The sequence below is a fragment of the Arvicanthis niloticus genome, chromosome 19, assembly GCF_011762505.2.
Source record: "Arvicanthis niloticus isolate mArvNil1 chromosome 19, mArvNil1.pat.X, whole genome shotgun sequence".
NCBI lineage: Eukaryota > Metazoa > Chordata > Mammalia > Rodentia > Muridae > Arvicanthis > Arvicanthis niloticus.
The window spans coordinates 1,438,063-1,582,241 of NC_047676.1; the positions used below are offsets into that span (position 1 = coordinate 1,438,063).

General features: G+C 46.9%; 2 protein-coding genes and 1 long non-coding RNA gene across 4 annotated transcripts; 1 reads left to right on the forward strand and 2 right to left on the reverse strand.

The window, feature by feature from the left end:
- Positions 1-7,305: 7,305 nt before the first annotated feature.
- Positions 7,306-48,673, reverse strand: Slc6a3 (solute carrier family 6 member 3). 2 transcript variants are annotated; one of them, XM_076916332.1, is made up of 15 exons: positions 47,358-48,673; positions 45,420-45,749; positions 43,221-43,352; positions 39,253-39,484; positions 26,575-26,713; positions 25,480-25,614; positions 22,807-22,910; positions 21,379-21,503; positions 17,678-17,790; positions 16,480-16,608; positions 15,820-15,919; positions 15,091-15,191; positions 13,622-13,789; positions 12,695-12,766; positions 7,306-8,749 (listed from the first exon to the last, which is right to left on the reverse strand). In XM_076916332.1, exons 2-15 carry the CDS (start codon positions 45,703-45,705, stop codon positions 8,726-8,728), a joined length of 1,860 nt encoding a protein of 619 aa, XP_076772447.1. In that variant the 5' UTR covers positions 45,706-45,749; positions 47,358-48,673; the 3' UTR covers positions 7,306-8,725. The 2 variants fall into 2 exon arrangements, with proteins under 2 accessions (XP_076772447.1, XP_034379423.1); XM_034523532.3 differs by lacking the exon at positions 47,358-48,673 and having other exon boundaries at positions 45,420-47,332.
- Positions 48,674-63,502: 14,829 nt separating this feature from the next.
- LOC143435109 (uncharacterized) lies at positions 63,503-65,676 on the forward strand. The gene is made up of 2 exons (XR_013105111.1): positions 63,503-63,680; positions 65,528-65,676. It is a non-coding gene; the product is annotated as an uncharacterized LOC143435109 (long non-coding RNA).
- Positions 65,677-65,813: 137 nt separating this feature from the next.
- Positions 65,814-117,172, reverse strand: Lpcat1 (lysophosphatidylcholine acyltransferase 1). Its single transcript, XM_034523347.2, has 14 exons — positions 116,888-117,172; positions 99,390-99,532; positions 92,799-93,013; positions 87,041-87,153; positions 85,566-85,626; positions 82,547-82,605; positions 80,525-80,559; positions 79,234-79,288; positions 76,737-76,819; positions 72,300-72,425; positions 71,733-71,886; positions 71,334-71,432; positions 68,406-68,547; positions 65,814-67,897 (listed from the first exon to the last, which is right to left on the reverse strand). The coding sequence occupies exons 1-14, from the start codon at positions 117,020-117,022 to the stop codon at positions 67,713-67,715; spliced, it is 1,605 nt and encodes a 534-aa protein (XP_034379238.1). The 5' UTR covers positions 117,023-117,172; the 3' UTR covers positions 65,814-67,712.
- Positions 117,173-144,179: the final 27,007 nt, after the last annotated feature.

Below are 144,179 nucleotides of genomic sequence, written 5' to 3' on the forward strand. Positions count from 1 at the left end.
TTCTACCAATACATATCTATTTAACATGGAGATCTTGAAGACTTGAAAAATTTGGAAAAACTCCCAGAAGAATATCTAGGTTAGAAATATTAACAAAATTGGCCCTGTTTAAGAAACACAGGGACAAAGATTGAGCAGAGATGAAGGAATGGCTAACCAGTGACCAGCCTGTTTTGAGACCCATCCCACAAACAGGCACCAATCCCTCACCCTATTAATGATGTTATGTTGTGCTTGCAGACAGGAGCCTAGTATGGCTGTCCTCTGAAATGCTCTACCCAGCAGCTGACTGAGATAGATGCAGATACCCACAGACAAACATTGGGCAGAGATTGGGGAAGAGTTAGGGGGAAGGATTGAAGGTCTTCAAGAAGATTGGAACCCTACAGAAAGACTAATTGTCAACTAACCTGGACCCCTGGGAGCTCCCAGAGACTGAGCCGCCAATCAGCATACGTGAGCTTATCTGAGCCCTCCAGCACATATGTAGCAGAGGGCTGCCTTGTCTGGCTTCAGTAGGACAGGATGTGCCTAATCCTGCAGAGACTTGATGCACCCAGGTTGGGGAATACCCAGGAGGGCTTCCCTATCAGAGCAAAGGAGAGGGGGTATGGGGGAGGAACTCTGCAAGGGGGGGACCAGGAGGGGGCAGCATTTCAGAAATAAATAAATAAATAATAAAGTTAACAAAATTAAGAAAAAATTGAATTACATCATGAGTACATTAATTGAGTGTAAAATGATTTACTACTAAAAGATATATGGTATCATACTGATAGGCTGCTAACAAAAGCCCAGTGCCAGTTGTGGTCTTCTTCCCCTCAGCTTGTTGGAGTGTTCTGGAACTCCTCAAAACAGTACAGGCTATTGCCACTCTCTTGTCTAGCTATCAGAACTGGTAAGACCTTACTTCTAAAGACACTATACATACTGGTCACAAGTCATGGAAAAATCAAATTGATGCTGACCAGGGAACTTCTATTCTACTGATTAGGTTCACAGTAATGGAAGGTGCTGGGAAAGAAAAGTCAATAGTCTTACAGAGCTGTGAACCTCGTGAGCTACAATGTTGATCAGAGTGACAAGAGATGCCCATGAATGCAACAGTGTCACAGTGTTATGGTACAGAGTGACAAGGGATGCCCATGAATGCAACAGTGTCACAGTGTTATGGTACAGAGTGACAAGAGATGCCCATGAATGCAACAGTGTCACAGTGTTATGGTACAGAGTGACAAGAGATGCACGTATGCAGCAGCCACAGTGTTATGGTACTTACTAATCATTCTCTGACTGGATTTAAGGCCCACTCCACAGGATGAAGTGCATGCCTGATATTTTAAATCTGGCCAACAACCTATGTTTTCAGAGTTGCTAGGCCCCAGGGGTGAATCTAGTAAATACTATTTTGCTAAATGGATATAGTATTCAATTTCCTTCGAAATAATTCCTATTTCTGTACCTATGGAACAGTGAAGCCCTTAGACTTGTTTTTAGTTTCTTTCTCGTTTTTTTCTTTCTAAACACTTTAATTGAAATAGAATTGCATCATTTCCCCTGCTGTACTCTCCCCAGCCCCTCCCAGTAACCTTCTCTTGAATTCTTCCCATGACTTGCACTGTGAAGCTGATACTGTTTTTCACTGGTCAGATTTGTGTTATACACACACACACACACACACACACACACACACACCCTACTGAGCCTGATTTTGTTTCCTGTGCATATATGGTTTCAAAGCTGACCACTCTGCACTGGACAACCAAAAAGAGAGGTCCCTTCTCCAAGCAGCCAGGGGTTTCATAAAACATAGGTGTCAGGCCGTGGGAGGGGAATTGAAGAATACAAATGTTATGACACAGGAAATGGAATAATAGGGAAGAGTCTCAACTGGGAGGAGTAAAGGAATCATATCATTACATATTTACCTAAAAGTACACACACACAGAGAGAGAGAGAGAGAGAGAGAGAGAGAGAGAGAGAGAGAGAGAGAGAGGAAGTTAAGCCATGTGGATTGACAATGCTCCCCACAAGAACCACAAACTAACAAAACCCCCAGTGCCAGGCATGAGAAATCTCCAATTGAGGGGTTGGTTAGGATAATCCATGTGACTCCGCAAACAATGTAGAAGATTGATTTAGCCCTTGGTTGCCTCGTAGGGGTTGAGGGTAGGAGGCTTCTATTGCTGAAGACATTGCACACTTGGGAATCATGACTCAAAAAAACTCAAGTTGGATCTGACCGGAAAAAAAGTTCTTTCCTGCAGTTCTAGCTTTCATGATTCCAGAAAAGACTATATAAGCTGCCTAAGAGGGGAACAATTAAACAGCCCCATTCACCTGTAACAGCTATGAACCATGATATGGCAAGATATGCATAAAGGTGCAAGAAGCATCACTCTTGAGAGCAAAGAAGAATGCATAGGAAGACTGGAAGGGAGAAGGGAAATCATGTGATCATATTATAATATAAAAGAATAAATAAAACAATTACAAAGAAAGAGGTGGCACTCACATGTTGATGGCAGCCAACAGCTGTCTAATTGGATTTTAGGTCTATTCAGCAGGAAGGAAATCATGTCAGCACTGGAAACCTAGCCAGCTTCCCTGTGATAGTGAAGTCATGGACTTTAGAAAACAGTCCACTACTACTGCCATTTTGCTAGACCAGCACAATTACTTACTACATCCTAAATTTTATCCCTGTCACTACTGATAAGTGTAGCTACCACCCCTCATCAAAGAAGCTTTTCTTTACAGCAAGTGGAGGCCATGACAGAAAACCACAACTGTAAACAATGCAGAGATCAACAGGTGGTGGGGAGCCCCAATGGATACATCTACTTCACAGTTGGCAGTGGGTCAGGGAACAGGGAAGATGGGGCAGAAAGACTCCAAAAGTCAGAATTCAAAAAAAGGTCTTCTGAAAAAAAATTTCTCATAAAATGGCTGCATAAACAAGGCTGGAGCAGCAGCATTATCAATGGACACACTAACGTGCAAGGGGGTAATTTTGTGGGGTCTCACCTCTAAACAAAGAACTATAGCCTTTAAACATTAGAACAGTTTATTTGTGCAGTTTATAGCTGTTAATGTAGAAACTCAGAATTTTTCAAAACCCAGAGAATAGATATCTGCAGGACGTGTGTTCAGCCACGGATGTGACATCTACATTATGGCCCCTACTAAGGCCCAGGGACTATCATGGAAGAGCAGCCAGAGATTGGGAAGCATCAAAGCAAAACAGTACATTCTACACTTGCCAGGACCATTACATTCATAAATCCACAGCAGTGTAGTTGCCTGCACAAGATCAAGCCAGTATTCCAGCATGGGTGTGTGAAGGGATCATAAATCCCCACTCCTAAATGAGAAGCTACTGACAGTTGCTATCTCTTAAGGGAGAAAGAGTCGGTTTTCTTAAAGGCCCTTGGTAGGTCCACCACACTCCAGTGGATGGCCCCACAAACATGAGTTTATGGGCAGTACAAAATGGAATTTGTACTGTCAAACACACACACACACACACACACACACACACACACACACACGAAGTTGAGAGGGATGGAGGGCTGGGGTTTGATCTGGGAAGAGTGTGAGTTGAATACGGTCTGTATACATTATATGCGTATATGAGAATCTCAAAGAATATTAATAAAAATATAATAGTTAAAAGTCATGAAACCTGGGGCTGGAGACATGGCTCAGCAGTTAAGAGCACTGGCTGCTCTTCCAGAGGACCAGAGTTCAAGTCTTAGCATCCACATGGCAGCTCACGACTCTATGCAACTCCAGTTCCAGGGAATTTGACACCCTCACACAGACACATATAGGCAAAACACCAATGCACATAAAATACCAATGCACATCTCTGCCTCCATGTCTGGTCCCATGACATACTCTCCTTATATGTTTCTATCATGGAGTCTTTCTCCTTCCTCATAAGGACTCCAGTCACACTGGCTTTAGAACCATCCACAATGTCTGTGGTAACTCTATCTTCTGCTTAAATCACTTTGGGGTCAGCAAGATGGCTAAGCAGGTGGAGGCACCAATCCTGATGGTCTGAATTCTATCCTTCAGACTCTTATAGTAGAAGGAAAGAATAATTTCCTTACGGTTGTTCTCTGACATCAACACGCATGGTATTGCATGTCTATTTGATTGCATGGACATACATAGACAATAAATTTATAAAAAGTTTTTAAAATCATCTTCAAAGGTGGTAGGGAGTAGGATGTCTTCAGATATGTTGGAGCCATTCAACCTATAGTTCATTCTATAGCTCTACCCCGTAGGTCAGTGTCACTAAAGATTCTTCCTTATACCAAGCAGCAATATGGATTGTGCTATTCAATATCAGCTGTACCCAATTTGGACTTTTATGAATACTCTTCTCTCTTATTTCCCTCCCTCCCTCCCTCCCTCCCTCCCTCCCTCCCTTCCTCCCTCCCTCCCTCCCTCCTTTCCTCCCTCCCTCCCTCCCTCCCTCCCTCCCTCCCTCCCTTCTCTCTCTCTGTCTCTCTCTGTCTCTCTGTCTGTCTCTGTCTCTGTCTCTGTCTGTCTGTCTCTCTCTCTCTCTCTCTCTCTCTCTCTCTCTCTCTCTCTCTCTGTGTGTGTTAGTGTGGACTCTGGTACATTGTAGATTGTAGATGTGCTCAGGTTGGGCACATGATCTCTGTTGGGTACAAAATGAGAGACTTTAGGGCTTGGGTTTGATGTGACTCTTGGTGGACACACTGAGGTAGACTGCATGGACACATATGTGAGGTTGGAACTCCTGAGACTTCCTGGGCAGGATTCTTGTGCCCTCACTCCACAGTGGAGCTTTTGTGAGAACATTAGAATGGGTTAAGCAAACAGGATAAGGAAGGGAAGGAGTTGGGAGCAAGCACAGTTTCAGATGAAGTCCAAATCACCCTGATCACAAAGGGATGTCAGGTCATGTTGGCTTGGTGATGGGCTAGAGCAGGCCCTGGGGACGGTTCACAGTGTAGGCTAGTGTAGCATCACCACAGTAGGCGGGACTCCCAGAGCTGATGGTGAAGGAAGTCCTACACAAGGGGAAAGGCTCCAACAGCACCTACAACTAAAATGTCACACCCTCCCGGAGCCATCATACTGATGTCTGCTTCTACCCACAATACACCAGTGTTCTTGTTCTACCTAGACATGCTTTCAGACTTTTTTAGGGTTTCCTTATGGTTCTTTGATAATGAGTGAATCCAGGCCCCTTTCCCTAGACTATGACCAGTTAGCCACCCTCCTTTGGAGTAAATTTGCCAAAGTTCAGATCTAGAATATACCCAAATGTACCCCTCTGCTAAAGACTAGGTCTCTAGTTTGGCATTGTTAGGAGGTAGTTGATTTTTTTTTTTTTTTGAAGCAGAGCCTATTGGTGGGGGTCCAGTCAGTGGGGAAATGCTCTTGAAGGAGATTGTAGCACTATGACAGCTGGTAACACCTCTCTTTCATGTCCCATCCCATGAGGGATCTACCTTGCTACTCATTGTTGTCATGATGGTTGAAGCTGCTCTGCCACAAACCAGTAGGACCAACTGGTCATGGACTGGAATCTTCAAAGCCACAAGTAAAAATAACCCTTTCTCTTTATGGGTCTCTCAGGTATGTGTTACGGTAAGAAAGATGAATAACTTAGTACCCACCCATGATTTTTGTTAAAGAACCATCATTTTATTGACTTGTGAGAGCTCTTTACATGTTCAGGGACTGCACCTCCCATGCCCTTGCACCCTAGGGCATTTTCTGAATCACATGTAGTGAGCACCAGACAAGTCTCCAGCCACTGGTGTTCTGTATAGCTCCTCCTAGGTTTGGATGCCTGCAAAGTTTGTGAGAGCAGCTAATGGTTCTAGGGACAAGGTGTGGTGAGTCTCACCTGAGGCATCATCTATATTGGGTTCCCCGTGTTTTCTCATGTCCATAGCACTCAGTCTGAGAGCACTGACTCCCATTTATCCCTCATGTCTTCTCCTCCTATTGTGCTGTGTAAGGCATAGTGTGAACAGTCAAAAGCTAGACGGGTGGAATGGCAAGTAGCTCCAGCCCTGTGTATGTCCTGAGCCACAGGCATTGGCTAGTGCACCCCTCTCCCAAACCCCTGAGCAAGCACAGCTGTATGTATAGTGAAGAGTGGCTTTCCCTAGACAGTAGCTGCAATCAATTGGGACACTGAATGAGGGACATGGTGCACACTGTGCATAGGAACATCACTGCACGGTGCTTCTGTGGCCAGCATCCTGGAACTCACAGGCAGTGGGCTCTGGCAGTGAGGCTTTTGCTCACCGTGTGGATTTGGGGTCAAGGTGTGTTCTCCAATCATTTTTCAGAGGGCCAAGACCTGAGGAAAGTGAGGTCATTGAGACCTGGTAGTGGCCATCATGTGGATGGAGGTCCCCATTCTATCATGAGTTATAGGGAGATTGTTGTATTGTTGTGGTGTTGATGACTACATGACTCATCACACGTCACACTAAGGATATTGCACTAAACCAGTAGTTCTCAATCTGTGGGTCATAAACATGTTGGGGGTCAAGCAACCCTTCACAGGGGTCGCCAATCAGATATGCTGAATATCAGATATTTACGCCATGATTCATAACAATAATTAAACTATAGTTATGAAGTAGCAATGAATAATTTTATGGTTGGGGTGTCACCACAACATGAGGAACTGTATTAAAGGGTTGCAGCATTAGGAAGTTGAGAACCACTGCACTAAACCAAGCATAAGTAGACCCATAGAGATTTCCTTTAAGTGTGGTTTGGTCTCCCAAATGTCCACCAGTCACAGAGTAGAATAGAGAACCCAGAGTCCCACTCAGAAGTGGGGCATGTCTCTGGAAGAGGATCTTAGCCAGCTATGGAGGTGGTTGAGCTGAGAGCCTGAGTCTGGATGTGGAGGGAACAGATAGGATGCTGTTGGGAAGAGAACGGCCAAAGGAAGATGAGCACTGGGCCGTACTGAAATGAGAAAGTGCAATACAAAGTGAATACCATACACAGCGCAGGCGTATGGACCTGGAGCAGGGTCAGTACCTCATCTAGCACACTGGTGAGGGAGTTCCAAGGATGAGCCTGATCCAGGAGAAGCAGGTGTGGAGAGGTATGGGGGGATGTAGAGTGAGGTAAGGGACAGGCTGAAAGGTACTAAGATGAAAGAAGGAGTTCTGTCTAGGGGAGCTGGGCCCACCCCTTTCTCCATGTATGTATGAGCTGGTGAGTTGGATGTTGTACATGAAAACAGAGCCAAGAAACACAGAGTAGCATGGATGAGCCTGATTCCAACATATATTTCTTTTATTGTTTATAAGGACCCACACAAGGTACTGGCTATAGACACAAAAGACAGATGCTGACCACACCTGGATTTCTACATGGAGCCACTCCTCTGAGAGGAGATGGTAAACCTGATCCTTCTCAGCCACAGTACAGTCTCAAAACCAACAGGCTGTATTTCCACCCTGGTAGCTCGTTTAAGACCCTCATGCCAATGTCTACTTGCAGAGAATACCTAAGGTTGGCTCTCTCAGACAGACACATGGCGCCATTTCTATGGGACACAGGCTAGGCCAAAGTTCTCATTTATTAGCTCAAGGAAAATCATGACATCCCCTTTTTCTCTCCAGGGGCTAAAGCCAGCTTTCCAGGGGGAAGGTGATTCTTGGCATATCTTCTCCTTATGCTAGTTACTCTTCACCAAATGGATTTGAACAAACTAACCTTGCATTTTGAGAATAATTTTGATTCACACATAAATATAGTTTTAAAAAGCCATTTATAACATGGATAATGTCCATGGATAAGACAGGAGCCCGTGGGGAATTAAACCCAAGAGTGGGTGTCTTTCCCCAAAGACGAGGCAGGGTTCCAGGCCAAGAATATGATCTTCAGGTTGCCTTGTGCAGAGCAGGTGTCCAGGAGATGAGGACACACTGATTATGAGGAGTATACTTTGTCTGTGGCCTACAAGTCCATACTAAAGTGGCTGCAAGCTGACCAGGCCTTTCAGGGGCCAGGAGTAAGTAGGGCTTGTCTCCCAACCTTATTTCATGAATTTTATTTATCTCAGCTATAAAGGAAAAAAACATAATCTCTGGTCACCTGCAGCAAGTCCCTTGTCCTCCGTGGCTCAGAACAGACCCTGGGTATGGGTAATGTGTGAACAGGATACTAAGGTCATGGTGTCTGCTCAGAGCCAAGCACCAGGAAAGGACTTGGAATGAATTAACCATCTTTTCTAACCAACAGCAAAATACATTGTAAATTTAGGCAACAGAAATGATACAGGCAACTACCGTGAGCACAAGGATTCTGGCACAGTGTATATACAGGTACCAGGGTCCCTCTCCTATAATGCAGGAGACAGTATGACCTGTTCTCCTAGGGTGACCACAGATGGGGCAGTCAGCCTTGCAGGGACAGGATACCAGCTAGGGGTTTCCCACCCAGAAGGAACAGGGACATGGTTGACCTCACTGTGGAGGTGTGTGTTTTTACAGCCACACAGACAGAGGCTTCTTTGTGGCTTGGATTGGGTGTGAACAGTCAAAGACTGAAGCCCATGCTTCGATTATTTTTCCATACGGCAAAGGGGAAGCGTGGAAGTGGCTCTCCTTTCCTTCTTGACGTGTGGGTTTCCTTTTGTGATCTCCCTGTCCTCGCTGTTGTGAGACGGCCCAGCTGGCAGTTGTCTCCTTCCACTTTACACCAACAGCCAGTGGCGAAGCTGGAAAGAAATCATCGCTTATTTACAAGTCAGAAGCGGACCTTAGAGTCATGGCTTATGGGCCATTGATTCTATGATGAAATCAGGATTGATTCAGCAGGTGGTACCCCTCACCCATGAAGGAGCTTACCAATGATGGATACCACTCTTGAGGGGCACCAAGAGCTTATGACCCAATGGAAACTTTTAAGTACTTGAATTACTTGATGAAGAAGGGACCTGGAGAGTAGGTGGAGTGGCTAATGTCTGTAAACACAGTGCCCAGGAGGCTAGCAGGAGGATTGCTATGGGGTTGAGGCCAAGCCTTGTGGAGCCCAGTTGCTTAGAAGGCCAGAGTTCTTTCTTGCCAGCATATTTGTGATCAGTAGCTGAGGTGAGATATGCAGAACATCTTTAGATACAGGGTTGGCTCCATATTGTCCTCCTACTGATTTGTGAGTGGTCCAGAAGTGTCCTTCTCTTCTGCATGCTGAAACTCTCTTGGGTCCCTCCCCTGGAGTGCTGGACTCTGAAGCCTGTTTTGCCAGGCGTGAACCGGGTACAAGTGGGGAGCAGCACCTGGGTGGCTCAGGGATAGAAAGCAGGAGCCTGCTGTCCTGTTGCTTGCTTGCTTATTTCTGAGCATGAGGTCTTAGTTGACACTGACTGGTGAGATCTGTGCTGCTAAACGTTTTAAAAACAATACTTACAGTACCATTGTCTGGTTCAGAAGAGAGGTCATGGCCATTGTCTCTACCTGACTCTCTTTGGTTTCCTCTCAAGTGGCTCTTTGGGGCTTTATATGAAAAAGCTTTTTAAGACATGCCACAGCAGGGCCTAGGGTGGGCATAGCCTAAGGTAGTCTGTAGGTAAGGTCACCACAGGCACTGGCCAAGTGTGACATGGGGCCCAGGGAAGAAGCAGAATTCTGGTTGAAGGTACACAGAGGAGGGACAGAACCTAGAATACTACCCAATTGCAGCAGCTATGAGGACAACCCTACCTGCTCTGTCCTTGTCACCAATAGAAGTTGATGATTGGGTGATACTTTCAAGAGAAAGAAGGCTGCATGGTAACTTATATTTCAAAAACTGGGACCACGGAGCTTGGAGCAAGGATTGTCAAGAACTGGAACGTAGAACCCAGAGCCTAGAGTTCAGAATCCAGGACCAGAGACATCGCAATTGGCGGAATATTACACAGGTATGTGTGGGATGCTAGAAACAGTGACGGCGTGGGTCTAAAGATGTGTGCTGTAGTGGACATGATGAGACTTGGAATGTAGATACTAGACGAGAGGAGATGATTAAGGAGACAGGGATAAATTGTGGGCTGTTGACATAAGATAGCATTACTGAGCAGGCAAAATGGGTGGGCTAGAGCCACACTCATATTTCTGATCAAAGGAGAATAACAAGGCTGAATTCACTCTACCATCTGAAACAGCCCCAATTAAACACCATGTGTGTCCATGGCGTTTGCAAGACACTGGACATCAGGTGGTCATGGTTCAGCGATACCTCAAGGAGAATGAATGAGGCAGCCACACAGCCTGCTGCTTTGAGGGCCTCTGGATTTCAGAGTGGGGGGGAGAGTCCAGAGAACTCCCTGGGATTCAAGGACCCATGTGTCTCTAGCTTACAGGATGGAGCAGAAGAGAACATCTGCAGAGCTGGGCGGAGTCTTGAGCAGCATGTGTGACACCCAGAAGAGCTTTGTGACAGACAGGGTATGGGAAGTGGCACCGAGGGACCTGAGGGCTGGGACAGTGCCTGCCCCTGTTGGAAACCCTCCTTACTTAAACTGCAACAGAGAGGCAGATCTATGGCAATGCCTCTTGGGACCCACCCAACAGATCTAAAAAGATCCAAGGAGCTCCAAGAATATTTAAAGGTACTGAAAAAATCCAGCCAGGTGTGGTGACACATTCCTTAAATACCAACACTCTGAAGGCTGAAGCAGGTGTGTCTGTGAGTTAGAGGCTAGCCTGGTCTGCATGGTAAGTTCCAGACCAGCCAGAGTTACATAGTAAAACCCTGTCTAAAATAAATACAATTAAAAAAAAATTCAACAGAGAGGGCCTGGCTGGTAAAGTGGTTGCTTTGCTAACATGAGCACCAGGACATTTGTGTGGAAATCATGGTGGCTTGTGCATATAATCTTAGTGTGTGTGGGGGGGGGGAGAGAACCAGATGATCCCTGGGGTTTGCATTAGCAAGTCTAGCCTACTCGGTGAGCTTTGGGTTAATGAGAGACCCTGTCTCAAATGAAGTAAATGACATTCTACTTCTGTGAAAACTACTACTGAGGATGACACTCAAAATATCTTAGGGTGTTCTTCCAGCCTCCACAGGCGCGTGTGCGCACACACACACACACACACACACACACATACACACAGGCATGCACACACAACATGCACATGAAGATGTTAAAAAATATCCAGGATGCAATAAGGGGGAAAAAAAAAGCCATGTGCTTTGGCTATGATTAGGCTTTATCAGATACAAAAAGCAAGATTTAAAAACAAAACTCAAAATGGACCTCAGAAGAAGAAACTGTGACAGGCAAAAGCAGTAAATACTCTCTGTACAGGCTCACAGAAAAACATTGATTGACTTAAACACGAATGGATGGATCAATAAAGCAAAGGAAGTTCCCATCGATTCAGTAAGCACAGAAGCATGGGCTGGGAGATGCATCAGAAAGCATCCAAAAGATATATAGCAGGAACACAGGGAGGGAGCAGACAATGTACAGACAGGGACCAGAGCCACTGTGGAGTGGTGTCCCGAAGTCCAAATTTAAAAATCTTCTAAGTGTAGAAAAGAGTTCCAAAGGACCCAGATATGTACTCTAGAGCCCAGAGGCAATTCAGTAGAGCAAAGGACCAGTTTACTTGTTTTTGTTTGTTTTGAGAAAAGGTTTCTTTGTGTAGACTTGGCCATCCTACAAGAACTAGCTCTGTAGACAGGGCTGGCTTTGAACTCACAGAGATCTGCTTCTGCCTCCCGAGTGCTGGGATTAAAGGTGTGCGCCACCACTGCTCACTGCAGAGGAGAATTTTTAAATTCTGTGTTTTAATTTTTAAAAGCTGTGAAGGTCCCTTAGGACTAGAAGTCTGAGCTTTCAGAGACAGGCAACATGAAAGGGATTTTGTGTGTGTGTGTGTGTGTGTGTGTGTGTGTGTGTGTGTGTGTGTGTGTGTATTTAGGGCCACCAAGGAGGTGAAAGGGATCATTTCACACAAGCTACAGACACCAGATGTAGCTACATTCACCATCAAAGGGGATCCTCAGACTAGAAAGCATTGTTGGGGGAGGGGAGAAGGCTCTCAACAGGTGTCACACACTTGTCACCTGCCTGTGTGACACAGGAACTCACCTGGCTCTCAAAGGAGAGAGGAGAGGAGTGAGACCAGGGACCTGAGGGACCCTATTCTCATTAGAGCCTCCCCAGCCTGACTGCTTCCACCATAGACATCTGACCAGGCTAGACTACACTCAGCTGGGTCTCTCTGCCTCAGGTACCCTGATGGACATCTGACCAACTCCAAACTTTCATAAGCCTTTCCCTATGAACCACAGCCCACCTGGCTGTTTCTGAAGCTTCTCCAGTCCCTCTGCCTCATGAAACTTTTCTTGTCTCCAAGAATCAGAGCTTTGATCCTAGGGACTCTCACATTTGCCCCAACAGGGCTCTTCCCCTCATGCAGGCATTCCTGCCAGTGTCACCTTGGCTGTTCAACTCCATGAATCTTTCTTTTCTACTTGCTGGCTGACCTGCTCACAATCTAGGGCTTCTGGGTGGCTTTGGCCAGCACCAATGATCTGCTTGTGTAGCAAATGCTTTTATGCACACAGCTTCTTGCTCTTCTGGGGACTGTTAGAGCAACTGTAGGGTGAGGATACTATTCAATCCTTTCTGATTCCCCTCCTAAAGGGTTAAACAGGGTGTCAGACTCACCGTGAATTGGCGCACCTCCCCTCTGTCCACTAGCTGGCGGTCTTTCTCAGGTGTGATGGCATAGGCCAGTTTCTAAGAGAGAACAGGGTTGTTGGTATAGTATGGGGCTTGGGTTTTCACAAACCATCAACCACAACTATCTATCTATCTATCACCTATCTATCTATCTATCTATCTATCTATCTATCTATCTATCTAATCTATCTATCTATTTCTGAGCCCAGAAGGAGTCAGGCTCAGGAGCCATAGCCTCAGGTTCTTACCTGAGAACAAGCCATCGATGCTCTGATGTACAGTGTGTAGTGCTGGCTGAGGTCTCTGTCCCTCAGTGGATGTATGCAGCCCCCCCCCCCCCCAGGGCCTTTCATTTGCCCCCTGTAGGAAATGTTGCTTCCTCCTACTAATCTGTTCTTGGAGCCCAGATGTTACCCTGGCCTCCAGAATAGACTTCGGGTCCCAGGATTGTCTTTGATCCCCATTTGTACATGGTGGCAGCCCCATTCCTTCTAAGAGCTTGGCAGCAGAGGGGCTGTGCTCTGGCCACACACTCTGATGTCTGTTCTAGACCCAGTCTGGCCTGACCGACAGAGGAACTTCTGAGTGACAGCCTGGACACTGTGGCTCCAAGGTGGAGTCCTTGGGTCCCACAGGTACAACTGGATTTGCTGCAAAATCCAATGAAACTGCTTTATGGAGCCCCTGGGACTTGGGTATGGGATTGCATCTGGGAATTGTTCCACTCACAACCCCACACATAGAAGTTCCCATCTCTTTCAGGAACAGTAGCCAGGGGGTCAAACAGGACATGTGGGTATGGTGTGACATCACACAGACACATGGATGCAGAGAAGCAAATCATACAGATATGGTCCAGGGATGGGGACACCACCTGAACCATTAGAATGATGAGCCTCTTGAAATACCCACCTCTCGGAAGGACCCTGGCAGGCTGCAGAACTTATAGGTGGCATAAATGGGCACCATGGCCATGGAGGATGTGGCAATGATCCAGCCCAGGGCATTGGCCCAGTCTGGAAAGATGTAGGCTCCATAGTGTGGGGGTCTGAAGGTCACAATGCTGACCACGACCACATACTGAAATAAACAGGCACAGAGGTCAGGCAGCTTTTGTTGGTAGGTATGAAGACAGAGCAGAAAATCAGCAAGCTTTTTACAGAATGTCTCCTAACCACACAAGTGCCAACCCCAGCCAGACCACCTGGGCCCGGCCCAACCAATACAGTATCTTCCTGAGGCACTAATGACATATCTACACACATGCTGTGTAACTACACATGTGTTTCCTACCTACACATAAGTGTACTTACATGTACTGCACACCAATACATGCAGTATGTATTTACACTTTATGTTTGCATGTGTATACCTAAACATGTGCTTCATACTACATGTACTTTGCACATGATTGACATGAATTGAATATCTACACATGTTCTCTGATCTGAGCAGGACAGCCCTTCCTAAATGCAGGAAGTCTAGTGGATGTGGGGGAGGATGTATTTTTGGGCGCAAATCCTCACCTGTTTCATATATTTCTCAGGGTCAGGAAAGTTTACTGTCCAAACACATTATCTTGGAAAACACTCTTGGACACACATACTTGTCTCATACTTGTTTTTGGTTTCAATAGATGACACATTTCTTAGAAAGCACCGTGTCTACCAAAGCCACACTCTTACATGTAAATTGATTTCAATCTGGTCAATTTGTTTGGGAGTGTTATCTGCTGGAGAGGTCACATAATAACATGCCTGCAGTGTTCGCTTGTCTGCTGCAGCCAGATGGTAACACAGTGACCCAGAGAAACATGAAGTAACATCTTTTTTTTCCTGCTAAGGTTTTTAGCTACCTATGGGATGGGTTTAAAAATTAGGCTTAAAATTGCATAAATCATGCTTCCATGAAGTTGGGGGAATGAGCTGGGTAGCATAATTTCAGGGTTTTACCTAATACTTTGCAAATCAATGTATAATGAAGTTCAAAAGACTTTGTCATGTCTCCTAAGATCAAGGTCAGCTCTTTCATATTTCATATTTCTTGTCAACAGGGAGAAGTCAGAGATGGGATAGCTTAAAAAAATCAACTTTTATTTAGAGACAAGAGGCCAGTGCTATAGGGTTTCCCAGGCAGCTCCCCCCGCCCCCGACCACTGATATTGGCTGTATTCTACATATGATCACTGAGTGCAAGAACTTCCCTCAGGCTGCAGAGGGCTGTAAGCTGGCTTGTGAAGCTACACATAGCAGTTGGATCTAAGTCACTGCTGTCTACTGCATGGAGCCAGGTGAGCTCTCCGGCATCCTTCTCAGTGGTCTCAAGACATTGGGATGGATTCAAGGGCAGAGACAGAAAGTTTTAGGGTCCGCAATCCTTACCAGAAGGAAGCAGGGGCTGACCAGCTTCCAGCATAGCCGCCAGTAGAGGTTGGGTCGCTGCCCCGTCATCTGCTTGATATCATCACTGAATTGCTGGACGCCTGGGGGGAGGGGGGAGAGGTGGCTGTGGGACCAGTCATATAACTGGATATGTAAGCCCTTCTTGACCCATCCCTCGTCCCTGAGAGCCCATAACCCTGATTCTATTTAGCCATGCACTGATTGGTTCTAACTTATACACAAGCAATTTGGCTGGTCTTGTCCAGAAGGTACATGTGAGGCACACCTGTGGGAAGCAGTCATACTTTGACATCCCTCTCACAGACCAACTGAATTATCTGATCAAGGTCCCTATAAATGAGAGGTAGGCAATCTTCTGCCCAGACTGAGCTGAAGCTATTCTGTGCTTGTTAACAGGGTCCTGACTAGCTGGATGGGGTATTTACCTTTTGCCAGTGGCTGTAAAGGGTCTAGCACCTCAATTAGCCATATTCTTCCACCAACACAGCCTCCCTGACCACAACCTGGCTTCCCAGACAGCCACTTGACTGACCTCCACCCAGTAGACAGGTCCTGGTCACACACCCTGTGATTCCATGAAAGATATAACTGAAACCTCTGGACTCCAAATGCCTCTTGTCAAAGTGGTTTTGCCAGAAAGTAAGCCAGAAGACACTAGCCCAGCTGTCACACTGATGCCACAGTGCTGATCTGACCACAAAGACTTACCATAGAACCAGGCCACCCCAATGGCTTCAATGAGCACGCCAAAGAGGATAGATGTGCCAGCTGCAAAGTGGTCCAGCAGTGTGAAGACATAGATGCCGCCCTGGAAGAGAGGGGATCTGAACGAGCTACAGCAACTCTACCATCAAAATACCTTCCCTAAAAGGCAATCCATTCAGTGGGTTCACTGTGGAGATATATCTTATCTACCTCTATAAAGTTTGATTTGAGTCATGGATTCACACACAGCTTCTTAGAGACACATCCATTACAATAAAAATAGAAACCACGTCTCCTCTGCTTTCCTTTCCCAGGCTCCAGATAAGAAAGGTCAGAAACACTCAAATGCCAAGCTTGGTGGAGCTTTCTGTGAAAAAGTGGCCAAGACTCCACAAACAGGACTCTGCCACTTTCCAGACCTTCTTCATATCCAGGAAGGCAGCTCTAGCTGCAGGTGCATCCCAAATGATGCCTAAGTACTGAATTATCGCTGAGACCAGGTTCCAGACCCATGGTTGCCTTTTCTGTGACTACAGAGAAGTAGGTTTACATGAGGGAGGGGATGAAGCTTCTTAGAAATAATGCAGTGTGTCTGTTCCCATGGCACCAGCTGTTCTGCCAGGCACTAGGGCTGACATATGACAGGAGCAGGATACTACATACGTTGGTGACGCAGAAGAGAGACAGCAGGAAAGTAGCCAGGACAATGCCAAGAGTGAAGAGCTCTCGATGCCGATGCAGCAGCTGGAACTCATCGACAAGCCCAGTGATCACAGACTCCATGCCCCCCATCTGTGGGGCACAGAGAATGGTGGCTGACACTACCCTCCCAGGGCCTGACTTCTCATTTAGTGAGTGTACACTCAGGGTGGTGTGAAGAAGGGAGTGTACAACAGACTTGGGGTAAGATGAGGAAGGAGCCCTTGTTGAAGCTCCCCTAATGACACAAGCCTCAGAAAGAGTCCAGGGATGGTGACCACAGACACCCTGAAGTCACTAGGCCTGCAAAGTGTCAGTTGGCTGAAAGTCTTATGAAAATGGTAGTGCATGCATGACCAAAGCAAAACATCTGTCCTGTGAGCACAGCCCCGAGCTGGGCATTGGATATGTCCCCAAGTTGCACCACAATGGGACTATCCAGGTAGGGCCTGTGTTCTGCAAGCAGTGCTCATGAGATGTACCTTCTAGGATACAAGATAAGAAACCCATTAGCTACCAGCTGGGTGGAAGATGAAGGTGGGACTGTGGTATGACATCTGTGTTCTTGGGAAGAGGGATTCTTGGTTCAGGCTTTCCGCAAAGCTTACAATTCCTGAGCTGTGTCAGGGTGGGTAAATGGCACGGAGCAGCCAAAAGGCGCCACCAGCCAATTCTGATATTAAGAATCAGTAAATAATCTTGAGAAGTTGATGGGGCAGAAAAAGTCTAAGAAAGCTCATGGCTCCAGCCTCTTTAAGGTTGGACACCAGGGGTCTGCAAACAGAGTTTCCAAGGCCCAGACCATGCTACAGTGAGATTCCATCTATCCTAAGAGAGTCCAGAGGTCAAAAAGGCCTTTTTGTGCACCACTGGGGCCAATCACTGTCATTCTGAGCCAAACCTTTGGCTACTGGGGCTCTGCTCTGTGTGTGTGTTCAGACCCTGATACTGAATTAGGAAGAAAAAGGGTAAGTTACATTCTAATCACTAACATTCAGGTCCAGAGAGGGTCTCTAGTGCTCATGGGTGTGTTTAAGCCTGATTTGCAGGCTCTGTGATAAGCACATGAAGTTTGAGGGACTGTCTGGGGCCATACCTACCCCCATAGGAACAGGCCAGCAGTGAGGCACAGCTATAGGGCCTTGGAACATGCATTACTCACAGCGCTGTCGATACCCAGAGTGAGCAGCATGAGGAAGAAGACAGCAGCCCAGGCCGAAGACAGTGGGAGTGTGGCGATTGCCTCAGGGTAGATGATGAAGATCAACCCAGGTCCTACAGGCAGAGACCCTCATCACTGCCACAAGCTTGCTCCTTGCTTCCCCACTTGGCAGGCACACCAGGAGCTCACCACTGCCACAAGTTTGCCTCCCTGTTCCCTACGTGTCAGTGTCACGGATTGCTTTGCGTTGCTGCCCCACCTCCCTTGGCCACTCAGCTGAGCCGATGTCCGAAGTGCTCAGATCACTTGGAACCCCTCTCCCCACACTTCTCTCCTTCTAGTCCTCTCCCCACACTGCTCTCCTCCTGGTCCTCTCCCCACACTGCTCTCCTCCTGGTCCTCTCCCCACACTGCTCTCCTCCTGGTCCTCTCCCCACACTGCTCTCCTAGTTCTCTCCACACTGCTCTCCTCCTGGTCCTCACCCCACACTGCTCTCCTTCTGGTCCTCTCCCCACACTGCTCTCCTTCTGGTCCTCTCCCTACACTGCTCTCCTCCTGGTCCTCTCCCTACACTGCTCTCCTTCTGGTCCTCACCCCACACTGCTCTCCTAGTTCTCCCCACACTGCTCTCCTCCTGGTCCTCTCCCCACACTGCTCTCCTAGTTCTCTCCACACTGCTTTCCTCCTGGATTCTGGATTTCCTTCTGGATTCTTTCCTCAAGGATTCTGCTTCCTGAGAATTTAGCAGCCACTGGCTGAGGTGCCCCGGGAGCACTTAGATGATGGTCACCTGAGAGAGCCACTGCTCAGCCAGCTTGCACCCTTGTTCCCCAACTCACTTATGCCCATGGGAATGGGAAGAATCAGAGAAAAGGATCATCAGCAGGCACTTCTGCCTGACAGTCCTGATGTCTTTCCAGTTAGTTTTTCTGTATAGATCGTACTCCACACATGCATTCACACACACACACACACACACACACACACACACACACACACACACTCGTACACACACTCTCACACACACTCACACCCCTTACAATACACACACATACATGCACATACACACACATACATACACATACACACACACACGCAGGACACACAAGTACATGTCTATATACTTATACCCACATGTACAGACATACCATACAGGCAGGAACACATAGCAAAGGCACATATATGCACAAGCATGCACACAAATGCACACTTTCTCCAGACGATTTTCTTTTATATGAAGCACTACATTTAGGGTGTGCTCCTGTCTTTACCCTCTGGGAATATGACAAGACCCCTCCCTTCCCTCTGAAGTTGGCAGCCAGTGGCTTTTCTGACTATGCAATGCAGCATATAGTGTCACCTTCAAGTGACTCTTTCCTAGATAAATGAGACTTGGGTCACCCATTGGCCCTGCAGCAGGGAGCCTGGATATTTAGTTGAGAATTCCTCTACTGGGTTCCTGAGGGGTTCAGAAGGGTAGAGCATACCATCAATCCTCAGAGGACTCAGAAAGAAACCAAGAAATGGATACAGCCTTAAGCCACCAAGACACTGGTCACTGGAGCACAGCCCACAGTCCTGGCTTACACAAGGACTGAGGCTGGAGGGTCTGATACTCTCTTCTTCAAGAACCAAGGGAACAATTGAAGTGGACCCCAGCTTGGTCCTCAGGGCACAGGTGATACAGCCCATGGATCTCTACATTCCCCTTCTTGTACCTGATACTCAGAAGTGATTGGCCAATGGTGATGTCGACCATGGCAAGGTGTCCCTGATTCTAAGGGCAGCAGCCCAGTAGGAGAGAGCCCTAGGGGTGCCAGATGGAAACACAGGATGGGCAACCTGTGACTTAGCAGAGACTTAGTAGATCAGTCTCTAGAGAGAAATGATGTCCTTGTCACCAAAGATAGACCACAGGATAAGCCTGAAGGCAGGGGAAAGGTCCCAGCTGATAGACCTCAAACTACCTTTGGAGAACTGTGGTTCTGAGCTGACCCAACTTAGGGGCTGCTGAGCCTCCTCTATAGTCAGACAGATTTCTTCAATGCCCAGAAGCCCTTTCCTTCTGCCTCATACTTGTATGTCCTTGTGGTCTTCTGCCTGCATTATCACACCGAGGGGTGACTTCTTGCCCACATTGGAGTTTATGTATGTGGATATGCATATTCTAATAAATCATCAATTAGTCTAGGCCAGAAATCCCCAGGGATCTGCTGGTCTTTGCTTCCTCAGCACTGGGATTACAAACATGTGCCAGTGAACACAGTTCTTTAATGAGGATTCCGGAGGCTGAACTCAGGCCCTCATGCTCGTATGATGAGTTTACCAACTGAGCCATCTTCCCAGTCCCCCGTGTTGACATTTAATTGAAGATGAATTGATAGTGAGGTTGTGGGGCCTCTGAGAAGTACTGGGTTATGGGGGCACTACTCTCAAGAAGAAATTATTTAGAGATAAGTTAGGACTCTCAGAAGTGAGTCTCTTGGGACTGCACTGGTACCACATTTTGGATGTTGAAGACCTAGTTCATAGCTTGTGGTTTGTTGGGAGGTGGTTGAGTCTTGGGGGAAACTGACATTATCAGTGGATGAGTTTATACTGAATGGGGTCTTGTTGGAGGACCTAGGTGGGGAGAAGTAGGTCATGTGGGATGTCCCCAGTCTTTCTCTCCTTGGCTTCTTAGCCATTGTGAGTGCAGCAGCTTGTCTCACTATGCTGATCCCATCAGGATGTTCTATCTTGTCACATGCCCAAAGTGATGACCATTGCGTGCTGGACACAGGTCTCCAAAATTGAGCTTAAACAAGCCCTCTCTCCCTTAAACTGATTTTCTTATGTATTTTATCACAGTGACTGAAGGCTGACTAGTGGAACTAAACCTAAAGAGAGTGGGCACTTATAAAGCGAGGACACTCTATGTGCTTAGTCCACTTCCACTGGACAAATTCCTTTCTGTACCTTTCATCTGGGGGCCCTCACCAAGGACACACTCATGGTGGCACTATGCTCTTAGACCTCTGCGAACTATATTAACCTTCCTTTGTAAAGTCATTTGGCTTCAGGCATTTTGTCATAGCAACAGAAATGGACTAGAATATGATATCATCTGACTACACTGAACCCTCCTCTCCACCTTTCCTATACCTAGTCCCAGTCAGTGTCTAAAACTCAGCCAAATGAGAAGGAAAGGAAATCATATTCCAAAGACTCAAGGACTTTTCTGATAGACCCAAATCTTATCCAAGCCTGTCATGATCTCTGGACACTTACTAGGAGCCATTGATAGCCAATGTTCATTTTGTCAAGCCATGTTGAAACCTAGAACCATCCTATCCTGATACTGTGTGACTGGAACAGCTCAGTCTTCACCTCCCCTGACACCACACTGTCGTGGTAACTCCTAGGGGACTCAAATGACATCTGACAATGTCTACCTAGACCTCCATACAGTGTTTACAGGGAGCAGGCTGAGGGACTGAGGTGTTGGCTGAACCACTTGGTTTCATGTGAGCCCAGCATAGAAGATATGGAGGAAGCAGGGTAGGAAGAATAGAGGTTGGACTGGGGCTGGTGAGCCACACGAACATAGGCTGGTTGCTCTCCTTTGAATCAGCAGTTCTTAAACCCAACATCCTTTGGGCCCTAGCCCTCTGGTCTTTCTTCAGAGGGAGAAGAGTGAGAGTGTAGGGTAAGAACTCACCATCTGTGGCCACATCTCTTATAGGCACATTGTGCTTCTGTGCCATGTACCCCAGGAAGGAGAAGACAACGAAGCCAGAGGAGAAGCTCGTCAGGGAGTTTATGGAGGTGGTGATGATTGCATCTCTGTAGAAACAAGACACACTGTCCTGACACCAATTAAGCAGCAGCTCTGGGAATGCTGACTGTCATTACGCATTTTCAGCATCTAGGGACGTGGTGGGTAGGCTCTGAGGGAAGCTTCTAAGAGGAGCACCATCGAAGCACCTATAGCTGGGAAAATCTGTCTGGTACTCCTGGATTTGTGGTGGTAGAAAAGATGACCACTCTGTGTCCCACTCACTGGGTCACGATGTCACTGGGCTGCCTCATGTGAGTCCTGGAACCTCAGTATGCATGGGTTTTGGTGTTGGTGAAACAAAGTTTCATGCACACATGGAGGTGCTAGAGTGCTTGGTCTGGTGAATCTAAGCATTAATGACAAGGGACAGAGGCATGTCTAGAGAGCACTGGGAGGACCAGGGTTCTCTATTGTGGCCAGTCTACTATGGAGGATCCAACAGTTTGCTGTGGTGTGCCTACCCAGGTACACACATGAGCTTCAGGTAGGGCTTGCCTCAAGACTGTGGTTCATCCCCACCCTCCACTTTATTTTCCTCCATGAATTTTCCTTCAGTGCCTTGGAACAATTTTTCTCTGTTTGCTCTGTATTTTTAGTGCCTTTTGTCCTTAGGATGAGAAAGCAAACTTAAGCCCACCGAGCTCAAAGAGAACAGGCCTCAGCATCAACTACATTGTTTTTAGAAGGATTAGGGTCCACCATGTAGTTGCAGGTGAAGCAGGCCAAGCTTCTCAGAACCAGGGACATCCTCCCAAGCCCAGGATTCCTCAGTTTAGGCTATGAAGGTTATAGTCAAATGCCCTGAGTAAAGGTCTTAGGTAAAACTGGACCCTGAGCAAGAGAGAACAAATCCATGGGGGCTGGCTGGGGAAGAGAGGATGAAGAAGAGAGGGAAGAAGGAGAGGCGCAGGCATATATGCAGAGGAAGGGCTAGCCTGCTATCTTGGGGAGTCTGGCTCTTCTCAGGAGGTGCCACATATCACCATGTATCTCAGTATCTTCTTTAAATCGAGAAGCAAGACTTTGTTGGAAGCTGCTGTGTGAAGCCAACCATGGTGATTCACACCTGTAATCTCAGTATTTACAAGACAAATGCAGGAGGAGGGGCCATAAATTCAAGACCAGCTTGGGCTACATAGTGAATTTCAGGACGACTTAGGCTGTAGCATGACACCCTATCTCTGACATAAGAAAAGGAAATCCATGTGGCTCAGAGGCCTTGCGATTTTCCTCCAGGAATGCTTCATTTCCAAGAGGCAGACCCCAGTTTTGCAGACTGTCTCCCAGCAATAGTACCTCAGGGCTTACCTATAGCAGTTATTGGTGAATTTATTGTAACTGGAGAAGGCAATCAGCACCCCAAACCCAACGCCAAGGGAGAAGCACACTTGGGTGGCAGCATCGATCCACACCTGTCACAGCCAGAGATGGGAGAGCATGAGGTAGATGATTAGAGAGAATTGTGGGATGTGAGTTAGTTCCACCCGAGGGGAGAATGGGAGCTGTGACCACTTGATCTTCCAAACGACAGCATAAGGAGTTGTCACCACACAGCCTAGGCATCCTAACTGCACTCTGTGTTCACCTCCAGCTGAGAAGGCAAAAGTTCTCAGCTTGGTGGCAGTAGGTACCTGCCGTCTCAGGAAACAAGCCCTCCTGCATCCCTGGTATCAAAGGACATGGCAAAAGGGAGGCAGTGTTTTGTGTATCGCTCGTGGTGTCAGGAGGCATATGGATGGAGCCCCAGGCCACCTAAGGCTAGAAATGGATGCCCAGTGGATAGCAGGCTCATTTCTCTGAGTGTAAAAAGCATGCAAGAGCTGATAGTTACACCAAATGTTAAATTCAGGTATAGTCGCTTGAGTTAGGGCTATGCTAAGACCACCTAGAGAGCCAGGCCTCAATTGCTCCCAAGTAGCCTTGCTGAGAAGGCTACGGAGGAGCTGCTGAAGTCCTCTCTCAGGGATCTTGGCTACCACCTTAAGTATTTGGGGGCTGGGCAGTACCAGGAATTGTTTCTGAATGTCCATAGCTTAAGGGTAGTCCAGGGTAACCCAGGGGCCTAGAGATTGAGACAAGAATATCTGAGACTGGAGCCCTAGACTGTGGGAGCCCAGACAACAAGGGATCTGGTATCCCTTTCCTGGGTAGTAATGTCCAGTTTTGGGCTACACCAGTGTGGGGAACTGTGTGTTTGAGGATAGCTAGCCAGCCAGAAGGTTAAGGTTGTAGAGATGACTAGGGAATCAGCATGGTGGAGAGGCCAAGCCAGAGTAGTTGAGCGAGTGGTCAGTCAGTGGAGTGATCACACTGTCCTGTGTGGCCCCTATATCCCAGCATGCTCAGCCATCAAGATGGTTCAGGTTGGAACATTATCATCAAGGACTTCTTGTTTTTCACTTCTCCCAGTGCCCACCCGGTTTATTTCCACCCCAGACTATGTGTGTGCTCTTCACTGGGCTCACATCATGTGTGCTGCATGGGCTTCTGTCACATCCCACTCAGTGCCTCACTGGGCCCTGCTCAGAAGCCTCGCTGACCTCACCTGGACCACTTTCCTCTGAGGTACTAGAAACAGCTTCTTTCCTTTTTTTTTCCTTTCTTGTTTGGTTCTTTGTGTTTATATATTTGATTATCTAGGTACCCCTTTCTATCACACATCACTCAACCATCTATTAACAACCAATTCTATCAATATCCAGCACTATCTAGCATCTGCCTACTGTTTACCTATCATCCATCCATGCAATCTTACTGTCATCTTAACTTCTCACAACCTCTCATCTTTGTCATTTGCCAGTTTTTTTTTTAAAGCACCTTCTCACATGCAGCGTCTCTCTGCTTTCTTTTGTGGACTGCTTGCTGAGAGTCCAATAACCTTCAGTTTTTTTTTTCTCTTGAATTCTCAAGCATGTCTTCCATGATCCTGGCTTTTCCAGGTTCCCTCAGGGATGATGTCCATAGTCCTCCTGGTTCTGGTTCCACAGGTCATTTTTGCTTTCCCCTGCCTCTTCCTTCACTCTGTGGGGCATGTGTACATTCTCTCAGGCCTTGCCTCTGCCTTCACACAGACTTTGCTGACACTGTTACTCCCTACTGAGTTTCTTTAACCTGATCATCTCATTCCACCTGCTTCTGCCTCAGGTTTGTGTAAGGCAGCATATGGTTCATAAGGCACTTCCAAAGGACCTCGTGACTCAGCCCCAGTATGGATCCACAGCCCTTCCACCTCCCAACCCTCCTGCTCTCTCCACTGGAGACCCACACACCTGCCCAGCTCAAGCTACAGCCCTAGTGAGATCTTCACACCTCCTCCCCTGGCTCCAGTCCCAGTAGAAACCTACATCCCTCCAGCAGGACTACCACAGTGTCTGAGCCTTGCTGTACTGCCTTTGGGGTCTATCACCTGTCCCAACTCAGCCCAAATGGCTTCCAACAACAACTCATGGAATTCTATCACAACTACCTCTCTAAAATGCCTTTTGTTCATCTTTTCCAAAGATGGCGCTGCCCTTTTCGTCTCTCCTATAGTCTGGAAGAACACATCTCTTATGAGGCCTTCTCCATATCTTTTAACCTAGAATAACTCCTTCCTTTACTTAAGAAACCTTCAGCCTATCAGAACTTGGGACTCCCAAAGATAGACATTGGTTCATTGGGCCTTGAGGCAGCTCAGCCCTGCAGACAACAAACACAGAGCCATAGACTATGCTCTTGGTGCCAACTTAGACACACACACACATAATTCCTGGAATTCCAGATGAAGATTCTCTTTACTCCCTTAAGTGTCTTATGGCCCCTCCTCCACTAAACCTGCCTATGAAGGAGATAGATATACAGGTTGGCTCACATTTACTGACCTCACAGGATAGGAAGGAATGGCTGCTGAGCCAGAGTAGGCTTCTGAACCATATGCAGGAGCCCTGTCACAAAGCCCCAATAGCCCAAAGGACTACCAACTATGACGGGGACTGCACTCACAGATGCCTCACAGAGACGGTAGAAGTCCACACTGAGGTATGCTCTGATGCCGTCCATGGCCCCAGGGAGGGTGACTCCCCGCAGAAGCAGGGCTGTGAGGACCACATAGGGCATGGTAGCTGTGATCCATACCACCTGGAAGAGAAGACAGTATCTTTAAGGAACATGAGTCACCTGCAGTGGGACTTTATAGGTGATTTGAGGTATGAGGGCAGGGAAGGAGATATCTGCTATTGTTGGAGAGTTTCATGTGTTGGCACATGTACTATCATAGGATCATTTGGTTAAAACTGCCATATGTACCCATACCAATGTAAAGCCCAAGTATTTTTATCAGTAAGAAAATAATTTAAGTTCCTGCTGGACACACCATTATGAACAATGTTCGTCTCCATGCTCTACCCCAAACATAATGTCTATCCTTATCCACCATGATCATGTGTCCCCAGCTCCCACTAAATCATGGTCACATGTCCAGTCTCATTCAACCATAACCACACCTCCCCTCCTTACCTAAATATGGCCATGTATCCATAGCCAAACCAACTATGGTCTACTTTCAACTTAACCATGACCACCTGTCTACTTTCCATTCAACCACACCCATGTTCCCACCCACCAAGCATCACCTCATGTCCACCCACCCAACTATGTCCATATACCCAGTCATGGCTACATGACAACTTACCCAACCATGGTCTCATGACCACCCATCCAGTAATGGCTACATGTCCATATATCAACCATAGCCACATATCATCCACTGACCACCGCCACATGTTCATTCACCTACCCATGCCTACATGTCATTTACAGCCTTAGCAATATGTCACCCACCAACCATGACCACAAGTTCACCCCACTCAACATGACCACATGGGCACTTACCAACCACACCCATGTGTCCAATCACCCAACCATGGCCATGTATATACCCATGCAAACATAACCACATGTTACTCTACCCATCTATAGCTATGAGTCTACCCACCAACTGTGACAACATATCTGCTCACACACCATGGTCATATGTTTAGCCACCCACCTACCCACCCACAACCATGTGTTCTCAGATCCTCTTGACTAGTACCTCACCTTCCCTGAGGTCTTTACTCCCTTCCACAGGCTGAAGTAGAGCAGAACAATGACCAGCACCAGGCAGGCTGTGAGCTGCCACCGTGGAGGGCCCAGGTCGTCAATGCCACGGCTCTGGTGGAGGTGCAGCACACCACGCCTGAAGGAGAGAGACAACAAGTGATTCTGGAGGAAGCAGCTACCTCCCAGGATAGGAATGGGACAGCTAAGCTAGTCCCCATCCTCCTCATCTTTGTCATATGGAAAGTACCTGATAGGATGGGACTATAGTCAGATCACCCTTCCTGCTGTGAAAGACCCAAGGCTATTCTCTGAGTTACAGAACTGCTTTAAGATGGACAGAGAAGCTGGATGCCTTGCCAGGAAATCTGAAGAAGGTCAGCACGACACTGCTCCATCATCAGATCTGATTTTTGGAGTTGGGAGGGAATGGGTAGTTTGGGTCTACAGAGAAATGGAGATATCAGACACTAAAAGGTACTGAGTGAAGCCACCATGTGCTGCTGTCTTGCAATAGTCCCTGGATCCTTTGCAGGGATGAAACCAGAAAGACTCTGGGCAGTAAAGCTGCATATGCATGTTCCTGTGCATTCTGTATCGACTTCTCTCACCCTTGCTTGCATAGTTCCTGGTACTCTGAGCAGCTCCCTAAGGGATAATCCGGTGTTGGAAGTGAGGTGCAGCCGCACTCATCTTTGAGGGAAGCCATCCTGAGGTACACTTGCTTCTGATGAACCTGGCAATGTGGGGTGGGGTGGGGTGGGGTGGCTGCATCGCCTTCATTGACAGGGGCTTTGAGCCCCTAGTTATTCTAATGCTGCTTCTGCCTAAGGAAATGGAGGGCTGCATAGGGAAAGTAGCCACCACAGCAGAGATTTGTTTTACTGTGGGCCAGATGAGGTTTCCCAGGAAGTTAATACTCAGCTTTACAAAGGACACAAGTAACCTCATCTTTCTGGAGATTTTCATCAGAAATAGGCATCATGGCACCAAGTTGGAGAACTTTGATCCTCGGAGTCTAGAAACACACCTGGGGTGCTAGCTGTTGCCATCAGAGACAGAGCAGCACTGAAAGGCCAGCTCAACCCTCCAAACATACTCCAATAGCAGTTAGGGCCAAGGACCCCAGATAGGGGTCCCAGTCTGGGAAGGGTAGGGGAGCAGACAGTTGAAACACGAGACTCTCACCATTATTTTCTTCTTTCAGAGTGTAAGTTGCTCGCTCAGCATCCTGTCTATGCTGGGTACTGTGCAAGCTTTTAGCATGTGGGCATGCAGCAAGAATCACCTATGCTAAAGGAGACAGGCCAGTGCATCGTCTGGTAGTGTTATCAGTCCTATCTGGTAGTGGGGATTCTTAACTCCCCTACCCTTGCTCTGGGATGCTGTCCAGTGCTCCTTGCTTTGCTGTCCCAGTGGGACCTCATTTCTTATAGCTTCCAGCACTACCTGGGGCCAGGGACAAGGGATAGGAGATGAGGGTAGACATACAACCCTAAATGCCACAACTGTCCAGCTCTTCCCAAAGGAAGAAGGTGGCACCCAGGAAGATTATGGCCACTTAGGGTCTGGCTCCTGGAGCTACTGCCCCACATGGCTTTACCAAGGATCATGCCAAGTCACTACTGACATGAGTTGGACTTCACTGCTCTGGGTTCATTCTGTAATAAAAAGCCTTGACGCTTTGGAGTGTTTAAGATCCCATAATCTGGAAGCTGGGGATAGTGGGAAGCTAAGTAGTCAGTGTACCTGTGCTGTAAGCATTAAGAACCGAGTTTAAATTTCCAGCATTTGCATTAGAAGGCAGGTCTGCTGGTGCATATTTATAACCCCAGTGCTAGAATGCGATATGGGAGGCAGGAGGATTTCTGCAACTCACTGGCCAGCGAGCTTAGCCAAATCAATGAACTCTAGGTTCAGTGAGAGACCCTATCTCAGAAATAAGGCAAAGAGTGGCTGAGGAAGACACCTGATAACAGTCTCTGAACTCCACATACGTGTGTATGCACACACACACACACACACACACACACACACACACACGGACACACATGAATATGTACATACAACATATAAGTCCATCCAATAAAATGGAAAGTGATTAGAGAAGAGAGCCAGAGATGACCTCTGTTCTCAACACAGACATGCACATACATGAATACCTTATGTATTTGCACATATATGCATATCTACATGTGTACATGTGTCACATCTACGCAAACATGCACATACATTATACACACACAAATTCATGGCACACACACAAAAGATCTCATGGACAGTTTAGAGGAAAGTCCAGCTCTCCACCATCCCACCTGCTATTCACCTCCTCGGCTAGCTATAACATGGGAACCAGCCTCACCAATAGCCCCAGAAAGCCACACATTACACAGTAGGGACATTGCTCTTGAGAGTGGGGTCTGCAGTCAACAAGTAAGGTGATTTAGGGATGATGTGCAGAAATTTCTGAACTTTATGTGGTGTGAAGGGCCAGACATAGATTGGCATACTCACCAGCACTGAGAAAGGCTTCACAGTACCAGTTCTTTTGTGTTCTCTTCCAAGATGAGATCTAGACTATGTGTCTTTTGCCCTGACAAGGAATCTGTACCAGGGCCATCATGTATACAGTCTCTCTGGGTCCCTTCTCCCCATTTTACAGATAGAGTAACCAAGGCATAGAGAAAATAAGCTCTGCCAACAAATAGCAAAGTTAGGATCTGGGCCTAAATTTCTACCTCCAGCCCCTGGATTTGCCCATGGGAGCATGCTGCAATAGATAGAAGAGGCTAGACCATGGCCTTGCCCACAGAAGTGTGCTATAACAGAGAAGTAAGGCCATACATAGCCTGGACCCTAGCCCTTCTGGAAGGGGAACCAGACACTGGACTGGAGGGAATCCAGGACTGAGATTTTGGGGAGGAGCACATGGGGATGAATCCAGCCAGTGCCCACTTTCACCTTCAGGAGCCCCCACCCCTGTCAGGATAGGGCAGGGTTCTGAGATCAGTTCTGGGCCTCGCAGAGTATGGAGAATGGACTGGAGCTCAGAGAGTCCAAGAAACTGCACATTGAAGGACAGAGTCTTGGGAAGAAGGTCCCTTCTAGAAAGGATCCCCACAATTTGGCCTTCACAAGTGTGTGAAGTCCTCACTGAACACCAGGGTGCAGTCTGCAGGAAACTAAAATCAGGAGGTATATCCACTGGAGCTGACACTATCACAGATCGCTCAGGGCTAATGGTCACTGGTCAGGGAAGAGGACGTATTGGTCACAGAGAGCCATGAAATCACAGAGGCTAAACTCTCCTTCAAGGGAATCTCCTAGAGCCACAAGCACAAAGCGTAAAGCTGCAGAAAGACCACACTGCACCCACCCCCTGACCTCTCAGAACAGACCTCATGTTCCTAAAGGAAGACAATTGCTAAATACTATCGTAGTGTAAAAGTCACCAAGTCTACCAGCTAATAAAGATGATTGGGCTCCATCCTGTATGGTAGTGTGTGTTAATCCCTGTAATCCCAGTATTTAGGAAGCTGCAGCAAGAGGAACACAACTTTGAAGCCAACCTAGGCTTCATGGTAAGGCCTTATCACAAACCAACAGGACAGAATTGTTTGTGTTAGCATTTCCAAGAGCAGTGAAAAGCCACCAGTTACAACCAACAGCCTGACACAAACTCAAGTGCTCTGACCTTCATTGGTATATTTTCCACAGATATATTCTACTGCATGCTGAAGTATTACGGCTGAAAGTAGGACTATGTAGCTGGTCTGGCAGGGATGAGGACATTCTAAAGGGACACTTGTGCCCCTCACCTTTGGCCATTAGACTATTGAGATAATGGACCCCAAGAAACTGGAGTCCCACAGGAATGTCATGCTGGCAGAGAGAAAGCCAGAGTCTGGGCCAGACAGAGGGGATACTTTTCTCTGAAGAGAGATTGACAAATTGTTATACCACCTTAGGAAAGAGACAATGAGGGGTCAGTGTTTTAGGGCCACACCATGTCTGGCGGATTAGTTATGCATTAAGTCTGGCCCCTTCTTAAACCTTATTCTAATGTTGAGATCCCTAAAGATGGACTTTGTGTGATTATTGCTGAAATGTTTTGTCCCCTTTCTCAATGTGGCCATATTGAATAAACCTTCTTTTTCTGTTTTTTTTTCCCTATTAATCTGATTCTTTTAATTGGCTTACAAAGAAGAAAAAATATTGAGTAAAATCAGCTGGCAACTTCACACCACATAAAAACGTACATGAAAAATGTGCTGCTACAACACGTGTAATATCTGTGCTAACATCACACAAGAGACATGGGGAAGGTGAGAGGAATACAGCGGGCTCTGAAAGGTATAAAAAGCTGGATGATACCACTGGGAGGTGGATGGGTAAGACCTACAGCGTTAATGTTATCCACTAAAAATGGGCAGTCTAAAGGTTATTACCCAAGAGTGCAAATAAATATAAGACCGAGAGTCAAATACTTCAAAAGAGGAGGAAGACATAAAACAACCAACCAACCAATCAATCAACCAATCAATCAGACAAATAGAGAAAACACCAAGAGAGAGGACCTAAACTCACCCATACTGGCAACTACTTCCAGTGAAAAGACAGGGATTCTTACACCATCTTTACGCTGCTTCCCAGTCACTCATTTAGAATGTGACACATTGGGGTTAAAATCAAAAGGAAGAAGCAGGCTTACCAGGCAACCACTAATTATAAAAAGGGGCCAACATGCTTATAACTAGAAACAGTGAATTCACAAGGAGGCATACAAACAAGAAAAACATTTCCTGGTGCTAAAGGGACAACATGAAGGCTTAATATTTGTGAACATGTGTACTTCAGGACACACAGTTATCAGGGGCAGGGAGAGAGCTCAGAGTGTAAAGATGTTTGGCACCAAGGAGAGAACTGACTCCCACAAGGCGTCCTCTGACCTCCACATGCAGGCTACAGAGTTGTAAATGCTCATGTGCACACTGGAGCATCTGCACACACACACACACACACACACACACACACACACACACACACACGAGAATAAATACAAATAAATAAATAGTAAAGTGTAACAGAACACAGACCTGAGCTTCAGATGAAGCAATAAGCATTAGTACTATAAAGTGTAAGAGACAAAATCACAATTATAATAGAGATTTCAAATACCATTCTCAGTAACTCATTAAACAAGTAAACAAAAAATCACTAAGACCTGAACAACAATCTCAAAAGGCATAGCTGATATTTATATAATGCTATATGTTGCCCAGACTAGCCTCAAACTTCTGGTCTCAAGTGGGAAACTTATACCCCCAAGTTCTGGGACCACAAGGATATCCCATGTACCCCGGCTGGAATGTGTACAGAACAACCCTACAAGCTTGTCTACAGCCCAGTCTTATGGAAGCATCCCCTCCTTTTGGATGACTTTAGCTTTGTCAAATTGACCTAAAACTATCCAACACAAAATGTAACTTTATGGTAGATTCCTTGTCTAGCATATTCAAGGGTCTGGGTTTAAGACCCTTAAAAAACAAAGAGATAAGTGGTTTAAAAGTCAGTGAAATAAAAGTAACTGTGAGTTGGTCAGTTTCTAGACTATACACTCCCACAAGGACACATCCTTTCATTTTTCCCCTGAAGTAGTTTCTATCACCTTTATCTCGAAGCTGCTGCAGGGATAGGAAGTTGCTGGGAGAGATGGCTGACTGGGGCATGGGGCCTGCTGTGGTCAGTGTCCATGACATCCCTTTCATTGTTGGCCTTGGTAGACATGGACTGAGCTGACTATACATACAATGACCAGTTCTGCATGTAGGGCTAGCCATACCTGAGGACCATACCTCATCCTGGACAGCTGGGTTATGGAGTCAGAGCTTGGAGATGACATGACCACTGTTGGGTGTCCCACTGAAGCCTGGCTGCTGTTCTCCAAGGATTAGGCAGACATGTTTGTACTGTTCTTTTCACATTTGTTCCTACCAATGTCCTAGCTGCCAAGTCCATGATGTGACATCACATTTGTACAGGAATGGTGAGACTGCCGCCCATGAATGCTTGTGTTACGGGACACAACTTTCTTGCCAACCAACTGGCTTGGTCTTTACAAACTTCACAGGGCAATCTACACTGTCTATTTGTCCCCACCTCTGTCCTAGTTACCATTAGTAATAGCTCAGTGTCTGGCCAGGGCTACAAGCCTTCATGGACTACAGAGTTGAAGAGCTCTGCTCTGTGGCCTTTCTTTCCAGACTTCCACAGCCTAATTTTTAAAAGATAACATTCTTTCCTTGAGCAATTACCACAAATACATAGACTAATTATACTGCCTCTGTAATTTCCTTATCTGAAAATTGCACAGAGAAATCAGTGCTCCCAACATCTTCCAAAGAGAAATCAGTCAGTTCCCCCAAACACCTCACCCATGCTGACATCTTTGCTCTTTCCATGTGTTTTAAACCACATTTCAGTCCATCTGGCAGTTGTGAAAGACACATGAGCTTACAAACATACTCACTCTTTTCTCTGTGTATAAGCTAACCCTGACTCAAGCATGACTTGATTCTTAGCTTCCTTTAGTGTTACTAATGGATCTCCCAAACAAGCCCTGCAGCTGGGTTCCTTGGACACTGCTTTCCTCACAGTCTTGCTGGTCCCCCTACTTAGGTCAGATACTGCTCCTATGGATAAGGACACATGACAACCTTACATATTATACATTATACATGTGTGTAAGGTTGGGGCCTTTTTCTCCTTAGAGTATTCAGTAAGGAAACTATAATAGCAAACAGGCCTTAAGAATACACTAAACCAAACTAACTAAAACGGCAGAGATACAGTATCCAAATTAGCAGCATCAGAAATGAAAAGACATAACAGCAGATGCTGAGGAATCCTAAGAATCATTAGGTATTACTTCAAAAGCCAGTATTCTACAAAATTGGAAAATCTAAATCAAATGGACAACTTTCTTGATAGATACCACTTACTAAGTTAAGTCAAGATCAGATAAACTATCTAAACAGTCTTATAACCTCTAAGCAAATAGAAGCAGTCATTAAAAGTCTCCCAATGTGGGGGGAGGGGAGCCTGGGGCCAGATGGTTTTAGTGCAGAATTTTACCAAACTTCTATAATTTTGTTGAAGATGTTTATTGGCCCTTTAAGTTGGGAATCTTCACTCTCATCTATACCTATTATCCTTAGGCTTGGTCTTCTCATTGTGTCCTGGATTTCCTGAATGTTTTGTGTTAAGAACTTTTTGCATTTTGTGTTTTTACAAAGGTTGTGTCAATATTTTCTATGGTATTCTTTGCACCTGTGATTCTCTCTTCTATCTCTTGTATTCTGTTGGTGATGCTTGTGTCTATGACTTCTGATTTCTTTCCTAGGTTTTCTATCTCCAGGGTTGTCTCCCTTTGTGATTTCTTTATTGTTTCTACTTCCATTTTTATGTCCTGGATGGTTTTGTTCAATTCCTTCACCTGTTTGGTTGTGTTCTCTTGTAATTCTTTAAGGGATTTTTGTGTTTCCTCTTTAAGGGCTTCTACCTGTTTACCTGTGTTTTCCTCAAATTCTTTGAGAGTGTTAATTATGTCCTTCTTAAAGTCCTCTATCATCATCATTAGAAGTGATTTTAAATCTGAATCTTGCTTTCCTAGTGATATGGGAAATTTAGGACTTTCTTGTGTGGGAGAACTAGGTTCTGATGATGCCAAGTACTCTGGGTTACTGATGCTTATGTTCTTGTGCTTGCCTTTCACCATCCGGATCTCCTTAGTACTACCTGCCCTGTCTCTGACTCGGGCCTGTATTTCCTATTACCTTGGTTGTATCAGAACTGTGTGGGGTGGGTGTTACTACTGGGGTTAGAGCTGGGGCCCAAGATCTGCTCAGTGCTCAGGCGAAGACAGGAAGGAACCAGTGCTCCAGGCCAGGAGTGACTTCCTGGGTCCTAGTGGGTCCCAGTTACTCCCTATTTGGGGCCGGTGTTACTGCCCGGGTTAGAGCTTCTGAGAAGCCCACTTTCTCTGTGTTTTGTGAGATTAGGGGCAGAGCTGCTGCCCAGGATCTGCTCAGTGCTTGGGCCCAGACCAGAAGGACTTTACCAGATTTTCAAAGAAGAACTAATACTTATACTCCTCAAACTATTCCACAAAATAAAAACAGAAAGAACACTACCAACCTTATTCTATGAAGCCACAGTCATACCTGAAGCACACAAAGACTCAAAAAAAAAAGAATTTCCCTTAGGGACATTGATACAAAAATACTCAATAAAATACTTGCAAACATCAAAAACATTATCCATCAGGATCAAGTAGGCTTCACCCCAGGGATGCAGGGGTGAAGTATCAATATATGAAAATCCACCATTGTAACCCACCATATAAACAAACTGAAAGACAAAAATCACATGATCATCTTATCAGATGCTGTAAAAGTCTTTGATAAAATTCAACACCCCTTCATGTTAAAAGTCTTGGAGAGATCAGGGCTACAAGGCACATACCTAAACACAATAAAGGGAATATACAGCAAGCCAATAGCCAAGATCAAATTAAATGGAGCTTAAAGCACTTCCACTAAAATCAGGGACAAGGCTGTCTACTCTCTTCCTATCTCTTCAATATAGTACTTGAAGTCCTAGCTAGAGCAGTAAGACAGCTAAAAAGGAGACCAAGGGGAAACAAATTGGAAAGGAAGAAGTCAAAATATCGCTATTCACAGATAATATGATAGTATACATAAGTAACCCCCAAAATTTCTACCAGAGAACACCTTCAGCAAAGTGCCTGGATATAAAATTAACTCAAAACAATCAATAGGCCCCCTTTAAACAAACAGTAAATGGACCAAGAAAGAAGTAGAGAAATAACACCCTTCACAATAGCCACAAATAATATAAAATATCTTGGTGAAACTCTAACCAAGGAAGGAAAAGGTGTGTATGACAAGAACTTCGAGTTTCTGAAGAAAGAAATTGAAGAAGATATCAGAAGATGGAAAGACTGTACATGCTCATGGATCAGTAAGATTAACACAGTAAAAATCTTACCAAAATCAACCTGTAGATTCAATGCAAATTTCCCATCAAAATTCCAACTTGATTCTTTACAGACCTTGAAAGAGCAATTCTCAACTTCATATGGAAAAACATTGGTTATCCCCCCCAGGGTAACCAATGGCTCAGGCACTAAGGTCAACAATCAATAAATGGGACCTCATGAAACTGAAAATCCTCTGTAAAGCAGAGAACACCGGCAATAGGACAAAACAGCAGCCTACAGAATGGGAAAATATCTTCATTAACCCTAAGTTCAATAGAGGACTAATATCCAAAGTATATAAAGAACTCAAAAAGTTAAACTCCAACAAACCAAATAACTCAATTAAAAATAGGGTATAGAACTAAACAGAGAGTCCTCAACAGAGGAATCTTGAATGGCTAAGAAGCATTTAAAAAAAATGTTCATCGTCCTTAGTCATCAGGGAAACGAAAATCAAAATGACTGAGATTCCACCTTATACCTATCAGAATAGCTAAGGTAAAAAACTCAAGTACAGTACATACTGGCAAGGCTGTGGGGCAAAGGGAACACCCCTCCATTGCTGGTGGGAGTGCAAACTTGTACAACCACTTTGAAAATCAATTTGGCAATTTCTAAGAAAATTGGGAAGAGTGCTACCTCAGGATCCAGCTCTACCACGCCTGGGCATATACCCAAAAGATGCTCCACCTATGGTGGACAAGGACATTTGTTGAACTATGTTCATAGCAGCTTTATTAGTAATAGCCAGAAACTGATTCACAACCTAGATGCCCCTCAACCAAAGAATGGATAAAAAAATGTGGTATATTTATGCAATGAAATACTACTCAGTTATTAAAAAAAGATATCATGAATACTTGTAGGCAAATGGATGGAACTAGAAAATATCATTGTGAGTGAAGTAACCCAGACCCAGAAAGACATGCATTACGGTATGTTCTCATTAGCCATAAAATACAGGACAACTATGATACAATCCAGTCTCAAAGAAGCTAAGTAACAGGGAGGGCCCAAGGGATGATGCTTAAATCTCATTCAGAATGCAATATAAAATAGACATCAGAGGTGGAGGGAGGGAGGGGACTGGGTGGGAGAGGGTGTGAGGATCAGGTGTGTGGCAGGAAGAGGGCTGGGAGACAGAATGGAAATCGATGGTGAGACATCTCTATGTTGAGTTAAAAACTTGGGTCAAGGGAGGTCCCCAGGAATCTATGGGGGTGACCCCAGCTGAGACTCCTAGCTGCTGGAGATATGGAGGCTGAAGTGGTCACCTTCTGTAGACAGGCAGGACTTCCAGTGGAGGGAGTGGGACACCAATCCACTCACAAAACCTTCAAGTCAAAAATTGTCTGGTCTACAAGATGTGCAGGGATGAAGACGGAGCACAGATTAAGGGAATGGCCAACCAATGACTGGACCAACTTGAGACCTACTCCATGGGAGAGAGCCAACCCTTAACACTATTCATGATACTCTGTTTGCTTATGGGATGGATAGATGGGAGCCTAGCACAACTGTCATTTGAGAGGCTTCACTTGCAGATGTTGGAAACAGATGCAGAGACTCACAGCCCAATATTAGGTGGAGCTTGGGGAGACTTGTGAAAGAGTGGGGAAAAGGACTTTGGGAGCCGAATGGATCAAGGACACCACAAGAAGACCTATAGAGTCAGCTAACCTGGGCCCATGGGGGTTCACAGAGACTAACCAACAACCAAAAAGCATGCAAGGTCTGGACCTAGGCCCCCTATACATTTGTTGCAGATGCGCAGCTTAGTTTTCACGTGAGTTCCCTAACAATTGAAGCAGGGCTGGGACTGTCTTTGATTCTGTTGCCTGCCTTTGGATCCCCTTTCTTCTAGCTGGGCTACTTTATCTGGCCTCAGTGGGAGAGGATGTGCTTAGTCCTGCTGCAACTTGATGTGCCAGGGAAAGTTAGTACCTATGGGGTGCTTCCCTTTCTCTGAAAAGAAGGGGAACAGTTAATTGGGGGGAGGGGCCTGTGAGAGTGGAACTGGAAGGAGAGGAGTGGGGCTGAGATTGGGATGTAAAGTGAATTTCAAAAGTGCACTAAAATCTACTTCAACAGATGGTAGAAGTATTCTTTGAGAAATGCCATCATTAATTTCCTTGCCATAGGAAAACCTCTATCTAAAGGTTCAGGGCAGTGCTATCTTTCACTTCCCCAGAATCTCAGTACCTTGAATGAGCACCTTTAAGCTTTAAAGGTAGGCCATTTTGTTTTGCAAATGAACCTGCTTGTCCTTAAAGCAGAAATGGCTCTATTTCTACTGGCCAAAGCCCCTGCTGCCAAGCTTTTGATTCTTCTCTGTGGTCTAGGCTGGTTTTGAATGTGCAATTCTCCTGCCTCAGCATATTGAGTACTAAGATCAGAGGCACTGGCCCAGCTACAGGTTCTTCTGCTAAGTGGTAAGTAAATTCTTATATATTTAAACATAAGTAATAAGACATGTTCAAACAGACCAGTGAAAGTTCTGTCTAACAGTGTCCATGGGAAAATCCTGACCTTGACATCAACTGATTTGATGCCATTTCCCCTCATCTGTCACAGAAGCCACACATCAGCAGACCCTGCCTTAGTTGGGCTGGCCAGCACCAGCAGTGTCCCAAGAGAGGCAGGCAGCTCCAGAGCCCCATGGAGGAGCCAGACTCCCTTGCACAACTGTAAATTTACATCTCCATAGCTGCCACCTTGAAAATCGTTCAGGGAAAACATTGCCTTTGACAGTGTGGCTCTTTATGGCAAGCATTCATATTCATACTCACACATATATATATTTGTGCATGTATATGTATGTAAGCACACATGTACACAGACATGCACACACATGTAAGTGAATCTGTGCACACATGCCTAGACTCCAAGAGAGATCAATAGTGGGCCTGTGTCACAGCCCTTCCAGGATAGACCACCTCATGATAAAGAGGGGTATAGAAGAGTTGATGGGAGATGGGACTCAGGAAAACAAATTTCAGGAGGGGTACTAGCTTACAGGTGGATTGTGGAAGGCCAGGCCTGGCAAGGAGACAGAAAACTAGGAAGGCATTGGGGAAGGAATGCTAGCGCCGTGCATGGGAAAGGGCTAGAGTGAAGTAAGTGAAGAAATGTTTATAAAGAAGAAAACCTCATGGCAAGAGGACAGCCCTTACAACCTATCAGCAGCCTGCCTAAGCCGAGGCACCCAGGCAGCGATGCCCAGAGAGCTCCCTTTATGGAGCTAACAGAGAACGTGCTTGTTCTGAGCCTGAAACCAGAGCTCCCCTTTCTTCTAAGAAGTGCTGCAGTGTCTTGAGCAGCTTTGTCCCACCCACTATAGGCACAGGATAGAACAAGTGGGCAACAGTCCAGGGTCCATCCCTCCTGAGGCCACCATCATTAGAGTTTGGCTGAGCATGTATGGGATTATCCTTATGCAATTCAGAAATATACTACATACGGGACAGGGCTCAGCAGCTATGGGCAAGGATAGGGACTTGTTCAGCACAGCTTTGAGAACAAGTTAGGGTGGTGTCCTCAGTGTTGTTCCTGAGTTCCCAGACCTGTCAACCCTTCCATTCTCCAGGCAGGACAGGAAGAACTGACCATTCACTTACTCAAAGTACTCAGCAGCTGGCGTGGTCCCAAAGGTGTCATTGAGGCCCAGGCCATCGCTAGAGTTGCTGGTATGGGCATCGGAGCAGTTGGGGCTGTTCCAGGTGTTGTTGCAGTGGATCCATGGGAGGTCCATGGTGAAGGAGGAGAAGAAGTAGTGCAGTGCCCACGCGATGATGACGTTGTAGAAGAAGCCCACGTAGAAAGAGATGAGGATGACAGTGAAGCCCACACCTGTGATGACAGCAGAGCCAGCATCAGCAGCGTGTTCCTTCCCATCATCTACACACTCTGAGCTGATGCACTGACATGCCTTGCACTTCATAACACCATAACACACTGGAAGGATGGGTAACAGATCTTATACTGTGATTATGGAGGAGCTGTTGCCACTTTTCCAAATTGTATCTACCAGAGAGATACATCAATGTCTCAGAGAGACAATGAGAATCTGAAGGATTATCCAAGGCCTTCAAGCAGTATCCGAGACCACCCTCTGAGCATTCAGATACCTCCAAGGGCCAGCCATAGATACACTAGACCCCCCCCCAGGGTCACCCACACAGAATTATTATGGCCATTTGTTTCCACCACAGTCACTCCAAAAGCCAGGATAATTCAGGACCTGTCTAGGATCTACAGCTTCCTTGAATCACCAAGGAAAGCCAAGCAAAGTTATCTATTGCTATCGCTACTAGATCCACAGCAAACTTTTAGAATTATCCACAACCATAAGGGCTGCCAGAGACACCCAAGCTAACAGAGCCATCAAAGGCCACCTAGAGTCACCCAGAAATGTCCAAAGTTCCAGAGCCATCATGAATCATTAAAAGCCAAGTAGGACATTTTTTGGCCACCCACAAGAACCCAGGTTTATCCAAAACTATCAAAGGGTAACAAGACTGTCTATGATCACTCAGGAAATTATAGGACCACCCAGAATTATATGGACCATTCACAACCACCTATATCTATCCACATCTGTTAAGACCACCCAGAGTCTCTCAAGACATAGCCATTGGTACCTACCCCTGCCCTTTCTCCAAGAACATCAAGGACAAACACAGTCATCTAGCTTGTTTATAGCTACTCAGAACCGTCCAAGTACAGGTAAATCAGCAAGAGACAGGATAGCCCAACTTCTCCTGAGGAACTGTTCAGACTTTTATAACATAATTGTGCTGGATATTTTAACTGTCATCTTCATTGTCCATGTAGAGCTTAAATTTATGAGCCATGAAAATACAGATAATTTTCTTAGGCTTTTGAAGACATAAAGAAGGAAAGAGAAGGCATGTGTTCTGAGGGGGTCAGAAAAACAAACAGGAAAGTCCCTCTGGGATTGTAGCTGGTGCAACATTGAACAAGCCAAGGTGTGTGTGTGTGTGTGTGAGAGAGAGAGAGAGAGAGAGAGAGAGAGAGAGAGAGAGAGAGAGAGAGAGAGAGAGAGAAGAAGAAGAAGAAGAAGAAGAAGAAGAAGAAGAAGAAGGAGGAGGAGGAGGAGGAGGAGGAGGAGGAGGAGGAGGAAGAGGGAAGAGAGGAGAGAGAGGGAAGGGGGGAGCTGTGAGAACAACTGTGAGAACAACTCTGACTGACATCCCACACCTGGGGTCTACAGGCTCCTCACACACCTGCGCTTCTGCTCCAGCACCCCTGCCTACAGACTTGTCTTTGGAATGGACTGAAAGCTGCCCAGGAGTAGGGAATAGGATCACCCAAAACTAAGGCATCACAGCTCACTCGACTCTGCTCACATTCTTGAGGTTCTCTCAGCTACCCAGTCACATAGCCACAGTCTTCTGTTCTCTACAAAGCTCTCAGTACCAATGCCTGCTCAGCCACCGTGCCCCAGGCCTAGTCATGAGAGTTGTGTAGTACTGAGAAGCTCTTCAGAATGGTTCACTGATACTTTACAAACAGGAAAAAAAAAATTGCTTTAGTGGTTTTGCCCAAGAGTTTTTCTGAGACAGCCTTTTATGCTGCTAGGGTTGTCCTAGAATTTGCAATCTTCCTGCCTCAGATTCCTTAGTGCTGGGACTGTCGAGTACACCATCACTAATACCCAACTACTAGAAAGAACTTTGTGCTGTGAACAGGTCTACGTCGAGCTAACTAGCTTTCTCGGGCTGGCCACAGCCATGGGCACTGAATCCCCTTTCCTGGTTTCCTGTTGGCCTTTCAGTCCTTGTTACTTCCAGTGAGGATTGAGGCATTGGTTGGTTGTATTCTGTGGAAATCTATGTCACATGACATGTCATGGAGCATGAGCCTCCAAAGTCCAGCAGATCCAATTCTGGCATCACATGGCCACAGGATACCACCAACCTGGACATGTCCTGTATTCAAGGACAGGCAGGCTGGGTCTCCAGTTCAGTTCTAAATGGCCACCTGAAAGCCAGGTTTGGTTGAAGCTGATCATGGCTACAGCCACAGCCTCAGAAGTGTTGTGTAGTCCCTGAATCACATTAGCACTGCTCGATAGTCTAGGCGAACGTGACAAGAGCTATTCACTTTCACCTGAAGGTCTTACATTGAACTCATTGACCTTGGCCAACAAAGCTTGTATAGTAACTGGACTTCAACACAAGAATTATCTCCTCAAGCCCCCGAGTTCCCAAGTGCCACAGCAGCCCTCTGTTAGAAACCAACGGTGGCATAAACAGTCCCATGCAGCTCTCCTAAGTGCTGAATCCTACATTTTTATCACAATGGGGGAGCATCCAGTGCTAGCACACATATCCAGAGGATCTGTCTGGCTCTAAAGTTGTGAATGGAGGTTTCGATAAAGTCCCTCTACCCAGTTTCATTTCACTGTGAACTGGAGAATCATTTTGGCCGGGGGAAAAATTTTCTGCCATCTTAACACCTACCAGTTGTGAATCCCAAACCGTGAAGCCTACTGTCTGTGCCCAACAGCCTCTGAATTTCACATTTCCACTGTGCAAGAGCAGCATGTTCATACACACCATAGGTTGAGCATCCGTGAGAGAGAAGTCTGGTCCTGGGTGTCAACCACTGGCCCACAGATGCTGCACAGAGGAACTGGGGCTCTGCTTTCTCCTATACAGCCACTGCTCAAATACTTCTGAGAAAACCCAATGCTAGTCTTTCAAGCGTTGCTAACTATTGGAGGGGAACATCACTGGGTCTTTTCCAAGAAGAGTCTTGACGTCTCCTGGAACTCTGACTCCTTGGGATGGCACTGGGTTAGGACAAGAGTCATCCAAAGATGGTTGGTGGTAAACAGGGCTGGGGTGGATCCAGGATTGGCTTTTAACACATGGAGAAGTCCTTAGCCTTGTTCTCAGTGTCAGTATCTCCCATGCAGAAGGAACTGTGCTCTCTAGCTGGGATCTCCTGGGACAAGGGAGGTAACATCTGGGATGACCTCCATGCACCACTAGGCTCAGTGTAAGGTACCTCTGCCTTACACTGTTCTGAGGCCTTTTATAAACATTCTGGGGCTCACTGAAGCAGACAGATGATTGATACATACATGATTGATAAATTGGTAGATGGGTATGTGAATGATAGATGATTGATAGGTGAACAGATAGTATGTATATAGATGATAAGTAGATAAATGAGTAATAAATGGAGTTAGATGGCAGATAATAGGTGATAGATAGATGATAGATTTTTTTTAATGGTGCTTGCTGGATAGACCATAGATAGGTAAGTAGATGACTGATAGACACATGGCAGATTCATAGGTGTTTTTATCTTATCATTTTAACACACTGACAAAAATACCATCCCTTAGTTTCAGGGAAGCCTGACCTGAGAGCAAGGAATGTTCCAGAAGACCTCTTACCAGCCTTTAAGGTATGACCCACAGTAGAAGAGCACGTACACATGTCCACACAGTTTAGGAAATCAGAACCTGCTCATAATGTATCATCTTGTTCTGAACCCCCAGAGACACAGCATGTCTTGTGTGTGTGTGGGGAGGCACATCCCTGCATATTACCTTTCAAGACAGGGCAGATCTTCCAGACACCAGCAGCTCCTTCTCTGTTGAACTGCCCGAGAGCCAGCTCCATGTAGAAGAGGGGCATCCCAGCAATAACCATGAAGAGCAGGTAGGGCACCAGGAAGGCACCTGTGCGTAGGACAACAGCTTCAACTTGGGGGCCACAGAAGGGGCTGTTTTCATTATCTGCATGTGGACCCCTTTGTTGCACCTTCAAGTATGACCTTGTCACCCAGCTTCCTGACTAGAGTGGAAGGCTCCTGGTATAGCTACCACCCAAGGGGATTACCTAGATTGGTGGGGAACCTCACCTCATTGCCTGTTGCAGCCACTGTCATTGTTGGACATATTCCCCTTAATGCCTCTGATTGTCCCCTGACCCCATGTCCTGAGCTCAGCCAGAACCAAGGCAGTCAAGGCCCTGAGCCACGTCTCAGCCCAATTCCTAGCACTGCCTGCCCCTTCATGCCAGGCCCAACTTTGTCTTGAGCCTATTTGCCCCTGAGGGTTATGGTCTTGGGATCTGTGACCCAATCCTGGCATTTATAGCCTGCCTTTCTGGAGACTAGAGCTGAATTTCTGCTGTCAGGAGTTTCCTGGAGCTGGATGGACTGCAAGGCTTGGTCTGCAGAAAAGCCACCTCCACCCAAGTCTGCTTGCTCTCTGAAATATGGCCGTGATTGAGGCAGAGACTAGCCACAGCTTTCTCCTGGGTTTGGATGAGGAAGCTGGGAGTCCCCTCACCTATGTCTTTGGGTCACTTACTGGAGCTGCTAAGACTCTGGGCATCTCAATTTCAAGAGCACATAATGAGGCCACTGTGCTCTTTGGTTTGCTTCAGCCCTTCCTTCCCAAAGCAATTCTTCATACCCTGCAGCCAGTCAGGAAACCAAGCCACGAAGTCAGAGGCTTTCTGGGTTCAACTTGAATGTCTCTGGTAACTCTGCTTCTTGCCCTCTTTTTAGCCCTACTGCACAACTATGGCTCTAAAGCTGAGATGAGGAAGTAGGGGAGCCAGGCTTGGTGGCAGAGACCCGTAGTCCAAGCTACTCTAGAGGCTAAAGGCAGGGAGATCACATGTTTAAGGCCTGTGTGACCTACAGAGTGAGTTCAAAAATTGCCTAGGAAACAGTGAAATACTTACTCCAACTAAAAAAATTCAAGAGGGCTATGGACGTGACTTTGTGACAGAGTGTTTGCTAGCATGTGAAAAGCTATGGGTTCAATTCCCATAACTGTATTTAAAGAATGAAAGGGAGGAAAGAAGGAAGGAAGGAAGGAAGGAAGGAAGGAAGCAAGCAAGCAAGCAAGCAAGCAAGCAAGCAAGCAGAGGAAAGAAGGGCAGAGCAGGGAGAGAGAAGAGGTAGCAGAGATGGGTATATTTCAGATGAGATGGGGTGAGTTCAGGATAGTATGGCCATAGACAAATTGGGTATATTTCAGTTCAGGGGTATCTTCTTCTCTTCTAAGTTCAACTTGAAATTTTACAAAGTTTAACAACTTTATAAACACGGCTAAAGTTGACTAAAAACACATTTTGACCTTTGAGGATTTTCCTTCCAAATTAAAAATACTAGTGGAAATAGAAGTTAGGGTCTAATGCCCCGCCTACTTCTTTCTTCTTTCTGCTTTCTGGGTTCCATAGTCCCTGGCCATCAGATTTTCTTTGAGCTCTACAGCTTGGAAAGGCTGAAAACTATTGCTGCTGACAAAGCAGCCCCACCATTCTATAGGAAGACAAGATTGTCTCACTGAAAGCATTTCCCATTGTGTGCATGTTCCTGTGTATGCAGGAGCATGCTTGTGTATACCTGGGAGGCCGTCATCATTCTTGAGTGCCATTCCTCACACACCTTGACTTTTGAGACAGTGTCTGTCATTGGTGCTCCCTAGATAGACCAGACTGACTCTGGTTGGCTACCAAGTCCCAGGGTTGTCCCCTCCTCCTTAGCACTAATTAGCATTACAAGTGTGTTCACTATGCCCTGCTTTTTGTGTGTGTGTTCTGGAGATCAAACTCAGGTCTTTGTGCTTGTGCAAGAAGCACTTTACTGACTCATCTTCTCAGCCCTCGCTGTGAGCATTTCTGGAGATCACATCCCCCACTGTACCATGGCTTACATGGTCTCTACTGCACCCTGAATCCCCTGCCATAGCCCCACCCTCAGAAGGCACAGGAGACCAGGCCACACTTACCTCCACCATTTTTGTAGCACAGGTAAGGAAACCTCCAGACATTGGCCAGGTCCACAGCAAAGCCGATGACTGACAGCAGGAAGTCGATTTTCTTGCTCCAGGTCTCCCTCTCTTGAGCCTCCACTGGTGTCTGTGGTGGGTTGATGAGGGTGGAGTTGGTCAGCTGCACTCCATTCTGTTCCTTGACCAGGATGAGCTCCACCTCTCTGGGGCCCACAGCATTGGGCTCTTTAGCCGGGGCCACCACAGAAGACATTGGTCCCACGGAGCATTTGCTCTTACTCATGGGTAGACTGGAGCCCAAGGAACTCTGCTTCTTTCTTCTTCGACCTCAGCCAACATAAATAAAACAAAACAAAACCACACAGCAATGCATAGGTAGGTTCAGTAGCCATGTCTAGAGGATGCTTGGGTTGAACACAGAGACCTGAGGTAGTCCAAGCACCTGAAATTCCATGGCCAGAATGAAGGATAGCTAGGGTATCTATGGTGGGGGGAGGGGGTTCACAGAGATGGGAGAGATTGGTTATGGAGACCAGAAATAGACACACCCTCTTTCCTGCCAAAGCCCTCATTCACATTAATGCTGGCTTGTGTGACTTCTAATTTGCTTCCTGATAACAATCTCAGATGCTGCCTGCATTACTTACCCACATTCCCAGGGGCAACTTTACACCTTGCCAACAGTGTACCACTCGCTTCAGTTCTTGCAAGGACAGGTAGCTTTCTTTATACTTAGTAGCACAATAAAAAGCAAAGTGAATGCAACCGAAGTCAGCTACAGTAACTGAAAGTTTAAAACAACTGGGCATAGATCTCTCCAGGGAGAGTTGTGTACAAACCACCCAGCCTATGACCATGGCTTCACAGGCCTTTGAGCTGACAGAGACTTACCAGAATGTCACCAGGGGAAGGATCAGGCCACTGCTACACTAGCAGCACTCCTAGGAAAAGCCTGCCTTATGCTTCTGCAGAGCCAGGGCCATGGGGCATAAGGGAGGCAGCAGCACTCTCACCCAGTGACAGCCTGTTTCCACTGAACTCAGATAAGCACGCTGATGGAAGCCTGACATCTGGGTGGCTGCTCTAATGGGGCGACTTTCCTCTGCATCCCTAAACAAAAACTCCTGACAGAAGTTATTTTATGCACCACTTCTCTGTGGCCTCTTTACCCTGGTGACAAACACAAATGCAAATTCCTAACATGTGTCAAAAATGGGCTAAAGAGTTGCAGCTGCTAGGGGGCAGGTAGGACGGCTCCCTACGTTGGTTAGGAGACAGCAAGGAGCTGAGCAAAGAACCTGGTCCTAGGCTGCGTCCCATGCTCTCTCACAGACACAGGTACAGAGGTACCTGTCTGCCCCACCCTACTCCTCAACTTACTGCTCAGAGGCGGCGAGGTTTAGGCACAGATAGCAAAATGGCCCCTGGGAAAACATCTTTCTTCACCGGCTGGATCAGGAAACAGGTAATTTATAAGCCAAGATTCCCTGTCTTTTCCCACAACCTGAGTTCAGCCCCAGTTTACAGCAAAGACAAAAATGAAACAACACAACAAAAAAACAAAACGGAGAACGGAGATGGAGCTTTTTGGCTTGTTGTGAAAATAACCCCAAGGGGTCCATCACTGAGGGTCCGCGATGCTCAGCCCCAGCCACAGACAGCCATGTCCCTTGGGAAGCAACAACCTCCTGTGAACAAGGTCTTGAGTCTAGGCTCTGTGTAATCCCTATGCTCGGAGGACAGGCACTGAGTACACACCCCTTAGTTTTACGTGGAAGAAGCTTTTCTCCAAACCCCAGCTATTGGGGACTTGGATTCGGAACTCGGATGGCTCTAAGTTTCTGTTCCTCGCTCCGCGGGACCGGCCGTCCAGGGTCAGTGGAGCAGTGGAGATGCCACTGCCCAGGATGCATAAGAAGCGATGCTGGTCCTTACCTGCCTCCTGTGTCAAGCTTCAGCTCTGAGGTCCTGTAAGCCTGCAGTCCTGCTTCACAGCTCTGGCGGGTCTCAGCCCCGAGCTCTTATCCGGCCTCGGGGTCGGTCCGCCTAGCCCCGCCCGCCGTCGGGGGCGCCCACTGGCACAGACTCCGCCTCCGTCCCGCCCCGGGTGGGCGGAGGACAGGCTGGGCAGCGCCCCTGCATCACTTGGGGACTAGGATGGCTGCCGGGGAGCCAGAGGCCACTGAGCCTGGGCAGGCGAGGAGCTTGGTAGGTGTCTTTGCAAAGTTATAGAGTCTCGGCCACGTGGTATCAGGGTACCTCCAGGTTGGACGCGTTGCGAACCAGACGGACAGTTGGTTTCCAGGAGGGAGCAGTCAAGGTTCGCGCTCCTCGGGGTTGGCTGGCTGGCGCCTGCAAGGGTCTCCCAACAACTGGTTCCAGCAAGGTTGTCAGAAGCAGATCCAGGGAAGAGAGTGAAGTGGCGAGCATATGCGGACCTGCGTGGAGCTCCCAAGGCTCACCCGGGTCTCCCTATTTCTCCCTTCGATGTCCCCCACCCTGTTTCCATGGTCCTGAATAGCCTGCAGGCAAGATTCTCCGACTCCAGCTCCGCGGGGACAAAGCAAGTGGGACGCACCCCTTAGTGCTGTGGAGGTGGCCCACCTGCGTTTCTAGCCAGGTCACAGAGAATCTTGCCCCATGTCCTGGCCAGTTTGCTCAGGGACTCTTCCTTCTTCACTCCATTAGCACGTTAGGGCCTAACGTACCAATACCCTTTTGATGGGTCCTGATTCTCTACCACCTTTCTTAGATCCCATGGTCACAAGTTCATGTTTGTGGTGTGTGTGTCTCTGTTCTCTTCTGAGCGTATTTTTTACACGGATCCAGGCTATCGGATCCAAACTCGAGGCTCCTTCCAGTCAGCCTGCTTCAGAAACCGATTTCCCTAGATTTCTGTAAAGCCCGTGTAGCCAATATTCCTGTTTCAAGGGCTAAAGGACTAGGAACTGGAATCCTCTTGCCCAGATGTGTGTGACATTCGGCCACCGAGGGAAGTCCAGGACACCCAGACGTGGGTGGGTCCCAGGGTAAGCCCTTTCAGAACCAGTTTCCTCTCTGCACACCCTACCCACTCCCTGCACTATTACCTCCTCATACCCATCCTTTCCAATTCTGCTTCCCCCGAGAATAGCTGAGAGGTTTGCCCAGAGCAAGGGGGCCATAGAGGATATCTCACCTGCAGGCTCCACTGAACTAAGTTCCTAGCAGTGTCTCATTCTAGTTGGGACTCCAAAATGGCTGGGTCCGTATCTTCCTGGTTACTCCTCTGTGCCCACGTCCTGTGGCCTTATCGTTTCCCTTCAGCCCCCAAACATGAGGCAGATGCCTGGCAGGAAGTCCCTAGAGTTGTTTTTCCAAGTGGGATTAGAACAGGGAGGGCAGACTGCTATGGCTGTCAGTGGTCAGCTGAAGTAGCTGTGGGGAAATATTACAACCTCGGAGTCAGTCAGCAAACATTTATTCCTGTAAAGGCTTAGAAATCTCACATCCCCAGGGAGGATTGGGGGTGGGGGGCTGCTCCAAGATGGCAAATGGGAAGTTCTCTAGGGTCTCTCTAGGACAGAGGTGGCAGAAGTGAGCAGAACTCGGCAGGGCCATTTTATAAGACAAAAATAACATTTCTGAAGTGGAGCCAGTGAAACCCAAGACCTGATCCCAAATAGCATCTGACACAAGAGGGTATGATTTCCACATGTAGATAAGGGTAGGGGTTAATGTCCTCTACATTACAGCTGGTAACGGGGACTTAGGAGATGATGGTATCACCTCTAATCCAATAACACACCAAGCATCTCTTTGCCTCTATTCTGCAGCAAAACAATGGTTTGCAAATACTTCTGACATTCAAAGAGGGTGGTCTTTCCTGGACCTCACAACTGAGTTAATAGACTTTGGGATCATTGAAGACATGACCTTCCATCCTGTGTAACCAGCCTTTTGAAGTTTAACTTGCCTTTAAGAGAACAATGTAACAAACAACCTTACGTGCCTCAGTTTCCCAAGTAGTGTGCCCTCTCACAACCTACACTAATACATAACTTTAATCTTAAGTTATATACTTTTCCATGGCCCTGATCCAGAGTAGTGTGTGTGTGTGTGTGTGTGTGTGTGTGTGTGTGTGTGTTATGGTAATCATTTGTTGAAGTTAGCGAACGTCCTGGAAGCAACCTTATATAACCAATATCCACCACAACCATTGGAATCAACCTGTGGATATAGCTTGATAAAGTTTTGTTTTTAGTACTGAGTATTTTTAGATCAATTAGAATCAGTAACTTAATAACAGGTAAAACTCAATTGAAGATTTCTGTAAAGAATCTCTCATTTTCTATACTATGCTCTCTGTTCTGTTAATACATAAAGAGCAAAGCCTCTTTCTGGGGACAGACAGACGACACAAGGCAGACTCAGGGAAGTGGAATGCTCAAGCTTGGACTCACTAATCAGTCAAGCTAATCCAGGGAGAAGAGCTGCAGTCTCATTTCTTAATGCAACACCAGCGCATTCTGATGACTCTGGGGTTATCTTTAGTGCATTTTACCAGCATGGCGTTCAGAAGTGATTCTGATGTCAAGAAAGGGGCAGGAGCCTCCTGAAATCATCTGAAACCAACTGATGTCATCAAATAAACCAGATGGCCCAGTAAGGAAGGAACTATGGAAATAACTAAAGGGCCATTTAACAACAGACACGAGGCAGATTGTAGGTTCATACAACTCATGAATCAGAGACAAAAACCGAGAAGAACCCTGAGGATACAAAAGAGTGATCTGCACAACCCAGGGTCTGTGGAAGGAAGTGCCATGGGGAAAGGGGACTCTGGACTCCCCATGGTATGAGAAAGAAAGTACCATAACGTGAGGTGGCATACAGACAAAACACACCAGCTCAGTAGTGTGAAGCTCAGTGACAGGGAGAGATCACGTGCTGCCTATATTGGTCAATGTCCCATATCCAGGAGCCCTTCACTCCTGCTACACCTGATTCGTAACCATGCAGCTAGGACAGCGGGACTCTGTGTGTTCTCAGAGAAAATAGTCAAGGGGACTGGCTGAGCCTTCAGCCCCTCCACAAATGGCAGAGAGCTGAGAGTGCATGTATCCCTACCTCGCTTTCTGGGCTTGTGCGGGTAGATGCAGTGTGGTTGTCTGTCAGCTAATCAAACCTGGCTGAACATGCTGATCTTTGAAGCTCTACTTTTGCTAAAAGTAGAGCTCAGATCCTTGTAGTTGTTGCTGAGGTTGTCGGCTCAGAGCATTGGATGAAAACAGGCGGTGCATCGGGATGTCTGGAATGTGAGGATCAAGTGGGGATGGAAAGGGGGCAGTTAGTGGAAGAGAATAAGGGGGGAAACACAGCTGAAATTAAGGAGCATTTGAGGGGTAGTATGAAAACTTAATATAGTAGAAACTTCCTGACACACACACCTACTTATGTATATGTATGTGTATGTTTAATATATATATATATATATATATATATATATATATATATATATATTTATATATGACTAGGACTGACAAACAATGGGAGACAGACCCAGCTGGAGATCTCTTCTTGTCAAAGGAAGCTTCCAGCACTGGAAATGAGTCACATCTAACTGAACTGTTGGCCAAAGGGGTTCCTCTGGAATGCTAAAACTCATGCTGTTGCTAAGACTGTATAGTTGCTTTCCACTAACCAGTAGCAAGTCTCCATAACTGAATGCAACATGTACACAACTCACTGAACATGAGGATATCAAGCTCGTGCCCACATATGTTCTAGGACCTTTGTTACACGAAGGTACTCTACATGCTATCCAAAGAGAAATGCAAACACCAAGCCAGCCACAAACCCTTTCTCTACAATGGGTGTACCATCTGCAAGATACACTAGGGCAATGGTGCCGCCAAGCTTGTAAGAACCAACTGTGCTGGCTAGTCTTATGTCAACCTGACACACACTAGAGTTTTCTGAAAGGAGGAAGCTTAACTGAGAAAAAGGCCTTCATAAGATCCAGCTGCAAGATGTTTTTTTTCTTAATTAGTGATTAATGAGAGGGGTCCCATCACATCGTGGGTGGTACTATCTCTGGGTTCTATAATCGAGCAGGCTGATCAAGCCAGGGGAGCAAGCCAGTAAGCAGCACCCCTCCATAGCTTCTGCATCAGCTCCTGCCTCCAGGTTCCTGCCCTGTTTGAGTTCCTGTCTTGACTTCCTTTGATGATGAACAGTGATATGGAAATATAATCCAAATACACCCATTCCCAACTTGCTTTTTGGTCATGGTGTTTTGTCACAGCAATAGAAACTTAAGACACCAATCAATAACTGATCCGATTCAAGGTCCACTCCACAAGATGGAACCCGCATCTGACACTGCTTAGGTGACTAGTAACCTGATACTAGATAGCCCAGGGACCCAGGGCAAAATCAAATAATTCCGGTCTAAAAAAATGTAGTGATAAAATGACTCCTAATGATATTCAATCATAGATCAATGCTTTTTCAGCCATCATCAGAGAAGCTTCCTCCTGCAGGAGATGGGAACAGATATAGAGACCCACAGCCAGGCTTTACACAGAGGGTGAGAGATCTTGGAATACCCAGTCCTAAATAGTATGCCTCCATCAACTCCTGCACTGGCTGGTTTTGTGTCAACTTGACACAAGCTAGAGTCCAGAAAGGAAGGACCGTCAGTTGAGAAAATACGTCTATGAGATCCAGCTGTAAGGCATTTTCTCAATTAGTGATCAGTGGGATATGGCTCAGCCCATTGTGGGTGGTTCAATCTCTGGGCTGGTGATTCTGGACTCTATAAGAAAGCAGGCTGCACAAGTCAAGAGAAGCAAGCCAGTAAGCAGCACACCTGCATGGCCTCTGCATCAGCTCCTACCTCCGGGTTCCTGTCATGTATAAGTTCCTGTCCTGACTGCCTTCAGTGGTGAACAGCAGTGTGGAAGTGTAAGCCAAATAAACCTTTCCTCCCAACTTGCTTTTGGTCATGGCGTTTCATTGTAGGAATAGAAACCCTAACTAAGACAAATCCTTTCTTTCACAGTTCAGGGAACCCCACAGACGAGGAGGTGGAAAGAATGTATGAACCAAAAGGGAAGGAAGGCACTAAGAAAACAAGGCCCTCTAAATCAACATGAACTCCTACGAACTCACAGAAACCGAAGCAGCATACACAGGGTCGAACCAGGTCCTCAATATATATATATATATATATATTGGCTTCCAGTTTAGTGTTTTTATTCCTGAGTGTACATTTGTGGTTTTCTGATTCTTGTGCCCTCTCTGGGCTCTTTTTCCTTCTGTTCTGTCTGTTTAGTCTGACTTTGATTTGATATTTTGTTTTATGTTCTGTTTTATTTTTTATTTAAAAAAAAATGAATGAATGAATATAAACCTAGCCACTAGGGTAAATGTTAACAGAACTGTCATTCATATCCATGGGGGAGGAGAAATCAACTTTCTCCAGTGGGAAAAAAGGGAAGGAAGAAAGGAAAGAAAGAAAGGAAAAGAGAAAACAGGTGGCGCTGCATGTGCTGGTTTGAAGGAAAATGGCTCACACTGGCTCAGAGAGCAGTGCTACTTGTGATTAGGAGGTGTGGTCTTCTAGAAGTGGGTGTGGTCTTGGAGTGGGTGTGGTCTTCTTGGAGAGGGTGTGGCTTTTTGGAGGAGGTGTGTTACTGTGGGTCGGCTTTGGGATTTCAAATGCTCAAGCCGGACCCAGTGTTTGACTCTTCCTACTGCCTGCTGGTCCAGAACTCTTGGCTCCTTCTCTATCACCATGTCTGCCTATGTGCTTACCATGCTTCCTACCATGATGATAATGGACTGAACCTTTGAACCTGTAAGCTAACCTCAATTACATGTTTTCTTTTGTAAGAGTTGGAATAGTCGGGCTGGAGAGCTGGCTCAGGGGTTAAGAGCACTGAGTGCTCTTCCAGAGGTCCTGAGTTCAATTCTCAGCAACCACATGGTGGCTCACAACCATCTGTAATGAGATTTGATGCCTCTTCTGGTGTGTCTGAAGACAGCTACAGTGTGCTCAAATAAATAAAAATAAATCTTAAAAAAAAAAACTTTAAAAAAAAGAGTTGGAATAGTCATGGTGTCTCTTCATAGTGGTAGAAACCCTAGCTAAGACACTATATATTAGGATCATACATTAGTCAACAAAAGTCCATGCCAGGTGCATTCTCTTTCTTCTTCCCTAGCTATGGATCAGTAGGTCTCTGCTAATGTTCCACCGCCATGAGTACTAACATGTCCCTGCCGTGGTGATAATGGACTAAACCTCTGAAACTGTAAGCAAGCCACCAATTAACCAATTAAATGTTTTCTTTATAAGAGTTGCCTTCGAGTAATCTTGCTACAATCCACATTCCCAGAGAGGCTAAATAACAAGGAGGGCTCAAGGAGGGATGCATGGAGCTCCCTGGGAAGGGAAATAGAATGGATACTGCAAGTAGATGGGGAAGTGGGGTGGGGCAAGTAGGGATGGGGAACAAGATAGATCAGGTTAGGGCAGGATGGAGGGAAAGAGTACTAGAACTGAGGTTAAGTTAGGGAAGGAGGTAGAAAGCCAGTACAATGACAATTCCCAGGAATCTCTTAGGGTGACCCTAGCCGAGACTCCTAGTAACGGAGGGTATGGAACCTGAACCAGCCATCTTCTATAACCAGACAAGACTTTCAGTGGAGGGGTTGGGACACCAACCCACTCACAAAAACTTTGACCTACAATTTGTCTTGCCAGCATGATGTGTTGGGGTAAGGGTGGCACAGAAATTGTGGGAGTGACCAACCAACGACTGGCCCAGCTTGAGACCCATGCTGTGGGAAGGAGCCCACCCTTGACATTGCCTGGAGAACCAGAGGCCAGAGGCCAGAGGCCAGAGGCCAGAGGCTGGGTGGCCCAGAGATGTAGGATAGACCCAAACACAGATGATACTCTGCCATGCTTATAGACAGGAGCCTAGCTCAATCACCATTGGAGAGGCTCCATCCAGTAACTTATAGAAACAGATGCACAGACCCATAGCCAAACATTAGGTGGAACTCAGTGAGTCTTATGGAAGTAAGTAAATCCCTAAAGAAGGATTGTAGGAGCCAGAAGGATCAAGGACACACACACACACACACACACACACTCACAACCACACAGAATCAACAAACCTGGACTCGTGGGGGCTCACTGAGACTGAACTGACCATCAGGGTGCTTGCATGGGTTTAACCTAGCCCCTCTGTATACATGTTATACATCTATACCTTGTTGCATATCCTGTTGGGTTTGTGGTACTCCTAGCAGAGGGGGTGGGGGCCATTTCTAACTCTTTTACCTGCTTTTGAGAACCTTTTCCTCCTACTGGGTTGCCTTGTCCAGCCTCAATATCCAAGTGGAGGGTGCCTAGTCTTATTGCAACTTGATATGCCATGTTTGCTTGATATCTCTGGGAGGCCTGCTCTTTTATGAAGGGAAAAAGGAGGACTGGATGGGGAGGGGGAGGGGGACTGGAAGGAGTGGAAACTTTGGTCAGGATGTAATATATGAAAGAAAGTATTAAAAAATACAGTTGCCTTGGTCATGGTGTCTCTTCACAGAACAGTGACTAAGACAGTAATGGATGGCCATCCATTATACAGGAATGGCTAAAGGGAGAGAAAACTGCCTCAATCTTCACATCAGAATCTCATGCTAGAATAAAGGAACAGAGCCCACCCCAGCGGGGGCATTTTTTTTTAATTATTATTTCTTGGCTGCCAGGAGGTAAGCACGTTTCTTCTGCCATTTTTCCCTGTTAGGACACCTTGGTGTTGTGTGACTCTTCCCAGAGAAGTAAAAATAAACACTTGTTCACCCCAGACAGGGCACTGACAACAGATCAAAGAAATGATTGCACCAAAGTCCAACTTGGTGAACCAATCAGTACACTGTGTTTACTTACAGATGCTTGGGTGAGGGGTTACTTAGAAAAGTGTGGGTCACCCCAAGTAGCTGCGTTCTCAGAAAATCCCACTCCAACCGGAGTGACAGCCTCCCGAGAGCTGCATAGAGACCTCTCTATGTATTGGCCCAGAATTCCATAGAATGGTGGCTGGAGAGCACAAGAAGGGGTGGCTGATACTCCAGGTGATGGTTTAATGACCCCCCCCCCTCCATGCCTTATCTTCTCTTTCTGATAGATCATCAACAAACCCAATCTTGCTGAGGGTCTCCTATGGGTAATCACAGCTGCTCTCTCTGATTAAGACAGTAATGACTATGTTGATTGAGCCTGTTCCACACATTTGGTAAGACGCTTGAAGAAAGAAACAAAAGATAAGCAACTTTTGCCCCTTGGTGGAGTTTCTATGTGCTGGTGGGTCTGGGATTGGCTAAGACATTCATTAAATGTGAACCTATAGCTCAGAAGGAAGTGAATCTCTGGGAGTGTCTGGATTTTTGAAACACCATGGAATGTGGATGGAATTGCTTCCCACCCATTCACCACGACTTTCACTGACTGCTCAGTTTTGAACAGACCAGAGCAAGACAGATCTGGAAGTGCAAATCATTAGCTGGTTTTCATGTGAATCTCTTACTGTCCCAGCTCCACTTGGAAGTGTGATCCTCCCTCTACCTGATCCCTGCATCTACTCGATCCTTGGAGCCGGTCCAGTTTACTTCTAGACTCTGCTCACCTACTGTGAAGCAAACTTTGCTGTGGCCTGCGATTCACAGGCTAAACCTTGACCTTCTGATATGACAGTGCCGAGCAGTGCCGAGCAGTGCCGAGCAGTGCCGAGCAGTGCCGAGCAGTGCCGAGCAGTGCCAGCGCACCCTCCCCTGTCCCTTCTACCTCGTGTCTTCATGTATGCATGGTGTTTCTTGCGAGTATGATGCCTTGGCTCTGGCTTTCATATCCAATTGGACAGTTTCTACTTTTTAATCGAGGAGTTCGTATCTTGGGCACAGCATGAAGACTGGTTTTGTTGGACTTAATGTCTACCAGCTTGCTCTTGACTTTCTGTTTTTCTCCGGTGTCTTCCCGGTCCTTTTTCAGACTGAGTGGGTTTTGTTTCATCCCTCCTTTCCCCGGCTATCTCCTTGGTAGGCTAGTCTATGTGCCGCTTCAGTGTATGCGCATGCTCCAGATCACCGTGTCTGCTTCTGAGACCACATGCTTTAGCTTAGCGTGAACACTCGACCAGGGTTCGCCCCCTTTGTTTTTTGTGCCGCCAGCACCAGATATTTTGCTGTATGTGGTATGAACTGCAAAATACATTGCCCAACTTGTCAAGAGATGACCACCCTTTAAAAGACATTTAGACGGTGAAGAAAAGTTTCCTGCTATCTCCTTAAGTACATTTTTATTTTTCCTTGTTATAAACCCAGATTTCCAAATGCTCTCATCTGTCTTGTGCTTGAAGGACTTGCTTTCGTGTTGGGGAACTGCTGGGGGTGAGTCGTTTACTTAGCTTCCTGGGTCTGGAAGCCTAATTCTCTGGTTTTGGCTGGTAAAGCCTGACCAACCAGCAGTTTCTCTCCATTTCATGTTTACAGATGTTTCTTGGCATCTAGCTCTTGTTCGAATCTTGGTAAGGTGTCTTCTTCTGGCTGAATTTTCTGTGTTGTCCCTTTGGTGTTAATTTTGAACATTGCTGTAGCCTGTGGGGATCTACCTTCAAGTTCTTATTGTCTTCTCAGATGATAGTTTAGAGTTTGCATCATATTGGAAAGATGGCTTCCTGGACAAATTTTTTTGCTCCCTTCTCTGGGAACCTGCTGGCACATAAGTTCAGTGGTGTGAATCTCATGGATGTTTTGTTCATTGTTTGTTGTTTTGTTTTATTTCATTTCTTTTGATATGACATTTTTTTTTATTTTTAAAAACTTAATTATTTTATTTGTTTACATCCCAAATGGTGCTCCCCTTTCTGGTCCCTCTCCTCAGTCCTTCTCCCCTTCTCCTCTGAGAGGGTTGGATCCTCCCTGCCCCCAGTATCCCCGCACCCTGCACGTCAAGTTTGTTTCAGATTAGGCACATTCTCTCTCATTGAGGCTAGACAGGGCAGCCATGAAGACTGAGCTACCTGTCTGCTGCATATGTGCCAGAGAGTCTCACTACAGTCCATATATGTTCTTTGGTTGGTGGCTCAGATTCTGAGAGCTACCAGAGGTCCAGGTTTGTAAACTCTGTTGGTGTTCCTGTGGAGATCTCATCTACTTCTGGGCCTTCAATCCTTCCCCTATCTCTTCCATAAGTGTACCCGACCTCTGTCTAATATTTGACTGTGGGTATCTGCTTCTGTCTCTGTCCACTGGAAGGTAGAGCCTCTCAGAGGACAGTTATGCTAGGCTCCTGTCTGCAAGCCTAATCGAATGTCATTAATAACGTCAGGGATTGATGTTTGCCCATGGGATGGGTTTCGAGTTGGGCCAGATATTGATTGCATTTCTTTTGGTCTCTGCTCCACCCCTGCATATCTTTTAGATGGGACAAATTTGGAGTAAAAGGTTTAGTGTATGGGTTGGTGACCCTGTCCTTCTACTAGGGGTCTTGCCTGGCTACAGGAGGTAGCCTCTTGAGGTTCCATGACCCTATTGTTAGACATCTTGGCTACTGGCTACCCACATTGACTCCTGGGAGCCTCCCCTATCCCAGGTCTTTGGACTTCCTAGGGATCCCTTCCCCAAGGAAGCTGCAGATTTCCATCTGTTCTCCTGATCCTCTGGGCCTCTCTCCTGTTTCTCCCCACACCTGATCCTGCGTCCTCATTCCCCTCCCCCGAGTTCCCTCCCTCTATCTGTCTCCTATGACTATTTTGTTCCCCCTTCTAAGTGAGATTCAAGTATCCTTGCTTGGGTCCTCCTTCTTATTATAACTTCTTTGGGTCTGTGGGGTGTATCATGGGTATCCTGTACTTTATGACTAATATCCACTTTTAAGTGAGAACATAGCATGCATGTCCTTTTGGGTCTGGTTTACCACACTCAGGATGATATTTTCTAGTTCCATCCATTTGCCTGCAAAAATCATGTAGCCTTGTTTTTAATAGCTGTATAGTATTCCATGGTGTAAATAAGCCTCATTTTCTGTATCTATTCTTTGGTTGAGGGACATCTGGGTTGTTTCTAGTTTCTCACTATTATGAATAAACCTGATATGAACAGAGTGGAGAATGTGTCCTTGGGGTATGGTGGAGCATCTTTTGGGTATATGCCCAGGACTGGTATAGCTGGGTCTTCAGGTAGAACTATTTCTAATTTTCTGAGAAGCCACTAGATTGATTTCCAGAGTGGTTGTACAAGTTTGCATTCCTACCAGCAATAGAGGGGTGTTCCCTTGCTCCACATCCTCGACAGCATGTCCTGTCACTTGAGTTTTTGATCTTAGCCATTCTGACTGGTGTGAGGTGGAATCTCAGGGTTGTTTTGATTTGCATTTTCCTGATGACTAAGGATGTTGAACATCTCTTTGGGTGCTTCTCGGCCACTCGAGATTCCTCTGTTGAGAATCCTCTGTTTAGTTCCTGTGTCCCATTTTTAATTGGGTTATTTGGTTTGTTAGAATTCAACTTCTTGAGTTCTTTATATATTTTGGATATCAGCCCTCTCTCGGATGTAGGGTTAGTGAAGATCCTTTTCCAATCTATAGGTTGCCATTTTGTACTGTTGACGGTGTCCTTTTCCTTACAGAAGCTTTTCAGTTTCATAAGGTCTCATTTATTGTTGATCCTAGTGCCTGAGCTATTGATGTTCTGTTGAGTAAACCATCTCCTGTGCTAATGTGTTTGAGGCTCTTTCCCACTTTCTCTTCTATTAGGTTTAGTGTATCCAGTTTTATGTTGAGGTCCTTGATCCATTGACTTGAGTTTTGTGCAGGGTGATAAATATGGATTTATTTGTATTTGTCTACATGCAGACATCCGGTTAGACCAGCATTGTTAAAGACGCTTTATTTTTTTTTCCCATTATATGGTTTTGGTTTCTTTGTCAAAAATCAAGTGTCGAAGTGTGTGGGTTTATTTCTGGATTGTCAACGCTATTCCATTGATCCACCTGTTTGTTTCTCTACAAGTACCATGCAGTTTTACCACTATTGCTCTGTAGTACAGCTTGAAGTCTGGGATGGTGATGTCCCCAGAAGTTCTTTTATTGTTTAGGATTGTTTTTAGCTATCCTGGGCTTTTTGTTTTTTTCATATGAAGTTGAGAACTGCCCTTTCGAGGTCTGTGGAGAATTGTGTTGGAATTTTGACGGGAATTGCATTAAATCTGTAGATTGCTTTTGGTAAGATGGCCATTTTGACTATGTTAATCCTATCAGCCATGGGCATGGGATCTCCACACCTTCTGGTATCTTCTTTGATTTCTTTCTTCAGGGTCTTGAAATTCTTGTCGTATGGATCTTTTACTTGCTTGCCTAGAGTTACACCTAGATGTTTTATGTTATTTGTGGCTATTGTGAAGGGTGCTGTTTCTCTAATTTCTTTTTCTGCTTGTTTATCCTTTGTATAAAGGAGGGGGCACTACTGATTTAATTGAGTTAATTTTATATCCAGCCACTTTGCTGAAGTTGTTTATCAGCTACCAGTTTACCAGTTCTCTGGTAGAATTTTGGGGGATCGCTTATGTATGCTATCATGAGTAGCGATACCTTGACTTCTTCCTTTCCAATTTGTATTCCCTTGATCTCCTTTTTTTTTTTTTTTTTTTTTTTTTTTTTTTTTTTTTTGCCTTATTGTTCTTCAGTAACTATATTGACTAAATAGGGGGAGTGTGGGCAGCCTTCTCTCATACCTGATTTTAACGGGGCTGCTTTAAGTTTCTTTCCGTTTAGTTTGATATTGGCTATTGGCTTGCCGAATATTGCCTTTATTACATTTAGGTATATGTCTTGTATCTCTGATATCTCCAATACTTTTAATGTGAAGCAGTGTTGGATTTCGCCAGAGGCGTCTTCAGCATCTAATGAGATGATCGTGTGATTTTTTTCTTTCAATTTGTTAGTATAGTGGATTATGTTGATGGATTTTCATATATTGAACCATCCCACATCCCTGGGATGAAGTCTACTTTATCATGGTGAGTGAGGTTTTTGATGTATTACTGGATTTGGTTTGCAAGAATTTTATTGAGTTTTTTTTTTTTTTTTTTTTTTTTGGTTTTTCGAGACAGGGTTTCTCTGTGTAGCCCTGGCTGTCCTGGAACTCACTCTGTAGACCAGGCTAGCCTCGAACTCAGAAATCTGCCTGCCTCTGCCTCCCAAGTGCTGGGATTAAAGGTGTGCACCACCACTGCCCGGCTTTATTGAGCATTTTTGCACCAATGTTCATAAGTGAAATTGTCCTTAAATTGTAATCCCATATCCCTAAAGAAAGAGAAGTAGTCATTAAAAGACTCCCAACCACTGAGACCCAACCTCCTGCAGTGCCATATCTCCATCCCTTTGCCTTCAATCTGTGCTTGCCCTGCATATCCTCAGCTATTTCCCTTGTCATTCAGCCTAACAATTGCCATTGGGAGGTTTAGTCTGAGTTTAATGGGAAAACTGCCATGGAAGTTTAAATTCACCATCTGGCTATATTACATTTGTTTTACCTTTCTCCTCACTCCTCCTGTCCTGCCTCGTTTGGATAAAACTCATGTTTATAGTAACTATGGTCTCGTTTCCTTTGGAAGGCTTGCTGTATACATTTCTTTTTTTTTCCCTTCTTTTGCTGCTTTTGTTTTTTGTTTGTTTTGAGACAGAACTTTTGCATGTAGGTCTGGATAGCCTGTAATTCACTCTGTAGATCAGGTCGACCTTGAACATAGAGACCTGCCTGTCTCTGTGTCCCGAGTGCTAGGATTACAGGCATATGTAATACTCCTGGCTCTGATACACTTTTCAACTGTGTACCTTTGGATAATACCTAGCCTTTGAGCATGGTACTCTTGTATTTTTGTGATCACTGTTGGCAAAGATGAATTAGCTCAGCTTTTGCTTACTAAAAATGTCTTTATTTTGCTTGACTTTAGAAAGATATTTTTAAGTACAGAATTCCAGCCTGGCATTTTTCATCTTTAATTTTGAGGATGTCACCAGCCTCTAGCTAGCATAGTCAGAGGCCAGACTAATTGGTGGCCATCAAGGTGCTGACAACTGTCAGTCAGCAGTCACCAAGAACTTGGCTGCTACTGAGAAGTTGGCAGTCACTAAGAAGGTTCCGGTCCTTGAGAAATCGTTTGTCACTGAGAGTTTGGCTGTCATCACTGAAAACTTGGCTGTTAGTCACTGAGAATTTGGTTCTCATTGAAAAGTGGACTACTATTGAGAAGCCAGCTGTCATTCCTTGCAGACTTGGCTGACACTGGAAGGAAAGCTGTCCATCACTAACCAGTGGGCACTCAGCAGTCACCAGGGCGGGCTTTGTACCCTGGAAACACACACAAGCACACACACTTCTTCTGGATGCTTTTACAGTTTTTATTACATTAGTGTGTATGTGTACACCTGTGCCAGGCACACAAGTAGAATACCATGTGGGTGCTGGAGGTCAAGCTCAGGTCGTCAGGCTTGGTGGCAAGCACCTTTTCCCAGGTCTAGCTTGCTTGGTATTTGTTCGATTTGGTGCTCACTGAGCTGCTTTTACGTCTGCATTTATAGATTTGGGGAAATTATGGCTATTATTTTGTCAAATATTTTTTTTTCCTGTTCCTGAAAGGCTATCTGACCATGTTTCTTGGGCTACTCAGTTCCTTTCTCTGTATTTCCTGCCCATGCTTGCTGGTTCTGCACATTGCTAACCTCTAGTTTCCGGCTTTTCCCTCGGTGCGTCACCCACTAGGAGCTTCTGAGGTGTGGCATGGTAAGGTGTGAGCTTGTCTCTTCCCCCTAGCTGGAAAGGAGAGGTGGGGGCCTAACGGGGATCAGCAGCAAAACTGGTCAGCAACTATCTAGCTTGGTCAAGGTTGTCCTTGAATTCCCAGACCTGAGCTGGCAACACTCTTGGGAGGGACCTGCTGGTTTCCCAGGGCAGGCTAATCTCTCTGGACCTTTCCATCATGACTGCAAAGGTTTCTTGATTGATATACACCCCAGATAAAGATTTGGGATTTCTTGCTAACACTTCGTGGAGTTCCATGAATCTCATTCATTACTGTCTATCACATCCCACACCCCCCCATGGCTAGAACATATACCGGGGGCTAGAGAGATGGCTCAGTGGTCAAGAGCACTGACTGCTCTTCCAAAGATCCTGAGTTCAATTCCCAGCAACCACATGGTGGCTCACAACCATCTGTAGTGAGATCTGGTGCCCTCTTCTGGTGTGTCTGAAGAGAACTACAATGTACTCATATACATAGAATAAATAAATGTATTAAAAGAAAGAAAGAAAGAAAGAAAGAAAGAAAGAAAGAAAGAAAGAAAGAAAGAAAGAAAGAAAGAAAGGAAAATATACCACAGAGCAAAAGCAGCCCAGAAGGACACAGGGCTGGACTCAGAGATTAGAGGTGGACCTGAAATTCTGGGTAACTTTCCTCCATAGAGAATGATGCCTTAACTGAGGACTAGGACATATTGCTAACCATGACTGGAAAGAACATCTGTAGCAGAAATTAGCAGTGGCTCAAGGTCCTTTTCCATTCAACTGTACTCCGGCCTCTGGTCAGGTGAGCATTCTGCCCAGCAAGGCCAAAGGACAACTGACAAATACCAACACAGTACAGATCTCTCTTCCCTGACATCTGACAGGTAACCTCTGGAGGGGACTGGCCTGTCAGCCTGGGACACAGTGACTATAACAGTGGGCAGGGGTATATGGGAGGATTTTGAGGAAAGAAAGAAAAAGGAGAAACATTATAATTAAATCAACAAAGAAATGGGAGGCATTGTTCTGTTACTGACCTCTACTCTTCTCTGCCAGTATTTGTTACTGTGTAACTTGGCTGGGGCAGATTTACAGGCCCATCCAGATATTCTGCATCTCCTTTCATGCTGATAAATTTTGCTCTAAGAGCCTCAGTACTCAAGACCAGAGGTTTCTACCTGGGACCAGAAGACATATGCTGCACCAACTTAAACAGCTGTCAGCCCTGGGGCTGCCTCTCGTGAGTCAAGCTTTAAGAGAAAAATGACTATATCAGATGGGATGGCTCGTTCTAAAGATGAATGGGAAGGGACTACTGTCATGAGACTGAATAGGATGGGCAGAGGAGGAGCCAGTGGCTCTCCATGTGCTTCTTGTGATTAACACTGTATCTAGGGTGCTGCCACATCTGGGATCAGGAAAGCGTAAGTACTGGAAGAATCTTATAAACACATATTCCCATCATACAATGAGACACAGAAGCAGGGACAGGGCAGCCACAAGACTATGCTTGCTTGGCTGGGCATGTGCATACATGTGTGCATGTGAGCTTGTGTGTGAACTTGCACACCAGCTGGTTAAATGGTTAGTCATTCTTCCCACTTCTCAGGAACCCCTATCATTTTATAACGAGAACATCGAGAGTGGTGAGCAGTGAGCTTTGAAACTCAGTTTTTCCGTAAGAAAACAGTTAGACAGGCTCTTGACCAAACTTAGCTCATCTTACGGTGGAGACCAGGCTGGTGGGATCCATCTTTCTGGTAGAAGGTACAACCTTGTGTTTATGACTTCAGCACCATGTAAGAGGATGCACAGCAATGTAACCTACACTCTGTGTGTATGTATGGGCTCCAAGTGGTAGATGGTGACCCTTCCTACCTTGGTTTCATATGGAATCTCCAGAACAGGCAGCTATCTGAAAAGACCTCTGGAGTGGCTTCTTGTAGGTTGGTTCCAACTCTAGTATGGCAGAACTGGATGATCAGAGCAGCAGAGACTTATCCTGTCTGACAAGCATAGCGCCCCAACATTTGAGCCTGTTGCTCACCTGGTTGCTCTGCTGCATGTGTGTGGCCAGTCTGTGCTTGGGGCTGTAATATCTCCTGTGACCAAATGATTACAGGTGATAACCTCCCAGACTAGCTCTGCATGAAAGGAATGCAACTCATGTCTTGGTTAGAATTTTTAAAAATTTGTAAATAAGCCAGGTATGCACACCTTAAATCCCAGCACTTGGAGGCAGAGCAGGCAGATCTCAAAGTTTGAGATTAGTTTAGTCCAGCACTTGGGAGGCAGAGGCAGGTGGATTTCTGAGTTCAAGGCTAATCTGGTCTACAGAGTGAGTTCCAGGACAGCCAGGGCTACACAGAGAAACTCTGTCTTGAAAAAAAAAAAACAGGAAAAAAAAAAAGTGTGTGTGTGAGAGAGAGATGAGGTTAGTTTATGTAGTGATTTCTAAGCTAGTCAGAGCTATGAGACCAGTCTCAAAATAAGTAAAAATAAATTTTAAAAAATCTTAAATTTAGTTTTAGAGTTAATGTTTATTTAAAAAGTGACAAGCTCATTTAAAAAAGCACAGAGGAGAGGGATGGAGAGTCAGCAGTAAAGAACACTTGACATCATTCTGTAAGACCCAAGCTTGATTCCCAGCACCTGCATGGGCAGCTCACAACCATCTGTAACTTCAGCTGTAGGTATCTGACACCTTTGATCTGACCTGCAAGGGCACCTGCATCCATGTACACATACACATAATTAAAGCTGATAAAAAAAAATAATCTTAAAACACAGTGTAAAAAAAAAAAAAAAAAGACTTCCTGAAACAGTATTAGAACATACTTTCTTACTACATGGGGCCCAACCACATGTACCACTGTTCTGTAAACATCAGTGATCTTGAAGCTAGTTGCTATAGTATCTTGATTTTCATATATGTTGTGTGTGTGTGTGTGTGTGTGTGTGTGTACCTGGGACTACCTCAGTTCTTGTTGCTCAGGCACTATCCAGCCTATTTTTTTTATGACTGAGTCTCTCCCTGACTTGGAATTGAACCATCAGGCTAGGCTGGATGCCAGTGAGTCCCAGGGATCCCTCAATGTCTCCCCAACACTGGGTTACAGCTCATTTCACCTAACTGCATTTTTATTTTTGTGGGTTCTGGAGGCTGATTCTTGGTCCACAGGCTTCTACAGCAACAATTTACCCACTGGGTTCTCCTCTCAGTCCTCCTCCTACCTTCACCTGTTTTACTCCTTCTCCATCTCTTATACAGGTTTCAAAGGATGGCTCTGCTAACAAACGTGCTAAGAGTTATGTAGGCATCACACAGCAAAACTACAGAACTGGCTGACCGGATACAAGGAGCCGTGGCGTGTCCTGTGAGTGACAGCAAAGTTCCAGATGCCAACACTGCCAGGAGGACTTCCCCACACAGCTGTTTTGCCTTCCAAACCTAAAGGATGACCTCATCTCCATGGACTTTCCTACCAGGCTAAGACACATCTGCTGTCTTTCTACTAAGTGAGGCATTTAACAAAACACACTCGAGCCTGCAAAACTTTATGTTGTGTTGTGTTTATTCCACTGAAAACCCGAAGCCCGCTCCCCAAAGGAGCCCGCAGGCAGGGCGGGCACTGCCCCTTCCCCTGCCCACTATGTACATTCACAGTTCTGATGCGCGGACCGAGGTTACGAGCAAGTCATCAGGAGGATGAACATCCGTCCCAGGTCTGCTCAGGATTCCTTCAACATGATCAGCGGCATTCCTCAGGAATCCGTCACTTGCAGATGGCAGGGCAGAGCCCCAGCCTCGGGACATCTTAGTTCACCAGCCTCCTTCATTGGCCTTTTAGTGGCTTTTCTCATCTGAGAACTTGTACTCTACAGTTATAAAACCAACCCGTTAGCTACAAAGGCTGTGTTCACATTTCATTCATACCTAACCAGCTAAGAGCTCAGAAATCAACCTCCCTGCCCATCCCGCGGCAGTGTGACGCTGTGTGACTGAGGTCGACAGGTTTCGTTTATGGATTTCTCTTGGGGAAAAGCACACACTAACACTCGCTCCGAGAAACTCAGAAAACACTTTTTCCTGTATTTACTGGCCTGGTGGTCATTTCCTATAGCAACGACCCAAATGAAAAAAAAAAAAAAAACAAAAAAAAAAAAAACCAACCTAATTTAGGAATTAAAAACAGGATTCCAAAGCTTAGGAAACAAGCCAAACCTATAGTCACTGTGCTTTACGGATAAGTCTGTCATAAAAAAAAGAGGAAACCAGGTATTGCCAAAGGAGACAGCCTGGACCCTGTTCCTTCCTGACTTCACGAAGGGCCAAGCACAGCAAACTCTGTGGCCTGTCCCCTGCAGCTGTCACCCTCACAGAGTAAAGCCACCTACACTCAGTGGCTGCTTTTCCTAAGTCACCATGGTAACCGGTGTAAAGAGAGGGTGATGGGCTTTGGGCATGACCTTATGGCCACCTCAGTATGTCTGCTCAGAGAGCTTAAAATCAGCACAGAAGATAAGGGGGCGCTTTCCAGTTCTTTCCCTCTGGCTGACTCTTTCCCCACATTCAATGCTTTTTTTACTAGTTACATGAAGTAGACTTTGTCATATTGAAACTGAAACACCAAACTGGCAATGTTTATAAAAAAGATGGCGAGTCAAGAAGGCTTAAGAAAAGCAGAAAAGGATCCTGGGGCCAGTCTTTGTGGCTAAATGTCCCAGACCTAAATGGGAGGAGGGCAGAGAGGCCCTTTAAGCTGCGGCCACCAGGACACCTCAGAGTCTATCAAAAGCAAGTCTGGAAATAAATATCCTTACGGTAACGTGAAAAAAATGAAGTAGAAAACCAATTTTCTTTCTTTCTTTTTTTAAAAAATGTTGAATGTTTTCAAAGTACCTAAGTGAGGTTTATAAAAGAGTTACGAGCTCCTGCACAAACACAGAAACACTTAGAATCCGATGATGCCCCATCACGTGAGCCAGAGACGCCAGAGGCACTAAATTAGGACAAGGTTGCTGTTTCAGGGTAGGTATGTGCAGCGTGCACAGAGGTCCCGCATTGTGCACACCGCACAGACAGAAAAAGAGGGAAAAGACCGACACAAACTCAAGACCAGCATATCCTAGGTGAGCACACAGTCATACCTGTGCCCACCCAACCTGTGGAGTCCTGCCCCACAGGGAGGCCCCGAGCACCCACCTGCCTGCCTGCCTGCAATGGGCAGGTGGGTCACACACACAGCTTCCCTGCAAATGCCCAGCTGGGCCCTGAGACAGACTTTACAGAAAACAAATAACATCACAAGTCTTTTGGACCTCAGGTCTGCAGACATACAGAGACGGCATGAGGAGACAGGGAAAGGTAGAAGGCGCGACACACAAGCAGGCTCCAGGCCACTGGAGGCAGGTGGTGATGCGGGAGGGGCCTCATCCCTCCGGAATCTTCAATTCTAGTCCGCTTTCTTACAAAATTTCTTTCTCCCAAAGTCTGAGTTCTCAGGGCTGAAGTCAATGCAGAAGCCATTGGGAGCTGGTGCTGGGGGCGTCTGTGCACAACTGTCAAAATGTGTCTGATCAGGATATAAGTAGTCCTCTGCAAAGTCAGGGTACATTTCCGCAAACCCACAGAAGTCATCTGCAGAGACAAGGAAGCTGGTTATTGGGACTAAGAGAACCCCATTACTACGCGCTGGTCAGAAACCCCCACTAAAAAGGTAAATTTTTCAGGAAAAGTCATCACCCCAATGCTGGTGCAGTGACCAGATATTCCTCAGCCCAGGGCCCAAGTATGGGGTTCTGGTGCTAAAAGGCCTTCAGGAGAATAGCTCCAATGAAGCTGGGGTGGGTGAACTCCCCACAGGACACCCAGGTCAGAAGCCCCTGCAGCTTCTTCAGGTGATCCAGTGCTATGTGAGGGGAGGGGGTAGCTTGGTGTGTGCAGATGGGGCAGGGGCATGTAACCCTCATTGTTCATTTTCTCATACAGTGAAGATTTCTGATTAGAAATGTAGACTTAGTCCTTGCCTTTCTTCAGAACCACAGCCGTGATCACAACCCCAGTGCATTGCGGGCTTGATCACCATTCATGTCCTCTGGCCTCCTAGGCTGGAGTGTCCACTATATCCCACCTCTCTTTCACTTACCAAATGTGATCCTTCCCTTCTCTTCTTGGTCAATAGCCTGGAACAAGTCAGTCACTGTTAATTCTGATACACCCAGTGCAGTCTTGAGGATGCAGGACAGGTTGGCTTCATCTATGCTGCCGTCCTCAGGAGATCCATACATCTGTAAGGGATAGTGAAGAGTTACACTGGGGACACTCCTTCTAGTGTTAGCCATGCCTGGTATGTTTTCCCCAGTGCTCCTGACCTCACCTTGTTCAAACAGCTGGCACCCTGGTGCTAGTGGTGCCTATAAGCAGATGTTAAGGTCCTGCCTGGGCAGTTAGTTGTGTCTCTGCCTCTACTGACCTCTGCAGGTTCCTTATGGACATTGCACAAACAGTCTTGGTTCAGACTTGGATGCTATAACCGTGGGAGCAAAGCAACAAGCAGAGGGAGACAGAACAGAGACTCAGCTCGAGCAGGAAGTAGCAGAAGGGCTCAATGTGTCAGAGCAAACCTGGGGTTGCAGGGCTCTTGCAACAAGAACCAGGAAAGCAGAACAGCGTGCCTCTGGTGCCACCTAGTGGTCAATAGATAAACTGCAAAATAATTTGGTGATCAAGCCCGCAATGCATTGGGGTTGTGAGGCTGTGGTTCTGAAGAAAAGCAAGGACTAAGTCTACATTTCTAATCAGAAATCCTCACTGTATGAGAAAATGAACAATAAGGGTTACAGAAGACATACATTCTGGCCTGTGAGTTTCTCTTCCCACTTACCCAGGCTACTAGGTGTCCCCAAAGTCCCTATGTAAAACTTTTTTACAGGGGTGATACTAACGAGACCCCAAACACGTATTAGATTTCACCTCCAGGAGTATCTAAGAGTACCCATCTCTGGGTCCTCTTCACAGTCACAAAGCTGTTTTACATCTTGACATTTGGCCCTAACTGTGGTGTGAGGATCCATATCTCATCACACAGTACCGTAGTGTTGTACAGGGAACCTAATAAACTCATTTACTTTGCCAAGCTGGACTTGCAGGACTCCTTCATTGGTTTGCCTATGCTCTTAGACTGGGTGAAGAGATGCATCTTTCCAGGAAGTCCTGGAACGCCCAGCCTTGTTACAGAACACTCCACCTGTCCCTGCCACTCCTTGTCTAATGTTCCCAGAGCCATTATGTCCTGGGGACAGCAGACAGGGGTACATGCAGGTGAGGCGCTTCAGAAGTCAGAGGGGTAACAGCTGGACATGGCCATCTGTGGGAGATGTCCCCTGTCCTATCACAGTGAGGATATGGCCCCAGCATGACCACCAGGATGCTTGGTTGCCTGCCGCACTTGCTCTTCCAGACAGCTGTGAGAGGCTTGGACTGTGTTCTGCTGTTTGGATCGCCAATGAACCTGAGTGCTGGTCGACACCATCACACTCCACCGATACAACAGATTCTATTTGATGACTTTACGGTCCAAGTGGGATTGAGCCATGAGAACAGAGTGTAGATACAGGAAGGTCAGGCTTTCCCAACCAACCATAAAGTGTTGACACCACAGTATTCTTCCGGAGTGACCCACATAAGGGACCTCGGTAACTGGGGATACTTCCTAGCAGTGCTGTGGAGAGGTACACCAGGTAAGAAGAAAGCAAAGGAGCTTTTGGGGGCTGTGACAGACCAGCGGTTCCTAATACCTCTGAGTGGATCTATGAGGGTGCTCTTGGATAATCCTAAGAAGGAAAGATCTTCTCTGACTGTGGTGGTGCTATCCCATGAGCTGTGGTCAGCTGAGTGCCAGCATTCTTCTAGCTCTGATTTCTGTTCGTGGCTGCCTCACGCTCCTGTGGCCCTGCTTTCTCTGCCATGTTGGACAGAAGTCCCTTAAAACTAAAACAAACCCTTCCTTTCTTAAGTGGCTTAAGATTTATTTATGTGTATTTGCCTCTATGTATGTATTTGTGTATGTGTGTGTATGTATGTCTGTATGTATATACGTATGTGCACCATGAACAAGCAGGTGCCCACACAGCCCAGAAGAGGGAATCATGGTATAGGTGTGAGCCATCTGACATGGGTGCTGGGAACTGAACTCAGGTCCTGTGCAAGGAGCAGCAAGTGCTCTTAACTGTTGAGCCATCTTTCCAGTCCCTCAAGTGACTTCTTGTTAGATATTTGGTTACAAAAATGGCAAAGGCAACTGATACAGAAAATTGCCAACAGTTTGTCTTAGTTAGGATTTTACTGTTGTGAACAGACACTGTGACCAAGGAAGGACATGTCTCTCATAAGGACAACATTTAATTGGGGCTGGCTTACAGGTTCAGAGGTTCAGTCCATTATCATCATGGTAGCATTCAGACAGGAATGGTATAGGAGATGCTGAGAGTTCTACATTCTCATCTGAAGGCTGCTATCAGAATTCTGGCTTCCAGGCAGCTAGCATGAGGGTCTTAAAGCCCACACCCACAGTGACACACCTACTCCAACCAGGGCCACACCTTCTAATAGTGTCACTCCCTGGGCCGAGCATATGCAAACCATCACACAGTTCTTAAGCCATTGGAACTTTTAAGGGGGAGATTTTGAAGTTTGGAGATGCAGGGTAGGAAACACTATGGGCATGTCTGTAAGGGTGTTTCCAGAGAGGTTTAACCTAGGGAGATATATTTTGAATGGAAATGCACTTTGAATGACATAGTACCATCCCACAGGTTGGGGTTCCAGACTGAATTAAGGGGGGGGGGAGAGAAGGAAGCAAGAAGCCAGCTGAACGGTGGCATTCATCTCTTGCTTTCTGACCTCTAAAGCAACAGAAGCAAACTGCTTTACAACCTAGCCTTCATGACCCACCCACTATGGCTGTCACCTCCTCAAATCTTCCCCCCTTTATGATGCTTCTGCCAGGAGTTTGTCACAATGATAACAAGAGTAACTAACAGATACCCAAGTCCCTCTCAAGGAATCCACTTACCTTGAATGCCAGCTGAATAGTGGCCAAGGTCTGGGATGGCCTGCACACCACAGACAAGGCGATCACATATTCACGAAGGTCTATCTCACCACCACCGCTCTGCAAAAGAGACACATATCCAGGTGACGGCCTAGTAGCCTCCATGTCTATCTAATTGTCTCATCCCAGGCTGACTTGGTTAATATCTACACATATAAAACCCTGTGCTTTGGAAGACGACCCCCAGACACACTTGCTTGAACCTCATTTAATTCTCGAACATGAAGCTTTGCCAGAAGGCGAACCAAAGCCTGCACTTGGAGAACAGGCTGGCTGGCATCTTTGTGGCATCTAATTCACTGAGAATGGCTTACACATTCATAAGCCAGAAGCTTGCCCTGAGCTCCCCAGTGGACCCACCTCGTCAAAAAGCAAGAACATGTCCTCTAGCGCATCTGAGACAGGAACTTCTAAGTAGGCTGCAAACTCTGGAAGCCCGACCTTCTCTCCCCTCTTCATCCTGGCACTCTCTGAATATTTGTCTAGATCTTTTTCAAGATTTTCTGGTTTTAGTCTAAATAAAAAACGAGGGAAAGGTTTATTGATAAAACCACAGCATAGAAACCAAGACAGGAGACTTACTTTGAGGTTTGGGGACTAGTCGAAATATTTTAAAAGTTTTTTTTTTTTTTTTTAACAAGCAGAAAGTTAGTTTCTGAGCCTGTCACATCCTCAGTTTGAAAGATGCTAGGCTTCTGACTCCATGTCTAACTGTCTGCCCCTTGGGTATATTCCTAGGACAATGTACAAGGGCAATACCCATACACACAGGTGGTGTCCAACAAGAACGTTTTTAAGGTCCTTCTATGTGGCCTGCTGATGACACCTGAAACCCAACATAATTAGAGAAAGAATTTCCTGACAGATCCCCTGCAACCTCAGCGGCACTCGGTTCTAACAAACGCTCAAGAGCCACAGGCAACTCACCCGAGGCCCCTCACGAGCCTGGCAAACTCTAGCAGGCAGGTGTGAGCAGGCAAGCGAAGTTGACCTTCTGCCAGAGCTAGCTGGCAGTCCTCAAATGTGTAGTCAGTTACCGAGACACCCAGGGCCCTGCAAGAGAGATCCATCCTTTCATCAACCCCACCTCTTCACTCAGCAGTAACAGTAACCACAAATGCTACGACGAAATAAGTGTCAGAATGCAACCATGGTGGACAGTCAATGATGGTCTGGGGGTGGGGGTGGGGCACTCACTCTGACAGAGCAGCCCATGCCAAGAGGAAAGCCCAGGTTGGGCACTAGAGGCACTGACTACAAGATACCCTAGTACCAGGTTAACACTAGCCTCTCCTCAGGGAAGGCTACTGATTACCATCATATACCCTTGTCTAAGACCAGGATGGGTTTATCCTTCCTCCTGGAACCTAGATGGGAGCTGGTTTACCCATGTGTAGACAAGGCCTTTGCTGAGGTCACATTAAGTGCTAATATTTTAGCCATATAAAACATTATTTATTTTAAGTTATACACTGAGAAGAGAAATTCCTATGAACACAGACAGAAGCCAAAACAAGACTGTCACTTCCTAAGAACGTGCCATGCACAGGGCATCTGAGAACAACAGAGTTCTGCTGTATCCCACATGCAGTGAGCACACAGGCTGGAACTGCTCAGACAACCAAGGGGATGCCTGCTAAACCACCGTGAAAGCACACACTAAGCACTCAGGTTAGCAGGAAAACCCTAACTAAGCACTCAGGTTAGCAGAAAAACCCTATCAACTCCGGTCCTCAGGTTCATCGTGTGCTGTGAGCTCACCAGAGGCGAGGGCTGACATCCAGCAGAGGCTTAGGGCTGTGGTAACATGGTATGTTTTCCCATAGGTAACAAGGACCCTGGGGGAAGCTGGAAGGGAGGAGTTTCCCCAGACGGGGCCTGGATCCCAGGCTTACTCCTCTGGGTCCAACAGTATAGGCAGCTCTGCCACTATGTCATTGAGGTAGACACAGACAAGCAGGAAATGCAACAGTTCTATCCAGGAAGCTGGTCCCTCCCATGGTCTGCCAATGGAAACTTGGAGGGAATGGGCAAAGGAGCCACAGAAAATCCCCAAACAGGAACTGACACCCCTGCCACTGGAATGTTCCCCAGAGCCTGCCAGGACGAGACTTTTACATGAACCCTGGAAGAGAGGAAGTAGGCTATGACCAGACAAAGCCTTGACTTAAGGTCAGGGTGTCAGTGCTGAATCCCTAAGGGAAGTTGAGCACTGAGTGCTAAGTCCTTCGGGATGGCTGTACAGAATGCTCAGTCCACAGGAGCCCCACAGCCACAGTCCACAATTCACACTGAACATGTGTGCTTGGTGGCCGTCTCAAACTTCCCTTTCTTGGCACTCCGGCTGCCCAGACCTGTGTCTGCTTGTTCCAGTTACCCATGCCATGAACACCATGTGTGTCTGTGGTCTGCACAATTGCAAGGTGTGCATGCCCAATATGCAATCAGTATAGCATAGGCCCTTAGACCGACCAATGGGTCTGGAGGAGCTACTGTGTTATCCCACAGGGTCTCTGCAAGGGGCCAAGGTCTTGTCCTAAGAATTTAACTGTCTCTAAAGGCTATGTCAGATTTCATGAAAAGATACCTCCCACCTCATATTAAACACATTTATGGAGAAAAGCTCACTAAGCTCATTATGAAGGAAAACCCATTAAAACTCCCCTGGGAATCTCCTTAAGAAGAAGGGGCTTTCCTTTGAGTTATTGGCCACAGTTGTCCAAGAGACTCCCAAAATATTCTAGGCTACTGCTACTGCCCACGGTTGCCCTCAGAGGTAGAAGGAAAATCCCTATTGCTGAAGACACCAGGGCCCAGAAGCCTCCATGCTGGATCTGACCTTAAAGCCTCCTTCCTGAAGATTAATACTTATGGTACCAGAATACAGTATCTTGCAAGCTTCCAAAGGAGGGAAGTAACCATCAGTGCTACTCAGGTGTAAGACATAGGAACCATAACTCTGACTCGATGGCTCGGTTACCCTAATGGTACAGCAGCGGCACACAGACCTTGGCAGTAACAAAAAGCTCTCTAATTGGATTTAATAACACCTGCTCAGTAAGAGGGAAACCATGTCTGGTACCAGAAACCCAGCCAACTACCAAGGGTTACTTAAGTCATGGATCTTGAGAGTTGTAGAACCCAGCGTCAACGGATACTCTTGCACCTACTGCCCAAGAGCCACTATGGAAGAGTGGGCAGAAAGACTGTCAAAGCCAGAGGAACAGGGGGTTTCCTGTAAGGTTGTGTCTCAGAGAGGCTACACCCATGAACTCTTACCAACATGGCTGCCTTAACATGACCTGAAGGATGGCACTAATAGACATGCTAGCGTAGACAAGGAAAGCTTAGGAGGCCTACGCAAAGAACTACCAGCAACTAAAGAATCCTCAGAGTGGGAGAAATATTCCTAGGGATGATGAGCACACTGACTGCTTACCCAACACCAAACGGTCAGCCCTGGAAACATACATACATTATAAAAACCGAACAGGTTATATTTATGTATTTATCGTGCACGCATGTGTGCGCTGCACGCGTGTGTATACACACACACACACACACACACACACCCCAATTAGAGAAAAAGAGGTTGCCAGGAGGCAGGGGCAGCAGATCACTGAGTTTGAGGCCAGTATGATCTACAGAGTGAATTCCAGGACAGCCAAGGCTACACAAAGAAAACCTGCCTTGAAAAAAACTAACTTTCCCTCACTGAAAAACAGGCTATGAGCTTGAAAGGGAGCAGGGTGAACAGGCACATGGGAGAGTTTGAAGGGAGGGAAGGGAGGGGCGAAATGATATAAGTATATTATAGTCTCAAAAATTATTTTATTGAAAATAATTTCATACAATATATTCTGATCATGTTCTCCCCTTTCCAGCCCCTCACAGATCCCCCTACTCCATGCCCACCCAACTTTATTTTCTTTCTCTCTTAAAACCAAAAAACCCAACCAACCAACCAACCAACCAAACAAACAAACAAAAAAAACAAACAAAACAAAACAAAACAAAACAAAAAAAAACCAGAAAATGAGCTTTTAGTAATAAGTCTGGTGCTGCCCAGTGATGCTGTAAAAGCAAGCAACCTGAGAGCACATGGTAACCTGTGGTTAGGAATGCGGACTGCAGACAGCCCACAGAAAGGGCTAGAACATGGGGTGGGGACGGGCACGGGACAGGACAGGACACACAACACTCAATTTCAAGATGGATGGGATATTACCTTAAGAGAACACTGTGTTCTCTGCACTAACTCCCTAAAAATCCCTCCAAATCTGTCTTAGGCAGGTGTTATAATCTGGTAATAAGTACGATGGCAATCACTTGCTGAGTTCTAAAAGACCTAAAAGATTTCTTCCTTCCGACCTCAGAGCAGATCAAGTGACACTGGAAGACTGGGTTGTGAAGGTCTTGGCCTGGCTTGAGTACTCCCTCACTTAGCAAGTGCTCAGAGCTGTCTGTGGTGAAGGCCGCATGAACTGCAAGGTGGAGACTGGAGCAACAAATTCCTTCTCTGGGTATATTACCCTTCAAGAGGGGCAAGGGGGAAGCAGGCAAGAACCAGCTCTAAATAGTGATTACAGATCTGAGCTGGGGCTTGTTAAACATGTTCCTAGAATACTCTCTTCAGATCTGTTGTCAGGAACTGAGGGTTGGACTACCCCCCTGCACCCACCCACCCCTAGCTGTAAGGTGGAGGAACCTCAAAGGTTCCAGCAGCTGCTGTTGGCAAAGGCTACAGCTCAGCTCCACTGTACACGGCCTCTTCTGGAGAAGCAACAAGGCTGGCCCTCTGGGGCTGTGATTTCTGCCTGGTGTGTATAAAGAATATTCGGAACCTTGTTTTAAATATGTGAATAAGAGATATGGCTCAGAAGGAGGAAGAAAGTCAGAGAGAAAGGGCAATTGCATGATTGTTTTCCAGACTCCAGGAACTAGAAAGTGAAAACAATGCTTATGTTCTCAACTGTGCACAAGAGGCAGGTGGCAGCACAGGATACCCTAGGAGCTCATAGAGATAATACACTTCTGCCAGCAGGGGGTGTGAGACTGCCAGCAAACAATTCCCAGACAGAAACAGTGAAGCCTCAAAGAGGCTGTGACCTGTGACTGACATCTGCCCAGGTCAGTGCATGACCCCAAAACACAGGGTCACAGATTACTATGGTGGGTTTGAAACTTGCGAAATGAAGCAAAGATTAACCATCTTCTAAATGTTAAACAAGTCAAAACATCATCAGATAAAAGTAGGAGACACAAGCTCAAGGGCAAGCACACAACACTGCTAGCATATGCAGAACCTGCTTGTTCACTCTTGTACAAACCCATTTCCCCAGCAGTTGGCAGCTGCTCACTCACTTGGCCATGACACGCCTCACATTGCTGGCATACAGGGCAGGATTCCTCTTCTCCTCCTCAGAAGGGCAATACACAGGCAGAAACTGAGGACAGAAGAACCGTGTTATCTCTGCTGAGACATGACACTGACCCCACCAGAGCTACCATAAATGGTACCTGTGTGACACAATTAAGACTAGCAGAAACCTTCCTCAGGAATAGTCCACCCATGACCATATATGTTTACATACTCATACCTACAATGTTCACACTACATATACACATATCTAGACCCACATACATACAATACCCATGTGCCTGTGCGCAAACCCCCCCCCCCCCCCCATCTATCTGCAAACTTTATAGGCCAACACTGCTAACCAGGAGTACTGAATGGCTTAGGGCACAATATTCAACTCCTAATGATATACATGTCTCCATCTCTCCATGACAGTTTTCTGTTGGGGATTATAGAGAATGGTACTTCTGAAGTTTCTACTGAAATCTACTGCATCTCTGTGATAAATCATCCTACAGCATTTAAAATGATTTAGTGGCTCATGCTGGTGCCAACTTTAACATGCATGAAAAGGCAAAAGACCATTCCTGATTTCTGTTCTTAAATGAAGATATCAGAAATACAGGAACATCCTGAAAACCTAGCAACTATGTGCATATAGGTGTTCACAGTTAACATTTTAGGAATTCCTAAAATTACAGTGGTCTTTCACATTAACACTGGTACCATACACCAGCAATGTGAAGAAGGATATGTAAAGAGGGCCACTCTTAGTCTCTCTTATCTTAAAATGAGACCAGGTCTGAAATAGGCCTGCTCAAAATCACAGGGGTCCCAGCCAGTACAAGACCATGTTCCTTCTCAGACCTGATCCTGTTTTCTCCTGACAGCCAAGAGAAGAGCCATGGAAAGATCCACAGCAGCAAGAGCAGCATGCTCTGGGCTCTTTGTAGAAGTCACATTAGCTCATCTGTCCATTCTGTATTGCTCTGCAGTACTTATGGGAAGTGAACAGACTCTTTGACTCAATATAGGTGTGCCTATGACTCATCTCTGAGGTCAGATGCAGGCCCATCAGAAGAGGGTTTTTTTTTGTTTTTGTTTTTTTAAAGAAAAACAAGTAACAAATCCCAAATCAAAAACACCAATCCTTCTACTTAGAGAAAAGTATGACTGTATTGGATTTAGCCAAGAGGGTGAGTTTAGTACTTAGGAACCTGCCAGGAGCTGAAAGCAGGGAAGGTAGGTTTTACTCCATGACTTACTGCTAAGCAGTAAGGTGACAGAATGAATTTAGTTATTCAAATCTACCTATTAGTAATGAAGACAAAAAGAAAGGTGCTCTCTCTCTCTCTCTCTCTCTCTCTCTCTATATATATATATATATATATATATATATATATATATATATATACACACACACACACACACACACACACACACACACACACAAATAAATTTTTTTTTTTTGAGACAGGGTTTTTCTCAAAAAAACCCTTGTGTAGCCTTGGCTACCCTAGAACTCAGAGATCTACCTGTCTCTGCCTCGTGAGTACTGAGGTTAAAGGCGTGTGCCATCACTGTCTCGCTGGCAAAGAGAAAATGTCTATGTGCCAATTTTATATACTCTTAGGCAACAGTCATCTAAATAAAAAACTGATAGCTTTAGTTTCCTTGTTAATTTTAAAAAATCATGTCCAGGGGCTAAAGAGATGGCTCAGCAGTTCAGGATACTTGTTGCTCTTGCAGAGAACCAGTGGTTCCGTTCCCAGGATTCATTTGCTAGCTAACAACTATTTGTAAGTTCAATTCTAGGGGATATGACACCCTCTTCTGACTTTTGTAGACAATATACATACATGGTACACATACATGCAAGCAAAATACCAATAAACACAAAATGAAAATGAACAAATCTTAAAAAAAAATCCCATCCAAATGTATTTAAGCCACAAAAAGGGCACAAAGCCACTAAAGAAAAGTAACTAGAAAGTTCTTCTAAGATCCAGACAAATGAAAAGATACTTAAGGAGGCTATGTAACAGTACCTGTACAGATTAGATACTTTGGAACAATTGACACAGCTCTTGGTTTAATAGCATTTTAACAAAGTATCAGGCCGATTCCAGTGTAACACTGTATGACTCTGTGTCAATACTAGTCTCAGTACAACATCATGTGACAGTGTATCCACACAGCTCTGGGTTAACATTGTTGTAACACTATAACACTACAGACCCCAGTGTAACACTGTATGACACTGTATTCACACCCTGTTGTAACAGACACCAGTATAGTACACTGTATCCATACTGACCCCAATGTAACATTGTGACACTGTATCCACACAGCTCCAAGTCTTTTTAATGTTCAAAAGCTGCATGATTTCAGACCCCAGTGGAACCCAGTATCCCAAAACCCATGATAGAATGGCCCCCCAGCCAGATACCACGCCCACCCCACCCACTACCCATACTGTGTAACACTATGTCCACTCACTTCAATTTCCACTTGGTTTTGAAACTGGCACAGAGTAAGCCACAGGATTTTCAACCTTAAAAACAGCATTGAATAATTTTACATCACGATTAAGAAGTAAGTCATTCTTTTAGCTAAATGACTCCAGATTCTGCCCAGAGCCTCTAGGAGGAGCTGCTGGGCAGTGAACCTGGGAGGACAGGAGTCTTCTAAAGTTGAAAAGGTAAAAAAAAAAAAAAAAAGACTGAGCACAGATGATTTTATTAACTAGGAATCTGGAATCTTTGGTTTTCTGGTGAAATATTTCCTTTGGTCCTTTGGTTATTCTAAAGAGCTATATACTCCCCTTGCCCTTCTGCTTTGACATCCTTGTCTCCAGGATGCCCAGCTGCCTAATCTAGGCAGACAGAGTTCCAGGCTTTAAGTCATGCCAAAGCCCATTTGCCTGACTTCCAGGTTCCTGGATCTTCAGTATTATTGCCACTACTTGTTTGTCTGAATGGAATTACAGAGCTATCTGGAGTTCCCCGTCCTTGAGGCCACATTCTCTTCTCTCCCCTTCAAAGTCAGTCACCCCCTAATTTTGAGCCAATCTTTTTCTGCCCCAACATGTCAGCCTGAGCCCAGGATGAGACACTGGAGCCCAGATCCAAGTAAGTACTTCTTTCAGTTCGACCTCCTGCCTCAGGAAGTGGTAGTCTGATATCACTGGAGTGGCACTGCCCCAGCACTATGCTCCAAATACCTTGGAAGGCCTAAGAGCTACCTATTATCTGACTTTACTTCTTCCTTAAAGGCCTTGAGGCTGTCTTGTCCCTGGATGGCCCCTTCTCCCAACACACAAATGGCAGCTCCAGTATTATGGACATCCTTGACAGTCTGGTGCCCCAAGTTTGGTTGCTGTTGTTTCTCTTATTCCACCAGATTAATAACCACAGCACAACTGATTCCCAGTGTATGTGCTTATAGAATAGGGACGCCAATTCTAGAGGGCCACCCTTACCTAGCAACACCTGAATCTCACTGCCTGCACAAAAGCTGCCATCCTGACCAGGTACAAGATGTACTGAGAGTAAGGGAAGGGTTCAGTTACCTTCCCGTGGGTGCTGGCATCAAGGAACTTATGTCCCCCAAATCCAGGAGTGTTACATAGCCACACGGGAACACTTAACTTTTTCACAATGGGCTGACCCTAATAGCTGTCAAGAGTAGTTTTCATATTTGTAAAAGTAACGAGGGCACAGGGAGTCACCAGCAGCCTGTATATCCACAGAATGATAGGACAGACAGGATGACACAGTGTCCGACTTACGCTCCGGGTCCTTGCCATGTCCATGTGATGGTGTCCTGGGAGTGAGAAAGAATAAGGGTTAAATGTAGAGTCAGACGTGTGAGGGCCAACCTCGTGCAGCCCGGAGATGGAGTTACTGTCCTCCCACTTTAATTCAGGCAGAGTAGAGGAAACTTGTGCCCTGTGTTCCAGGGCTCAACCAACCCAATATCTTAAATGTCCTTCTTTTTCATCACTTCTCTGTCAATAACATTGGCCTAAGTAGGCTTGGTACCCATTACCCATCTCTCCAAAGGTGTTCCAATGACCTGTAATTCCCAACTGTGCCATGTCACCTGCCCCCTTTAAGATGTTCCCATAGGAACCTCAGGTAAAGTCTGCCTAGACCTGGTCATGTGATCTCATTGCTGCCTCCATTCCAAGGCTGTATCCATACCCCAAGTGTCCAAATACAACCACAGACGTGCTCCTCCCACATCAACCCTGGGCTTCAAAGGGGGCCCCTGCCACCTATGAGAGACTTGGCTACCTCACCTTACATGTGTCCAGAAGGATTTGAGAAACTACCCTTAGCAGCTGCACCAAACATTTTCACAGGAGCTAGGCGACCTCGTATGGCTTCTTTCTTTGCCATCCTCAACCTATTTTTCTTACTCTGGTTTGTCTCCCTAGGCAGGGTCTGTGCTCAGAGCTCTGGCAGTGGGGTACATCCTGTAGCTAAATGGCTGAGGAAGCTCACACAAACCTTAGAAACATAAGCACAGGTCTACTTCCTGCTTCTCTGGTAATCAAGCTTCCAAGGCTCTAGGAGATCAGTGAAGACTATGCCCCTAACCCTCACCCCAGGCTGATGAATCAACTCAGAATGGAAACCTCACTCCCACACATAGGTGGGCAGGCTGCTCCATTCCTGGGTGTTCAGACTCTCTGCAGAGGGCAGGGCCTTCCTCAGGAAGCTAACAGGAAATGGACTCTTCAATGGTTCAGCAATACCCATTAGAGTCGTCCAGTCTGTTAGTGTTAGTAACTGATGATCCAGACGGTCCCCACTGCTTATCCATTTGCCTCAGGGGACCCCATGCCTAGAGAGGCAGACCTGGCTCCCAGGTGGGCAGGCTGGACACTGTGTCCATGAGCTGTCTATATTAGATTGTGAGTTGAAAGGTTATCTTCCCTACCATCCTCTGCTGTCATGGTATCTAACTGGGGCAGGCAGGGAACTCTCACTGTGGTAAGTACCCCCCCCCCCTTCATTATTTCCACCAGAAGCTTACTCCACTACGAAATGCCACATGTGCACAATACCTCAGGACCCTGGGGTCTCATATTCATAGACTGGCCACCTCTGACTGTGGAAGCCATCAAGGCCCAAGAAAGCCTGTTCCAACAGTCATATCAGAAGGGAGGCTGCAGCTGGCATCTGTGAAAAGGGCTGGTCCTGACAGCTCTCCCTAGGGGTTAGGGGAGGGTTAAGCGCACTTGGGAGAAAGGTCTAGTGACAAAACCCAGCAGAACTTGCTCTGAGGCATCCCTCATCGGGAATTCTCCCTCCTCTGGGCCTGGGGTCCTTCCAGGTCATCCAGGAGCTCTGGGACCAACTGCCCTGTCTTACTTTAAAACAAGTCAGTGAGACTTCCAGTTGGAGCAGAGGAAGCACAACAAAGTCACATGATTTCTACAGCCACCCAATCCCTTCTTCAGCCTTCTAGACCATAAGCAGCCCTGGATTTTTAAAACTGCCAGAATGTGAGCCAGGCTTTGCTTCAGGGCCTGTGTAAAGTGGCACTTTGTGTGCCAAGACTGAGACTCTTCTAGAACTGTCATAAATACACCACAGAGATAGTTTACACTTGGAACTCCACCTGTGGTGCCTGCCTCTCTCTTTCTGGGCTGAGGCTGTATGATGGCACTAACTTTTTCTTTTCAACTATTGTGTACGAACAAAGGACACAGGGACACGTCAATCCAGGCACAACTGAGACATCTACCCAGCTCTCATTCCTCCTCACCTCCCCTCAACCCGTGCCCCAGAACATGACTTACCAATTTGTTTGGGTAGCGTAGCACCACGGGTTGGACAGGAACTCCAGGAATGAATGCACCTACCAAGGAAAGTGTAGGGTCTCAATGCTGGCAACAGGAAGCATGGGAAGGCGGGATCTAGTTGTGTGGCACTGTCTCAGGCCTTAGTAAACTGAGCTTTTCTGTGCCAGCTTTTCCTTGTCAGTGAAGATGTTCTTTGGATTCCCGGACTATTTTCTGTACCTCTGCCCTGTCCAGGAAGAGAGTTGCTGGTGTCTCAGTACCAACATGAACATACTGACGGGAAGTGAAGGGCTCCCGTGTGTCTATACCTCAGAGCTCAGAACCGTCACACCCTCGTCTACACAGATCTGTGCTGTCAATCTTGGTCTCTCCTCACTGCCCATGAGCTGGATTTGGGGTTGGTCACCATGGAGAATGAGAAACACCTGGTCTTGCCTGGGGTAGGACAGTCTAGCCTAGCCCTGTCCCCATGTGTGACCAGCCTTTGCCTGAGTACTGGAGAAATATCTCTCAAGGGTACTCAGGACTGCCTTGCCAATCATTTCTACTGTCTATATACTGATGGGTTAACAAGCCTGGCTACACTGTTCTATTCTACTTAAATAAGGATGCTTGAAGGTTCACACCTCTGAAAACCAAGGTGTAGGGACACCCATAAACAGATAGGCGTCTGAATGTGTGTGTGCATGTACATGCATATGCATGCATGTGTGTGTGTATGCATGTGTATACGTGTGTATGTGTATACGTGTGTGTGTGTGTGTGTGTGTGTGTGTGTGTGTTCTTCTGAGCTGATGGAAATCAGTGTCCATTAGTGGTGTGTGCCCATTCTGAGAGGGGAAGGCTCTGGAGGAAAACTCTCTGGATGCTTCAGCAGGCCCCTCTATCCTTTAGTTCAGGATTTCTGAACACCTCTGGGAAAATCTGCATGTGGAACTGTCAATAGTTCCTGCTTCCAAGGCCAGCTCCCCTTCCATGGTGGTCTAAGCCAGAGACACATCAAGTGTCAGAACACATCAGAGCTGATGACCTAAGCTGTTTAGATTCTGCCTCAGGCACAGGATCTTACAACCTCCATGTCTGACCTTCAATTCCATCCCTGGATCTGTAGGGCTGGGGCCATGGCTGAGCTAGCATTTCTATGTACATGGACACAGGCAGGAGTCAGCAGACCTCAGCTCATACTCCAGCACCAAGACCTGTCAATGGGCCTCAGAGTCCTCAGACATGCATGCTAGTGAACATACTTATCACCTCAGGGGACTAAGCATGGACCACAAATGCCACCAGGATTTGCTGGTGTGATAGTAGTGTTCACTGCCACATTTGTCTTGACATGTGTCATGGTGACACTGTTCAAACTAAGTGCTAAGTGTTTAAAAGCCACTATTTTAAACTTCTCATGTCTGATCTTGGAACCTGTGTACACATGAATATGCGTACCCATGTAGGCAAATACAACGTGGGAGAAACAGATGCTGGACTGGCATCAGGGCAGCCAGCAGCAGGGATAGCCTCAGGAGGAGATGCCTCTTCCCAGATTCCAGAGCATAGGAGTTCAGACCACACAGAGACTTCACATGTACCATGGAGTACAGTAGCAGGCTGGATGCAGGCCCAGTGCTAAGTAAACGTCAGGTATCTATGGTGTGAACCACAGCTGGGCACCACACAGTTAGTCCTTGTGGGTAACTGTGGCATACAACCTCCCCCATGATGCGTGTTACCCTGTGTCTACATTCCTTCAGTTTCACACAGGAAGCCCAGCTGCATCTGTGAAGTGCCAATCCTCAGGTGTTCTTTTAAGAACAGGTAAATCCCACTATTACAGAAGAGAGCTGGTTCCCTCACAGGTACCTGTCATGGCTTGAGATACCTAATTCCCTCACAGTTCAGTTATACTCTGCCCATGGCCTTGGAGATATGGCTAGGTATCACTACTGAGTTTTCAAATAAAATGTTTGGGGGCTTTTGAGCTATACCCAGGATGAGGGCTCCAAGTGGGGAGGCTAGGCCTTGGTTATAACATGCTGCCTTAGCTGCTAAGCCTATTTTAGACACACTGGAGAGAGAATAAGGGTTCCCCTTTCTTGCTTTATATCTCTGTCCATAAAAGTTGCCACCACTATTTGTGTCAAGGAGGGGAGGCCTCAGCCATGTGCACATGAGCAGTAAAAGGGGTGGCCCAAGGAGGTGGAAGACCCTGAAGTTTATCATCTATCACTAAAAAGAATGGAAAGACCATGAATTCAGAAAGCACCCAAAACAGAGCAGTGTGATGCAGCCCAGAGCAGATTACTGGCAGCTGTGGCCAGTCTGACCCAGTCTGTGGGAGCTAGTGTGCATACCCCATGCAAAGAGAGTGTAGGAGTCCCATCCACCTCTCAACAGCACTAAGAGCTATAGCAGTATCAAGGTGCAAACCTGTTACACCACCCGGGTCAAACAAAACTTTTAACCAGGTAGAGTCAGGAGTGGACTTTGTACACTGCCGCCAAATGCTGGGACTCAATCTCAGTACTAGGCTTGGGGAGTGCCCCGAGAAAGTGTCCAAATTGATGGCTCACTGTTCATGCCCATGGAGAAGCACTGTTCTCCAGAGGCTCTGAAACCAGAAGAGAGAGCTACAGGCTGGAAGACCTATAGTCCGTGGGAGCTGCTAGGGCCCAGGGCATCCTGTATCCCAAAGGACAAGACCTCAGCATATCAGGGTCTCACTGGTCACGACCTCAGAGCTCAGGCCAACATCACTACTCACAACAGCCACTGCCTTTAGTCTCCCCAACCTCCTGCAGACACTGTAGCTCCTGGCGCAAACACTGAGACTTCCTGTGACTTCTAAGAACTTGTCATACAAGATAACGATAGAGACTTTTTTTCCATTATCGGCAGATGATGTTACTTCAAAAGTCATGATTGGTTTCCTCTTTTTTGAGGAAGATTAAAAACATAACAATGACAAAAAAAAAAAAAAAAAAAAAAAAAAAAAAAAAAAAACCCAACAACAACTACATACCAGGTTTGAAGGTAATGAGGCAGGTCCTGTTTGTACAAGTTCCTTCTGGAAAAATCATTATCTTAAAACAGGAAAAAGATAGCATTAAACCATTGTACTTAAATCCAGAGCCCACAGGAGCCCACCTACCAGTGTGCTTTTTCTATTTACTGATGTAAATTTAGACTATGGCTCCTGGAAGGGGGAGGATCTTTGAGAAGCCCCCCCCCCAAAGCTTGGGGGTGAGGATCTTTGGTAACACTCCCCCCACCCCCAGGACTGGGGCAAAGAGAGTAAAATAAAATGAGCTATTAACAAAGTAAGCAGCAGCAAAGGACGCCATAGTTCTCAGCCACACATGCATCACGGGAGAGAGTGGAGGCCAAGAGTGGACGCACCAGGAGGAATAGAGATGCTGAGAACAAGCAGGGAACTGTGCAGCCACTGGGAACAACTAGTGTGAAGAGACTCCTGTTCCCATGGACACAGCAGTGGCTGACTCACTGGCCAAGGCAGCACAGAACAAACTAAGACTCCCCATGGTGGAAAGCTCAGTTCATACAGCTTTCATATCTGAGCCCTGAAGGGAAGGGGATCCACTGAGGAGGCTGGGTGGGCTCAGTGTTCACAAAGAGCACAGCTAAGCTCCTTGGAGAAGAGGGAGCAACTTCTGTCTGTGCAGGTGCGCATGGTGTGGGTGTGGGTGTGTGTGTGTGTGTGTGTGTGTGTGTGTAGAGGGAGCAACTTCTGTCTGTGCAGGCGTGCACGGTGTGTGTGTGTGTGTGTGTGTGTGTGTGTGTGTGTGTGTGCGAAGAGGGAGCAACTTCTGTCTGTGCAGGCGTGCACGGTGTGTGTGTGTGTGTGTGCGAAGAGGGAGCAACTTCTGTCTGTGCAGGAGTGCATGGTGTGTGTGTGTGTGTGTGTGTGCGCGCGCACGTGCCTGCCACACCTTAGAAGCCACAAGCCTCCACAGAGGCTGACTGCGGGCATACTTAGCACCAGATCTTCAGTGCCTTTGAGCAACTACAGACAGGACATCCTGCAAAACCTCAAGCCTCTACCTGTTGGCTTGAAGAGAAAGAAAATAAAATGAACACATATGACACTGAGGCAGTTTAGGCTTCCAGGGGTCATGGGCAAAGGCAAGCCTACAGATGCAGCCATAGCAGCCAGCCAACAAGACAAGAGGCTCAGTCCAGGATCTAGAAGTGTTGAATTCCTCAGGCTCACAGTTAACTTGAAAAGTAGACTACACTCAGGGAAATTAGCAAGGTGCCACCCCATATGATACAAGAAGTGAACACTCAAGAGAGTATGTTTTCATTTTAAGACCAGACACAGAAACCCAAAGTGTCCAACACCAAGCACACTCTCGGATGCACACACTGCCTAAAAACAGAACAAGGTGAACGTCAGCATGAGAGACAGACAGAGCAGGCTTTGTGCTCCCCCATTCTCAAAGTACACATCTATCAAAGCAAGCAGGATGGTTCTACCTGAGGCCACTTTCCATTCGACTGTGCCCGTCGCCTGATCTCCTCCACTGTCTTTCTTCGAGAATCCTGGTCAGAGCGGGACACGAACACTGGCCGGATGTATCTTATCAGAGCTGTAGGAGTCGAGACAGGATATCAGCATGAATAGCTTCTAAACCACAGGCTTGAACAGAGACTTCTCAGGGGCCATAGTGAGCTGCATATCCCAAAGACACCTAGCTCCCAGGACCATGCTGATACATAGAAGGTGAGGAACCTTCCAGTGAACTCTGAAACCCTTGTGCCCTGGAAGAGCAATGGGTCCACAGGACCAGTAGCTAGAGCACAAAGCACATAACGGAAACCTAGCCCCACCCAAGTACAGGCTGTCTACTGTTGCTCCATCAGCAGAACAAGGAGATTCAAATACCCCTGGACCTTACTGTGAGCTGAACTTGCATTCTTCAAAGTCCGGGATGAAGTCCTAACACCTGTTACCTAAGAATATGACCCTAACTGAAGGTAAGATATTTGCAGATAATCAAGTTCAGCATATAACCCTAATTAGAGTGGTCCTAATCAATGTCTGAGGTCCTTGTAAGCAAAGAGAGGCAGGGGAGGAGAAGATTGGATGAAGAGGAAAGACAGGATGCATCTTCAAGCTACAGAGTACCAAGTACTGCCAGTTGCCACCTTGACTTGTCTGCTAACACCCTGCTCTTGAACTTCTGGCTTCCAGGGTGGCGAGAACAAACTCTTGTTGCTTCTCTGCTGCCAAGAACCCCAGAGATCACACGCCCTGGAGTAATTGCTACACCATGGTATCTCTACATCTGGTCTAGGTTCACGGCACTTATTCTGCCATGATTGCCGGGCCTCAACTGACCAAATTGTTGGGGACCACCAAAGTAAGACCATGTAGAAATAAGATATCACTCAAAATACTCTGAAGAGGTTTTAATATAAACTGCCCCCAGGTAAGTCCCTGTTCTGAGGAGAAAGGAGTAGGGCCCAGGGCAGCTGCAGCCCCTGGTCCACTGTTGGTCTGCAGCTGATCTCCCAGGACCATTTCAGCTGTAGGTTCTTTTTGTAAGACATTTTGAGACTTGAAAAGGATCTTTTGTGATTCTTTCTAGGAGGTTTTCCACAAAAGGCACGCATAAATAAATAAATAAATAAATATTTTTTAAAAAGGAAGGGAAGTGATTGTTCAATAACCTATTGGGTCTTCACAACTCTTCTAAAAAGCCAAGCACACAATAGACACAAGCATGTCTCTTTGCTGCCTTGTCATTCTAGCATCTGTTTCATCCTTTCCTGTCAACTCCCTGATGCTCCAAAAATGACTGGAGAGTAGAAGGGAAGAGAAAAGACCAGATGCGGTGAGGGTTACATCACAATCCCAACCTTGTCTGCTTTGCCTTGCAACGCCACCATCTTCCCAGAGGCGCTGGGTTCACCTGTGCTTCATGGGGCTAAGTACAGAGCTTTTCTTTGTCTCTGATGGCAAGAATAAGAAAACTGACCAGACAGTGGAAGATGCTTGCTGGTCCTTTGGGAAATCTGAGGATGAACACAGAGAGGCAAGAAGGGCTCCAAGGACAGGATAAGACAAAGTGATCATTTGGACACCCAGGACGGTATCTTTGAAGGTTCCTGGGTATGATGGTTTGTATATACTTGGCTCAGGTAGTGGCACTATTAGAAGATGTGGCCTTGTTGGAGTAGGTGTGGCCTTGTTAAAATAGGTGTGCCTCTGTGGGTGTGGGCTTTAACACCCTACTCTTAGCTCTCTGGAAGCCAGCCTTCTGCTAGCAGCCTTCAGGTTAAGATGTAGAACTCTCAGCTCCTCCTGCACCATGCCTGCCTGGATGCTGCCATGTTCCCACCTTGATGAAAATGGACTGAACCTGTAAGCCAGCCCCAATCAAATGTTGTTCTTATAAGCATTGCCTTGGTCATGGTGTCTGTTCATATCAGACCCTAACTTAGACATTGGGTAAATCACCTTCCATCAGACAAGTGATTTTGGACTTTAATGAACAAGTTGCTCCTGAAAGCAGCTCCTTTCCAGGAGGCCTTGCATCCTGCTTGAAGCTCCAACAGGCCCATGAATACACTCTCATCCCTTAGCCATTTTGCCTCCAAACATCACTTGACCAGTTCAGTGAATGAACAGGTACTGGCTGGTTGGTTTTGTCAGTTTTACACAAACTTAGACTTATCTGGGAAAAAGGAATCTTAATTGAGAAAATGATTCTGTAAGCTCACCCAGAAGGGAATTCTGTGAGGCCTTTTCTTGATTAATGGTTGATGTGGGAGGACCTGGCACACTGCCAGAGTGATACCCCTGGGTTGTATAATAAAGCAGGCTGAACAAACCACGGGGAGCAAGCCAGTGAGCAGCATCCCTCCATGGCTTCTGCTTTAGTTTCTGCCCTGCTTGAGCTCCTGCCCTGACTTCCCTCAGAGATAGGACTATGACCCAGAGTACAAGCTGAAATAAAGTTTGTCCTCCTCCTCAAGTTGCCTTGGTCTTGGGGGGTTTTATCACATTGAGAAAAACCCCAAGACAGACACGTAATCAAAGCTGATTCACAGAGAGACAGAAAAGCTATGAGGTTGGTTACCTCTAACACCCACAGACCTAAAGATGAAAACACTTGAGGTATTTTCAACATTCATCTCTTCAACAGGAGCTATCTGTCACAGGACCCAAAAGAGGGGCTGGAAGTTGGGGACAAGCTATTGCCCATACAAACCTGCTCTTGAGATGGATCCAGATCACATCCTGGGTTCTCTAGGGTTTAGAGGACTCTTAGCTGAATGCCTAAGATAGTACCTAATCTGATACACTGCCTTCATAGAAAGCCGGGTAAAGAACTGACTGGGATAAGGTATATTTGGGATCTTATCAATACTCTTCTCCCTCTAGAGACAGGGTCTTGATACCCTAATCAGGTGACCCTCCTGCCTCAACTACCCAAGTGCTGGAACTACAGGCACACATCACATCATTGTGCCTGGATAATGAACATTTCTGATAAACTTGCTACGACCCTTCAGTCTCAGGTCTGTCAATTATCTGTAAATGACCATGAAATGTACAGGCTTCAGAAAGAACCTCTGTGCACAGTGATAACGTCTCTGCAAAACCAAACAGGCCATGGTGTCTTGGCAGGGGCCATGTGCAGTGACTGTTTAGGACTTGTGACACCTTTCAGGATTATCAAGGTGGACCGCATATCTGCCAATTACAACCCCACCCAAGTTCCAAAAAAATTCTTGGAATTCAATCGTCTTCTATTTGTGATAGATTTACAGCCGATGGCCCAAACAGCTCAATTTCTCTCCAAGGGCCTCATGGAAGGGGAGCGACCCTGCTTGCTCAGAGTTGTTTCGGAACTGATGTCCTTACACTGGGAGGCTCACTTCTGTTTACAGGATCTGCTACACCACTCATGTGCTCATGTGTGCAAAAGCTACACACAGTCCCACCTTCTGCCTTCTTGCTGGCCTTTCTTCAAGGTCCTGCCGATCTAAGATCAGGGGATTGATACAAATGCTTGACAGAGGTGAGACAGTCCCATCTAGCACTCCAAACCACAAACCACTAGTCAAGCTCCAATCTGGCTTCTTTACCTCTGCACAAGCCAACTGAGTACCAGCACCTTGTGGATGAAAGGAATTCACCCAGGGTCCGTGAGCCTTGGATGTGCTTAGGACACTGATCACAGTGTTGCCTGAATGCATGGTAAAAACTCACATTTCCCATGGATGGGCGTGACCACACCTCCGGAGTGGAGAGCACATAGGTTGTGGAGGGCATGTTTGCAGTAGACTTAGCCACGGCCAGATGCTTCTGAAAAGTCACAGTTGTGTTGGGGGAAGGGATGCCTGTGTGGGTCTGGGCCTAGGGACCTTGCTTGCCATCTGCCTAGGTTCTAGCTTCCTTCACCACCTGCTTCCCTGTGGCCATGAGCCAGATCCTTAATGTTTCCACAGGCAACGGGAGAAGGCTCAACAGCAAAGGAAGAAAGATAAAAGTGAGGACAGGTTTGGGGTTGCAGGCACACCTGAAAAAAATCTAGTGCCCCTAGATAGTGTGAGAAACATTTCCTCATAACTCTGCCAAATTGACAGCAGGCTGTTTCTGTGGTTAAGTCTAGGAGAGGCAGCTGGGTCAGGGCCAGATCAGAAGGGTCAAGGCTGGGTAGTTCAGAGTGGTAGCCAAGTCCTTTTTCTGCCCATCTCCCAGGCAAACATACCTCAAGATTTTAGAGGTCTCTCTGATTCAAAAGAGCAGAAGCCTGGCATGTACAGAGAAATCAGGATACCAGACAGTATCCTGGCTAGTTTTAGGACATCTTGACACAAGCTCAAGTCATTTTGGGAGAGAAACTTTGACAAAGAAAATGCCACCACCAGATTGGCCTCTGGGCAAGCCTATAGCATATTTTCTTAATTAGTGATTGATTTGGGAGGGCCAAATCTTATTTTGAGTGGTGCCACCTCTTGGGCAGGTGGTTCTGGGGTATATATATAAACACCAGGCTGAGCAAGGCATGAAGTTCTAGCCAGTGAGCAGCACTCTGGTCTCTGCTTCAGTTCTCTGCCTTGCTTGAGTTCCTGCCCTGACTTCCTTCAGTGAAAGACAGTGATGTGTATCTTGAAGCTGAAATAAACCTTTTCTTCCCCAAGGGGCTTTTGGTCATGGTGTTTCAACACAGCAATGGCAACCTAACTAAGATATGAGGAAGGACCTGTTTTCAGGCGATACTGCCAGAGCCCAGTCTGGAAGAATCAAACCTATGCTCTACAGTGCAGGTGAGGCTGCTGAGTGGCCATGTTTATGAGACCCACAGGGCCACAGTGTTACCCCAGGACATTCACTCACAAAGTGCCCAGACATCAGAACAGGGCTGTGGATCATAGCATAGAGTTCTTCTGACAAGTCTGTCTCTCTTCTCACCATATACTCAGGGGACCTATTCACCACGATGGGGTACAGAGCTGTCTGTCCTTCTAACACAGCATCAGGTTGAACCATCCTCCTTCCACTGTTCTTGTGGGACACCACAGTTACCACAATCACCACAGTACCCAGGACACCACACTCTGGGGCCCCAGCACTGCACCTCATGTCTAGAAACTTGCCTGGGAACCATTTCTCAACCCCCAGAACTTGTGACCATGGCCTTTCAGACAAAAAGTCCACACAGATGAAATCATGGATCTTAAAATGAGGCTACCTTGGATTATCCGTTGACAGAATTCTTAGCTAAGACACACACACAGATGAGGAACAGAGGAAAGCCGGCCATGTGACCAGACAGGCAGAACAATCCCCTGTGGAGCCTCTGGAGAGCTTCCCCCTTGCACATACGGTGACCCTGGGCTTGTGGTTCCTAGAATGTGACAGAAAGGCCTTGTACTACACAGAGCCACTCAGGTTCTGTGATCTGACCGGCAGCCCCAAGACACTGCTCTTCCTGGGAGTGACTAGTGCTTGCTCAGGGCAGCTACCCAGATGCTCAAGAGACCCTGAGCTGCTGTGATTCAGGAAATGAATGCTTGCAAGACAGACTTTAGACATGCATCTCTGCACATGACAGTACTGATAAATGAAGGAGCTTGAGCTACAGGGAACCACAATGACAAAACCAGCATAGCCAGAGCCTGTCAGCGAGAAGGTGTCTTACCCACTCCCAGGGTCTCACCCGCTCCCAGGGGGTCCACCCACTCCCATGGTCTCACCCACTCTCAGGTGCTCACTCACTTCCCCAGATTGGGATGTCTCTGCTCTCCGCCTTCATCACAATGGAGGACATGGTCATGGTGACTGGGATGGCATCAAAGTAGGAGGAATGTGGAGCCAAGGTGAGGATGGCAGCCTCAGTAGGCAGCGCCTGCTGCCCCTTCACAGCTATACGGTGGAAGCCGCCAGCAAACCACATGGTGCGCATGATTGCCTTGAGCAGGAAGTCCACGACCCTGTAAGAAACAGGAAACACTGAGTTCCTGCCATGGCACAGGCACAGCAGGGGCATGGGAAAAAGATGCCGGGGCGCCTCGGCAGAGGCACTCATAGCCAATGCCTCCCACCTGATCTGACAGATGACTGAAGGGCTCTGTCTACCACAGAGCAGCCTGCAGGTGAGCACAGCTCCTCAGCTTCGATAGCAGGCCATACGCCAAAGTCAAAGACACCCACACACTGGATATCAGCAGCTCATGTTAGCACTCGGCCACGCATGAGTAGAAACCATCAAAGCATGTGGAACACCCATTAGAAGCTGCGTGCCCTGGAGAGTCTTCCAGACCTTCTTCCCATGGCTGCTCTGCCTAGAAGACTGACCACAGGAATCAACATTCAGTTTTTGCAAAGACCCAGATGGTCACGAACGTAGAAGTGAGAAGAATGGCCTAGACTATCCATCTTGCTTTCCTGTGATGTCTACTCAATCCTGAGGGTTTTCCTTTTTACTCACCCACAAGAAGCACTCAGACACCTTTCAGGACACCCCTGCAGTGACATGTGGTATGAGCAGGCCTAGGTGCAGCTTGGTCCCTGAGCTAAGCAAGAGACCAAAACACACAGGAAAAAAAAAAAAAAAAAAAAAAAAAAAAAAGAGCTCAAAGCCCGGCTCCTTGATTTTTTTCCCAAAGTGCTAACTCCCCTGGAGGTTCTGTGAGAGGATCCCCAACAGATCTAAGCAATGCCCAATCACTGTTAGGTACAGAGCCACTCCCACCCCCCACCTTCTGAGGAATCATCTGGAAGGACCTTTGCTTACTCAGGGGATAAGCAGCTGCTGTAGTTACAGGGAGACACTGGGGAGCAGACTCAAGGTTCTATTTCCAGGGATGGTGTGACACAAGGGTATGTACTTCTCAGTGTGATCTAGACACGTGTGGATGTACTCGCAGTAAAAACAGACAAACGTAAAATGTACAGCAACTGAAAAGGAAGAGAAGGCTGCAGAGGTTGGGAGTGTGAGGCTGTAGTGATGCAGGAGCCAGTCCTGGGAGAACAAGAGGAAGAGAGGAACGGGAGATTAAGCTCTATCAACCCCCAATCTTGAAGACCCTTGAGACTGAGCTCTGGGCAAGGTTAGAGGTCAAGTTTATAGAAAGGCCAGAAAAGAAAGCTCCTGAAACACAAAGGAGAAGGGGGCGGGATGGGAGCTCAACATCTCAGTGCTGAAGACGACTTAGGTCTTTGGTCCCAGGATGAAGAGACGACTGAGGAGAAGCACACAGGTGCATGAGTCTTGAGAAGAAGCACACCGAGGAGATGGTGCACAGTAGCCCGCATCCCCAGGAGAAGGACATGCGTGCTGCACTTTGGCCCACTAGAATGTCAGGTAGAAAGGAGAGCGGCTTGGTTGTCAGTGGTTAATCGGGTCCCCATTCCTCTTGCAAATCCTCTTTCTGGGAAGAGAACCTGACCCTCCAGAAAGTCTTCAACAAAAATCCAAGTGGGGTCAGGACAGGTAGATGGACTAGGCCTCAGACAGATCTACCTGAGAGGTGCAACAGGTATTTCAGATAGTGGTTGATCTGGATGCCCCAGGAAGCCAGCACTACCCCCACAGCATGGCCTGACCAAGAAGGGCTTGGAGAACTGAAGCTGAATTGAGGATTTTGATACTCTTTCTGCCACAAGCAAGAAAGAGAAAACAAAACAAAAACAACACAACAACAACAACAAAAACAAACCAAAAACAAAGGCTGTAGTCAAAATGCAAAGCAAAGAATGTGTGTAATTCAAAACTTTAAATCACAGGGTGTGGCCAGGGAGCCACAGAGCAAGTTCTCCAGGGTAGAGAGGGATGGAGGAGACTTCTCTCAGAGGGTAGTGGGTAGGATATTCAAGTCCTTCAGTCTCACAGTCTGCATCCTATCAATCCAGGAACTGAGTCCGAAGGAGCTCTCAGGAACAAGCCCCTTCTCAAGCTGCCTGTCAGTCAGCCAAGACCCAGCTGGAGGACCTGGCTGCCTGCCTGATCCACCCTGGGAATTCTCTGGTGGTAGAGGAGCCAGTCTAGAGGTCAGTGCGAACAAAAGGCAGCTCTATCTATTTTTTATGACACTTGTATTTTGAAAGTAACTTAAAACAAGCATCTTCTTAAAAAAAAAAAAAAAAAAAACTGTGTCATTCACTGAGATTTTCAGGAAATGTCTGAATGCTACCAACTTCATTCAGAAAAAAAAAATCGTCTTTAACATCAATCTGTTCACAACAGCTTTGCTGTGCAAACGTAACACGAGCCTGAGTCTGAATGGATCTGCTATTGTAACTCAGCAGAACTTTACTCTGTAGCCAGTTATTTTAAAACCTGCCTTTTTCCTAATTCTGTACCACTGTAACTAAGGCTTCTTGCCACTATGTCTCCTTTCAGAAGTCAAAAGCATCCACGAGAACCCAGGGCCACGAATCCACTGAGCTCCCATAAGCCCAGGGCCACAAATCCACTGAGCTCCCATAGGCTTCGTGTGGCACAGCACTGCACACGCAGGCCCAGAGTACATGGCTGCACTGCACATGACACTCTCCACTTACGTACACACACTCATCTACATATACTCAAACCTGTACAGTCAAATGATTGTATGTACATCATTCTCATCTGTGTACATATACATGTGTACATGCATGCTCCTACTGCTCCTACACATATATTCACCAACAAGCACACACATGCACACTCCAACACTTGTATGCACTCTACACATACACATTTCAACATGTATACACTTGCATACTCTTATCTATACACACACATATAGAATAATAGGCATACTCATATTCGTTCACAGTCCAATACACTTATCTATGTATGAATACATACCGCCACACCTACATACACACCATCATCTTCATATGCACATGTGCACTCCAACACATATACATACACACATACTGTTATCAGTGTACACTCATACATGTGCATACAGCAACATATATACATAACACATATTTCAACATATAAACACATATCCATACTCTCATCTAAATGCACCCTCCAGGCACACACACACACACACACACACACACACACACACAAATGCACGCACATGAACATGCACACACACACATATTCTCATGTGTGTACATTCATATATGTTTCACATATACACACTCATCTACACACATGGGCATGCACCCTTATACACATGTATACACATTCTCTCTCACACAGAATGACATGTACCCTAAGCTGACAAGGACATACAAAGCTCAAGAAAAACTATGGCCATAAGAAATCTCAATCTCTCTGCCAGAGCCTGACATATACAGAGGCGGATGCTCACAGCTAACCATTGAACTGATCACAAGGTTCCCAATGGAGGAGTCAGAGTGAAGACTGAAGGAGCTGAAGGGGTTTGTGGCCCCATGAGGAGAGCAACAATACCAACCAACCAAAGCTCTCAGGGTCTAAACAACCAGCCTGGAAGCACATAGGGAGGGACCCATAGCTCCAGCTGTATATGTAGGAGAGGACGGCCTTGTCAGGCATAGGTGGGAGAGGAGATCCTTGGTCTCATGAAGGCTGGATGCCCCAGTGTGGGGGGAATTTGAGGGTGGGGAGGTGGGAGGGTAGGTGGGTAAACATCCTCATAGAAGTAGGAGGAGGGGGAATGGGGTTTTCGGAGGGTGGAGAATGGGGAAAGGGGATAACATCTAAAATGTAAATAAATAAAATATTCAATAAGAGAAAGAAAGAAATCTCAGCCTCTCCCTCACTGCACATGAAACTTGCATCACATCTGTGCAATGAAGCTGTTGTGAACAGACTGAGTGACTTTACACCCAAGAACAGAGCTGTTGGAAGTAGTCTGCTATGGACCTTTATAGCTTGCTGAGCTCAATGAGTGTGCACACAGGAGAGGCCAGTGAGCAAGGGAAGGCAGGTGAGGAGGAGTTCAGCCTAAGTCACCCACTTTGAAAATTGTCCTGTCGCTCTGGGACTCTGAGTTGGAGTGGGGAAGAGGAAAAAAAGGGTGATCAGGCCCTTTTGATACCAGGCAGCATGTGGAGCAACAGCAAGTGTCCTCAGTCCCTTGTCACCAAGAGCCAACACCTGTTACCCAAATACCTTTAAATCCACTTAAATCAGATTTCCAGCATAATTTCTGGACTCAGCTGTAAATGTAACTTTTATTTGCCAGATGTAATTGTCATCTCAGAGGCTTACTCTTGAGTAAGCCCACACTTTCTGGTTCTTTCTGAACATTGACTGGCTGGTTCAACTTAGCTGTTCTGGCCCAAACTTTTCTCCAAACTGACTGATTCAAACTGGCTTCTCTTGGCTTCTGGTTGAATTATTCTGCTTGGTCTCTAACTCTGGCCATCTGTTTTAATCTTCTGAAGAGTAGAACATTCTCTGGCTCATTCTGTCTTCACCTGTAACCTGTCTCTGTAAAACTGCCACCCCATCTGCAATGCTCTCTTAAGTCACCTGTCTTTCCTGTCTGCCATTGTCAGAGTTGGGTGTATCCCATTTCTGACTCATTTTGCCAAATCTTTCTCTGATTCATCACTTTGTCTGCCCCTCAATTAGATGGTCACTTTCAGATGCATCCTTCTACAAACTAACTTTACCTTCATTGTTTGGGATTGAGGAATGTACTATGGGTGTGTCTATATTGTAGCCAGAGGAATTAAAGGTGTGTCTGTATTCTAGCCAGATCACACAGACCTAGAAGGTATTTGGATGTGATCTCTTTCCAGAGCAACCATGTTGCTGGATTAAAATTCCTCTATACTCAGCATGCTCAAAAACAGGATCTGGTTTGGCCCAGATTTGATGAGCTTGGTTATATTTCATACCAGACTCATATTTTATGGTCTTTTGCCTTTTAACAGATTGTCACAATAAAGTATGCTATTCAGAGGATTAGGACAATCTCAGACAAATGAAGAAGTGAGAGCAAGCATCGACCTCACCCCTGACCAGCCTCACTTAACACTCACACTGGGTGCTCACAGATCTTCAGGTCTGACAGTGATCTGACATCTAGAGGGCTGGAGTTCAGAAGATGAGGTCCCCTCTTGCCTCTCTCCTGAACATACATCTTGAGCATCAGGCCCTCACAAGAAAAGAAAGGCTGGGTGGTTTGGGTGAACACTCAGCTCACAGAGCACCAATTGGTGACATTTTAAGCTTTGGGGCCACAGAGCACCCCCCATACCCACACAGCTCATGTCCCTGTGAAAGTAGTGAATGTTTCAGGAAAAAATTATTTGCATAGCAGCCAGATCTGGCCTGTCCGGCCTCTCTGTCAGTACTTCCAGCAAGGATTTGTTTGTCTTTCTGAGCTGAGAGAGTGTACTCTAGAGACCACAGCAGAACATTCTTAAAGCTCTGGCTAAGATACCTGTGTCAGGTGGAAAGACACAGAAAAACCCACATAACATGTCTATGGCATCTTGACACTGTGAGTGGTTTAACAGAGCTTCAGTTTGGCTGTGTTCTCAGCATACCCATCTTCAGACAGATGAGGTTCACGTGTTTCTAACAGTTATAGGCAAGGCCCAATTTGGGTCTGAGAGACACACAGTCTACAGTAACAATGTCCACCATTCAGGAGTCTTGGACTGACTCAAGGTCCCTACAAGGGCAGGACTGTCTGATTCCAGCCTATGCTAACCAGAGCTTCTGTTTTGTCTAGTCTGGTCATAAAACAGGCTTAGGTATCAAATACCGAACTCAGTGTAAGCTTGTCTACTTTCAGTGACCCCAGGTGGGCCGGGTGTGTCAGCTACAATCTGCCACTCAGAAGATACTCCCCTTGAAACTGCTTTAAATACACCTGGAAGGCGCACTCCTTCCCCGCCCGGGGTACCCACACTGTGGGGCTGAGACAGGGACCTGTGTCACTATGGTGCTGGGTTAACTCAGCCTGAGAGCTGTCCACTCCACCGAAGTAGAGAATGTTCTGCAACTCCCACCAGTAGATCCAGAGCTGGTTCAGGGTGGCCTGGGAGCTCTGGTTTGAATCTTAAGTCCATCAAGAAACAGAACAGGTTCTGGAACATAGTAGGCCATGGTGGTGGGGAATCTCTGTGCTCTGGGACATGGGTACAGCAGCCACATGAACCATAGAACTCTGAAGATGAAGCCTAAAGATCAGAGCGAAAGACAGGAAGAGACAAGCTAGTTTCAAAGGAAGCAGCAAGAAGATAGCATGTGCCAGTAAAAGCAGGCTTAGAAAGGGAGAGACAGTTCCACCCTGGCTGAGCAGTGACATTGTAACAACAGTCAAGGTGCGTACACATACACACACACACACACACACACACACTCACACACACACTCACACACACACACCATGCAGACTGCCAGCCAAGAGAGCTACTTACTTCCTCCATAAGGCCAGGGGCTGCTCTGGCTCCTTATCAGGAGGTCCCAGGGAGGCCACGAGTGCAAAGGGCCAGGCCAGCAGCATCATGAAAGCGGCGAACAGGAGCCGGATGGGAAACAGCGTCAACGTCATGAAAGCCACCTGGGGAAACAGGTGTTATTTTTTAAGCACTCCTGCTTGAGAACAGGTTGGAGCTACCTGCACTCGGGCAGAGCCAGATCACAGCTAGCCAATGCACTGTCATCCTTGTGGCTCCCACTCTACACTCTTCACCAAAGACACTTTGGGAACAACAAGGCAGGGCTTGGCTGGCACTTAGCTCTGCTCCGACTCTGACAGCACATCCATGCAGAGGACCTGGCACCCAAAGCTGGAGCCCAAGCACCCAATGCTTAGAGCCAGGCTCCCATGCCTGTTCAACACATAATATCCTCCGACCTCTCCCTAAGATCATTATGGTGGAGCTGAAGATGAGTTCAACCCCAGAACACAAGGCGTGGTAGCCCAAACTTGAAATTCCAGCACTGGGGATTAGTGGGACCCTGGGGCTTACTGGCCAACCAGCTTAGCCTACTTGGTGAGCTCCAGACCAGTAAGAAACCCTGTCTCAAAAGTGCCCAGGGAATCACAGCTGAGGTTGATCTCATGGCTTCGACATGTATATGCGCTCATGCAGAAACTGTTGATGTGAACAGAGACAGTATATGCAGACCCAATACTGATGAAGCAGTGAGGGGGACTAAGCAGAGTTGCAAGACCAACCTTAGACCAAAGAGCAGAGAAGTCAGAGCAGCTCTCGGGAGAGCCATAGCCCAAGGGAGGCATGGCTTACTAACCAGCGCTCACCTCCGGGCAGCTGGAGGCTACAGGACCAGGCCGTTGTTGCCTGTGTCTCTGAGTTCAGAAAGCATGTGGTGGGTAGCTTTGTGGGGCAGAGTCAAATGCTGCATTAGTGGGTGGTATTTTTCACAGCCTTAGAAACAAGTGTGGACTTGACACTGAGCATGGTCAATCCATGCTCATACCTTTTAAAGTCACATGTGGTCTGCGGACAGGACAGATACAGCTACCAATATCTACTCCCACACATAATTCACTCACTGAGGCAATGATTACATATGGCATCTCGTACCTGGCAACGACTCCTCCATCCCATACAAGCCGGCAGTGGGCTGCCTGATGTCTTTGGAGGTAAGAACATTATCAACCCCTCTCCTGCCTCTATTAGGACATAATGCTTTTTCTTATGCAACATGCTAAAGTGCTGCAGTCAGGGTTCCTCTAATGTCAGTGCAATGCTAGGAAGTAACCTGCTGGGGCTTGTGTGAGGGGTGCTGAGAGGATGCCTGTCAGGGCTTGTGTTTGGAGTGATGGGAGGAGGCCTGTGAGGCACCTCTGATACCCTCCACTGACCCCATGCTGTTGTAACTGCCGCTTCCTACTGACATATCCCTGCCTAGCTTCTAGGATTTCTAGGATCCCAGCTTTGTAGACTGTGGTTTTTCCCTGGGTTAGCCTTGCTTGTTTTTCCATGAGGAGTTTTCCCAGAAGCCCTTAGCAGGCTTCCTGATAATGCCAAACTTGAGAGTTGAGGAAGGGGGCTCTGCAGCATCACTGTTCAGCATGTGGGGAGAGATGTGAGCTAGGAAGGAAGCCCTTTGCATTGGTGTGCTGCCTGGGGTCAGAGAGGACAGCATGCTGGGGAGGGCCAACAAACCTCAGGTGTCAGGACCACCTATAGGTGTTTCCTCTGCACTCTGTCTCCACTTTTACTCAGCGCTGGCTCTCTAGCTTTTGTCTGTACCGCAGAGAGCAGGGAACCCTCCCCCAGGTAACCAAGGCAGGATTAAGGGGGCCTACCTACCACAGTCCTTCTAGAACCTATTGCTGTACCTTCTGCCCATTATCTCCTCAAGCTACCATCTTCAGGAGGACTCTGCACAGCCACTGGTCTCTACATCATCAGTGCCTACCCTGGTGCGAACCGGTTTAAACAGACTAAGGGATCACAGGCCATAGTAGAGGCCAATGTTTCTGAGACACTACAAAAGGAAACGGCTAGCCTGGAGGCCATGACAATATTCAGAGTAGCTGAATCTGCTGGTGACTGTGTGGGGCGTGGGGAGGAGAAGCAAACCTCTAGGCAGCCACGAAAGTCATTCTTAGAAAATCAGGCTAGACCAAAGAGCAGGAAAACATCAGACAACTTTCCAGATGCTTTGCTTTCCAGGTGTGTGTGGCTACCAGGTGGGCAGGGCCTTCCTCTATCAAAGCCTGCAAGGCACCTTTTCTTTCTGTAGCTTATGGGATCAAGAACTGTCCACATCAAGAACAGGGTGCCAGAGGGATGCTGGGAGGAAAACAGGAGTCCACTTTCCACACTCAGGAAGCCCAGGGTCATGTTGGATTCCAATTTGTAGCATGTGCGTGAGAAGGTCTCCAGGGTCCATTTTACCAAAACCACACACAGTATGGCTGCCTACCAGAGAGGGTTAGGTAGCATGTGCAGACTGGCTACCCTATACAGGAAGTGGCCATTGAAGAGCTGGCCAAGAGTATGAAGGAAGGAAGGAAGGAAGGAAGGAAGGAAGGAAGGAAGGAAGGAAGGAAGGAAGGAAGGAAGGGGTAGCCTGGTACAGGCTACAGGACAGATGAAAGAGGGAAGAGACATGGAATAAAGGACTCAGCCATGCTTCCAGGTGACAAGGTTGGGCTCGAGGTTGCAACTCCATGAAAATTCCATCGACACAGAAAGTGTTGGGCTACTGATGCTGGGACCTGCAACCCAGCCTTCCTAAGACCAGCTGTGGACAGTAGATACCTATTGACTATAAAGGAGCCACATCACTCTCAAAGATGCCGAGGCAAGGAAACTGTGTGGTCATCTCCTCTGTGAGCTGGAAGTAAGCAACTAAACCACAGTTCAGTAAAGAATTACACTGGCCCAAGGCTGTGTGTGGTAACTTAAATTGCCCTCTGAAGGTTGATCATAACAAACCAACCCTTCAAGAGAGATACAGTCTAGATGAATAGGCACTGGTACACACACACACACACCGTCCATCACAGCAGAGGAGACAGTCTGAATTAGGTTTTAAGGGCTGCCTTGGGAGGGAGGTTATGACCGACTCCCAACAAGAGGGTTCTGTCCAACAGCGTCCATTCCACATCCATCCTGTGAAACCTAGGCTCCCTGTGAGGCTGGGCCCGGGGTCAAGAACAGGAGGTATGGATTGAACTGCAATACCCAGGGTAGCAAACATGGACATAGCAAAGAGTAGCCAAGGAAGGAGTCCACAGGCCAGGACAGAGCTTCAAAGCATCAACGAAAACAACAGACACAAGGGCTGGGCGTGATACACTCTAGGACGTCTGCTCATAAGCACAGACACACACATATGCTCACAGTGACATTTACAGACAGATACACATTCACACGCCCACTGGTAGAGAGTGATACAAATACACATGCTCATACACCCCAGTATATACATGGACACATTCATATATGCACTAAACACGTACATATTGATACACATGTACAAATACTCGAAATCATACAACACGGACACATTCATATTTATACACACACTAAACACATACACATTTATACATGCATACACATATACCAATATAGAAAATGTGGACACATTCATATACACACTGAATACATACGTACGTACACATAGATATATGTGTATGCAGTGATAGACAGAAATCAATTCATACAATGTAGACAAAGATTCAAACACTGAACACATATACACAATACACATGAACACACACAGCCACACACAAATTACACAATTCATACACTGAACACACACACACATTCACATATACAGTGACGAGTGGACATACTCACATACAATGACCACACACTGCATAGTTAAACATGTATACACTGATATACATCTATGCCAATATGTATAACATGGGCACACTGAACACACAATTACTCATGTACACACACAAGCCAATACACATAACATGGATATGCATTTTCACACACATTGAACACATGAATACTATCTTAGTTACGGTTTTATTGCTGTGGAGATATAGCCTGACCATGGCAACTCTTATTAAAGGAAAACATTAAATGGGGGCTGGCTTAATTTCAGAGGTTTAGTCCATTATTGTCATAGCAAGAAGCACGGTGGCATGCAGGCAGACATGGTGTTGGGACGGAACTAAGAGTTCTACGTCTTGATCCAGAGGCAGCAGAAAGAGATTGCTACATTAAGCCTAACTTAAGCATATATGAGACCTCAAAGCCTACCTTAACAGTGACACACTCCTCCGATGAGGCCACAACCATTTCAATAGGCCACACCTTCTCATAGTGCCACTCCCTGTGGGCCACACATTCATACACATGAGTCTATGGGGGCCATTCCTTTTCAAACCACCACAGAGCCACAGACACACTTTACTCTCTCTACTGCCCCTGGTAGAGATACCTCCAAACCAGCTCTTACAAGGTGAAGTTGGTCACTGCTGACCACTGAGACCTACAGCAGACCTATGAAGAGACTGTTCGTCAGGTAGTCTCCAGTAGACACAGTGGAGGATCAAGGAAGATAAGCAACAGGCAATGGGGCGCTGGAGTGGTATGTGGGGGGCAGTCAGCAAGGCTCAGTCAAGAGAGTGATGGATAGCATAAGGCTAGGTCCCCAAGGAGGATGCTAGGCGAAAGAAAACCAGGAGGATCAGTTCCTGAAGGCCAGCAGGACAAAGACCAGCAGTAGTCAGATAGTTTTTAATAGGCAGGCCCTGAGCCAACAGGATGGCCCAGTGGGTAAAGATGGCCAAGCTTAACAACCTGAGTTCGATCCCTAGGGCTTACACTGTGAAATGAGAGAACTCAACTCCTTCAAGTTGTCCTCTGACCTCCACATGAATGCCGTATAGCACACATCACACACACACACACACACACACACACACACACACACACACACACACACATTCACACTGTAATACTAAAAAGTCTGGCTCTCATTCTGGCTCCTTAGAAAAACTCAACCAAGGGTCACAGACACTCTTATGAGCAGTCCTTCCTGGGAGGCTGCTAAGACTCTCATCTTTGTCTACAGGATCAGGTGTAGGCCAATCCAGGTTGATGGCCAAGGTCCCATTCTATCCCTGCCCTAGGCTGGTACCACAGTGACCCAGAGCCACTGACAGAGGGTGTCCCTGCACTCTGGAGGTGGTCATTCTTTCTGCCCAGCTGTCTGGTCTTTAGGCAAGGCCCCTTCCACGCATTCCGTCTCAGTAGTTTCACAGCCTTGGCTACCCCCCTGGATGTGCCAGGTCTATTAAGGGTCCACCATCCCACCTCCCTGACAGGGATACTTCTGGGATCCCTGAAGAAGAGCCTGGGAGGTTCCAGGACAAGTAGTTTCTGCTACATGGTTCCATGCAGAAGGTGATGCACAGGATGTGGGTAAGTTCTGTACTCTGGGGAGCTGTGCTCCTCCATCGATCAGGGAGATAGTCTGAGGCTGCCAACTTTAATGTTGTTGGTGGCAGCAGAGCTGGATGCCACCCTAGGGGCACCACTGGGGGATAGGTGAGTCTAGGTTCTCTGTGGGACAGCTGAGGGTGGAGCTTCAAGTTACACAAGGCACCAAGGGAAGAGCCGAGGCAACAAGCATAGGGACATAGAAACAAACGGATGGTTCCCCAGCTGCCGGGATGACTTCAGCATTTGGGGCAAACACAGCTCAAGGGCCACAGAGATGGCCAAGTGGAGGAGTCTCAGACAGGTGCAACAGTCTGGAGGACATAGCAACTGGGCAGGGTGTCAACAACACAGCCAGCAACTTAGCTGGGACCAGAGCAATAAGACAACATCCAAGTACAGCTAGCCCAAGTCAGGGCATGCAGAACTGTAAAATAAACCAGCGAGATCTAACCATCACACTTGGAGCAGTCACCATAATAGCACACAGGTGACAGAGACCTGCTATCAGCCTCTAAGAGGTTGGACCAGAAGATCCACATGCTACTTCTTCATCCAGAAATTCAGGGTAGGAGCTAGATTTGCTCAGGGATGGGTGGGATGGTTTGTAAAATGAAGGGCTGCTGGAGCCACAAGGAGCTGTCTTAGCATAATACCCAAACCCTCACCCTAAAGGGAATGAGAAACACAGGTAGCCCAAGAGTGAAACAAGGCAGCAGTTGGTCAGAGCCCAAGACCAGGGTTCCAGGAGCAACAGGAGAAACCACTTAGGGACACAGCAGGCACCAGGGCCTGGAACCCCTACTCTTCTCAGGACACATACCTCTCTGATATACTAGCTCATAACACAAGGACAGTACTACTACAATGACATCACCCTGGACTTCCTTTACCAGTGGTCAACAGGGTAACTAAGTTACCAGCATAGTGGCTGAGTCTGCACTCTCCCCAGTGTCCCCTCCCTCGGCACAGCCAGCCACAGTTTTCTCTCTTAGCAGCTCACTTTGATTTCTCCAACAAAACAAATTCAGAATGCGGCCCAACATGGGCCTCTCTGGCTCTTGGGTTTGGGACTACTATGGTAGCCAAGGAGGGGTGGAAAGACGGCTGCAAATGCCATGCGTTCCTGGTCTATATGAGGGTGAGACATTCACAGCCAACTGGCAGCAGCAGGAAGTGGGAGTCTGGGCCAGAGCCCTGTTGGGAGTAAGGCTGACCCTGAAATTACTGAGTCCAGAAGGGAGGGCAGATCTGCTTCCTGTGTAGTCTAAAAAACTATCCTGGTGAGCTGGTGGGCAACCTGTACATCTTGAGGCTCTGAGGATAAAGCAATGGGCTTCCCATATGGGTTACAGAAGAGAGGTTAAAAACTCCAGGGATGTCTCCAGCACACTGAGATACCTGGGGAATTTAGCCCTGGGGCCAACTGTGGGCCAACACCCCAAACCGGTAACTAATGACTAATGTCTAAGGTCTGGAGCAGCGTGAAAGTGAAGCCTATCTTCAGGAGCTACCGCCACAAACCAGAGAGGAAAGACACACACAGTTTATTTTACCAGCTCCTATGAGGATACACAAGCTTTAAAAAGCACTACAAATCACTCACACATTTCTCAGCTGGAACTTCAAGGCACATGGCTGAAGCCTATAGCCCACAGCCATGGAGAGCCCCAGGTGACTTCAACTAGAAGATATGGAAGCAAGTAAGCAGACTAGCCCAACAGGCGACCTCTGCCCTAGGTAGTCCCAGTACTTTAATTAGCTCCAGAGTGACTCTGTTCCTGCTAAACAATGGCTCTGAGGCAGGGAGCTTTCAATAGTCACATTCAGAACCAAACCTCAGGAAGTGGAAGAGGAGGAGAACACATCTTAAGCTGCAGGCAGTTTATCTTTTAAAAAAAAAAAAAAAACAGCCTTATCAAGCAAGCTCCTCTGACCCTAACCTCTTTACAAGAACAATCCTATAGCACCTGCCTACTGCTCAAGTGTCCTATACACCCCAGAGCCAAGATGAGGCCGGACACAGGGGACAGGGGACATCCAAAGGACACTTCAGCAGAGTTATTTCCATTGGGTTCATTTGTCCATTTCTCACTGGCATGTTCATGTCCCTGTCTTGATGGCCTTAGATACTGATAGTGTAGTGGGCTGAAGATTTCTGATGCTCACGCACAGCTAAGAGTGTCCACGTCTCCACCGGAACTTTCCTCAGAGGCTGCGCTTGTGGTGTGCTTGTGGCTATTTATAAGTGCTTCTTAGTTCTCCCACTCAAATCTAAAATTAAATATAGCTTTTCTAAGACGGAGCTATTTTTTTCATCTAAGCCCTGGGTCCCAACTCCCCAGGTCTATACCGGGTCTACCGGAGGGCTATCCAATGAAGTCTCAGCCTATAGCCCAATCCAGAGCGTTTTTGATGGAGACTGATCTGAGTCTGTCTTTAGGGAAACACTCAAAACTACAAATCACCTTAGGAACCACACGGGGAATTACGGGAGTGATTTCCAGAAGCACTGGCCCTGCTACACACCATTGTGGTCCCAGGCCACTTTGGTCTTACAGAACCACCAGTTTCAGAACACCACAAGTGTAGAACTCATTTTCACCAACCTTTGTGGCTCTGGTGGGAAGATCCTAGAAACTGTTTTGTCAGCTGGATCCTCCCAGTTCAGGCCTGTGTATAGTGCCTCACTGCTAGGACACGGATGGCACTGTTGAGGGAAACATCTCTGGGGTGGTGCCAAAACATCCTGGCATTTGCCTCAGATTCTGGGGACACTGGTGTGTGATCATGGAAGGCTGCGGGCTAAGTAAGGGCAGGCTGCACAAGTGGATATGAGATGGTTGGTCTCCCTTGTCTGAGGAACAATCCTGTTTCCCTGTGGCTAGCCACACATGGTTGACCTCTTTGCAAACTAAAAACACAGGTTGGGAACACACCTCTTCTTGGAGATGCACTATGTGCATGTGAAGGGTTCAGTCAGGCCCCAGAGATAGCTTTGGAACCCCATAATTTAACAAACAAGGACCTGGGAAGTCACCCTCATTACAGGCTCAGGTCTCCTCATGCCATTTTGTACGCAGCACTACCGCCTGCCTATTCCCTGCGCATAGCTGTGTTCCTACGGACAGGTGCTGGGACTTGGTGGTCGCAGAGCAACTGTTCATCTAGTTCAGCAGGCTCCCGCAGCACAGGTACGGACACCATGTTGCTATGTCTCCTTATGTGCTAGGAGTGTTAGGTAACCTTCACCCTGTGTAAGCCCCATATAGCAGGGTAGGCTAGGTAGCTGTCTATCTTAGCACAATCCATCCCCAGCAGGGAGGGTCCAGGCTTGGCCCTAACATCTGTGCAGTCAGAGAAAACACTACATAATCACACAGGCAGCCTTGGGCGGGAAAGAAGCAAGGCACCAGACGCACAAAGGGAGAGTAAATGGGAGGCCTGGGAACCCCCAAGAGCAGGCTCTATCAGAGACACTGCAGCGTCAGAGACGACCTGGGTTCCAGATAAGCTCAGGGAAAAAACAAAAAAACAAAAAAACACTCTAAGCACACCCATGTGTGGCCTTCTCACTCTAAGATACAGAAATGAGCCTACTGGAAGCAGTTACCCTACCTTATGGTGGGGGTGAGGTAGAGTTAAAGGGGCATCCCAAGGCCAGAGGGTAAAATAGGCTAGGTGTCAACAGAGTGCTCTGGACCTGCCTCAGCTAGACAAGACCTTTCTTACTCTTTAGCCTCATTAGGGAGGCCTCTGGGCTTTGAGAGCCCTGTAAACCTGTGCTCAAGGTCAAGAACTTGCCCAACCCTTAGAAAGGGCTGCGCTTCCATCAGCTCTGTTGCTTGTAGATACAGACTCCTAGGCACCCCTCCCTCTGGCCAGTCTGGACTGTCTTCTCCCTGCTGGGAGCCTGTGGACGGAGCACTTGACAAGCCTTTTACCCAAATGCTGTCTGGACAGCAGGCTTCCCAAAACAGCAGCACCAGCCCACTGCTGGCAGACCGAAGGACTAATACATGGGTGACGTGACTTAATGGACGGGCAGGCATAGAATGGAAAGACCTGTCTTCAGCAGACACACCTCAACACCTGTGACGTCGAAGTCTACTTTATGTGGCCAAGAACGATACACACTAAGACCCTGCACTGATGAGCACGCAGGGGTTAGGGGGGAGCCATGGCAAGAGGATAAGGGTGTGTGGGGAGCATATACTCTGAAAGGCCTCTACAGTGACTAGTGGGTTCCAGAAAATGGGCACAAGGCAGCGTCCCACACAAAGGTGCAGTAAGGGTGACGTTCTTAGGTGGGAGGGCCCAGGTTGGGCAGGATACATGGCTACTCGAGACAATGCTTATTCTCTGACTCAGGACCATCTTGGCAGGCATCTGGCCTTAGTCTGGTGTCAGGGGTCTCTCTGGGCTTTCCTCTCTTCTTCCTACACATGCAACTGTCGACACAAATCTTTCCTCGTGTCTCAGTGTGTAACAGCACGTGCATATGTACGTGCGTGCATGCGTGTGTGTGTGTGTGTGTGTGTGTGTGTGTGTGTGTGTATGTATGTTTGTGGAGGTAGATGGGTGGTGGCTCTGTCCCTCTGGTCCCCGCAGTTCTGTTTTGACAGTCCTGTAGCCTAAGGTGAAGCACTACAACAAAATAAACTGTAGCTGGGGTCCTACCAGGGTGGCCTGCCACCCAAGAACTCTGCCCAAGCAGAAAGTTCTGAAGACATACATTTGGGGGCTATGCACTGCCTTCCAAGAATGAGACTCAAAAACAGAGACTGGCCCTAAATCCCTCTCCAGAGCCACAGGGACTCAATAGCAGTTGACCTACTTTAGGGAGCATCAGAGGCAGGACTCCCCATAATTACGGTCCTCCAAAAGGGAGTTTTCCAGGCACTCAGCTCAACACCACGTGTAGAAACAGCTCAGGCTACCAGGAACAGGTGGCTCTAAGACAGGAGCCCTGCCAACAGCTTCCCAGGGCCTGCATCCCTGCAGGAGGTCCAAGCTTCCTATGGGTGAACAGTCCAGTCTCAGGAGACTAGAGAGAGAACTGGAGTTGAAGGGCTTGCTTCTGCTGGCTCCCACAGATCCTAACCCTAACCCTGTCCCTGCTCACTGAGGATGGTGGCTCCCCGAGAAGAGGTACTTCAAGTCTCAGGTGTCAGAGAAGCACCTGTTTATTAACACACTGTCCCTTCCTTGGGTCATTCCTGCAGTATCCAGGATGTGGAGTCCCTGTCTAGGGATACCATCCAGACAGGACTCATGATAAACCATGCTCTCCCCAACCCAAGTACCATTTTCACATTCTAAGTCTACTATTGAGATGTAGAGGGAGTTGGAAGCCATGAATATCAGACAACAACAGGGGAGGGGACCCCTGGGAGAGCCTCAAGAGTAGAGGTCTACCATGCAGTGGGAGAGACTAACCTGAGAGTTATACAGGAATTCACTCTGGTCCCATCTTCCTTGAGGAACCAGGACTCAGCTTAGGTCAGGAGACAGATCCATCCCAATCTGTGGCTGTCTCAAGACCCACTACCTGGGCCGAGTAAGGGAATCACAAGATTCAAGCCCTAGAGCATTCTCACTGTTTTCACTGGCAGGCAGGTCATTTGGAAAGAGGGACACTCTACATAGGTAGGAGGGCAGCCTACACAACCTATGTGGGTGGAAACCCCTACCCCTAGTACTCCCTGAGCTCCCTGATGGAGGAGACCACAGCACCACCCTCCCCATGCCACCTGCAGACGCAGAGGGCTCCTCTAGTTTTAGCTGGCAGGGAAGGAGGTTTATGGGAACTGTGTCCCAGAGACTGGTTATTCCTCTAAAGGACAGAGTCGACTTGATCCCATGCCTCTGGAGAGAAGGCTCCCACCTCACTGACCACAGGAGCTACATAGTCTCAGGGGACTGGTCAGAATAAAGAGGCTTGGGAGGCTGTAGGGGAGGATGAAGCCTGTTTGGGAAGGGGCTTAGCTTTTGGAAACTTTTGAGGCCAGATGAGAAAGTCAAAAGAACAACTGGCAGGACATACTACAAATACCCAAGGACTCCTTCCTGTAGGTGAAAGACTTCCTGGACAGGTGGACCTGGGTTTGATCTGTCCATGGAAGTTGTCCCCTTACAGGATAATTTGGCAAGCACAACTACTAAGAGACTCTTAAAATATGGCATTTGCTGCCTGACCCAGCTAGAGCCTAGCCCATAGACATCTCTGCACAAGCTCTCCTCTCTACTACACAGTCAAGAGGCAGTCCTTGCCATCCCAGACTTTAGGTCAGTCCAGTTCTGTGTCTACTTAGACAGTTAAAATTGTGTTTTAAAAATGCCTGTAGATGGTTAAGTAAGTTCTTAGGAAAAATTAAGTCACTTTTCTGACTCTAAAGCAGACATGACTGAAGGGTAATGTGCTGGTTCAGGAAAAGAGCTGCCCACAATGGTCTGCCTAAGTGGCATGTCCCAGGTTAAGTCACGGCTCAGTTCAGCATGCCACCCATGACATTGGCAACATGCTGAAGGGCCACCCCATGGAAAAGAGCCCAGGAGCACATGGGTTAGCTTTAACTCATTAAAAAAAAAAAAAATTGCTATGGTGATACAATGTAACTTGGGCTGCCATCATAGTTAAAACATCAAAAACGCCCCAACCCCCAAACTGGGTCCTTCCCTCCAGGCTAGCGTTCATTTCCACAATAATTGTAGACTACAGGTTACAGACATCAGGAACTCCAGCTCAAGAGTGGTAGGGATCCTCTAACATACTGCAGACCTGTACCCTTCCCCCAGCCATGAGCAGTCCTGAGAGACCTTGTTTACCACAACAGACCAAGTGATAGGATCTAGGTGGAGTTACCCACCTTGGCTGCCCAGAACACAGAAGCAGAACTGCCCCTGGGCTTGCCTTGAGACATCTCTGACCCTGACCTAGAACGAATTATGGATTATCCCACCCATCTCCGGCTGAAACCAGGAGGGGTTGTGGGTTGGGCCTTCCCCTTTAAATTGAGAGCTGAACATTAAAGCTTTGAGCCTTGATCAGAGAACTTTGTCTTGGCTTCATCTCTTCTTGCCCTCCTTCCCCCTTTCATTCCCAGCCCCCTTTCAGGTGAACCCAGTTGACTTGTGGCTGCGGGCGGCTACACAGACCCACAGGGGTTGAGTGCAGAGCAACTGTGATCTTGGTCATATGGGTTGGTAACACTTTTTCCTAGGTGACGTCCAATGAAACTAGATATGGAGGAGTCCTGTGTGCAGGTAAGAGGAAGGCTCCCTGGGTCCGGCATGCTGGAATGCAGCTTTGAGAGACAAGATTTGATGAAAGATTTGCTTGGACACTCAAGCCTCATGGGTCTGGGGAAGGAAGCTTGGGGAACCTTCTCAGACACTGTGTAGGAGTAGATAATTGGACTTGTGGGCACTTTGTTAGGGAGGGGGTTGCAGAGGCACCGGACACAAGTGCCTGACAAGGGCAACAGGTGGGCCCCAAGCTGAGGGTCTGCAGCTGGGTCTAGATGGCCACCATTTAAGGCACAAAATTTCTGATCTTTAAAAAATGCTAAACACAGAGAGACGATGGCTCATTGATTAAGTGCTTGCCACTCAGCGTGAGAATCAGAGTCTGGGATCCCCTGAATCCAAGTGTCTTAGTTAGGATTTCTATTGCTGAGACAAAACACCAGGACCAAAAAGCTAGTTGGGGAGGAAAGGCTTCATTCGATAGCTTACACTTTTCGATCATAGTCCATCATTAGGGGAAGTCAGGACAGGAACGCAAACTAGCTGGAACTGGGAGGCAGGAGCTGATGTCATGAAGGAGTGCCATTTACTGGCTTGCTTCACATGGCTTGTTCCGTCTGCTTTCTTGTAGAACCCAGGACCACCAGCCCAGGGATGGCACCACCCATCATGGGCTGGGCCCTCCCCCTTATCACAAATTGAGAAAATGCCTTACAGCTGAATCTCATGAAGGCATCTTCTCAACTGAGGCTCCTTTCTCTCTGATGACTCTACCTTGTGTCAAGTTGAAACACAAAAACCAGCCAGGACACCAAGAAAATCCCTACCAAACGTAGCGGCACACCTGTAACTGCGGCCTCATAAGCCAGAGATGGGAATCCCCAGAGCAAGCTGACTTGCAGAATGACCATATTGTCAAGGTCTGGGCATGATGAAGAGACCACACCTCATTGAATGACGTGGAAAAGCTACTGAAAATGATTCCCAACATCAACCTTGGGCCTCCACATGCATGTGCACCCACATACTCACACCCTGACAGAAGCGGAGCACACGCAAACAAGTACACATACATGAAAAAAGGAAAAAAATAACAGAGAAACGTAATTCAGTTGCACAAAGATATAGTTGCATCAGGGTTGGCAACAGACAAAGGTTCCCACAGGAAGATATGTAAGGAGAGCAGCATCCAGGAGAAGCCCAAAAACAGCCTCAGGCTTCATGTCCATCTTGCGAGTTTCAGGCTACCAGGTGCACTAGCATATGGAAGTCACTAACACAACCTGCTTGCATGAAACTGTCACAGACCTAGAGGGTTGTTGGCTGACCTAGGGTTCCCAGCTACCACAGAATCCCTTAAGGCGCACACCTCTAAGCCTGTTTCACAAGCGAGGTACAGGTCACTGCTATTTGTATGAATGGTAACTCACTGACCACTTGCAGATAGAAAGGGTGACATTCAATTCAAACCAAAAGGCTTACACAGGAAAAGGCTGGAATTACAGCTGAAAAAGAATACAATGTAAGACACCAGCAAGTGGTTCCCTCTGGAACACTAGCCCCCAAGCAATTGGTGAGGAAACTGTGATGTCAGCTGCATCCAGCAGGGAACCCCGGAGAGGGGGGGGGGGGGTCTTGACATCACAGCTGTTTGAAGGCCAGAATGATATCTATACCTGCAAAGATGTGTGCTCTGTTGGACTCTGGGAGCTGTGACCAGGGCCACGGTGAGAGGAGGCTCTCCAGTGTCAGCTCCCATCTGTGTTGTGGAAAGTGCTGCTCTACCTGGGCCTTGAGCAATCAACAGCAGAACAAAAGCCAACTGCTGCTGCTAACACTAAGGAACATGAAAGGGAAGCCCACAGAGGGCCCATAGGCTCACTACAGATAAGGGTTCCCTGTAAAGGCAGGCAAGAGATCCACACTAAGGTACACCACACTCCTGTGAGAGAGAGACAGGTCAGAACCTAGTCCTGCATATCCTCATCTGAGACTCAAGAGGGCTAGGTACCATGCAGCCCAAGCCAGCTACTCTAGTATCCTCCTCCTACAAATCCTCCCTGTCCAGTGCTCCCCCAGTGTCTGTTGTCCATAAGGCTGTAGAACACCCGCACCTTCATGCAGCATGATGAGGTGCAACAGGATCTTGTAAATACAGGCCACCCTTCTCCAAGTCTCCTGCAGTGTATAGGTGCGCAGTGGACAGGAAGAGTCAACAGGACATTGCCATCCTTGTGCCCGTATGTCTGGAGCCTAAAAAACACCAGTCGTCGACAGGAGTAGCAGGATGTGTGCTGTCAGGATGGCATCACCACTCCTCCTGGAGCCAGGCCATAGCCACAGCCCAGCTGTGCATTGCCAGAGCTCTGACACTAGAAGAAAGGCGGGCCATATGAGATTCTCAGTATTTATGCAAATTCCACTCAGGGCTCTGAAGTTAGTTGAGGTCACCTGACCTTACCATCACCTGGGATGAGCCTGGGTACTGGGGGTTCACTGCTTCCTCAGAATATGCCACTGAACAAGGATGGGGCTCCAGCAGAAGGTGGCTCTGCTGTCCAGGAAGTAAACTCAGATCTAGGTAAATTTCAAAACTGGAAAAACCCATCAGAGCTAGGACGGGAAATGCTTGTACCACAGAGCCCGTGGGAAGTACCCCAAAAACCCTGTGACAGAAAAGCACTTTATGACTTCAAACATAACGAACTGTAAAGAACTTTAGCTGACAGCCCAAGACCTTCTGAGGCTTTTCCTTCATCAGTATCCTTGCTGTACAGGAAGCAGCGAGCACTTCAACCCCAGTGTACAGACCTTAGTCTGTTATTTTCTGTCTACTAAATGCTTAAGCTGCTTGCTAAATCTGTAGTTAAGTGACAGATGGGCGGCTAGAGGCTGAGGTGGCCTGTGTGTCCTTAATCCAAAGCTATACAGTAACCCCTCCCAGGGCAGTTTAGAGCCACTTGGAGTTGGAAGTTTCTGAGCTTCAGCCTTAAGGGGGGAAGTAGGTTCTTTTGCTTTAAGGACAGGTTATCTACCCATCCTCTAGAAACTTTTCAACAGAGCCTTCCACAAACGCAAAGGCTCTGCAAAGCATGGCTTGGGGGAATGTACGACAGAGAATTCTGAGGGCATTTATAAATATGTTCTTTAGCCACAGGCTGTAGACACCCAAGCAGCTACACACACTAAGGTTCTGGGCACGGCCTTATGGGCACATGCTTTTGAGCAACAAAAACCTGGCCCTAGAATCAGACTAAGTGTGCTAAGATTGTGACAAGCATGGATGCATAAGAAATGAGGAGCTAGGTTTCTGGGAGAAAGATGCCTCATCCATACTGAGAAGAGGCTGTGCATACAGAGCGGGAAAAGGGACAGGAGCATAAAGTAGTGGGGTGGAGACAGTGTGAGGTAAACCAGGAGATTAAAATGGGAGTAGGAACCAACCAAGATGGGGTTGAGGCAGGCTAATAAGGCTACGACTGGAAAGAATAACTAGGAATGGGTTGTTTACGGTGATTAGGGTGAGATGGGGTAGGGTGAACCAGGAGGGGACTTGGTTTGAAAGGGGCCTCAAATCCACACAGGCAGCAGATCCAGGAGGAGGAAGGAAGACCCACAAGTGACCCCGGATAGAGTTGTAGGCTAGGAAGTTGTGGAATGAAACTGAGAGTAATAAAGTTCAAATATGACTGTGCCCTAAGCCCTCCTGCCGGGCACAGCCTCGGGCGGGCAGTAAGGACCAACTGACAGCAGCAGAGGCTCCAGGAAAAGCCACACAGGCTTCAGACACAAGCAAGAAAGAGGACAAGACCTGGGGGCCAATATGAGGCAACCCTGCCTTTATCCTCTCCGTGTTCAATTCTGCTGACCATCCCGTTCCTGTGGGTGAAAACCAACCCCATTAGATGCTTTGAGAAGAAGCCGGTGCTTGGGAAAGTAACAACTTCCAACAGACCTCACAAACTTTACCTTAAAATTATGTCTGATAAGTTACACATTTAAAAACACCATCTCCTCCCAGAGCGGGTCCCTCATAGTTGGAAATACTACTCTGCCTGTAAACCACAAAAGTCTGAAACTGTGAACTCTGCTCATTACTCAGAGAAGGGTCCCAGAAGTGACCACAGCACCGGTGCCAGGTCTCACGGTGAGAGCCACAAGAACAGATGGTAACTGTGCCTAGATCCAGGTCCCCGCTCACTACCGGGCAACGGCGGCACACAGGTTCCCTCTCACGTGGGAACTAGATTGTATAAAGTTGATTCCGGGCACAGCCTGCTCAAGGGAGCATCGCTAACAACCGAAACAGTGTACTAGACACATGAAACAATCTGCAAGCATGGATGTAGAAATCATCCCATTAGGTTATGCCAGGGTCCCCGCACGTCCGGTGCTCCAGATGACAATCCAGGTTCCGACACTAGGCCACGGAGACACACAGTAGGCCTCCTAGCTGTGCGTAGACGCTGGAAAGGGGCTGCCTGATGCGAGGACCTCCCCACACGGCCGCCCACCTTCAGGCCTCCTGCTGGCGGGAACACGCGCCAGGCCCGGGATGAGGGTGCAGGGCCCAAAGGATGGAGTGCAGGGTCCGGTACCGAAACCAAAGAGGGTGTAAGTCAGTGTGCGCGCAGGCGGCGGGAAGCCGGACCCTGGCGCGGGCTGGAAGAGTGCTGCAGGGGAGGGGTGAGGCTCTCGGAGGACCGGGCGGCGCCCAGCCCCTCCCCACCGCATCCCGGGCGCATCCAGTATAGAGTACACCAGCGCTGCGGAGAACCCACCTGGGCCTTCTGCAGGGCGCTCAGTCGCAGCTCATGCACGAAGGGGTTCCGCCCCGGGGGCGCTAGCCGACGCGCGTCGCCTGCCCCAGAGCTGGAGGAAGGGGCGGCCCGCGGCCTGCGACCCCGCAGCCTCATGGCGGCCCGCGCCTGAGCAAGGAGTAGAGCAGATGGAGCACAGCCGGCCGAGCTCAGCGGAGCGGAGCCAAGAGCAGAGGAGCCCAGAGCTGCAGAGCTACCAGAGCGCGCGGGAGAGGGCCTAGGATGCACGGCCGCCCGGAGGCGCAGGCGCGGGAGGGGCGGCGTGATGTGGGTGGGGCCAACGGGATGCCCCGCCCCGACCGCTCTGGGCTATGAATGCGCTTGCGCATCTTAAGGCTCCTGGACTTACCTAGAACTCCGGGAATCCTGCGAATTTGCATGTGTAGGGAGACCTTGAAATTTGGGTCGCAGGAACCAAGGTTATGGGCGCGGCGACCGCGGAGGATCCCAATTATATCGCTGAGGCGATCTGCGCCCAAACCTGTGACACTAGAAGGAGGTTCTTGGAGCGACCCCGGACTCGGCCAAGCGGGCTTCTCAGCACAACACTGTCCCCACTGTCAACTTCCTTACCCTAACCATTGTAATCCATCTGTCGTCATTGTGGGAGAAGATAGGTTAGGGGACCCTAATTTGTATTACACCATTAACTAGGGATCAAAATAGCCTTCCTGCTAAAATGTATACATTTGACTCACTGAATGCCTTTTGCACCTTGTTTTAAAATAGGATACAAAGTAGCTTTCCGATCAAAATGTATACATTTGAAAAACTAATGAAATGCCTTTTGTAGCAACACCAGGTGCTTTTATTTGTATAACTCATAGACCCTTCAACAAGTAGGTGCTAGGAGACAGAGGGTTTAGCCTCAGCCACCAGACAGGAAGAAGGAGCCAAGTTCTGCCTAATTCCAGATACCCTTGGCTTCCTGTCTAACCTCCCCAAAGTCCAAACTTCCTGTGGACACCAGAGATCTCAGAGTCTCCACCATATCCTTTCCCAGAAGCCTGTTCATGGAATGACCCAAGCCTCTGATAACTCCTGACAGAAGTGTGACAGTGCTGTGTTTTGAGAAGTTGGCTAGAAGGAAACTGTGCAGATCTTGTCACTTCAAAGCTTCATCTTGTATTGGACACCTGAGTTATCTTGAGACCCCCTTGTCCCCTGTGCAAAATGAACCATGAAGCAGCCTCAGTACACACAGCCTTTCCTCTGGGCTAAGAAGGCTATTGGAGATCCTTAATGACTATGAACAACCTTAATGCTCTGATATGTTGTCCTGTGGCCTAGCCATTAGCATTCCACTGATCCTAGCTCTTAATTCCCATTTGTTCTAGTCTCAGACACAAGATTGCAGCACCCAAGGATCTTCAGCTCCCTGTCAAGAAAACCCCAGGCACAAAGGCCTGCCAGCCTTACATACAGACCTTTAGCCCAAGGAAGTCAGGTGGGCCAAGTGCCACCGGAAGTCTACAAGCAATGAAGTCTGAGAGTATCCTGGGCCAGGATTTCTGTAGCCTCAAAGCTGGGTCTTAGAGAGCTGTGAACATCTCGTGTAGCTGTGTTAGCCCAGGCTCGCGTCTTATGTGGAAAGAAAATCTTTTGCAGATGATCATGATGAATCTAATAGATTTGTCGGGACCCATCCAATATTAGTGGTGTCTTTATGAATGGGAGATTTGAATGAGGAGACAAGGCAGAATGGGGGATGCCATGTAAGACCAGAGTTTTTCTGATAGAGGCTGCTCAGCTACCTGAAGCTGGAGAGAGCAGGGAGGGCCTCTACTTTGATCTTGGACGGCTATCTTTCTGAGCTGTGAGAGGATGCAGTGGGTTTTTTTTAATCCAGTTTGTAGTCAATTGTTCAGAGCCCCAGGAGGTTCACAGTACAGTATGAGTCACTGAATGGATGGGAGGGGGGGACACCCTGTTCCAGCCCTGCAATCTAAGCAAAGTGAATAGACTATGAAGGGTCAGTGTCCTACTCTCAGGAGAGGACTTGCCTGTAACTCTCTACCCTGCTCTACCTTTGAGGAAGCCCCGTGGGAAATGTGGCCTGGTGGGAACCCAAAGTGGCTCCTTGGGCCAATGAGGCGTGTTGGGAGGAAGGAAATGATTTGTTTAGAGCAGGTTTTGGTGAGACACAGAGGGCAAAAAGTAACTGTCAAAAGGAAGACACTCCTGCTCACAGAACAACGAACATCTGAGGGCCAAGTGGGAAGTCTTCTGTCTTAGGCTTTTTGTACTGCTGTAACAAAACACCAGGAGTGGATGTTTTATAAGGCACAGAGAATTATTCTCCCACACTCCCAAGCCTGAAATAGGAGCCCAGCAGGCTTGAAGGCTATGCCACATGAGCATGGAGCACATCACTGAGAGGGACTCTGGGTCCTCACGTAGCAGGAGAATGGCAGAGTGGAAATGCAAGCCCTTTTATAGCTATAGAGGCAGAAATTATTTCCTTCCCTCTCCTTCACATTTAATGTGATAGTCTTTCACTGCCTTTGTGGGGTGGGAGTGCAGATTGCTGGTTCAGACCTTTCTTATTTAATGCTGTCCATTTTCTTATAAGCACAGCTTTGTCTGCATCCCACAAATGCTGGCCTGCTGGTTTTCCACTTTCCTTCAGTTTTTAATTTACTTTCTATTTTCCCTGGTGGTCGCTTTGACCCATGTGTTGTTTCGTTAGCTGCATATTAATGTCCAAATATTTGGAAAGGTGCCAGGCACATTCCTGTCGTTAATTTTAATAACTCCTTTGTGGTCACAACACATAGGCTCTGTGAGCACATGGCATTTGTGGCCTGTAATTATGCATTTGGGGTGGAGTGTTCTGTGAATGCTGGTGGGTTACGTCGTGCATAGTTTTGTGCAGGTTCCACATCTTCCTACACTTGTACTACTTGTTCTGTTAATTATGGGAGGCAAAGCTTATTTGAGCACTTTTCTATTTTACTTTTGAATACTTTTAGCTCTTGTCTTCTGTATTGTGCAGTGGTGTCATCAGGCATATACATACTCAGAGGGATTGTTTTTCCACTAATCAATGGTCTTTGACCCATCCTTATGGTTGCCCACTGCTTATGGCCATGGCCATGCTTCTCCATCTTGTTAATGTATTTTACCTTTTAACTGACCTCAAAATCCAGTCCTTTTGGCAGTTGTATTTAGATAAATGGGATTGGTGGTTCATCCAAAAAAATTCTGGCACTCAAAAAGCTGAGACAGGAGGAGCTCTGGGATTTTCAAAGCCAGCCTAATGCACACAGTAAGACTCTTGTTTAAAAAAAAAAAAATAGCCCCCATCCAAACCAAACCAAACTAGTAGCATTTATATCCTCTGTATCTGAGGTGCCAGCAGACTTAGGGTTAGATCTTCAGTCCTGCTGTTTGCTTTCTGATTATCTTCTCTGGCCATGCTTTGTGCTTTTTCTCTTCTGGACCAATTCAGCAGGTTTTCCCCTTATCTCTTACCATTGGCTTGTCAGCTTTACCTCTTCATTAACATTTTAGTATCTGTTTTAGGGCTTAATATGCCTTCTCTGATGGCATTTCAAACAGTGTGATGCCACTTTACATGTGAGACTCCACAGCATCCGCTTCCGTTTCTTTCCTGCCCTTCCCGCCACGGCTCTTGTGCATTTTAACTTTACATATGCTAAACCTCCACCACACACTATTATTATTTTTGCTTGTAACAGTCAATTATCTTTTCAAGATAATAGAGAGACTTTTGTATTTGTGTCGATGGTTGCCTTTTAAGCTCATTCATTGCCCTGTGCATATCTGAATCGTCTTGTCTTCTTGTGTTGCTTTCCTTTGTCCTCGGGAAATTCTACTAAACATTCTGAATTGTAGAGCTGTTTGATTGTGGGGTTTTTTGGGGGTTTTTTTTTTTTGTTTGTTTGTTTGTTTTTTTTTTTTACATTGTGGATTTCTGAGACATGTTTAGTTTGCCTTTGTTTCTATGGGTTTTTCTCTGGTGACTGTAGAATTCTGCTGCAGCTAGACTTTGTTTTATGCCTCTGTTTACTTCCATGTCCTTATAGACACTTTGTACCTAGCCCGGCATCCATGTTGTGGTCCCTGACTGATAGGATTTGCAGTGGGAGAGAATCTTTACATGTGCTCATTCGACATTTGTAACTTCCTAGTGAGCTCTTCATCCAGAGATCTTCCTCATTACAATTTTGTAGTGCGTCTGATGAGATTGTTTGTTTCTAAGACAGAAACTGGCTGTAAAACTCAGAGTGTCCTGAGACCCAATCATTCATCTACTGTAGCTTACTATGTGCTAGGACTACAGGCACGCAGCCTGTGAGGTTTTGTGCATTCTGAATTTGTTTCGTTATAGCTTCTGTGACTTGAAAATGCATTCTAAAGTTCTCTAGTTGTCTTTTCATTCTTTGAACGGGACTTTTCTTTTAAACATCAGAATATTACTATGTTGCCCATGCTGACTTTTTAAAGCATCAGAATATTACTTTGTTGCCCATGCTGACCCCAACTCACAGGATAACACGGTTCTTCAGCCTCAGCCTTCAGAGTACGTGGCACTATGGGCCTGGGCCACTATACCTAGCTCTCATATGAGAATCTTGAAAGGAATAGGATCTCGATAGTGCTGGGCCTTTGAACCATTTATCCAGTATTCAAAACACCATTTGTCTAGTTTGGATCATTTCACCTAAGAACATTGTTTTGTGGCTTCTCATGGATAAAATGGTTGACCTCTGCCATATGCAATAGTTTTGGACTAATATAAATGACCCTTTTATTTTTGACTGTTTATTGACATCATACAAAAATACGTTTGTTTGACATCTTGACTCCATGTCTTTGAGTCCTGGTAGCTTTTTCATTGGTTCTGGATTTCCTAGGCACAGAATCATGTTTTCTATTAATAAAGACAATCTTGCCCCTTCTTTTCTCACCTTGCTTTCTTCTTGTTGTTGGGTTTTACTGGTTAGAGCCCCTGGTCCTCTTGGTGGGCACAAGGAGTGCTCATTCTTGTCTTTCCCTTCAATGTGGGTTGCAAACAATCTCAAGGATATTTGCATCCCTGTCCATGAAGGCTCTGCTCGGTGGTTTTTTTTCCTATGCCTTGTTTTGTTATTAGAGCAATGTCAGCCTCATGGACAAGTTTATGCCTGTTCCATCCCCTCTGGATTTCTTGAAGAGCTCTGTTTCTTCTAAAAATGTTGCTAGAAATTCCCAGTGAGGAGATCTTTGACCTAAGATTCAAATAACTCCATAGACATAAGTTTGTTCTGCTTCTTCCCAAGTAAGCTTTGATGTGTGTATCTTTTTAGGAATCTGTCCATCTCATCTAAGTTGAGAGATGTACTCTCATATTGGCACACTCTTATACTGTTCACTGTTAAAGAAAATCTGTATAGCCCTTATGGATGTCACTGTGCTCATTCCTGCCTGTGGTTTCTATATTCTCTCCCTGTGCTCACCCTTAATGGTGGTTCCTGTGTTCTTAAGGTGCTTAGTTCCTATGTGGTCAGTTATCCTTGATAGTTCCTGTTTTCTTTGGTTCCTGATTTGTCAGGCAAGAGTTCCCCCCCCCCACCCACTTTATTGATTTTTGCAAAGTCTCTAGTTTCTCTGAGATCTTGTGTTATTTCCTTGTATGTGTGCATGCATGTTTGTATGGGGACATATGTGTGGGAGTGCCTGTGTATATGTGTACATGGATGTGAAGAGGGCCTAAGATCAACTTGGGATATCAGTGCTCAGGAGCTGTCAGCCTTGTTTTTGTTTGTTTGTTTGTTTTTTAATTTTTATATTGGGGTGTGTGTACAGGTACACATGGAAGCAAGAGGTTGATCAAGATGTCTTCATTATTTTCTCTCTGGTTTATATACTGAAGCGGTGTCCCACTTGAACCAAGAGTCTAGCTAGCCATCTTGCTCCTGGTCTCCCTTTCTCTGCCTCCCAAGTACTGGGACTACATACACACAGGCCTCTACTCACCTGCCATTTCCCCGGGTGTTGGGAATCCAGAATCCTACTTGACACTTACATAACAAGCACTTTACCTAAGAAGGAGGGTCAGACCTGAAGCTTACCAACTTGGGGGGGGGGGGCTGGTCAGCAATTTCCAGGGTTCTGCTTGTCTCTGTTTCCCAGAGTGGGGATTACAAAAGCACATCACTATGCTCAGACCTCAGACAGGTGACTGGGTCATATGGATGCTGGGACTCTAATTCAGGTTCTTTACCAACTGAGCCATCTTCCTCTAACATATTTCTCACCAGCCCTTTCTCTGTCTTTAATCTGTTTTTCTTCCTCCTCTACTTCTTTAAAGTGAATGCCAAGGTGTTTGACATTCTCCTTCATTTTGTGATACGCAACAATGAAACATTCTTGTGGGAACTGACTTGGCTGAAGCCCAGGCAGAGAAGCATTATATGCTGACATTGTTTTACTTAGTTTAGTATACTTTCTAGATTACGTTAGGCATGTTCTTTGGTCCATAGATTGTTTAAAAGGATCTTTTAAACAAATCAGGGTTGGGGATCTGGGGAGATGGTTTAGTGGGTTAAGTGCTTGCCTTGTAAGCAGAAATACCTGACTTCAGATCTCTAGCACTAACATAAAAGCTGATCATGGTATCATACATCTGGAACCCTATTGCTGGGGAGGTGGGCAGGACTCACTCGCCAGCTAGTATAGCCTAAAGCAGTGATTCTCAACCTTTAATATGGTTCCTTATATTATAGTGACCCCCAACCATAAAATTATTTTGTTGCTACTTTGTAATTTCAATTTTACTAGTGTTATTAATCATAATGTAAATATCTGATATATGACCCCTATGAAAGGGTCATTCGACCTCCAAAGAATCGTGACCCTCAGGATGAGAACCACTGGCCTAAAGGGAAGAATCAGATCACTGAGAGACCCCTTCTCAAAAGATAAGGTGGAGAATGATTAAGGAAGACACTTAACACTGATCTCCACATGCATGGGAAGTGTACCTACATTATCATGTGCACACATGGTCATATAAAACTTCAAAGACACACAAAGTAAGAGTAGGTTTTGGTTTCTTAATATCTTGGAATATTTCAGTTCTGTTACTGACTAATAATTTAATTCCATAGTAGTCAGAAAACATATTTAGTGTGACTTATATTTTCAAATTTATGGACATCTGTATTAATTACTCTTCTCACTGTGATAAAATACTTATCAGAAACAAAGAAAGCAGGTTTATTCTGGCTAATAATTTGTGGAGAATCACTTTATTTTGGCAGAGAAGGTGTGATGTGGCTGGTCAGACTGATAGTGATAGCCACATTTAAGATGATAATTCCTCCTTGATTAAATCTCTCTGCAAACATTCTACAGACACACCCAGAGGTGTATGAGTCTGTTAGCTGATTCTAAATCCAATCAAGGTGACAATGAAGGTGAACAATCACATGTTCTGTGTTGGCAAATGTCCTTCAGAAAGTTGAGGAGGCTGCATACACTACCCTTACGTATGGGAGTTCTAAATATCACGTGACTAATACTCCAGAGGTTCCAGCTGAGGCTTTGAGGGAGTTTGTCTAAGCTGGGCTCCTTTCTCCGTTTACCACGCTCCTCGGCTTGCGGATGCATCATGCCAGCCTCTGCCTTCTTGCCCTGTGCTCTTCTTTTCTGAGTCTGTGTTTCCTCATCACACTTCCTGTCTTCTACAGGGCCTCAGGCACTAGATGTGAGACCAGCATAAACTCAGCAGGGTCTCATCCTGAGGTTCTTCCTCCATCACACTTGCAAAATCCTTTTCCAGTGGTCTCATTCACAGAGTCTGGGTTTTAGAATCTTTGGGGAGAAGCGCATTCCAAATCAAGGTAGTTACCTAATCCAGGCAAATCTAAAGCCACAGGCAGATCCTGGAGATAAAGTGCAGTCCTTGCATCTCTGTGTGGTCCTTTGCTGCCTATGTTTCAACACACTGAAGTTGGGGCTGGGGCACCCTCCAGCAGAATGAGACCACAAAATGAGACCACACTGGGTTTAAATCTAGTTTAAATCTAGTGGCTTTAAATCTAGTGGTGCTGTCCCCATAGGAGAAAGGGCTGTGTGCTTCTGCCGATGAGGCCGAGCCAAATGCCACGTTGAGCAAGCAGCTTGGTTGCCTCTAGTTCTGTGGCTGCCACTTTGGAGAGTAACTGCATTCCGCAGTGGCTCTCAAAACAGCACCTTCCCTTCAAGGCAGCCTATTCGGGTGGGGCCTCCACTGTCCTTACCACATGTGTTTTCAAAATCTCCTCTGTGAAGATACTCAGTTTAAATCTGGCCTTTCAGTGCCCCCAAACCCCAATTTGTGCATTCTTTGGGTTTCTGGCTCAGTTCTGTACCAAAGGCTTGGGAAACTTTAGGTGGTGATGCTTTGGGCTTGCTACTGTTCCTTCTTACCATTCACACCACAGCAACAGAGCATTGGGAAACAAAGCTGGGCCCACAGGACACTTAGATTCCTCAGATACTTCATGGAAGGAGGTTCTAGACTGCCCTTCCTGATCCACTGCCACAGGTGTGCAAAAGATTGTGTTTCTAAGAGGAAAGCGACACAGCAGTGTGCAGTGCACATCATTTTGTGTCTTCTTCCATTTGAGACTTATGCTCAAACTGGACAGAGAGGCTCACATCTGTAATTCCCACAGATGACAGAAGGCTGATCTGGGATGATTGCTTTCAGTCCTAGGTCAGCCTGGTCTACACCATGAGTTCAAAGCCAGTCTGTGTTGCATTGTTAAATTCAAGGCCATCATAGTGCTACAGGAGTCAAATTCCAGAGAAAAAGTAAGACAGGGGAGGACTTCAACCTCTCAGAGCTGAGATCAATAAACGTTAGACAGTTGAAAGTTACAGCAAGCAAAAGGGATGTTCAACCGATTTTCTCTAGTGCATCCTAGCCATTTCTGTCTATTCCCTTTAGTTTTAAGACACATAACCAAATAACAAACTCCAAAGAAAACATCATTCTTTAAAGAACATGTGATCTGACATCTCAGTGCTTCGTCTCCACCCTGGACAGAGCCCACATTTCCATTTCTCTGAGGGCATCAGTGTATGTAAGCAGCCTGTGCCAGATACTTTTTGTCTGAGAAACCAATGTTCCTTGGTCAGTAGGACACCACGGGGTTGGTTTGAGGAGTTTACAGTTCTACAGAGGGAAGAATATTGAGGCTACAGTGTCTTGGCTACAGGCATCTGCTTGGTCTCATGCTTGTCTACTGGCCCTAGTTATGTCCACAACAGCAGATGGCAAGTAAAGGCAGTAAGAAGAGCTGGCATGCTGATAGTCCTACATTTGTGTTAGTTAGAAACAGTAAGTGGAGCCCCCTTTTAATGCCCTTCTTGCCCTCAGCATTTGACTCAAACCTCCTCCAGCCACTGCTGGGCCCTACCTGTGCCTGCTATTATCTGGATCTCATGGGACTTCACAGCTGGCTGTCCTGAAAGCCTGCTTCCCTCTGTTCCTTTTGCTTTATTCTGTGAACAAAGTGTTTCTGTATACCGTCTGAGCCCACTCTTCGGCCTCACTGTTCTGGCTAAATTTGAGTCTGACATGCTGCCCTCTCTTCAGTGATGACTATCCAGTGTATGACCTCCTTCTGGAGCCAGGATCGGAACCACATACCCAGTGGTGATCTCACATACTGGTTGTGTGGTATGTCTTAACCACAGAACACCAAAGATCATGCAGCTTAAAGCCCAGGCATTTGCTTCTCACTGTCCTAGAAGTTAAGGGAAAGGTACCAGTGGATTACAGTGTCTGATGAAGGCCTGGCTTCCAGTTTAGAGATACCTTCTCCAGTGTCCTCTGTAGTTGATAGAAAGAGTCACATCTCTGGGTCTATCCTTTAAGTACCTCTCCCACCCTCTAGTTCCTCCTCATCATGGTGTCTCCCAGCCCTGGAGTCTCCCAGCTCTGGAGTCTCCCAGCCCTGGTGTCTCCCTGCCCCTGGTACCTCCCAGCCCTGAGGTTTCCCAGTCCTGGTGTCTCCTGGCCCTGGTGTCTTAAAGCCACCCTCTCCTTTCTGGTGACTCAGCTTGCACATTTCAGAGGAGCGCTGACACCCAATGTCTTAGTTAGGGTTTCTGCTGCTGTGATGAAACACTATGAGCAGAGTAACTTGGGGAGGAAAGGGTTTATTTGGCTTACACTTGCACAGCATTGTTCATCATTGAAGGAAGTCAAGTAGAAACTTTAAGGCAGGGACTGGTGTAGAGGCTTTGGGGTGGTGCTGCTTACTGGCTTGCTTCCTGTGGCTTGCTTAGCTTGCTTTCTTATAGAACTCAGGACCAACAACTCAGGGATGGCACCACTCACAGTGGTCTGTGCCCCCTACATCAATCACTAATTAAGAAAATGCCCTACAAGCCCACCTATAACCCCATCTTATGGAGGCACTTTCTTATTTGAGGTTCCCTCCTCTCAGATGGCATTAACTTGTGTCAGTTTGACATAAAACTATCCAACACACCCAGGACAGACTGTATTTCTTACAGCCTTGAGGGTGTGGTCAAGTGACTAGGTTCTAGAAGCAAATGAGTCCTAAGTCCAAGTCTCATTGAGTTTTTAAAAGTGCTTTTAAAAGGAGACCATCTCCCTGCAGGTTGGAGCATAGAAAATATGACTGGAGCTACAGTCTTCTTGCTGGGCTATGAAACAACTGTGGGAATAACAACAACCTGTGAGAAACAATGGTCCCCACTTCATAATAAGGGCACTGAAGACGCAGAGTAGCAGAAGCCAAACAGCTTATCTTTTAAATCTTGTAATGCCAAGGATCAGCTTGAGAAAAGGCAAGATAGGCTGGCACACCAATTTGGCACACAGCAATGGTTTTTATATTCCTAATTGCATTTCCCTTTTCCCGGATTCCTCACTTGTTGAAGTCTTCAGAGAGGTAAAAACTTACTGCTTACTTAACATTGTCCCTACCTACCTCACATTCCCCCATCTTCCTGGGGATCAAGATTCCTTCCATTTGTGATATGTGAATTCAATCACATAGCAGACCGTAATTTATTTTTTAACTATAAGATAAAAAAAAAAAAAAGTGTTCTGGTAAGTAGGTGCCAGCCACTGACTAGGGAAGGCAGGGGCCAAGTGCCTCGTACTAATCTGTGATTCATTGATGAACTCTAAATGTACCTCATACTGAAACAGACCATAATGATCCACTTATACAAGCAGTCTTTGCCAGTAAAGCAACAACACAGAGAGGGCTGGGCCTGAGGAAGGGTTTGCCAGCCTTAGGCTGGGCTCCTCTAGACTTTCATAAATGTGAGGGAGACGTAAAGATTTAACTAGGGTCGTTGCTTTGGTTCTCCTTCAAGTTGCTAATAAGCCTTGAGGTCATTGGGGATGCTGGAGTAAAGGCCCACGGCTCTCTGGAACTTGTCTTTGCAGGCCAAATAGATATAGAAAATCCTTTCAGTTGTCCTGGTAACTATGACTTGTAGCTCCCCTCAGCCCCACCGCCTCTGCTCATTGCACTGTAAAGACCTTTCTGCCTGGTCTCTTGGTCCCTTTCCATATATTGCCTCCAGCCACGGGGATTCCTGGAGGTTCTGGTGGTCCGATCTCTCAAGCCTGACACCTGTAGGTCTGCCCCTTTTCCTTTTTTCTCCTGTACCCTGTTTTATCTGGCTCTTAGAGCTGCTTTTGCCTCAGCCTTCCTGCCCCTCCTCAGGCCTTGGTGGTCCACCACCCTGGAGAATCCATCTTCTCAGCACTCCATGATCTAAAAGCTCAGGAGCAAAGCTAACAGGTGTGTACAACCTTTCACCACTTGCCATGTGAAGTGGCTGCCCACAGAACTCACTCTGGAGGACCGTGGAATCAGGCTACAACAAACTACAAAATAACTCTCAAAATGTTTTAAGTAAGTTGTCAATTTTGTAAACTTGTGGCTACATTCCTAGCTATCTCTAATCACACGTACCCTGCAAGGTGCAGGCTAGACTTGCTTGAAATGCTGTAGGGATTAGCAGATGAGTCTCAAGGATGTGGCTTTTGGCTCTAAACCACTAAGGCATTTAGGTCATGTGGTATCCACTGTCTAAAAATAAAAATAAAAATTCACTTGGAGAACTAAAAAAAAAAAAACTTAAGAAGGATTTACCTACGTGTCATCTTTTTCATTAATATTCAATTAACTAAAATAGTTCATTGCAACTGAAGCTCTGACTGCAGCAGTCTTGAGGCATAAAATGGTCCCATGGCAAACAAATGGCCCATTACCCTCATGAACCCAGAGCCTTGAGGAGAAAGAAAGAACTACCCCCCAGCAGTTAGAGAGGGTCCTCACAGGGCAGGAACCCTCAGGTCCAGGGGGTCAGGGTCACCAGGTTACGAGTCATCAATGCTGATGTAGCTACCCTGTGATATTCCAGGGCAGGCCCACCAGGTCTGTAACACACTGTCCTATCCCAAGGAAGTGGGTAGAATATATGGGGCTGTATCCCCTTTCCCTCCTCCTCCCTCCCTCTGTCCCAAGTAGGATGGGGCAGTGGATGCTATCCTAGGGGTATGTATGTGTCACAGCTCCCTATAGCCCCTGGGGTACCATATGAAGATGATCAGGAGGCTGTAATCACCCCTAAGCTGACTAGGCACACCTGGGTCTGCTTATACCTACCCACATGTTGATATGCATGCCTGGTGGCCTTTGAGTTCATTTGTACCACACACTTGCACTTCAGCAAACAGAGGTCTTAAGCAGCCGTCCATGATCTGATAACAGACACTGAGGGACGTCTGTCTGCCTCTTCACTATGGTGGTGTTTGTCTAAATACCATGTACATAGTTTCAGCATGAGTGGACCAAGCCTAAACTCTCTGAAGATCACAGGCTTTTCAAGTCACTTGGTTTTAAAGAGACAGCAGGAGGGCATAGCCATCAGATACTGAGCAAGGTGTCTGGGTGTTTGGGAAAGGCTGCTTGAACCCATTCTGTGATAACATGGGATGTGCTCTCTCTTCTCAGAACTCCTGTGCAGTTAGAGCTAAAGGACAGATGTTTCACTTTATTGGTGAGTTTTTTAAATCATCCCGACTAAAAATGCATTGATGACTAGGGATAGACCATGTGTTTTGGCAGGTGCTCTTCCAGTTGAAACGAGTGTTTGCTTGCACACTCTGGGCTGTGCCAAGCGTCTTTGAGCACACTGTATTGCTCAGCTATGCTTTAGACAAACATTCCCCGAGGCAACCTGTGGTTCCCGATCACTTTCCTTTGCTGTGTTCAGAATGGATGGATCAGCTCAGACACCCTTTGGGAACCCACTGTTATTTCCAAAGCTGGGATGCTGGGAACATTCACAGCTCACCTTATCGCCTGAATGCCACTCTACACTAGGGTCAGATCACAGTCCCTGGTTCTTTCAGTGGCCACTCTTCTCTGCCTCCCCATTCTTCTCTGTTACAGGGCAGGTGGAACTTCCGCCAGGGGCTTTCTTAAGGTGAGTGCTGGTGTTCAGAACAGAGCTGGCACACCATGTCCTATGCTTCCTGTCTGTCTGCCTTCCAGAGTAAATAGTCTTCTCAAGAACAAGTGAGAGGTTTACCAGTGGCAAGAGTGACCACTGAATTCTTTAACAGTGGGACCTGTGCTTAGGAGGCTATGGAACCAGCCATACTTTCTTCAGTGTTACGTGGTGGATGGCACCTGGGGCTTTGGGAAAAGCTGGGTCTCATCAGACGTTACCCAAATTCCCCCTGAGAAGCAAGCACTGTACATTTGGTATCTCTTCATCAGACACTAGGTTTGCCTTTTTCTAATATAACTCTGCCTTAATTGCATGTGGCCTAGGCAGGGTGAGACTAGGAGAGGGGGGTTGTCTATGCAGTTACTGAGGGAAACCCTCATTCCTGGTGGGTATAGGCTTCTCAGGTGCATTCTATGGAGGGAGGAGCACCCACACTTTTGTAAGTAATGCTTACCTCTGCTCAGTAGGGGAGCCTAATAAACTCATTGCTTCCCCAGAATGAACTTTGGCAGAATTATGCTTCAGTTTGTCATTAGGACCTAAGGAGGAGGGCTGGACATCATTTCCATCTCCCCCTGGAAATATATTTTAGCAATAAACATATTTTCCTGTATCAGGTAACTGCCCGGGGGTCAGGCTCAGGATAGAGGGCACTTGTGGTGGGGAAGAAGACTTCTTGCATGACTGGATCAGTGTGTTCTTGAAACCCTGGGTAGTATCTTCTGCTGGAGTGAGGCCTCAGTCCTGGGCTAACTGTCCTCCAAAGGTCCTGGGGCAATACTGTAGGAGACAGTTAACTGTTTAAGGCCTGGGGCCCACTGGGAGGACTCTAAGTTGTTGGGATGTCCTCTTGAGAGGACAGTAGGGCCACTTCCTTTTACCCTGATTTGTTTCCTAATCTCAAAGTCAGGATTTTCATGGTGAGTGCATTATTGACAGAAACAGAGACTGACAAGTCTGTGGAGTGTCACCATGTCAGAGCTTATAACATGTCTGTGGCATGTCACCATGTCTGACTTTATATATAACATGTTTGTAGTGTATCACCATGTCAGAGTTTATAATGTCTGCGGCATGTGTCACCATGTCATAGTTTATAACATGAGTGTGGCTTGTCACCATGTCAGAGTTTTATAATATGTCTGTGGCATGTCACCATGCTAGAATTTATTGAATAACAACGAATTCACAAGGTGCAGCGATTTTAAGGGCAGAAAATTTCCATAATCCTATATACCATGATAATCTTGAGGAGGCAAACATAGTTGCTGCTGCTCCTCTTCCTCCTCCTTTTCCTTCTCCCTCTTCTTCTTTATTTATTTATTATACACTGTCTTAACACACACCAGAAGAGGGAATTAAATCCCATTACAGATGGTTCTGAGCCACCACGTGGTTGATGGGAATTGAACTCAGAACTTCTAGAAGAGCAGCCAGTGCTCTGAACTCACCAGCACCAGCAATGAGGTTCCAGCAGCCCCAGTTCCTAAACTACTTATGCCAGGAGAATATTAAAAACGGCAGTCAAAATTGATTCCTAACACTTAAATCCCCATTTTGCCTCTTGCAAAGCTAACTTTGGGGTTAGATGGAAAAGGGTCTGCCCTTCCTCTGGCTGAGACTCTTACTGTTGGAGAGGGGATTTGAAGTGCTCTTGGCATCGAATTACAATTTGTGCTCAGCAAGGAGGTTCTCACACCACCTTCTGGTAGCTCTTACATCATTGATTTGACTTAAGGGCTCTGCAAGGACCTTTCTGTTTAGAACGCCCTCTATTCATTTTGCTGGAAAGTGTGATGATGAAGGGTTCTCCTCACCCAAGACTCCAGGAGTCTCCCCAGGCTTGTGGCCTTCACAAAGCAAGTTCTTCCCTAAGTCTTCCAGCGTTTACTCCAGGACATAGGAGATCCAGTGCTACTCCAGCCTTGTGGTGACACTCTCTCCTTCAGACAGCTCTAGAACCTGTGCTAACCTGCCTTCTGGATCCTGTACACTTCAAGAAGAACAGTCCATATTGAGCTATATGCTGCTTTCAGTGAGAAACTAGGACCTGGATGTAGGATTCAGAGACTGAGGCAGGTGGTACAAAGGTCATGTCAAGTGTCAACCCCCAGAAAAGCACACCTCCCAAGACAATGTGGATACAGTGTTGCTCCAGACTCTTCCCCAAGCCATCAACACTAACAAACCCTCCTTGTGTGAGCCTATGGAAACAGGCTGTGTCCTGGATTTTTTCCATCTTAAGTGTGGGGACCCCATAGGTCAGCTCAGGCATGAGCTCTGGTACCATACAGTGTAGATCACCTGAGAACAAAGCAGCTATGTGACGGTGGTGATGGGGGGCTATTTCTGCCCCACTCGGCTGGTTATTTCCTCATCCTGCATGATTACGAAGTCCACAGCTGAGCTGCAATCAGAACCATGTGTTGTTTCTAGCCTCCCCTGTCCCCTTGGTTCTACTCTGAGCTTTCCCTCTTCCTCTCCCTCCTCTGCCATACCCTGCCATTCCCTTTCCCCTTTCCTGATATGTCTTGGGATAATTCTTATTCGTGGGCACCTCCTATTGGTAAGAAAAGGTCTGGTTAGGGGCAATGGGACTTGGGGGTTGGATTGGGGTATGTGGCAGCTGAAAGATGTTAAGAAAATTTACAAGTATTTAAGAACTTGAATATCCTAGCTGGTAGAGCATCCAACTTTTACTCTGAGAGCCCAGGGGTCATGTCCCTGTTTGCTTACTTGTTGGAGAGGGATGGGTAGATACGAGATATCTGTGTTTACGAACGAGATCCTCAAAAAAGGGGAGGGTGCTTTACAAGTATTTAACGAAGCAATGGTTTTAATATCAGCTTTTCCAATTGCACATTATACTTGACTATCGAACTGCTGTCCTAACACACCCTTCTACAGCAACATTTTCACAGTCTGTCTGGACGATAGCTCATGGACAAGCTTTCTCCTTTCAGAACAAAGCTAATGGGATTTGGCATCGAGATGTGGCCTGGGTGTCTGGTGGTGTCAGCACCTCCATGACAGGCGGGTTTTCATGGGTTTGATAGTGTCAGCAAAGGCTTATTTCTGACTAAGGCTTGGCACTGAATTTCTTAGCTAAAAGCTTTTTAGGAGAGTGGGATTTTTATCTTAATTACTCCATTCTGTTGTGTGTGTGTGTGTGTGTGTGTGTGTGTGAGAGAGAGAGAGAGAGAGAGAGAGAGAGAGAGAGAGAGAGAGAGAGGGGCAAACCTCAGGTTCTCATTTACTATCTTAGATTTCAGTTATAATCTGAATGTAATCTCTAAGCAGGCAACCTCAGTAACCACAGTCTGATGTCAGAGTTATTCTGGAAAATCAGACTTCATTCAAGAAGTTGGAACTTCATGAACAGCTGCCTTGCTTTCCCACCACGGCTGGGCAGTGATGCGGCCCAACAGCACACACAGATCCTTCTATCCCCAGCTGGGCACCAGCCAAACCTCTCGCCTATGGAGCAAAATCACTCAGAGCCAGAGCCAGCTCTGCTCTGGAAATCTCAGTACAACAAAAGCCTTCTGTCCCTGGCCTGACCAGTGTCAGACAGGGAGATTCCTGTCCCCTCCATGGCCTGTGGGTGCCTGGGGAGAAAGTGCCTTAATTAGGTCAGTCTGCTGGGCAGTTTGCACTCTACTTTTAGATCAGCAGGTCAAGGGGACACCCCTGAATCTGTGGATGTGAAATTTGCTGGACCCTAACAAGCTTCTCTGGCTATTCAAGACACCCCTTTTCCTTTACCCCTGAAGTGTGTGTGCCCAGCCAGTTCTCTTTCTCAAGCAAATATTGGCTCAAGTCACACCCCCTCAGCCACTGAGGCTAGTGCCCCCTCCACTCCCAAGTCGGACATGAATGGTCCATCTGTGGAAGTGTCCTTTGCAGTTCCAGACCCTGTTTTATTTGGCTATGAACCTGAGCTGTTTGGACAGTTCCCTGGCAGGAAAGCCAGTGAAAACTGCAATGAGATTTCCTGATGCCCACAGCAGTGGTGTGGGGGAGGGGTCCAGTAAGGCTCTGGCTGACCTGAAGGCTGAGTCTATTGGACCCAATAGGCTGTTTGTTGGCCACCTTTTTACCCCATTGCTGCTCTTAGAGCAAGACAGTCAACTGTGCAACATGGGATATGAGAGATTTGCACCTGAGGTGGATAGAGTGTTTTCTATGCAGGGCCACACCAGTCTGTACTTGAAGTAGAGTAGGACTGGAGGCTTCAGATAACTGGAGCTGGTGAGCGTTGGATTCATGGTAGGTTTGTTTAGATAATTCTGTGGATATTTGGGCGGAGATATCTGCAGTCTCAATGATAGGGCAACACGGGGTGGGACCTTTTTTCCTCTGGGGCCTCTGACCTCTATAGAACTGTGGGGCAAGTGGACCATGCCATCAGACAGAAGAATTGGTTAGGTGAGCAGGCTAAAACCCCGGGGAATCTCAAAATTGAGAAAGGCAGACATGGGAACCAGCTCCCTACCAAACTCCCCGATCTGGAACACCAATCATGACACCCCACTGAGAGGACCATGACAATCTGTCAGATAGCATAAAAGCCTGGAGTTCTCCATGTTAATGAGCTATCTAGATAGACCCTAGGTATTTAGTCCATGAACATCTCTTCCTGGGCATTCCTTCCTATCTTGGTCTATCCTGAGTAAGATGTATGCATTTACATCTGCCATCAAATTAAACAGTTTGGGCAAGCAAGGACCATCTCCTTCATCACAGATCACCACGGGGACTGGAGGGGGGGGGTAGTGAAGAGCCATGCCTAAATCTGCCAGAGAAGGCCTTCTCTTAGAACTCCCAGGGAACCGAACTGGATTCCACCAGCCTCCCACTCCCACCGCACACACGCCTGGGCTCAGCCTTCCTTTTTCTGCCTGGCATGTAGATGCCCTAAGGGGAAATATGAACTGACCTTCAGACCCTTGTTTTTCAGTTCCCAATGGTCTGTACCCCAGTGGTGTCTGGATATACAGGAGATTGGGAACCACAGCATCCTTTTCAGACTCTGCTGTTTCTCACCTATAGAAACACAGACTGGGACCTCTATTATGGACCGCATTCAGACTCCTTTGAGCAGCTTATGGGCATCGAGGCAGACACAGCCCAGCATAGAACAGGAAGTTCCTGGTCAAGGGGAGCTTCTGCATCACTTTAGGAAATGCAAAGCCTTCTTGTCAGCCTGCTAGGCTTCACCTGGGCGTCACATTTGGGAGTCAGTATGAGAAGGTGGTGGGCATGTCCCTCATTCCCTTCTGGGACATAATCATCAAGTGATCTTGGCTCAGGTCATTGAATACAGGCCAAGCTGGGGGTGAAACTAGCAGGTCAGTTGGAAACTCTCTTATCCTGTTGGTCCTGAGCCTTTGTATCAAACCATAGCTTTCAGAACCAGTGTATATGATCTGGTAAATGACTGGTCTTGAAGAAATGGGGTTAGTGCATCTATGAGTCTTATAGACGACAATCCTGGGCCTAAGGGGATTGCAAGACACGTGTGTACATCCAAAGTCATTGCCTAGTGCAGTAGAATCTCTTATGGTTTCAGATATACTTATGGGTAGATAGAGTCGTGTGTGTGGTATATATGTGTATGCTGGGTATGTGCAAATGTGTGCATTCAGGTGTGTATGCATCAGTATTAGGCTTCACCTGGATTTCATATTTGGGAATGAGTTATGGGAAGGAGGTGGATGGATATATATCAGTTGCTTATGTTTTGAAAGCTGGTCTTTGACTGAACCTGGAACTCACTGGTTAATCTAGACTGTCTGGCCAGCAAGCTTTGGATGGGCCTGCCTTTATACCTTACACTGCAAGCTGGGGATCACCATCATACTCAGCTTTTATGTGGGTCCTGGGCACCTAAACTCAGGTTCTTGGGATTGTACATCAAACACTTTAATGACTGAGCCATTTCTTCAGCCAATATGGATGGACTTTAACTAGACACTGGTACTCTGCTGGAGGGGTATGTCTGAGTAAGGTCATGGAAGTAGCATGGGGTGCATCTAACAACAGTGCAAGGTGTGCATGCAAATAGAAGTTCTCCAGGTCCAACTGTGAATGCTGCAGGTGTAGAAACCCAGGGCCAGGGAACCTATTTTGATGCAGATCACTATGCCAGGTCCTTGGTAAACATCTCAGGCTCCCACATCTCAGTGACTTCCCTGTATCTGGAGTGATTTGGTCTTCTGACCCAAAGTGGGTGAATTTTAGCCATTGTTCTTAAGGTTATACAATTAGAAGGACAGTGAGAGCAGGAAGAGGATGATCTGAAAAGCTGGTGTCTGCCAGTTCCCTCCCCTCCACACATCTCTTGGGTAGTGGTTATGAGATGCCATTGTTATATATTAAGATGCCCTGGTTAGAATACAATATGAAAATGGACTTCTCTATTGAAAGGAGAATCATTCACCCCTACACTGATACTGCCTTAATTTTAAAGCTATGTTGTTCTTGTTCTCTCATTTTGGTTGCTGGCGCTGGGGATGAATGAACCCGGGGCCTCAAGCGCACCTGGTTGGTGTTCTTCCACTGAGCCACCCAGTCACATTTTTCTTTTAATCATGCTGTGTGCAGATGCCTTCCATGATGTGTTTGGGGAAGCTGTATGGAACCTGGAGTCTGCCTTCTGCATTCTCTATGATAAGGGTAAGGGAGAAACACTCTGGGAGAAACACCCCATAGTAGAGGATAGTTTCATTGTAATGTAGAAGATAGCTCCATTATAATGCTCAGTACTTTATGGGTGACTGAAGGGGTTCTGAGCTGTCCAGTAGATGGTCATGCCTATCTCCAGAGGATGTGGGGTTGGTGGTGGTGTGGGAGCTAGGCAGGCTGGGCCCACGTGAGGTGGTTGCCTAGGAACTGTATTTGATTTGGTGTCTGTCTAGTGCACCACATCTCACAGGGCATGTGTCTACACTGGGCACTCAAGGGCTGTATGTTAGCCTGAGATCTGGGAAGTCATTGAGACTCAGATTTTCTGGAACCCTCCTGAGTGTTGTGGACAAAAGGTGACACTCTCCTCTTTATCCTTTGTCAATACCAGAGGCTTCCAGAAACACTTTCAGCCTTCCTAAGATCTCACCGTGCTAAGTACACTTCTTCAGTTCTTGGTTTCCTCATAGTTGCTCAATTCAGGAGTTGTTTGTTCAAAAGGGCTGTCCTAAGCTTTGTAGGTGTGTGTGTGTGTGTGTGTGTGTGTAGAGCTGGGTGGGTCTACATCACATCAGAGCCACAGTGTCTGCTCCTCAATCAGCAACTTTACCTGTTCTTTTCTTTTCTTTTCTTTTCTTTTCTTTTGTTGAGGGAATGAAGTAAAATACAAGCCCATCTCACAAATGGACAATCTGGGTGAGGTCTGGGTGAGTTACAGCCTTAAGGACCCGTGTTCTCCAGGATGCATCGGATCAACCATTCTCTCCCTTTTATAAAGAAGAGGCTCAAGGTGGAAGGAACTGCACTGCCCCAAGGGTCTGTGACTGGAAATTGACACAACCCCTGACCTCTATGGTCCCCCTCCCTGTCCCAGCCTCAACTTCCTGCCCTTACCAGGCCTTGGAGTCATGCATTTCCAGGACAGCCTTTGGGAGGACAACAGTGTTTCTGGCCAAAAATCCCCAACAGGATGTCTCCAGTTGCAGCTGTAACTGGGGTGGGACATGACTGAGTCTGAGGCACACAGGACTGTTCATCCTCGGTCACCGTCTGCTTTGATGCTGAGCATCTGCTGGCCCCATGTCTGGTAGCCAGAAGGATGCTCTGCTCCTCTGCCTTTATCCCTTGAGTTTCCTTAGAACTTTTAAAAGAAGCTGCTTGGACTAGAGCCATTCTCATGGAGGCTTCCTTAAGACAGTCTGTGCCGAGGCTGGAGGATAATGTGCAACCAACAGGTACAGCAAGGGGAAGACTGAGCAGCAGAGCCGTCCCCTGACAGTGAACAAGGGGTGGGGGGAGGGGACGAAGTAGAGGAAAAAGAATGGCAAAGTGTTGTTAAACTTTTGTGACTGTAGAACTTTTGTGACAGACAGTTCTTCAGCAGATACTGCTTGGAACTGTCAGCCCCAACCCTGAGCATGAGGAAAGCTGATGTCCTTGTATTTCTCCTCCCTCCATCTGCTCTGGCTAGTGTGTCCTTCATAAGCTAAAAGAGTTCCTTTTTTGTTGTAAACCTGGTTCAACTCTAAGCCGTGGCATTCCAGACGCCTGCTTGGCTCTGAGCTCTCTAATGCTTCCAGAAAACCTGCCCTTGGGCAGCATGAACTCAGAAATTGCCAGCCCTGGAGACACTTGGCTCCTCTGTGAAGTCATGAGACCACTGCACATTTCTGAACTGGTATTTTCACATTGTGTGGATTGTTGGTGATCCCAAGATGCTGACCTTCCTTGTGGGTGTGGGCCTGTGAATGGAGCTCTCTGTGGTTTAACCTGGGCTGACCCAACCTAGAGTGTGTATATGCCTATACCTAGCCACCATCCTTGGGATCTACAGGATAAGTGGACAGAGGTCCTAGAAATACAGGGCCTAGGGTGAGCTTTCAGGTCAATCAATAGTAACTCCTCACTGTTCTCTGGCTTCAGGAAAGGTTTGAAGCCTTTTAAATAAAGTCCAGCTTTCTCAGAGTGCTATCATTCAAGTGCTATCAAGGCATGGCTGGCTTGGAAAATCTCTTCCTCCTTGTATGGGTGATAGCCCATTCACAGTCACATGCACATGCTTTGCACACATATACACTCATTGGCACAGAAGCTCAAAAATATACATATGTATACATACCAATATAAGCCTAGAGCATACAGCCAACTCATGGACATGCTCACACATTCCTGGGACCACAGTAGGCAACAGATGTTTGCCTTTGGCAGCACTGAGAAGATCTGAGCAACATATCAAGGAAGTCTGTCAAGGAAGTGTCCAATGAGGCTAAAAATTCACCTCCCTATCTTGTTTACCTTCTCAGATTAGCTGTGTCTGGAGTCCTGCAATGACATTGGCCAACATGGAGGTGGTTCCAAAGAAACGTAAGCACTTGACACCAGGATTGTAACTCAGTGGTAGAGTGCTTCCCCAGAACTGAAAATAAAACACAATAAAAATAATAAATAGACATGCTCACTGATGTCATAATGCACCCAAGACTAATACAACCCCCTTCACAAAAGTGAAAAGAATCACCAGGAAGAAACACGGTTTAGGAGTCAGCCCCTTAAACTATGTATATTTATACCTTGTTCAAGAAATGAATCTGCAAAATAAAAGTCCCATACTGTTGTGAGTTTAAACACAAAATTCAGAGTTCTCAGGCTAAATTTATTTCTTGTGTCTTCATCCATTTCAGATGTCTCTTGGCTCTGACAGGGCCTGAGATATCTCATCTGTGTAGAGGTAGACTTGTAAAAAGAAGATCTACCAGGCTGCCTCCCCTGCAAGCCACCCAGTTCGAGTCCTAGTCTCCATGCTGTGAGCCAGGTTCAGTCTCTAAGGAGACCAGCTGTAAAAATCTAAGACTCAGCATACTCGTGAGAAGTAGCCTTCTCAGCTGGGACCTGGATCAACACCTAAGAGCCCTGCACCTCTGTGGCCCAGGACTCCAGCAGGATTCATGGGTGGGGTGGTTATGGAGCATACCCTGGCTGAGGATTGCTTAGGGTCATCAGCCCAGTAGGATGTGTCTGTCTCCGAGGTCCGAAGCTCAGACTCTACTTGGACTCACTGGTCCTGCTCTGTATTCTCCTACCATCATGAGTGTCTTTGGGCTGAAGCAGGCATGAACCAAAAATAAGGTGATTAAAACATCAGCTGATATTGGTCTCTCTGTGAGCAGTCAAAGCTGAGGACCTCTAAGGCTTGGATAGAATCAGTTCCAGACCCTGTCCCAGTCCCTGACAATTGTCACAGTCCTCAGTATGTTCTTTGGATTGTGGACACATCATTCTGATCTTAGTTTCCAATTTCACATGGCTTTCTCCCTCCCTCTTCTTCCCTCTCCCTCCCTCTCCCTCCCTCTCCTTCTCTCTTCCTCCCTCTCCCTCCCTCTCCCTCCCTCTCTCTCCGCCCCCTATGTGATGACACTAACCTGCATTACTGGATTCAGGAGATGTCAATCCAGGCTGTGCTTCATATGCCCACTATGTAATCCTCAGAGTCCTCTCCCACACCTTTCTATATGCATGCTTTTGTGACTCCTGCCCAGGAGTGCCTTTGCTTTCTTCCTGGAAATTCTGCATCATCCTTCGGATTTCTCTGCAAGAGTTCCCTTTCTGAGCATCCTCCTTGACCTTCACGCTCGCCCCAGCTCTCACGGTCGTCGTCATTCCTGTGATAACAAGTTTAGGGCTTTTCTGTACTATGAAACTTCAGCAGAATAAGAACATGGCCAACATCTGTTTACTGTCTGCAAAGAGTACATGCTACGACTGGCAAGACAGCTCAGGAGATAAAGTGCTTGTCTCACAAGCACAAGGACCTGAGTTTGATCCCCAGAATCTATTAAAACCTGAGTGTGGAAGTATGCCATTACAATCCCAGGCTTGCTGGTCAGCCTACCTAGCCTAACCAGCATGTTAGGCCGGTGAGAGATGCTGTCACAAGGTCTCAAGAAAACAAGATGGATGGCTTCTGAGAACGACACTTGAGGTTAAATTAACCTCTGGCCTTCACCTGTACACACACACAGAGACACACACACAGACAGATACACACACACACAGACAGACACACACAGACACACACAGAGACACACACACAGACACAGATAGACACACAGACAGACACAGACAGACACACACAGAGACACACACAGAGACACACATAGACACACACAGACATACACAGACACACACACAGAGACACACACACAGACGCGCACACACACACATAGATCGAGAGAGAGAGAGAGAGAGAGAGAGAGAGAGAGAGAGATCATTTCATGCCAGTATTGGAGAGATAGAGCCTTTGCCTCCACTTGGCAGCTATGCCATCAGCATAGGGCTACCTGCAGTGAGGTACAGAGAAGGCCATGACAACCTCTAGAAGAGACCCCCCATCTCTACAGCAGCCCCTTCTCTTGAAGAAGAATTTGTCTTTGTTTTTTGGACCCTGAGAACTCAGCAGTTACCACAAAAGCAGCTTCCTAGACAGCAGGAGGCACGGAGGCACCACGTTGTCGTTGGTGGGTCGCTGGGCCGGGCGCCAGCTGCACACACAGGCACCTATTTTCTCTAACGCTAATTGGGAACACTGCTCATCCCTCTAGCACATAGGGTCCTGAGAGTGGGCCAGGAAGACACAGAAATTCAGTAGCTGCTGTAAAGTGGTTGTACCTCCTGAAGTTTCTATGGGGCTGGGAGAACACTGGCCCCAGAGGCAGCAGGCTGGAGTAAGGGAGAGCTGCAGGCCCAGGGCACCTCTGTGGGGATGAACTAGGGAAGTCCCTCCCTGAAGCTCTGCAGAAAGAGGCAACTCTGGGGATGTGTGCTGTCACAGTCTCTAGGCCTTGTTTAGTGTTTCTGTCAGGAAGTGTGGATCCCTGGCCCCTACTCAGACATCAGATGCTCCTGGAGAGGACATAGAGCATGGTTTCTTCTGCCATGTCAGTGTGAGGCGGAGGCTACCACTGTGGGCCCTCCAGAGTCATCTGAGTCAGGAGAAGCCATATGGATGTGCTGCTGGGGTGAGCACTGTAGTATTTGGTATTCTGGTCAAACCTCCAGGAATCAGACTTTAACTTACAGCTCCATTCCCATCTGTCCTGGGCTCGGTCAGATGGACTTTCACAGTCTTTGCTCCCTTGGACAATTTCTGGCCTTGAGTTCACAGTAGATGTCATCTGACTGAATAGAATTATCTTCTTAGGATTGTGATGAGACTGTAGCGGGAGGTACTAGAGAAGACTGTGCGGCCCTGCTAGCTCCCTGGCCACTGCCATGTTCCCGCTGTAAGTTCCCGCACTAAGGGAGGCAGAGGCGCCAGGAGCACCACCCCGGGGCCCACAAGACGTTGGTGTGGCTGCTGCTTCCACCGGTCAGCTCCATGGTCTCCATGGCTGTAAACATGGCTCTTGGGCCAACTCCACCACCCTCATACTGCTCGGCTCAACCCCAGACAATATCCGCCATCCTCTTGGTAACAGGTAGAATGAAGACTCTAAATGCTTATAGATTATCCAATGGATTTATATATCAGCAAATACTCAATACACAAGATGCCCACACAATTAGAATTGTTATCCCAATATCTAACCTTTTGATATGAATAACTACCCGAGACTGCTAGAGACACGAACGTCTGTCTCCATCTTTCCTCCTCGCTCCTCCTTCTCCTCTCCTTCCTTCCTCGTTCTTTCCTCCTCTCAACGCCTCACTCTGCCTACCTCTTCTCTATCCAAAGACTGAGCTCTACTGCAAATACAATGAGCAAGACAAATCCTGCAACATGAGATCAAGGCCCACATGGGATGATGGGTCATTTGTTTGTTTGTTTGTTTGTTTTGTTTTGTTTTGTTTTTTGAGACAGGGTTTCTCTGTTAGCCTTGGCTGTCCTGGAACTCACTCTGTAGACCAGGCTGGCCTTGAACTCAGAAATCCGCCTGCCTCTGCCTCCCAAGTGCTGGGATTAAAGGCGTGTGCCATCACTGCCCGGCTGGGATGATGGGTCTTAAATTGCTCTGCTGTTTGTTGAAGAGGCTCTGACCTACAGTTGGGCCCCCTCTGGGTAAGGTTTTGTGGCCTGTTCTGGCAAAGGATGGGGTAGGAGATATCTTTCCAGACCTTTCTGTGAAGATAGCATAGGCCAGGCAGGAAATTTCGGGCCCTTTATCCCATGCTTAAAAGTTCTGCAGCAGGGAGGTCCACGTATATAGTTAGGTTTCACCCTCAGCCATGTCTTTCTGTTCTTTGAGTACATTGGTTTCCAGAGTTTGGGGCCAGGGAGCTGTGGAACTGGGACGAGCCAGTCCAGAGTAGAAGTGGAGTTGAGTCGGTGTACAACCCCGGAAAACTTGTCTTGAGAGCAGTAGGAAGTGGAACCACTCCCTCCCCTGCATCAGGTCAGCATATCCAGGCCCTTGTAGTTTCAGTCAACTTAAACTTTTCTTTTCCTTATAAGGTTATATCCAGCAGCATGTGAAATTCCTCCCTATACAAACAAGGCATCCCCAGCCCCCCAGCCCTAACCAATGCTGTACAACCACCTTGCAGCCCCTACTCACCCCCAAAGTTTTTAAAAGCATGTGTCCCCCCCCCCCCCTCATTAAATGAGCTGCTCTCTGAACTCTGTCTCCCAAGAGAAGTTTGTTTCTTGTTGTGGTCACTGCCTCCTGAGGTCTTGATCACCCCTGGTTGTTCTAGCTTCCTTTCCCTTCAACCTCATGACATTTTATGTTCAACCTCAGCTGCCTGCAAGGCAACCACAACCCTTGTCTGCTGGAAAGCAAATCCTTCCCTGGGAGCCTTGAAGGAAAGAGGAGTCAGGATCCCAGCTGTCCCTACAATAATGTTTCCTCAGTACCATGGGCTTTCCCACTGGCTGCCTGGCTTGTTTCCTCCTCTCAGGGAGAAGAGATGAGTTTCCTACAGAGATGTCATGGAAGCACGTCAACCTTCAGTTCCTTCTGGGCCTTCGCTTTAGTCTCTGGTTCCTACCTGCTCATGTGTGGTGGTTTTTTCATTTCCCTTGTTCCTTAGAGCTTGTCTTTAGGATTAATTTTCTACCTACCAC

Excerpts from the sequence above, each read along its gene's own strand:
- Slc6a3 (XM_076916332.1), bottom strand. The coding sequence starts at position 45,705 with ATGAGTAAGAGCAAATGCTCCGTGGGACCAATGTCTTCTGTGGTGGCC. Across the intron at positions 17,791-21,378 it reads AAGAGATGTGGCCACAGATG|GACCTGGGTTGATCTTCATC; the intron begins GTGAGTTCTTAC and ends CTCTGCCTGTAG. Across the intron at positions 12,767-13,621 it reads TGCCAGGGTCCTTCCGAGAG|AAACTGGCCTATGCCATCAC; the intron begins GTGGGTATTTCA and ends GTTCTCTCTTAG.
- Lpcat1 (XM_034523347.2), bottom strand. The coding sequence starts at position 117,022 with ATGAGGCTGCGGGGTCGCAGGCCGCGGGCCGCCCCTTCCTCCAGCTCT. Across the intron at positions 87,154-92,798 it reads AGACATCCCAATCTGGGGAA|CTCTGATAAGATACATCCGG; the intron begins GTGAGTGAGCAC and ends CGACTCCTACAG. Across the intron at positions 68,548-71,333 it reads CTATTCAGCTGGCATTCAAG|ATGTATGGATCTCCTGAGGA; the intron begins GTAAGTGGATTC and ends TATCCCTTACAG.